This window comes from Protopterus annectens, chromosome 5.part0 (genome assembly GCF_019279795.1).
Source record: "Protopterus annectens isolate FY-2018-M chromosome 5.part0, PAN1.0, whole genome shotgun sequence".
NCBI lineage: Eukaryota > Metazoa > Chordata > Ceratodontiformes > Protopteridae > Protopterus > Protopterus annectens.
Window position 1 is genome coordinate 1809400801 of NC_056735.1, and position 144179 is coordinate 1809544979.

General features: G+C 41.8%; 1 protein-coding gene across 1 annotated transcript; it reads right to left on the reverse strand.

Moving 5' to 3' along the window:
* Positions 1-23104: 23104 nt before the first annotated feature.
* TRMT10C (tRNA methyltransferase 10C, mitochondrial RNase P subunit) lies at positions 23105-98943 on the reverse strand. The gene is made up of 2 exons (XM_044071596.1): positions 98871-98943; positions 23105-25487 (listed from the first exon to the last, which is right to left on the reverse strand). Exon 2 carries the CDS (start codon positions 25466-25468, stop codon positions 24128-24130), a length of 1341 nt encoding a protein of 446 aa, XP_043927531.1. The 5' UTR covers positions 25469-25487; positions 98871-98943; the 3' UTR covers positions 23105-24127.
* Between the last annotated feature and the right edge of the window lie 45236 nt (positions 98944-144179).

Below are 144179 nucleotides of genomic sequence, written 5' to 3' on the forward strand. Positions count from 1 at the left end.
ACACATTTGCAGTCTGTTCAAAAGTTACAATGTGCTTAACTCAAATCCCAATCCCCTTTCCTGGGTTCAAACATAGTGAAAAATCTTATTTACTTTCTATCAAAATGGATGTTCTGATTCAGCAATATAACACTCAAATTTCAGCTCTGAGTTATAAAATGAGTTATTCCAGGTAGTCTTAGTGAATCTAATAAGGTAAACTATGCAAATAAACTTCAAGGTTCACATAACCAAGCTTCAAATTTCAGCTTTCAGAATATTTTCAAATATTTTATATATTTTTTATTTTAAATTATATAGATCTTGTACATTCACATTGCTGCTACATGCAGGTATACGTAATAAATAGCTTTTTATATGAAGTTTGTTATTTAAATACATTTTAGACTTATTTACCCACTAATATTTTACCTTATTCTATATAACCACTACTTCTAAAAGCTCCAAAGAGCTATTTAATCAGCTCTCAATTAGAGATAACAGTATGTATATATATTTTTAACTTATTGATACTGCTGTTTTATTAATCTTGCATAGCAGACATTTCATTCCTTGTGCATTTGCATATTATTCATAACAAGTTTATTCTTATTAATTCTAGTATTACAAGCATTCTTGGCTATATATGACATGTCCTGCTTAACTTGAATGTGTGTTTATAGCCATTGTGAACTGCTTCTCTGATCTAAGCTTCACATCCTAACATCAGAATTTGATTATTGCATATGAAAATGATAACACACAGTATAAAGCGGGTGCTAATTTCCTCAGTAAGTTTCTCATTCTTAATTCTTTTAAACTGTTCTAAACAGTAACAAACATCTCACTTTACTTCAGTTAGAGTTAATAGCACTACAGCATAACTTAGGCAAAGCATATGTCAGCAATAGCTCAATATAAAACATTGCTATAACTTTTGTTTTACCAATTCTTCACTTCTAAATATTTAAAAAAAGATATTATGTTGAGCAGATTTCTCACATACATACTTGGAAAAAGAAATAAAAAAAGTTATTGTTTTCACAGACATCAATGATGAATTTTAACCCACATTTTCTTTAAAACAGCTCAAGGAGCAGTGGGGAAATAAGGCAAACCAGAGTCAAGCATTTTCACACAACTGAACACTCTTTTGTTCTCAAGCTTTTTAAACTGTTAATTGCTTCATAAATGACCTATGAAAGTAATGTGCTACATGGGAACAAAGAAAACAAAATCACCAGCATGTTAACACTTTTAATTAGCATATTACTTAGACCTGACATTCAGTTAACCTAGCAAAGCACACACTAAGCAAAGGTAAATACAATTCTTAACTTACATAGTCTTAAAGTTACCGATTCTATTGCTTATAATTTAATGACATTCTCTTACAGGAAGAACTTATTTAATATTTACTAATACATCTGCAACTTTAGTTAAATTAAATATATCACACCTTTCACTATAAATGTAGTAAAACTAACCATTTATATTCCTTATCATGAAAAATGTTTTAACTTAAAACATAAATACATGTTTACATATGTTTTGAAATTTTAAGTCTAATACAAACCTTTTACTTTCAGAAATAAAAGTTCTGCAATCAGGGAATAAAAGTCACTTGTTTTAAGCTTTTTTTAATTTTACAAGAAGTTTTTCAGGAATCATCTCATTCTGTCTCTTGGGGGAGATTGTGCTCCAATCTACTTATTCAGTGTTATGAAGAGTTTTATTTTTAACACAAGTGGATGCCTCCTCCAGTGTGTCAAATATTTTAGTCCCTTCGGAAAGAAATAATTTGATCTTTGCAGAAAACACCAAAGTGGCTTTAATATTGCTCTTTTTTAAGTTCCATAATCAGTGGTAAGCAGGATTTTCTTTTACTCATTACTTCACTGTCAACTCTACTTGTTCACCAATTTTAATAGGTGAGCTGAACCATGCTGCTTTTAATATTTTATCTTTTTCATAAACTTAACTATAACTGAATATGGTGGTGAGTTTTCCTTGTATGAATGTGCTTTCATGGATGTATGTGCCCCCTCAATTCCAAAAGATAAAGTTTCAGATAGATTTAATGTTTTATGTAGCCAGGTTGTTCAAAAGTATATTATATTGTCTGCCTGATACTTTGCAGATATACCATAAATTCTTATGTTATTTCATCTCGGTCTATTTTCTAAAGCATCAACTTTATCTAAGAGCCATTTATTATGTTTTAAATTAAGTTCAGTCTGAGACTCCACCTTCAGTTATTCTCGCTTCTTGATCATTCTTCTATACTGCTGACCTGTGCATTTTGTTGTTTCATAAGAATTTCTAAATGTTCTATCTTATTTCTGAACTGTTGTTTGAAACTTTCTATTTTGGTATCCGTTTGTCTATTACAAGTAATACATCCTGTACACTAGATATTATTGACTGTATGCCTTTCTTAACACAAGAAGCTGGGTAATATTTTTTGAATGGCGTGTTGAAATCACTTCTCTCCTAATGAAGCAGTTGAAATTCTGACATGAAAATTACACATTTTGAATAATATGAAGCAATAAATCATTTCTCTTTCTATTAGTGAATGAAATTAGCTAATAAGTATCTCCAAATTTTAATTTTTTGATTATTTATACTGTCAGAGAAATGTTTTCAGTTACAGAGCTTTCACCAATTGTTTTCAGTTAGCCACCTTGGCCACAGTCCCAATAAAAATGCCTGTCCTAGAATTTTATGCTCCATTGTAGCAGTTTTAGGCATAATTTTAATACTTTCCAGCATAATCCTCCTCCCTTGTCAGTAGTCCCTTACTACTAAAAATCTACCATTATTATCCCTTTTCCCTCTTCTGTCACAATTGAGGCTCCTCTGACAATTGATACAAGTACTCTACTTTTCCTTGGTCCCAGATATTCCACTGAATAACTATCCTGAAATAATTTCTTTATCAAATTCACATGTTCAGTTCTTTCCATATGTGTCTCATGTAACATAGCTTCTTGCAGTCTGTATTTCTTAATACAGTTCACTACTCTTTATTTTTTTGTATACATCAGAAAGACCATTCACCTTCAAAGATAACATGGAAAGTGTAGACAATATAAGAGCTTAGTATTCTCATCTGTTGTGTATATAGCTTTTTTTTAAATGTCTAGTTTTAGCTTTTGTGTTACATGCATACACTGTTTGGCAGGTTGATCTTTTATATAGTTGTTTCTCAGCATATCCATTTGAACCTATGTTACATCTTACAATACTTTTTGTTTTAATAAAACACACCCACAAAAAGGCAAAGACAACCCTAGAACACCCACATAACCTATAGATTTAATACAAACACACAAACTATGTACATCTTCAAATAGTGAAGTTTAACCATTGTAACAGGAGCAGCTGTCCCAGACTGACAGCTACACTCACATGTTTCAACTGACCTGTAAATAATGTTATCAGTGCTAAAATACATAGTGAAGCCTCTGCTTCTACTTACACTAAGTGCTATCTGTTTTTGTCTTATCTTTATTCCTCTCCCAGATGTAAAAAAACAACTTGAATACTTTCAGAAAAACATTATCCTTACACTACTAGAAGAAGAGTATTGTGTTTTACTGCTCTTATCAGTTTGTCTCCACTGAAATATGAGAACCAGATACACAGTTGCCTTCAGCTACAAACTTCTCATGTTGTACTGTGAATATGTATTTGTTAAAGGAAAACTTTTTATTAAATCCAATGTTCTTTTATTTATTTGCTTCAACTTAAAACCTGTTAGATCAAGCCAAAGGCCTTACTCCAGACTTTCCCCTGATGCAAAAGTAAGAAAAAGCACATCAATTTTACTTTTGTCAAGGCTTTCCTCTCTTTTTACATTGCAGTGCCTACATTTCTTAAAGAAGGAAGGAAAAGGGTACCTGTTTACTTAAGTGTTCCTATTACACACAAAACTAAAAAACTTTACTTATCACATACAGTATATGTCACAGTTTATAAAAACACTGATAAGAACAAAAATTGTTTTACTTACAGTTACCGCACTCCTTCCTCTTCCCATCTCCTTAATGCTCTTCTGAACATTAATGGCATGAAGTGGGGCATATGCTTTGGAGTCCCCTACAAGTTTAAACAAAGTCAAAATAGTCCAATATTTCCAGGTTTTCTTTTTCCACCATATTTCACAAATGTGACTGATGCTTTGTAATCCCAGAGTTATTCATTAATTTTAGAGTTGCTTGTTTTCTTTCTGTTGATTTACATCTCCACAAACTCTGGTCTCCGATTCATTTCTACTGCACTCCTGGTTCTTCTTGTCAACTCTTGCACTTTTTTCTGTCTCTCAAGCATTTTCCTTTTGGACAATGGATAAGGTTTCACTGGCACAGTCTCTCTTATGAGCTTTACTGTCACAAGAATAGAAAGCATAATGCATGTTTAATAGCTCACTTTTTTGTTGGACAAAATATTTCCTCTTTAGCATGTGCTGGATCAAAAATGACTTTTACCCTCAAGGAAAAATATTCTTAAGATAGCTGGATACAGCAGCTTAAATCTCACACCTGCTTCTCAACATTCACGGATTGCTAGAATAAATTTACTTTTTTCTACCTAGTGTACAGTGAGTAATCAGTTTCCACAAACACTCTACTGTCTCCAGTTTTTAGTGCTTTGTCTTTCTGCTACAGTTTTGTCGGAATCAACTCTTTCTGTTAGTAGGATTGCATCTTTACTATTATAAGCCTTAAAAAGAAGTTATGTTCTTACCATAACATTCCATGTGAGTTGTTCATCTCGCCTTTGATCTTACACGTGGGTATGGAGCCGATCCATCGGCTCTGAGTTGGCTGCTTTCTAAGCTCAAATTCTCTGAGTAGCTTGAGGCACAGTCCCTATCCCATGTGCTCTCTGACTAACCTCCGATCTAGTTTGCTGAACCCAGCAAGAAAGAATACCACTAAACATACCAACATGCCAAAAATATACACATGTATACATATATTTACAATCTGCTAAGAAATACTCTGGCTGGAGTAAAGGACGCTAGTTAGACCAACCAGACCACCAGTCATACCCGTTCTTCAAGAACCTGGAGGGGGAAGGTTGGAGGGAGTGTAAGCACAAAGGCGAGATGAACAACTCACATGGAATGTTATGGTAAGAACATAACTTCTTTATGTGAAGTTGTTCAATCTCGCCGTTTGTTCTTATACGTGGGTAGTGTCCCAAGCACCCTAATCCTGGATGGCTCACGGGAATACATTCCTGAGAACAGTGGAACCAAAGGAAGCCCTGTCCACTTTGTAATGAGTGATAAACGTATGAGGTTTGGACCAAGTAGCAGCTGCACAAATTGTGTCCAAAGGCAAACAAGCTGCATGAACCAGAGATGTAGACACAGCCCTGGTGGAATGTACTTTCACACTATGCTCTAAAGGTTGGTTGGTTGGTTGATGAATATATATATTTTATGCAATCAGATAACCACTTAGACAATGTAACTTTAGCTACAGGCAGCCCCTTTTTATTGTCTGCATGAGAAACAAAGAGTTGTTCTGATTTCCTAAACTCCTTTGTTCTGTCCAAATAAAACCTCAATTGTCTGTGAACATCAAGCTTATGTAACATATATTCTAATTTATTCGAATGGTGTCTGAAAAAGGTGGGCAGCTCAATAGACTGGTTCAAATTAACCTTGGAGCAGACCTTAGGAAGAAAGGTGGGATTTGTCCTGAGAGACACTTTGTCGGGATGAAAAACCAGATACGGAGGCCTGATAGAAACAGCTTGTAGTTCCGAAACTCTATGAGCTGAGGTAATAGCCACCTAGAATATTGTTTTCCAAGAAATGAACTTCAAGGGACAAGAAGATGCAGGTTCAAAGCGGGAAGCATAAGCTGCGATAGTATTAAATTTAGATTCCAGGGGCAACTGGTTGTCTGACAGGTGACCTAAGGTGATGAGTCCCTTTCAGAAAAGCTTTACATAATCTGTGAGAGATAAGATTAGAGCCCTCAAATCCCAGGTGAAAATTGGATATTGCAGCCAATTGAACTCTTTACAGTGGCCGCTGCTGCACCTTCGTGAAAAAGCATAGTCAGAAACTCCAGAACACTATCAACAGGAGTGACATAGGGATCAATATCATGTTGAGAGGCCCAATAAACAAAACACTTCCATTTGCTGTTGTACAGTTTTCTGGTGGAGACTGTATGAGAGGAGACTAGAATATGTTGCACCGCGGAAGACAAATTATATGACCTGGCTAGGTTGGGAAGTGCAGCAGCCAAGCTGTCAGTCTGAGGGACTGAAGAGAGGGGTGAAGAACTCCTGATGAGTGAGTTAGAAGGACTGGCACTGGGTCCAGAAACCAAGGTTCTTCCAGTTGATATTGATAAAGGAAGGGGAACCATATCTGCCGAGACCAATAGGGGGCTATCAGAATAACAGTCCTTCCCAAGCTTTTAGCTTTCTGTAAAAATCTGGGCATCAGCAGGGTTGGAGGAAAGGCATAAAGGAGACACAAGGGCCAATCGTGTATGAGTGAATCCCTTGGGCTGTCCCCCAGAGGAGGATTCAGGGCAAAGTAGCTTCTGCATTTGGCATTCAGCGGGGATGCAAAAAGGTCACAGCAAGGCTGGCCCCATCTGCGGAATATCATTTCTGCCACTTCTTCTTTGAGGGACTACTCGTGGGGCAACAGAATTGCTCTGCTCAGTTTGTCCGCTATCACGTTGGATTTCGCAGGGATGTGCATTGCTATCAGAAAGCGCCCGGTGGCTACAGCCCACTGCCAAATTCTCAAGGCTTCTCAGCATAAGGGGTAAGACTTGGTTCCCCCCTGTTTGCTGATGTACCAGATCACTGACATATTGTCCATCTGGATCGCAATCGTCTCCTGAGGCAGAGAGTCATGAAAGTGCTGCAACGCTATAAGCACCACTCTCAACTCCAGGACATTGATGTGCAAATAAGATTCCATCTCTGACCAGGTACCTTGTGCAGTTCTTCCCTGAAAAAGCCCCCCCCCACCCTATCAGGGAAGTATCAGTGGTCACCGTGGCTACGGAAGGGGGAAGTACAAATAGTCGACCTATCATCACCTGGTGACTATTCAACCACCAGAGAAGGTACTTCTTGCAAGCATCTATCAGTAGGGTCTTGAAAGACATTGGGAGCTGTTGATAAAACCACTGGTTGAAAAGCAACCATTGGAATATCCTCATGTGCATCCGTCCCAGAAGAACCGCTATGAGGGTAGCTGCCATGGTGTCTAATAGCTTTAAAACCTGAAAGGCAGGTACTCTCTCTTTTCTTTTAGGAAGCGGGACACCTGATTTCGTTGAGAGATAACTCTTTTTTGAGGTAATCTGACCAAGGCAGTGGTGATGTCTAGGTCTGCTCCAATGAAGAGGATATGCTGCGATGGTAATAAGGCAAATTTTTCGAAATTTATGGTTATTCCTAACCGAGAACAGAGATTGATCATATGATCCCTGAAAAGAATGTGTTGATGGCTGGTGGTGGTGGATAGGAGCCAGTCGTCCAGATACGGAAACACCCGGAATCCTAGATGCCTCAGGTGTGCCGTAACCACTACCATGCATTTGGTGAACACTCTGGGGGCTGAGGTGAGACCAAAGGGCAGTGCTCGAAAATTGGTAGTGACTGGCCCCCAGCCGGAAACGCAAATGATCTCTGGATGGTCTGGCCATTTTGATGTGGCAGTACGCATCCTTGAGATCTAAACAGCACATCCAATCTCCCGTTCCCAGGAATGGGAGTATCGACTGAAGCGTGACCATCCGGAACTTTTCCTTCTTTACAAAAGCATGGAACTTGCTGAGGTCTAAAATGGGCCTCCAGTCCCCCATTTTCTTTGGAACTAAAAAGAATCTGGAGTAAGTTCCGGATCCTATCTGGTTCACCGGGACTGGCTGGATAACTCTTTTTTTTTTTTTTAGCAGACTTTGGATTTCTATAACTGCTTGATCCCGCAGACTGGGTGGAACAGCTGGGATTCGTTCTGACTGGCAGGGACTCTGAAAAGGGAATGATGTAACCTCTGGTAACTATGCTTTGTACCCAAGAATCTGATGTAATTCTTAGCCAGGCATCTGGGTACAAAGCCAAGCGACCCCCCCCCCGACTGCCTCCAGAGTAGGACAGTCGGGCCTCCTCTCAGGAGAGCTGGTAAGGTTTGCCAGAGAACTGCTCCCTGTCGCCCTTGTTTTGCTGACCTCTTCTGCCACCAAAGTGGCGTCTTCCATTATTGCCCCCTCCTCTGCCCCTGAAGGGGGGTTCACTATGTGTGTTCTGCAAAGCTCCTTGGGACTTCCAGAACCACATTTTTTTCACCTTTCTGCTCTTTGGGGTATGGTTTAGTAAGGGTAGAAAAATGGACTCCTACGGCAGATAGAGTCTTTCCTTCCTGCTCACACCTAGTGAGAGTCTCCTTGACACTGGGCCCAAACAAAGAAAAGCCATCAAATGGGGTGTTGACAAAGGAAGACTTGAAGGCTTCCGCAAAGGAGCATAAGTGCATCCAGGACTGTCTCCAAAGAGCTATCACTGAACCTGCTGCTCGACTCGACCCATCGGCTGCATAGGAAATGAGCCGCATGGATGAGTTGACAATGGAATTAAGGGTAGAAAGCTGAGGCATCACCTTCTCAGAAACAGCTTCATCTGTGTTACCCTTTAAAGTATCTCCAAGTTCCTGAAGGAGATCTTGTTGAAGATGGGTAAAATCGGTTAAACAGTTAAGCGATCTCATGGCAAGCGTCACAGAACTAAAAATGCATTTCCCATATCTGTCCATCATCCTAGAATCTCTATTGGGAGGATGGACAGTAGAAGAGGTCCCTGACATCTCTTTCTTGGTGGCCGCCGCCACCACGGCATCAACAGGGGCTCCTTTAGTGAGATACAATTTGTCTTGAGGGGAAGTGATGAACTTATTGGGCCTCCGAGGGACTGGTTCCATGGAATCAGGGGACTCCCAAGCTCTTCAAGCAACCAGTTCCATCAGTTCGAAGGGCGGAGTAACCCAGGAGGTGGAAAGTTAAGACCCAAAGGCCTTCAAGAGCACCAACTCATCCTCAGTAGGGGTAACGGACTGCCAGTCACCCCTCTGTTTCAGTATTTCCAGGATGTCTGCAAAGGAGACATCCTCCCAGGGGGACCGTGGGGACCCTTCTGATTCCTCCAAGTCGGTGTCTGATGTCAAAGATTCCTGAGGGGAATCCAAATGCCTCCTCTTGCAAACTCTCTTTCTGGGGACTTCATCAGTGGGAGCATCTGGTGAAGTCTCAGTACAGCAGGGTTCACCCAAAGGGGCTACCTGAGGCTCTGGGTCTCGACACTTAGTAGGAACCTGCAATGTAGAGTCAGAGCATGGCATTTTAGGGGAGGAAGAGGAGAGGCCTGAAGAAGTGAGGGTCTTAGCAGACATTACCCTCCTCATGGCACTGAAGGCACTGGAGTCCGAATCTGCTGGTTCCGAGGAAGACAGCGGCTTCCCTGGTGCCAAGACCAAGGGCTCCGAACCAGAGGACGGAGCCAAGCTCATCTCCGCCAAGGCTCTGAGAGGAAGGGTCGGAACAGACACGTCGGTTCGACTCCCCCCCCCCCAAAACCAAGTGTCGGCTCAGAGACTCTTCGAATGGCACCAAAGAGATCAGGGTCGACGGAGCTGAAATCACTGGGACAGGACTCGGCTCCGCGAGTTCCACAACCATCAGATCTTCCGCCTCCAAAGGCCTATGTAAGCTTGGAGGAAGAGTAGTCACAGGCAAAGGGACAGTAGTAGGATTTGAACCCAGTTGGGACGAAACCAAAAGTAATTTGGCCAATGCCGGGTTCTCTAAGAGCCTCTGCACCACACGGTCCACATCGATGTCTGAAAGAGTCCTAGAAGAACGGGTCGAAGTGACTGAAGAAGCCACAGACCTGAGTATTGGAGTCTTTAACACCTCTGACACCGGCTCCAGCACAGAGGATTGGCTCAGAAACATTGTTTCGGTGCACGGCTCCGAAGACTTAGGAACCGTCGACCGCACCTTAACAGAGGTGCTCAGAACTGAGGGTTTGGGTTCCGAGGACACCCTTGAAGACTTCGACCCTTTCGAAGACTTAGAGGACTGGTCAGTCTTATCCAAGGCTTCCTGAAATTCAGGTTTCAACAGTCCGCTATCGATTAACTTTCTTCTTCTTTCAAGTAATACTCTTCAACTAAAAGAGTGGCAGATAGAACAATCCTCCTGTAAATGCACAGGTCCTAGACAATATACAGAAGACACGATTGTCCGTAATAGACAATTTCTGCCCACAGTCGCACCTCTTGAAACCTGACTTCTGTTTCTCTTTCTGGTCAGCCATAATATCAAACAGCACACAATTATCAGATCCCTGATAAAAAAACAAAACGGTACTATAGAGAGTTCAAGACTGTCAAACTTTCTACCAGCACACAATTATCAGAACCCCCCCCAAAAATTTTGTATCTAAATATTTATTTAAATATTTATAACAAAATAGCAAAAGCACACTAATATGAATAAATATAAAAGGGTAGGGAAATCCAGTTGACAGAGCCCTGTTCAACTATAGTAGTGAAGCACAGAAGTGCCTAAACAAAAAAAGGGGCAAGGCCCAAGAGCATCCGCTCCAATAACACCAACACAGCAAAAATCCACACAACAGGGACACAGCCCTAAAAAAATAACAGGAACAGACTACTAACTGTAATAAGAATACTATCTCTACAAAAACTCTTTGTACTACTTGTCAAAAGACAGAAAAAGAATTATACTGGCCTGAGCTCTCTGAAGAACTTGCGATCCATTGCAGCAGCAAACTAGATCTGAGGTTAGTCAGAGAGCATCATGGGACAGGGACTGTGCCTCGAGCTACACAGAGATCTTGAGCTTGGAAAGTGGCCGACTCGGAGCCGATGGATCAGCTCCGTACCCACGTGTAAGAATGGCGAGATTGAACAACTTCATATCTGTATTTTTCATAGCCAGGTTTGGAGCACACACACAGTGTGCCGTTTCAGTTAACAACTCCTGCTATGGAATACCACTACAGCTGCTTATTTGCACTTTCATAAAATTAATGCAGTTGTTTCCTTCCAGTATCTCTGGTACAGCAGAAAATATCAGGTTTTCCCTATGTGCTCTCTCCAATTCTAACCATTTTTTGAAACATCTATTCTTGAGCAGTCTCATACTCAGCCAGCATTTTCATTTCAACCTCCAATGTTTGCAGTTTTTCCAGCTCATCTGAATATCCGTTTAAAGCTTCTTCCATTTTTTCCAGCCTTTTATCTCAACTGATATACTCCTTCAGTGTTTCATTTATTTCAAATCAGCAGAGCACATTTGATGTATTTTTTTTCCTCTGGATTACTGGAAGTCAAGTCTTGTGCCAAAGCTGCAGCTTGAACAGCTTTTTGCTGAAGTGTAGGATTCTTCCCAGCTAGTGTTTTATCTTCACCATTGTGGCTAATTCTCTTTCAGGTTCTCTAAAGTTCTTCTTCTTTGCTGACATCCAGACAGTGCACTTACTTGCCAGTAAGTGAAATTGCCCCAAAAAGACAAATTTACTGGCTTTTTTTTCTGATTTTCTGTTTTTTCCACTAGAGAGCTGAAATTAAGGTGTTAGTGTGCAGCCATCTTCAAAGTCCTTTCTTCTTCTATCTTGATATTTAAACCCTTTCTGATAAGTATCAATACTCCTCTTTTTCCCTGCCAAACCTGTGCAGTAACCCATTTTCTTTAATAATTTCTTCATGCACTTATTGAGTTGCATTTCCTGTGCTAAAACAACGTCTATCTTTCCTCTAGCTATGTATGTTAGCGGGTCTACTTAATAACGTTTAATTTCATAACATTGAGACCAGAACATCTAAATCCCAAAACACTGAAAACCCAAAACATTTAAAGTGTGCTTCCTAACACTGAAGACTACAATGAACATGTAAATAATATCCCCTCCACCTACAAGAACACCTAACAAACAAACACACTTTCTACCTTGTATCTGCAGGTGGCAAGCCCCCCTGGACCCCCCCCCATGTGGGGGCTCTGCCCATACCCCCCCCGTAAATGAAATATACCAACTCCAAGATCACAGTATACTAGAAAAAAGTTAATTTCCTAACCTCACTGTATCACAATCACCATACACTGAGGTTAGGAAATTAACTTTTTTCCACTGTAGTGTGATTTTGGGAATTGGTATATTTAATTTAAGGGGGTTGTGGGGGTGCAGGGGGGCTTGCCCCCTGCAGAAATGAAGTAGAAAGTGTGTTAGGTGGTGGTGTAGGTGGAGGGGATCTTATTTAGTTGTGCAATGTAGTTTTCAATGTTATGAAGCACACTTTCAGTGTTATGTGTTCTCAATGTTTTGGGTTTTCAGTGTTTTGAATTTTAAATGTTCTGGTCTCAATGTTATGAAATTCAGTGTTATGAAATTTCAATGTTATGAAGCAGACCCATGTTAGCACATTTCTTTTCCTCCCCAGCAACCCAATGACTTTCCAGGATAACAGTGTTAATTCAATTCCCATTTTGGTATTTTACATTTTTTTCCTATCTTTGTTTACCTTTTTATACTTACATTTATCTTTCTTCTTCCTTGCGTCACTTTTGGAATGATTCTATCAATGCGCCTACTTTTCAGCCTATTCTGCTCTCCATCTTGATAGATGTTTTGGGTATTAACGTAATAACTATTTCCATTTCCCTTTCTCTAAATTTCTTCACCAAATGAGCTCTTACTGAATTTACAGTGAACTCAAACTATATTTAAATTGGCACTACCACAGGTTTACCCCTTTAGAGCTACGTGTGATCAAGGATCTTTTTCTTATTCCTTTGGAAATTGCCCAAACCATACATTTTTCTGTTTCCGTGCTCACCTATCTCACCCCTCTCTGTGAACAACAATTTACCACAGGACATATGTGTCTCAATGAGGACTGCTCATCAGGAGTGAAGCTATCCTGCCTATAAGTGTCTCAAAGAGGACTGAAGTTTTCCGGACTGTGTCTTGTTTCCTGCTGCAGTAACATGTTACTATAGAAGTAATACAAGGATATTACTAGTTGTGGGTGTCCCCTACACCAACTTAAAGACTATCTACCACCCTGTCAGACTGTGCCAAACACTGTGATGTCACACTCTCTAGCTTTAAAAACTAACAGTGGTGTGTGTGTGTGTCTCAACAGAGCAATGTACTGTACAGTACTTTAAAACTGCATGGCAGTTGTGGTATAAATATTGTACATTAAGTGGGGAAGTGGTAGTGCTTAGCCAGCCTAACACTACTATGCAACTGGCTCCAGCTTTAATAAAAGTAACAGTGGTGTGCGTGTATATATATATATATATATATATATATATATATATATATATATACATATAATCGCACCAGCAGTGTAGAGTGATGTACAGCATCTTAACACTGCATGGCATGTACCAGTTGACTTGTGAATTGCCTGCAATGTGCTTAATGGTGTGTATATCAGATTAAATCATGTCAGTGCATGATGGTTCCATGCATTTCTATTAACTGGTGCTAAGGACACTGACAAAAACAATAATGCTTACAGGCTGCACACACATTTAAACCAGCACTACTGTGCATGTACATAATTAATTTGCATTGTGCATAGCACCACTGTTTACTGATTCTACCTAAGCATTTGTGCATTCTATGACAACAAATAACACCCTTAGTCTGACATCCGGTACAGTGGAGCAAGCTGATAAAACTTGTTACATGTAGCTGGTCTCAGTCTCATTCTTTCAGTCATCCTGATGTTAGATGCTCCAAAAGACAAAGCCCATTTTACAGGGGAGGCCCAAAAAAGCACCACCTGTGCGCAGAGGAGTAACCAGAATAAACTAATTGCTAAAGAGGCAGATTTTAACCTTTCCCCGTAGAAGAATAGAAGTGAACATTTCTATAACTCTAGATTACTGGTTATCGATCTACTTAGGGGGAGGGGCATCCAGGGAACTACAGACCTACAAGTATGATTAGTATCACATGCAAGGCCACGAAAAGAATTATCATGGATAAGATAAACAATGACAAAGGAAACTTACAAACAATGGACCCTACCCAGTTTGGTTTTGCCAAAGGCAAGTCATGCCTACTTAACTTTGTGGAGTTGTTCAAGAAGGTCACTAAAGCTATGGATGAGTACAGAACAGTTCACATTGCCTACCTACACCTGCTCAACACAATACCTCACTTGGACATTCTAGATAAACTTACAAAATTATACATGAACTCATATGTTACCGAATGGATAGCCAGCTGGCTCACTGCAGAACACAAGAAGTTAGGATAGGGGAGACCACCTCTACAAAGAGGCCAGTCACAAGCAGAGTGACATCCTGGGCCTCTACTTCTCCTCTGAAGTCAAAGCAAATGTCAATGGCTTCTTGCTGACCAAGTCTGCAGATGACCATAAACAAGGCATAGTCACTGAATCCCCTAAAGGCAGAGATACCCTTCAAGAGCATCTGAAGCAGACAAATATCTGGCACTAGAACCAAGGACTAAAATGCATAATAGTACCCTTTGAAAAGATAACCACCCCTGGAAATTTCCACATTTATAATGCACCTCTAAAAGTAGACCTAGTGGAATGCATGTTGACCTCAACCTGACCTTTGACCACCACGTCTACTATGGTGAGAAAATCATTCTACACTGCGCAATGAGTATGGAACCCAGGTCCAAGGAGGTCACTGTTCTAATGTACTCAGTTCTCATCAGACCAATGGCTGAGCACACTGCAACCTTTCAGCATGTACCTGACCAGGCACTAGAAACAGCTTGTGAGACCACAGACTGTCTCCACAAAAAGAATACAAGGAGTAAAAAAACAAGTCTTAAGCAGATCTATGCCTAGCCTATAAGGCATCCCATGATCCCACATGTATGGATTTGTTGCATATCCACAACATAAATACCCATGCTGAAGGTCTAAACCTCAGTTGCGAAATAAGATGGGACACATTTGAGGGACAGATATGTGTTTGAAATATTACCAGTTCTCTGGAACAGTCTTCTCATCCATGTGAAGCAAAAGTCAACCGTAACCAAATTCAAATGTAACTTGGACCAATGGATGGGAAATCTCAAATTTATCCCTGGCTTGGCACCGATGTCCCTAATGGACAGGGGCAACCTGTGAACATTTGGTGTGTACAAGCCTATAACCATAAAATTCAATGGAGTACTGACATGTCAGCAATATTTTGGTAAATTTGGAGTAAGCTTGGATCTTGGGCCAACAGTCATTAACCATCAATGAAGGGCCAGATGAGATACTAATAGAACTGTATTGGATGGGAGGGAACAGACACTATAAGGTTTGTGGCAGGAAGATGTGATACTGGAGGAGGGTCAAGACCTCAAGTTACCAGGATTTTACACACCAATTTTGTTTTAAGTCATTACTATAAAATCTTCAAGGTAATTTTTGGTAAAAGGGCTTTTAAAATATATACCAAGATTAAAACATTCAGTTCAATGTCCTTAACCCTTTGTTAACTATGGAACAAATGCCCAAGAGGTTATATTCACTTATGGCAGCTAGTTCAGATGCAAAAAAAAGAGGCATTTAATCAAATTAACTGGGGTTATCTGATGGTCTTGGACCAGGTCAGATTTTCTGAGCATTTCATTAAACTATTATCAATATTACACTGGAGATCGACCACAGAATTAGAACTGCAGAAGGGGACAAGACAGATGTCTCCAACCCCTCTTTTACTGTGTTGTATTTGGAACCTTGAGCTGTGGCCCTGTGAGGATTGGCTTTGAAAGGTGTTGTGGTAGGGGATCAACAGTTTCCACTATCATAAATTCAAACAATCTTTACTTTTACTTGGGAGCTTGGAGGATGATTTACTGACACTGTTCAAACTGCTGAAGAATTTTAGGCAGCTCTTTTGATTATAAAATTAATAGGGAAAAAGACTGACATTAGTCTTGAATTTTATTCTTTCTAGATCTTCTCTGGATACTTAAACCGTTCTTTTGGACTATGACAAATTTATGTATTTGGAGATCTGAATGAGCCATGATCACTGAATGGTATCTGCAGCCTATATTTGGCTGTTGGCAAAACGTTGAAAACTTTTTTTCAGAAATGTCACCCACTGATGAATATGTATGGTTTGTAATCATCTCATGAAATATTTACATCACCTCAAGTACTGCATGTTCTTCAGGCTTTATCAATGTGCCTGGGACAACATTTTATGAAACTGTGCAACTTGGCTAAAGGCTTTATGTGGAAGAACAGGTGAGTTTGAGTGATCTAGAAAAGCACTGGAAGGTCAAGACATTTCAAACCCTGAACTATATTAGCTGTGATTATACTGCCTTTCAAATGCAGAAGGTGACTGTTCTTGGACAGCAACCTTGTGGGATAAATGAAGGGATAGTAATGACAGGTTTCAGGGATAAAGAACAGAGACAAATTTCAAAGGTTTGCCTGTCTGAGACTTGATATTAGTTTATCTGGGATTTTGGTAATGAACAGATGTAAGATATGTTAATGTCCATTGAGCTTTCTGGAGAAAAAGGACAAAGATATGGGTCCGGGATATTAGCACACTGGGCAGGCAGACATCAACAATTAAAATACTGGAAGCAACTGTGGGATGGGTACATAGCTGTTTTACAGCACTAATACGTTCATAGGTAGGTACTAGGCTATTGGCCCTAGTGCCTATATAAGCATAACCAAAAAAGTTCCCTGGCTTTCGCCACCCAAGAAAGTTATTTTCATGCGCCCCTGTCTAGAAGAGCCACAGAAATTATCCCCGGGGTGAATTTCCTATTTCCCATCCAACTGTCGAGATTTTTCTTAAAGAGGGCTAATGAGGAGCTTTGCTTGACATGAATGGGTAGTCTGTTCCAGAGCATGGGAAGTCTCTGGGACAGGAATCTATCCTTCCAGCATATTCTGTTTATTGTGGTGGCAAGGTTGAGGTCCCTGGAGCGTGTGGCTCGGAGGGATTGGGGTTTCTTTAAGTGTCCAAATGAAACCCCAAGGCAGAAAACCAAAAAAGACGAAGTTTGTGGGTAGTCAGAGCAGGACATGTTCTTTATTTCTTAAAAATGATAAGCGCTTTCATCTCATCTTACATTAAAAGAGACTTCATCAGATAAAATCAACTCATTTTTTTTTCAATTTAAATAAGTTAAAAGCAGTGATCTCATTTCCTCCAAATGTTGTTGTTGTGACTTTTGGCTTTTCCCAGTTAGGGGCCGCCACAGTGGAACTCCGGTCCGCTAATGATTGGCAGTTGATTTTTACGTACCGAGTTGCCAGCCCTGACGCACAACCTTCAACGAAGGTATGCCCATTCACACGTCTCCACACAGAAAACGCTCTGAGAGTCGAACCAGACAGCGTCTTACTGTGAGGTGACAACACTACCGCAGCACCACCACCACGGATTTAATTCCCTCCTAATATTAAAATTAAAATGTTAAAGTGGCAGCATATATCTACAACCCATACATACAGAACAACAGAAGTCCATCACGAAATCATATTATAAATGAAATCTGATCGAAATTATTGCATTAAGACAGTTATTTAAAAGCAGAAAATAGAAATACATTAAATATCAACAGAGTGGAAATAGTAAAACTAGAATAAAATAAATAAGGAAGAACTGCCATTAATTTCATCTTGTGGTGTTGTAACTTAGTTAATAGACCGAATACATCTATGAGTGACACAGAATATCCATTACAATATTTAAATTAGAAATGTAGTATCTTACTATCATCTATTCAAGGCCTTTAATTTTAACAAACTACTAATGGATACATTATCATTCAAGCCTGGCCAGTATAATGAATTCAAACGGAGTTGCCAAGAAAGTTCCGGCTTCTCCAGTAAGTATGGCCAGGCTCCCCCCCATTCAGGTATTCTTACAGAATCTGAAATGCTAAACTTACTGATGTTTGGGGTAGAGTATGATGTGTTTTGCCAAGGCATTATATTCACAACTATCTTGTATATTCCTGAGATGTTCCTCCAATTCTATTCTTCAGTTTGCACTCAGTTTTTCCCATGTAAAAACATGGGCAACTACAGCATAGAGCGCAATAAACTACTCTCTCACTAGTGCAACAATCTCTCTCTCTAATTCTTATTTTCACCCCATTAATTTCTAGAAAATCAGTTACTAAGATATTACTGCATCTTACACATTCCACATTTGTAGATATGCCCTTTATTCTGCTTAAGTTTTTTTCTGTTCAAATAAATTCTTCATAGAATATCCTTTTCTATAAACACAAATAGGTGTATCCCCTAGGATGTCTCTCATGTCCCTATCATTACTTATTAAATTCCATTTCTTCCTTAAGATGTTTTTAACCTTAAGTGCATCCCTACTATATGTTGTTAAACTATGTTGGTAGGGTAATGCACTACTGAGAGTATTAATTTCAATATTAGTCGAAATACCATCTGACTGTGTAATTCATGTCCTGTTTCTGTAAGGTCAAAATTATTCACATTTACTTCCTCCACCTCCTTTTAGGAGTCAGGATTGGTGAAAAGTGCCCATTACTTCTTTTTGTTTTAACCTCTTCCATTACTTGGTCAACTAGTTTAATAGGATATCCTCTTTTAATAAACATTTGCTTAAGTAATTCACATTCTCTAATAAAATTCTCCCACAATGTGACCATCCGTGCTGCGTGGACAAATTGTCCTTTCACAACAGCTCGTTTTTGTTGAAAAGGGTGGCAGCTACTAAAGTGAAGAAAGCTATTAGAGTATGTGTCCTTACAAAAGAGTTCAGCTAGAAATCTTTCATTAACATCATATTTTATTAATAATATCACTCACAACACCAGCTTTCAGCTCAAACAAGCACCAAAATCTGAAGGTATTCAGGAAAAACAACTGCCAGTATTCCAAAACAATTTATTCTCTGCAGATTCTCTAGCGCCTCGGCTTTAATAATATGTCTAAACAGGAAATTGCCTTTTCTTTTATTGTACAAGTAAACTTAAAAAAAAATGGTTGTGTTATTAATGTATTCTAGGAAGGATGTTATCATCTCACTCACTCCTTGCCATAGAATAAAATGTCATCCAGGTAGTGCACATAAGTGTTACAGTATGGGAAAAATTGGAACTGATTTAAAAATAATTTCTCCCATTCTAACATTACAATACTGGCATACAGGCCCCCACAAGTGCAGCCCATTGCCACTCCTTCATTTTGAAGGAAATATTCCCCTTCAAATAGGAAGGAATTATTTCTTAATACTAATTCAACTAATACTTGTCCATATAAATTAACTTTGTCCTGAGGTATGTTCTTAGACTGCAAGTAATCGCAAAACCATTCTATACCCACATCATGTGGGATGACACTACAGAGATTAACTACATCAATTGTTGTAAGTAAATAGTCATTCTTAAATTCAATTGTGTTCATCTTCCTGAGAAAGTGCCATGAATCAATATATAATCAATATATATGTTAGGCTCATTCCATATAAATTTATTCAACTCTTAGGTTCATAGGTCGGTACTAGGCTATCGGCCCAAGGGCCTAAGTAAGCCTAGCCAACAAGGTTCCCTGGCTTACGCCACCCAAGAAAGTTAATTTCTTGTGCCCCTGTCAAGCACAGCCACAGAAGTGATCTCTGGGGTGTATTTCCTATTTCCCATTCACTCAAGATTTTTATTGAAGAGTGCTAATGAGGAACTTTGCTTGACATAGATGGGTAAGCTTGTTCCAGAGTATAGGAAGTCTCTGGGACAGGAATCTATCCCTCCAGCATGTCCTGTTTATTGTGGTGACAAGGTTTAGGTCCCTAGAGCGTGTAGCTCTGAGGGATTGGGATTTCTTTAGGTGTAGCATGTCCAACAGCTCTGGGTTTAACATAGCTTTATATGTTAGGCAGAGATCTCGGAGTAAGTGATATGCTACAGAGTAAAGCTGGAGTTTTTTGAGACGGTCAGTGTACGGCATCTGCTTGAGGCCAGTAATCCTCTTTGTGAGGTACTTCTGTGGCCTTTCCAGCTGCTGCAGATGTCTTGTGAGGTACATTCCAAAAGGGGCGGTGTACTCTATATAATGGGTCTAATGAGTGTTGAGTAGAGGGGAACAATGACCTTTTTCCTACATGAGAACCCTTTTGTGATGAGGTGTGCCACATAGAAGGATTTCCTGACTACTGTGGTGATGTGATTATGAAAAGGAGAGACTACTGTCCACCTGGGTCCCAAGGTCTCTTATCACACATTCGGTGTTAAGTAGACTGCCATTTATGTGATAATTCATGGGTACAGAGTTTTTACCAAAGGGGATGACAATGCACTCTTTATCCAAGTATTTAGGCAAGAGGTACGTTATAGAGCCCCTGGCATCAACTATTGGTCTCATTGGTGGTTGACTTAAGTCTTAATGAATTTTGGGCACCCAGAAGATAACTGGGGTAGATGGATATTCAACAGAAAGGTAATGCAGTTCATCAATTGTGATTAAACCATCAATGAACATATCTTGTATAAACCCCTTAATCTTCCTATGGGCCCCCTTTCAACTCATTCAAGGAACTCTTAACATATGTATCAGCCTCTAATATCTCAAACATCTTACTGTTATAGTCCACTTTATTCATAATAACAACTCCGCCTCCCTTATCGGGCTTCATGATTCTAACCCCTTTATTATGAAACAAAAAACTCTAACTCAAATTTCTCATAGAAATTCAAGTTCCAATGGGTTCTATTATAAGCCTTACTTTTATTGCAAGTTCTTGAAGGTCTAACTCACAGGCTCTTTTGAATATTGCTAAGGTGGGGTGTATGGGCAGGTTGTATGTACTAGAGATTTTGATGGGATCTCTTATCTGTTCAAGTTTATTGAACATAATATTCAAATTCAGTTTCCTAATGTACTGCTTAAGATCCATTAGAGTGTGTATTAAGTTAATAGAATGGTCTGGTACAAATGTAAACCCTTTCGCTAATAAGTCACATATAGTAACAGTCACAGTTAAATCCGAAAAATTATAAACTTTAAAGTCCTTCTCAGAATTATAATTTACACTCAGAGATGGAAGCATGTAACCATGTCCTGTTAAATTAGTATCAGGAGTTCCACTTTCTGAAATTATTGTCTCTGTTGTCTCCCCCTCCAGATATTCTTGTTGCCCCCCTGTTGTTCATTCTGCCCCTCCTCAGCTGGTATGAATTGTAACGACCTCTCCCCTGTTATTGTTTGGTCCACTGTTGGTTCATAATCCGTTCAGACCGTCTGAGGGGCGGGTACTGTAGCTCGTCTAGAAAATCTTCTTCAAATGAATCAAAATCAATATTAGCATTGCCCTGATAGTTGGTATTAATGTTAGATTCAGCCCTCTTTTTATTATATTGCCATTCCTGTGATGGGAGGGATACTCTAAGCTATTGGCATAGTCTTTTTCATCTCTAAGGATTTTCTTAATTTTCTTATTTTTAATAACTAACATCTGTTTGTCGATCGTGCGGAAGATACGGCAATAGTCAAATCTATTATTGATAAACACTGGATCCTGTAATATTTATCAAGTGCCGTAACTTCCGAATTCAATGAGTCTGTCAGGTTTTCATTATATTTTATTACCATCTCCATGTACTCAAATCTGAATCTGTCAAACAATTGTAAAATGTCTTTATGAAAACCAGAGCCCACAACTAGCCCTGTCGGATAGCGCCACATGTGTAGGCCCTTCGGTACAATTTTTTGATTTAGACATTCTCTAAAGTACAAATTGTCCATCTGAAGTTTTTTAATTTTTTTCAAGTTCATTCAGTTGATTAGCTCCCTTCAGCTCAAAAAATGAGTTATGGATGTGTGAACATGAGGTAGACTGTATGCCTAACTTAAAATGGTAAAACATGGTGTGGACAGAAAACACAGCAATAATAAAGCTTTCATGAAATCCTGCTGTCTGAACTGTTATGAAGAAGAGTATGTATATGCAATCCAGAACAATTCTGTATATGTGGCCAAAAATGCCCATAAAATATATTTATACCTAGAGAAGACTGATTGTAATATATTGAGAAATCCACAGCACTTGCATGAATGTATGAAAGCAGGCCTCTGTGCTGTGTGTACTGGGACTGTTCAGTGCTACGTTAAAAATAAACAAACAAAGCACGGTGCTTTGTTGGATGAGTTCTGGCTGGTGCTGACAGCCCTTATGGCGGAGTTTTATTTTCTGAGAATTCCACTTTTGGATAGCTGGGCATTGCATGAGATGGTAGTGGTGTTGGTGGCTGATTCTTTTAGTAACTTACAGAAAAAAAAAGCTATCACAGTGTGATGGAAAACTCTGTAGCCTCTAACAATACAAGATATTCCTAAGCTATTACAAGACATTGACAGGGCAGAATTTTGGAGACTAGATGGGGAATTATAATAAAGTACACAAGCAAAGGGCATTCATGGCAACAGGCTTACAGTAATCAGTACCACATTCTCCTCCTGAACACGAACAGCAAAAATATGTATAGAAATACATACGCAGTGCACAGTAGGGAGTGGATAAGGTTCATATCAGCCTTTGGAAGCAGTATTAACTGAAAATGTCATCTGCATAATCTTTGCTGGTTGTAAAAGATGAATATCTACTAACCAAATCTTATGACACTGATCCATGACTTGTGAATTACAAAAGCATCTGAAAAACACAAGTTTCATCACTGGTTCTAAGCACTTTTTTCTAATTCCTGTTATAGACAGAAGCAAATTGTGCAGTCAGATGGAATAAAACGGCAACATTTAGATGCACAAGTCTCCTAAACTCAAGGGCAGGGAGAATGGAATATGCCAATGGAGGCATAATTTTGTAAAAATGGATTAAAGAAGTTGTGAACAGTTATGTTAATAAGCTTAAGAAAGATATCCTCAATGATTAACTAGCAGCAGATGGTCCTCATCCTCTGATCAAACAAAAATATGCTCTGCAAAAATCCCCACTACAGCTATCTTAAAATGGCTATTCAACATTTTACATTTTAACTTCTGAATACATAATTTCCTCCAAATGAGAAGAAAAATACCAGTACACAGCAGTAATGTTAATAAAGCTCCATGTTTTATTCTACAGTTCAAATCTCAAACAGATTTTCATACAGTAAAATATGAACTCACTCCCACAAAAATTAAATGGGAAACAGGAATGCATCTGCAGTGAAACAGCCACGAATCAGTTCAAAAGTATATACAAGGCTGTACAAAAATAACAGTAATTAAAAAGCTGGTCTAAAACACTACTCAGTAAATTCCTCCCATAGTTCTATTACAAAAATCTATTTACAATATTCTTTAAACTAGTGCTTACGTGGTAGCCATAGGACTAAAAAGCAAAACCTTGAATTATTACAAACACTAGTTAAACATCTGTTATGCTGTTAATATACACTGGCTGTCACTTAAATGTGTATAGCTGAATATATACACTCACACACAGGTGCAGGACAAATTGTACATCATATTTTGTTAATGCAGGATTTGTTGTCTTAAATTTGTTAGTAAAATGTTATATAAACGTTACTTGTCCCTGCAGCACACCCATGGCAGAATCCATTTTGGTGATTTGAAATCTTCGCTCAAATGGGTGTGATCTTCTGCGAGTTGTGTATGGGTTATTCAACATAAGAGAGCAAAATCATATATGGACAAATGTGTGTTTATTTTATATATATAGAATACGCTTACAGAAAATTCAAATATATATATAAAAATATACATACATATATATGTACACACACATACATATTAACATATATACATTACACATCCATTTTATATGGCACATTTACAAATGTGAAGGCACCATAAATCCAAATGCAGACAAAACTAGAAACTACAAGTCAGGAATCCCAGAAGCTGCTTGATTTTATAATAGCTAGTTTTCTGTCTAAAGCAAAAAAAAAAAAAAAAAAAAAAAAGAAAAAATATTGACAAGCTATTTGTAGAGAATGTAGCCAGTTCTAGTAATGAAGAGGGGACTGTGACAAGAAGAATCAACAACCAGAAGATACAAGTAAGAGTAGTAAATTAAACATCCAATGTTTCATCACAAGTTAGGAATTACTACTTTTCCCACCATTTTTTCTCTCCACGTTTCTTAGTTCTAAAGTCTGTAAGAGGCTTTATTTTTTGTGGCTCTTTATCTTCCACAAATTTTGAAACTGATGAACTTCTTATCCAGTTCTGCTTTTTCCCATTTCTATGATACGCAGGCATATCATTTTGCACTAATGTAGATGTTAAATATCCACCATGTTTTCTTTGTGGAACATATTTAAGAGCTTCAGTCCAATCACCAGTGTCCTTTAATGTCAGCAATATGCGTATAACCTGGTCTAATGTAAGATTTTTGGCTCCAATTTCCCATTGCAGGAATTCATCTAAGGGAAATCGTGCTGTAGTCAATTTAAGACGTTTTGCGTTTGCAAAGGACAGTCCTGTCTGTATAGACTTATCAACAATAGAACCAATTATATAGATTTTATTGTGGTCAAATGTTCTCATGACATGAGGAGAATCTGCAGTTAAATACACTAAATTATCTCTAGGAAAAATATCAACATGCATATCTTCAGTCACAGTTATTAGCAGTCTATCCCAAGATGCATCATAATACTTTAACAATTCTTTGTAGTACAAGCCGTCTTTTTTGAGATTACAGAAATGAATGTGGAAAGGATCTAAAGACCTTCTGTTGTGCCCTTCACTTTCTACCAACTGACTCACTGTGTTCTCCAGTTCTTTACGTGACATACATTTTTCATAGCTCATGTCAAACACCAGTGGCTGCCCAAATATCATAGCATTAGCAGCTCTCCAATTGTAAAGATTGTCCAGTTTTTTTTGCCAGAACTGCAGAAGAAAGGTGTTTTTTGGAGCACTACTCTTGCTTTCTTTGCCCATTTCCAGTGCCTGTGCTCTTGCTGTATTCTTTGCTTCTCTCTTTTCCTTCTTAGCTTTCTTATGACCTTCCTTGATAGCTAGATACTTCAAGTACTTCTTCTTGGCAGACTTTGTTCGAAGTTCTTGAAGAACTTTGCACTCTTCATCACTCAAATGCTCTGGTATAATTCTGCCAGCAAGTCGCCACATTTCCACAAGCTCCCTTATGGATGTTGAGGAAGAATCCATCTCATCATCAGATGTGTCCTTGGCAGCTTCTACCTCTGTTGCACTGGATTTCATGACAATTTTCCATGCATCGAGATCCAGCTTTTCTGCAGAGTCTGGCAGTGTATTGTCTTTCCTAGAGCAAAGGGATAATACCATGTTTCGGACAGGCAACAGTACTGGATGCTTTATTTTTTGAGAACACACCTTTCGTGCATCTTTACTAAAACCCTGCAGAGCACACAGATTGCCAAACTTTAAGGACCGTAGCTTTAGGAAGCTCATTTTGCACATCTACAGTACTACACACTGCCTGTAAAAAAGAGAGAAAGAGACGAATAAACTCAGAGTCATACTTTTGGTTTTACAGTTAAAAAAGGTACACAGTACAAAAGTTATTTAATAAGGCAGATGGTAACATAGCTCACTGAGTTTTAGCTGCTGACTGTAACCAAACTTACTAAAGTTACTCAAAGCCACCTTGTCGAGTGATTGGTTGTTTGACCACTGTACAACTTTTGTTAACAAGTAACCGTAGTAGTAGAGGTGTAGTAATGTGTGGATGTACAATAAGTTATTAAACTATAACATTTCTGACAGTCTGCTGCCCAGTACTTTTGAGTTTTTTTTTTTTTTTTTTTTTAGCATGAATCTCTCCCTTCACACTAACAACAATATTAACTTTTAATCATTCAGAGTTTTTAACAGATGCAACATATGGACATTTCTACACTTGCTGTTACATACTTGATTGCAGTAAATCTATCTGCCATGTTTCACCTTGGACCCTGCATTTCAGGATATTACCTGCACATACTGTTGCTAATTTATAATCTGTGCAGCTGGTCTGTATGCTGCAACTATCTGATAAATGTATACAGCCATGCTTGCAGTTAACAGCTCAAACTGTCAGTAGTGACTTGTAAGTATTCCTGGTTTTTCCTGGGCTGAGTTTCTCCTCATCTCATGCAATATTTTGTGGTTGAGTTCTGCTGCTCTTTAGTAATGCTGTTTATGCCATTTTTTTTTCCAGAAACAGTTCAAAATAATCTAACATTTTTGTACAGAAATTCATTTATTTTACTTACTGTTAGTTTGTTACATTAACAGCAACAACAAAAAGATCCAAATCTCTGCTACCTCAGGTTGTTGAGCTCTTGGTCAATGTGGATATCTCGTTGACACATCTGGGTTCGATTCGTGTTATGCAGCATGTGTATATGGTAATTAACCCAGCCTACTCGGTACCCCCTGGTATTTCACATCACACAAACAGTCTGTCATCTCAGTGAGACTAGGGATTGCTGCAAGCTTGGTAACCAAGGATTTGAACTGCATTTTTGCATTTAGAGAAGTACATTTTTTTTTTTTTACTCTTTATCTGAAATTAAAGCTATTAATTTAAGGTGTTTATTTAGTCTGCATTGCTGTTTGGTTTCTGTGCTGGGCCTAGGCGTTTTTCTGAGTTTGGTTCCATCCTATTCCTGCTTTGGTTTTATATTTGGAGGCTTCTGAGGGACCTGCTTCCTACTAAATAACTGACCCTAGAAGCTCGTCCCAGTCTTATCACCTCTGCTTGTTTTACTGGTTACTGATGGAAAAAAACTGGGAAGGCCCTCCCCTTAGACTGTTATTGCACTTTGAAATTGCCTTGAAGTATGCATGTTCCTCAATGCTGGCTTGTCTGAATTGGAATTGCCCTGCAATTACTTGTAGCTAGTTGTTAGACTTGCTTCTGGCACTTTTTTCACTTCTGGCTAACTAAACTGTGTTTTTACAATAAGAAGGCTAGGACTGCAATACTTAGCAGGAGTAGAAAGGTAGCCTGGCCTGTCCAAGTTGGTAAACACACAAGGGAAGCTTAAAGTGAGAATTACTTGTTGTAGCCAGCTGGCACCTCTTCACTTTTGGTTAACCAGACTGTCTCTTTACATTAAGAAGAATGGGACTGCTATTCTAGTGGCAGTAGTGCAGTGGCCTGGTCTGTCCGAGTTAGGAAATGCACAGGGAGGCTTAAAGTCAGGCTATTTTATCAGCCAGAGGGCTTTTTTAGGGATTTGGTAGGGTGTTAATCTGCACCTCAGAGCTACTTTTGCTGTACATTTACATTAAGAAGTTCCAGCATCATCCATCATGCAGCAGAAGGTGTTTACTTGGTCTGTCTGAATTTGGAGGGAGTCCAGGGAACTTAAGGTGTAGTTTTCAGTTTTTTCTGTCTACTATAAATTAGATGAGTTTTCGTGCAGTTGTTCACTGTTCACTGACTGTTACCAATATATATAGTAGCAAACCTATAAAGCTAGTATTGAGACTTTGCGTGAAACTAAGCTTAGGGTAGCTAGACAGCACTACTATGATCTTAGTTCTGTTTGACAATCTAACATCTAGCCTTCACCCTAGACACCACTCAGGTGATCCTTGTAAAACCAATATCCTAAACCATAATACCCAAACCCTAATACAGGTCCTGAAACACAGATTTGCAATTTCCTAATGTCTCTGTGGTCACCTTGGTAGACACGGACATCCTAAGACAACTCAGCAATCGTCTCATGTACTCAGAAAACCTTTTAATCCTTATAGCAACTAGCACAGTATGCAAGCAGCAAGAGATATACAAACTTCTTTGGAAGCAAAATTCTTGCTTACAAACAAGGTTGTCAAAAACACACAGATTACATCCTTCACACATATAGTTCACCACACACACAGACCTTATTATGGTAAGGCACTTGAAAGAAGCCTCTCCAAATCTCAAAGACTTCCTAAGCTGTCAAACTGCAACACCCACCTTGTGCAATCACTAAAGTACACACCAAAAGCAACACCTAACACCAAACAAAAGCCTACACCCAATGATCCCCCAAGAAGTATGCTCATAAAGCAAGCAAACATTTTACTTAGTACACTTGTCATACGGAATTCTGTTGTACAATACACAGATACTCCTCTCATGAGGCTGGAGAAGATAATGGTTGGTTGCCTGTCTGGAGCTGGGATTTGCAATATAAGTTAGTGCACTACAGGTACCAATATGATTCTATCATAGTCCACATGGATATAAATAACATGAGACATTCCTCACTGGATTATATGAAAAGAAACATTATGGAGATCTGAATGTGTGTCACATTCAGGTACGTGCCTTATAATGAGCAGCATTCAACCTCTACCAAGTATGATGCCACATTATGAACAGAAAACAAATGATCTTACTAAATGGGATGGGTCTGCACCTGTCCCCACCGGGCTTTCTGATATCGGCTAAAACTTTATCCATCCCCTTAAGGCCTTTTTTAGGGAATGTCAAAATGACAAAACTAGCAACACAGGAGAAAAAAAATGCAAAATTAAGGTGTTACTGCTCAATGCTAGGAGCCTAAATAAACTCCACACCCTACTAGCTCTCCTCACTCTACAGAATGTAGATATCTCTGCTGTTACCGATATTTGGTTTAAAGACGTAGAAAGTTGTCCAGCAGTGGAAAGCTACAGTGCCTTCCACACATTCAGACCAACAGCATCAGAGACAGGGGCTAAAGGTGTAGGTGTCTTAATTTACATTAGCAGCAAATACAACTCTAGGTTGGTTCAAAAGGATGATGTCCTGGAGTTCACCTACGTCCAAGACTCTATACACAAGGTTTCCTACCATGTCCTAGCCAGCCAAAAGTCACCCTCCATGACCCACAAAGCTCACAAGTGTTACCCAGACCTACTAGAGATGCTCACCATCCAACCAAATATCCTATTCATGGGACTCCTTCAATACCCTCTACAGACTGAGAAATGTACACTGCCTCTAACTCATAGTCACAACGTTTCCTAGACTATCAATACAAACACCCTGGACCAGAGAGTGAACTCTCCAACCACAGGATCAAACATACTGGACCAAGTACTCACCAACATGGGAGAGCAATGCACCCCAGCCCCTTGTCATGTCCTTACTGGTGAAGTCAGACCTCAAAGTTGTCTTCCTCGAAATTAAAATTAACCTGGCAAACCCAACTAAATTCGTAACAGTTTGGAACTATACTGAAGCAAACTACATCCTACTAAGTGACAGTTTGTCAAAATCCACTGCTCCCCTAAACCCCAAGAACACAGCTACATATGCAGAATTATTTACAGAAACCTTGTACAAACATGTAAATGTCTGCATTAAAGCAAACAAAAAATAAATGCTCACACTCTGGCATAAAATACAGACCAAAAAATAAGGATGGAGAGAGCAGCTATTGCAGCAGTGACCATTTGAACATCTATAGTTTTATTTATTTTTTTTTATTTTATTTATTTTACATTTGTTTACCGGGCTAGTCCAACTGGATACAGGTCCATTTTCAGTGGAGGCCCGGGGAGAAAAGCCCCGCTACAATAGTACTAATGCGACAGAAAATTATACAGAAATCACAAAAATTCAAAATATACAATTTATCATAGAAAAAAAATTGCTACATTACAGTGCTAAAAAACAGGTATAAAAAGAATTTACACAAAGAATGAAAATAACACAGAATTGGATGCATCAAACAGGATGAGAGGTCATTTGATACTAAATAGGCTAGAACAGAAGGATATTCTGGTAATGAACATTAGATACTGAAGAAGCAGTTACAATAGCAGTTGAGAGATAAGATAAATGACTTTTATAGAGGGAGTATCAGAACCAGGTATGGAGAAGAGAATCAAGTAGTCTACATTTAGTAAGTAAGCTGTGGGAAGGTTACAGAGTCAATAGAAGATGAAAATCATTAGTCAGGATTGTTGCAAGAACATAGCCAGTGGTTGGATAGGAAGAGTTTTAGGTTAGTTTTAAAAAGTTGAAGTGATGTTAGGGATGTGAGGTGTTGAGGTAGTTGATTCCATATTTTACCAACTGAGTTGGAAAATATGGAGTCACCTGCTAGGTTATTTGATAAGGAGGTATGAATTAATATTTTGTTAGAGGAGCGTAGGTTCCTCAGATTGTAATATGGTTTTATAAGGGTGGAGAGCATTGGAGTGTTATCAGGGTGATAAAGGGCATTGTGTGCAATAGTAAGTTGGTTAAGATGAATTAGGTGGGGTAATTCAAGCCAGCCTAGTTTTTTAAGTTTGAGACAATGATGGGTTCTGTAAGGAGAGTTAGCAGCAAATCTGGCAATATTATTGTATGATGTTGCAAGTTTATTAAGATTATACTTAGAAAGATTAGTAAATATGGGAGAGGCATATAATAGGGTAGAGATTAAGTGGGTTCTAGCTATTGCAGTTCTGGCTTCAGGAGTTAAGAAAGGTTTGATTCTGTAGAGAGAGCCTAGTTTTCTGTTAGTAGATTTTATTATAGTATTGATGTGTCAAATTTTAGTTGATTGTCAATTGTAATACCTAAGAGTTTGGTGTTCTGGTCTGTAGAGATAAGGGTGCCGTTACAGAATAAAAGAGTAAAATTAAGGGAGGTAGACAAGTGAGTAGGTGAGAAAAACAGTAGTTTTGTTTTTTTGGGGTTGAGGAGGAGACAGTGATTTGAAAACCATTGTTCTGTAGTCGAGAAGGTTTTTTGAGTGAGAGAATGAAGTTCAGACTGTGTAGAGGCTGAGCAAATGATAGTAGTGTCATCTGCATATTGAATACAAGTTGATAGAGGAGTAGTTAGATGAAGGTCGTTTATAAAAATGGAGAATGGTAGAGGACCTAAGACAGAGCCTTGGGGGTCACCTATAGAGGTGGGGAGGAGATCAGAGAGATGGTTGTGCCAGAGAACTGCCTGTTTTCGGTTATCCAGATAGGATGTAAACCAGTTTAAGGTGGAATTGTCTAGAGAGACGGACTTTAAGCGATGGAGGAGGAGTTGGTGATTGACCATGTCAAAGGCCTTAGACAGGTCTACAAAGAATGCCGAGGAAAGGGTATTCTTGTTGAGATTGTTGTTAATAGAGTCAATAAAGGATAGTAAGGCTGTAGTTGTACTGTGAAATGGCCGAAAACCATGTTGGCAATTAGCTAGGAAATTGTGGCTTAATAGGTGGTTAAGTAACTGTTTGTGGATACATTTCTCCATTATTTTAGCAAGAGGAGATAGTAATGCTATGGGGCAGAAGTTGGAATACTCGGTAGAGTCACCTCCTTTGAAGAGAGGGATGATGTATGAGATTTTCCAGATTGATGGAATTGTACTTTCTTCTAAGGTCATGTTAATCAGTATAGAGATGGGGTATGCAATAGCTTTTGCACTTATTTGGAGGTATTCAGCTGGAAGTTTGTCAGCTGAGGGGGTTGAGGGTTTTAATTTTTGAAGTAAGGATGAAATATAAGAGGTGGGTATAGGTTTGAGGTGAAATGGAGGAGGGGTTGGGCTTGGACTTGATAGTTTAGAGTTATCAGGGCTTTGTTGATTTGCTAGCTTTAATATCGCAGAAGTAAAGAAATTATTAAAGTCATTAGCTGTTTGTAAAGGGCAGTCAGGGTTAGAGCCTAATGGATTTGGTGTGGCCACTTTACCTGGAGATACCAGCATATTAATGGTATTCCAGAATTTTTTTGGCTGGTGAAGCGAAGATTGTTGTAGCTGGGTGAAGTAGTTCTTTTTGTCATGCAGGATGGCTTTTTTGTCATGTTTCTTTGCTGTCTAAAGGTCAGATGATCAGCTGTATTTTTTGTGGTTCTCCACTTAGCCCAGGCTTTATTTTTACTAAGGATTAGTTTCCTTGTATTATGTAAGAGCCATTGGGCTGTTTTAGATTTAATTCGTATAGATCGCATAGGTGCATGATTTTCCAGGATTGTTAGAAAAGTGTTATTAAAGAAACTAACAGCTTCCTCTATGGGGAGAGATTTAAGGGGTGACCAGTTAACTTGCCTAAGTTAATTTAGAAACTGATCGGGGTCAAAGAATTTTTTGCTACGGGATGCTCTGACTTGGGTAGGGATGGTCATACTTGTTTTATGCCTAATAATGTATGTAAGTAGGTGGTCACTAAGGTCATCTGGGAGGATTCCTGTTGTATATTTTTGCTGAGGACTGTTTGTTAGTATCCAGACAAGGATACATTCTTTATTATTAGGTTTGTTTTTTCTTGTTGGGGAGTTAATAGTTTGAGAGAAGCCATGCAGGTTAATGAGGATAGATGGATTGGTTTGTTTACATGAATTCCAGTCAATATTGAAGTCTCCTAGTAGTATTGTTTCTTGAGGAAGATTTAGAGAAAACCAGTTTAATAGGTCTTCTAATGTAGTGAGATTTTTACCTGGGGGAAGATAGGTACAAATAATGTTAATTGTTTTATGTGGGTTGAGCTGAAGCTTAGAGATTATTATTTCAACATTATTGCCAAATGGTGGGTTATAGTTTACTTTTCTTATTTGCAGCCCTGTTTTATAGAGAATTGCAACCCCTCCACCTTTTCTTTTAAGCGATCCTGTCTTAGAATATTGTAACCTGGGGGGATGATTTCGTTATTGTGTGTTGAGGGTTTTAGCCACGTTTCTGTTAGACAGAGGATATCAAACTGCTGGACATCTAGGAGAGCATGAATTAGTGGAATTTTATAACAGATGCTGCGTATGTTTAGATGAGCAATAGAGACAGATTTAGGGGGTTTAGTAGGGGGTGTTGGTTGAGTTTTAAAGTGGTAGCAGTTAGAGAGAGGTGGGGATACATTGGGTCCAGGGTTGGGGTGGATGTCGCCATCTAGTAACAAGTGATTTAATATAGGGTTGAGATAAAGATGAGTATTGCGGTAGTATTCAAAAAGTTTTTTGAGGCTAAAAATTGTGTATTTAATGTGAGAAAGGCGGTGATATTTAGCTTGAAGGTAGGAGGTAGTATAGATGGAATTGTGATGGTATGCGGACAGAGCTAGTGGAAAAGTTAGTGTTTGTTTGTGAGGGAATGTAAGAGTAGGGAGGAGAGGTCATTCATAGGAGGTCAGGATATAGGTAGAGATGAGTGTTGTTAGGAAAGTTAGTACTAGTAAAGGTTGGTATGGCTTTTGCATGATGAGTGATAGTGTAATAGGTTTTGAGTTAGAGGATTGAGGAAGTACAGTTTGTAGTGATGGGGGTTGGAGGAGGGAGGAGACTATTTTAGTGGGTGGATACAGTAATGGTATATAATTGGTCAGAAAAAGAATGGGGGTGTATTTATGAGGGTATAAATGTAGGGGTGCTAGGGGCGGGTGAGATTTGGGGGCAGGGAGGGGAGCGGAGTGAGCCCGAAGGGCGAACGGAGCGGGAAGAGACAAAGGAGTGTTGTAGCACTAGAAAAAAACAATCTATAAGGTAAGGGAAAGAGCAGAAAGGTATGGAACAGTTAAAAGTATTTATGTTATAAGAGGTTTTAAGTTTAGACTGTAGAAAAGATAAAAGTTTGGAGTTCTGGAGTAAAATGGAAGGAAGTTTGGCAGGGTCTAGAGAGAAAGATAAAGTACAAAGGTTGAAGAGATTATACAGATACAGGACACAAGTTAATGGAGAGTAAAAGGATGAATCAATGGTAACAAAATGGACAGTAGAAGGATGCCAATTAGTGGCCAAGTGAGATAGTAAAAAAGAGACAGAGAGGAAAGGGGAAAATAGTGGAGGGGGGTGATGAAAAAAGAGTTACAGGGTGGAAAAGTAGCTATGACTAGTAAATAAATTTAGAGTTTGGGCTAGTGTAGTGATGAGGACAGTGGCTACTGGCTGCTGGCAGTCCCGGACTGGTGGCTAGACTAGCTTACATTGATTAAATGGTATAAAATAAACATGTAGGTATAAAACATACTTTTACAGTCAGGTTGGGAAGATATCACAAATGTTTGGTGGGTTGGAACTTAGTAGAGAGTAGTTCAGGTCTTCAGAGAGGGTTCAGGCAGATGTGTAGGATTTATGCAGGGTCAACCTATTCAGGTTAATAAGTTTTACAGTCAGTTTGGGAAGATGTCACAAATGTTTGGTGGGTTGGAACTTAGTAGAGAGTAGTTCAGGTCTTCAGAGAGGGTTCAGGCAGATGTGTAGGTATTATGCAGGGTCAACCTATTCAAGTTAATAAGTTTTACAGTCAGTTTGGGACGATATCACAAATGTTTGGTGGGTTGGAAATTAGTAGAGAGTAGTTCAGGTCTTCAGAGAGGGTTCAGGCAGATGTGTAGGATTTATGCAGGGTCAACCTATTCAGGTTATAAAGTTTTACAGTCAGCTTGGGACGATATCACAAATGTTTGTTGGGTTGGAACTTAGTAGAGAGTAGTTCAGGTCTTCAGAGAGGGTTCAGGCAGTAGGACTTATGCAGGGTCAACGTATTCAGGTTAATAAGTTTTACAGTCAGTTTGGGACGATATCACAAATGTTTGGTGGGTTGGAACTTAGCAGAGAGTAGTTCAGGTCTTCAGAGAGGGTTCAGGCAGATGTGTAGGATTTATGCAAGGTCAACCTATTCAGGTTAATAGGTTTTACAGTCAGTTTGGGAAGATATCACAAATGTTTGGTGGGTTGGAACTTAGTAGAGAGTAGTTCAGGTCTTCAGAGAGGGTTCAGGCAGAAGTGTAGGATTTATGCAGGGTCAACCTATTCAGGTTAATAAGTTTTACAGTCAGTTTGGGAAGATATCACAAATGTTTGGTGGGTTGGAACTTAGTAGAGAGTAGTTCAGGTCTTCAGAGAGGGTTCAGGCAGATGTGTAGGATTTATGCAGGGTCAACCTATTCAGGTTAATAAGTTTTACAGTCAGTTTGGGACGATATCACAAATGTTTGGTGGGTTGGAACTTAGCAGAGAGTAGTTCAGGTCTTCAAAGAGGGTTCAGGCAGATGTGTAGGATTTATGCAGGGTCAACCTATTCAGGTTAATAAGTTTTACAGTCAGTTTGGGAAGATGTCACAAATGTTTGGTAGGTTGGAACTTAGTAGAGAGTAGTTCAGGTCTTCAGAAAGGGTTCAGGCAGATGTGTAGGATTTATGCAGGGTCAACCTATTCAGGTTAATAAGTTTTACAGTCAGTTTGGAAAGATGTCACAAATGTTTGGTGGGTCGGAACTTAGTAGAGAGTAGTTCAGGTCTTCAGAGAGGGTTCAGGCAGATGAGTAGGATTTATGCATGTCAACCTATTCAGGTTAATAAGTTTTACAGTCAGTTTGGGAAGACGTCACAAATGTTTGGTGGGTTGGAACTTAGTAGAGAGTAGTTCAGGTCTTCAGAGAGCGTTCAGGCAGATGTGTAGGATTTATGCAGGGTCAACCTATTCAGGTTAATAAGTTTTACAGTCAGTTTGGGAAGATGTCACAAATATTTGGTGGGTTGGAACTTAGTAGAGAGTAGTTCAGGTCTTCAGAGAGGGTTCAGGCAGATGTGTAGGATTTATGCAGGGTCAACCTATTCAGGTTAATAAGTTTTACAGTCAGTTTGGGAAGATGTCACAAATGTTTGGTGGGTTGGAACTTAGTAGAGAGTAGTTCAGGTCTTCAGAGAGGGTTCAGGCAGATGTGTAGGATTTATGCAGGGTCAACCTATTCAGGTTAATAAGTTTGACAGTCAGTTTGGGACGATATCACAAATGTTTGGTGGGTCGGAACTTAGTAGAGAGTAGTTCAGGTCTTCGGAGAGGGTTCAGGCAGATGTGTAGGATTTATGCAGGGTCAACCTATTCAGGTTAATAAGTTTTACAGTGAGTTTGGGATGATATCACAAATGTTTGGTGGGTTGGAACTTAGTAGAGAGTAGTTCAGGTCTTCAGAGAGGGTTCAGGCAGATGTAGGATTTATGCAGGGTCAACCTATTCAGGTTAATAAGTTTTACAGTGAGTTTGGGATGATATCACAAATGTTTGGTGGGTTGGAACTTAGTAGAGAGTAGTTCAGGTCTTCAGAGAGGGTTCAGGCAGTAGGACTTATGCAGGGTCAACCTATTCAGGTTAATAAGTTTTACAGTCAGTTTGGGACGATATCACAAATGTTTGGTGGGATGGAACTTAGTAGAGAGTAGTTCAGGTCTTCAGAGACGGTTCAGGCAGATGTGTAGGATTTATGCAGGGTCATCCTATTCAGGTTAATAAGTTTTACAGTCAGTTTGGGAAGATGTCACAAATGTTTGGTGGGTTGGAACTTAGTAGAGAGTAGTTCAGGTCTTCAGAGAGGGTTCAGGCAGATGTGTAGGATTTATGCAGGGTCAACCTATTCAGGTTAATAAGTTTTACAGTCAGTTTGGGAAGATGTCACAAATGTTTGGTGGGTTGGAACTTAGTAGAGAGTAGTTCAGGTCTTCAGAGAGGGTTCAGGCAGATGTGTAGGATTTATGCAGGGTCAACCTATTCAGGTTAATAAGTTTTACAGTGAGTTTGGGATGATATCACAAATGTTTGGTGGGTTGGAGCTTAGTAGAGAGTAGTTCAGGTCTTCAGAGAGGGTTCAGGCAGATGTGTAGGACTTATGCAAGGTCAACCTATTCAGGTTAATAAGTTTTACAGTCAGTTTGGGAAGATATCACAAATGTTTAGTGGGTTGGAACTTAGTAGAGAATAGTTCAGGTCTTCAGAGAGGGTTCAGGCAGATGTGTAGGATTTATGCAGGGTCAACCTATTCAGGTTAATAAGTTTTACAGTCAGTTTGGGAAGATATCACAAATGTTTGGTGGGTTGGAACTTAGTAGAGAGTAGTTCAGGTCTTCAGTGAGGGTTCAGGCAGATGTGTAGGATTTATGCAGGGTCAACCTATTCAGGTTAATAAGTTTTACAGTCAGTTTGGGAAGAGGTCACAAATGTTTGGTGGGTTGGAACGTAGTAGAGAGTAGTTCAGGTCTTCAGAGAGGGTTCAGGCAGTAGGACTTATGCAGGGTCAACGGATTCAGGTTAATAAGTTTTACAGTCAGTTTGGGACGATATCACAAATGTTTGGTGGGTTGGAACTTAGTAGAGAGTAGTTCAGGTCTTCAGAGAGGGTTCAGGCAGATGTGTAGGATTTATGCAAGGTCAACCTATTCAGGTTAATAAGTTTTACAGTCAGTTTGGGAAGATATCACAAATGTTTGGTGGGTTGGAACTTAGTAGAGAGTAGTTCAGGTCTTCAGAGAGGGTTCAGGCAGATGTGTAGGATTTATGCAGGGTCAACCTATTCAGGTTAATAAGTTTTACAGTCAGTTTGGGACGATATCACAAATGTTTGGTGGGTTGGAACTTAGTAGAGAGTAGTTCAGGTCTTCAGAGTGGTTCAGGCAGATGTGTAGGATGTATGCAGGGTCAACCTATTCAGGTTAATAAGTTTTACAGTCAGTTTGGGACGATATCACAAATGTTTGGTGGTTTGGAACTTAGTAGTTCATGTTTTCAGAGAGGGTTCAGGCAGATGTGTAGGATTTATGCAGGGTCAACCTATTCAGGTTAATAAGTTTTACAGTCAGTTTGGGAAGATGTCACAAATGTTTGGTGGGTTGGAACTTAGTAGAGAGTAGTTCAGGTCTTCAGAGAGGGTTCAGGCAGATGTGTAGGATTTATGCAGGGTCAACCTATTCAGGTTAATAAGTTTTACAGTCAGTTTGGGACGATATCACAAATGTTTGGTGGGTTGGAACTTAGGAGAGAGTAGTTCAGGTCTTCAGAGAGGGTTCAGGCAGATGTGTAGGATTTATGCAGGGTCAACCTATTCAGGTTAATAAGGTTTACAGTCAGTTTGGGATGATATCACAAATGTTTGGTGGGTTGGAACTTAGTAGAGAGTAGTTCAGGTCTTCAGAGAGGGTTCAGGCAGTAGGACTTATGCAGGGTCAACCTATTCAGGTTAATAAGTTTTACAGTCAGTTTGGGACGATATCACAAATGTTTGGTGGGTTGGAACTTAGTAGAGAGTAGTTCAGGTCTTCAGAGAGGGTTCAGGCAGATGTGAAGGATTTATGCAGGGTCAACCTAGTCAGGTTAATAAGTTTTACAGTCAGTTTGGGAAGATGTCACAAATGTTTGGTGGGTTGGAACTTAGTAGAGAGTAGTTCAGGTATTCAGAGAGGGTTCAGGCAGATGTGTAGGATTTATGCAGGGTCAACCTATTCAGGTTAATAAGTTTTACAGTCAGTTTGGGAAGATGTCACAAATGTTTGGTGGGTTGGAACTTAGTAGAGAGCAGTTCAGGTCTTCAGAGAGGGTTCAGGCAGTAGGACTTATGCAGGGTCAACCTATTCAGGTTAAAAAGTTTTACAGTCAGTTTGGGACGATATCACAAATGTTTGGTGGGTTGGAACTTAGTAGAGAGTAGTTCAGGTCTTCAGAGAGGGTTCAGGCAGATGTGTAGGATTTATGCAGGGTCAACCTATTCAGGTTAATAAGTTTTACAGTCAGTTTGGGACGATATCACAAATGTTTGGTGGGTTGGAACTTAGTAGAGAGTAGTTCAGGTCTTCAGAGAGGGTTCAGGCAGATGTGTAGGATTTATGCAGGGTCAACCTATTCAGGTTAATAAGTTTTACAGTCAGTTTGGGACGATATCACAAATGTTTGGTGGGTTGGAACTTAGTAGAGAGTAGTTCAGGTCTTCAGAGAGGGTTCAGGCAGATGTGTAGGATTTATGCAGGGCAACCTATTCAGGTTAATAAGTTTTACAGTCAGTTTGGGAAGATGTCACAAATGTTTGGTGGGTTGGAACTTAGTAGAGAGTAGTTCAGGTCTTCAGAGAGGGTTCAGGCAGATGTGTAGGATTTATGCAGGGTCAAACTATTCAGGTTAATAAGTTTTACAGTCAGTTTGGGAAGATGTCACAAATGTTTGGTGGGTTGGAACTTAGCAGAGAGTAGTTCAGGTCTTCAGAGAGAGTTCAGGCAGATGTGTAGGATTTATGCAGGGTCAACCTATTCAGGTTAATAAGTTTTACAGTCAGTTTGGGAAGATGTCACAAATGTTTGGTAGGTTGGAACTTAGTAGAGAGTAGTTCAGGTCTTCAGAGAGGGTTCAGGCAGATGTGTAGGATTTATGCAGGGTCAACCTATTCAGGTTAATAAGTTTTACAGTCAGTTTGGGAAGATGTCACAAATGTTTGGTGGGTTGGAACTTAGTAGAGATTAGTTCAGGTCTTCAGAGAGGGTTCAGGCAGATGTGTAGGATTTATGCAGGGTCAACCTATTCAGGTTAATAAGTCTTCCAGTCAGTTTGGGAAGATATCACAAATGTTTGGTGGGTTGGAACTTAGTAGAGAGTAGTTCAGGTCTTCAGAGAGGGTTCAGGCAGTAGGACTTATGCAGGGTCAACCTATTCAGGTTAATAAGTTTTACAGTCAGTCTGGGACGATATCACAAATGTTTGGTGGGTTGGAACTTAGTAGAGAGTAGTTCAGGTCTTCAGAGAGGGTTCAGGCAGATGTGTAGGATTTATGCAGGGTCAACCTAGTCAGGTTAATAAGTTTTACAGTCAGTTTGGGACGATATCACAAATGTTTGGTGGGTTGGAACTTAGTAGAGAGTAGTTCAGGTCTTCAGAGAGGGTTCAGGCAGATGTGTAGGATTTATGCAGAGTCAACCTATTCAGGTTAATAAGTTTTACAGTCAGTTTGGGAAGATGTCACAAATGTTTGGTGGGTTGGATCTTAGTAGAGAGTAGTTCAGGTCTTCAGAGAGGTTCAGGCAGATGTGTAGGATTTATGCAGGGTCAACCTATTCAGGTTAATAAGTTTTACAGTCAGTTTGGGAAGATATCACAAATGTTTGGTGGGTTGGAACTTAGTAGAGAGTAGTTCAGGTCTTCAGAGAGGGTTCAGGCAGATGTGTAGGATTTATGCAGGGTCAACCTATTCAGGTTAATAAGTTTTACAGTCAGTTTGGGACGATATCCCAAATGTTTGGTGGGTTGGAACTTAGTAGAGAGTAGTTCAGGTCTTCAGACGGTTCAGGCAGATGTGTAGGATTTATGCAGGGTCAACCTATTCAGGTTAATAAGGTTTACAGTCAGTTTGGGACAATATCACAAATGTTTGGTGGGTTGGAACTTAGTAGAGAGTAGTTCAGGTTTTCAGAGAGGGTTCAGGCAGATGTGTAGGATTTATGCAGGGTCAACCTATTCAGGTTAATAAGTTTTACAGTCAGTTTGTGACGATATCACAAATGTTTGGTGGGTTGGAACTTAGTAGAGAGTAGTTCAGGTCTTCAGAGAGGGTTCAGGCAGTAGGACTTATGCAGCGTCAACCTATTCAGGTTAATAAGTTTTACAGTCAGTTTGGGACGATATCACAAATGTTTGGTGGGTTGGAACTTAGTAGAGAGTAGTTCAGGTCTTCAGAGAGGGTTCACGCAGATGTGCAGGATTTATGCAGGGTCAACCTATTCAGGTTAATAAGTTTTAGAGTCACTTTGGGACGATATCACAAATGTTTGGTGGTTCGGAACTTAGTAGTTCAGGTTTTCAAACAGGGTTCAGGCAGATGTGTAGGATTTATGCAGGGTCAACCTATTCAGGTTAATAAGTTTTACAGTCAGTTTGGGACGATATCACAAATGTTTGGTTGGTTGGAACTTAGTAGAGAGTAGTTCAGGTCTTCAGAGAGGGTTCAGGCAGATGTGTAGGATTTATGCAGGGTCAACCTATTCAGGTTAATAAGTTTTACAGTCAGTTTGGGACGATATCACAAATGTTTGGTGGGTTGGAACTTAGTAGAGAGTAGTTCAGGTCTTCAGAGAGGTTCAGGCAGATGTGTAGGATTTATGCAGGGTCAACCTATTCAGGTTAATAAGTTTTACAGTCAGTTTGCGAAGATGTCACAAATATTTGGTGGGTTGGAACTTAGTAGAGAGTAGTTCAGGTCTTCAGAGAGGGTTCAGGCAGATGTGTAGGATTTATGCAGGGTCAACCTATTCAGGTTAATAAGGTTTACAATCAGTTTGGGACAATATCACAAATGTTTGGTGGGTTGGAACTTAGTAGAGAGTAGTTCAGGTCTTCAGAGAGGGTTCAGGCAGATGTGTAGGATTTATGCAGGGTCAACATATTCAGGTTAATAAGTTTTACAGTCAGTTTGGGAAGATGTCACAAATGTTTGGTGGGTTGGAACTTAGTAGAGTAGTTCAGGTCTTCAGAGAGGGTTCAGGCAGATGTGTAGGATTTATGCAGGGTCAACCTATTCAGGTTAATAAGTTTTACAGTCAGTTTGGGAAGATGTCACAAATGTTTGGTGGGTTGGAACTTAGTAGAGAGCAGTTCAGGTCTTCAGAGAGGGTTCAGGCAGTAGGACTTATGCAGGGTCAACCTATTCAGGTTAAAAAGTTTTACAGTCAGTTTGGGACGATATCACAAATGTTTGGTGGGTTGGAACTTAGTAGAGAGTAGTTCAGGTCTTCAGAGAGGGTTCAGGCAGATGTGTAGGATTTATGCAGGGTCAACCTATTCAGGTTAATAAGTTTTACAGTCAGTTTGGGACGATATCACAAATGTTTGGTGGGTTGGAACTTAGTAGAGAGTAGTTCAGGTCTTCAGAGAGGTTCAGGCAGATGTGTAGGATTTATGCAGGGTCAACCTATTCAGGTTAATAAGTTTTACAGTCAGTTTGGGACGATATCACAAATGTTTGGTGGGTTGGAACTTAGTAGAGAGTAGTTCAGGTCTTCAGAGAGGGTTCAGGCAGATGTGTAGGATTTATGCAGGGCAACCTATTCAGGTTAATAAGTTTTACAGTCAGTTTGGGAAGATGTCACAAATGTTTGGTGGGTTGGAACTTAGTAGAGAGTAGTTCAGGTCTTCAGAGAGGGTTCAGGCAGATGTGTAGGATTTATGCAGGGTCAAACTATTCAGGTTAATAAGTTTTACAGTCAGTTTGGGAAGATGTCACAAATGTTTGGTGGGTTGGAACTTAGCAGAGAGTAGTTCAGGTCTTCAGAGAGAGTTCAGGCAGATGTGTAGGATTTATGCAGGGTCAACCTATTCAGGTTAATAAGTTTTACAGTCAGTTTGGGAAGATGTCACAAATGTTTGGTAGGTTGGAACTTAGTAGAGAGTAGTTCAGGTCTTCAGAGAGGGTTCAGGCAGATGTGTAGGATTTATGCAGGGTCAACCTATTCAGGTTAATAAGTTTTACAGTCAGTTTGGGAAGATGTCACAAATGTTTGGTGGGTTGGAACTTAGTAGAGATTAGTTCAGGTCTTCAGAGAGGGTTCAGGCAGATGTGTAGGATTTATGCAGGGTCAACCTATTCAGGTTAATAAGTCTTCCAGTCAGTTTGGGAAGATATCACAAATGTTTGGTGGGTTGGAACTTAGTAGAGAGTAGTTCAGGTCTTCAGAGAGGGTTCAGGCAGTAGGACTTATGCAGGGTCAACCTATTCAGGTTAATAAGTTTTACAGTCAGTCTGGGACGATATCACAAATGTTTGGTGGGTTGGAACTTAGTAGAGAGTAGTTCAGGTCTTCAGAGAGGGTTCAGGCAGATGTGTAGGATTTATGCAGGGTCAACCTAGTCAGGTTAATAAGTTTTACAGTCAGTTTGGGACGATATCACAAATGTTTGGTGGGTTGGAACTTAGTAGAGAGTAGTTCAGGTCTTCAGAGAGGGTTCAGGCAGATGTGTAGGATTTATGCAGAGTCAACCTATTCAGGTTAATAAGTTTTACAGTCAGTTTGGGAAGATGTCACAAATGTTTGGTGGGTTGGATCTTAGTAGAGAGTAGTTCAGGTCTTCAGAGAGGTTCAGGCAGATGTGTAGGATTTATGCAGGGTCAACCTATTCAGGTTAATAAGTTTTACAGTCAGTTTGGGAAGATATCACAAATGTTTGGTGGGTTGGAACTTAGTAGAGAGTAGTTCAGGTCTTCAGAGAGGGTTCAGGCAGATGTGTAGGATTTATGCAGGGTCAACCTATTCAGGTTAATAAGTTTTACAGTCAGTTTGGGACGATATCCCAAATGTTTGGTGGGTTGGAACTTAGTAGAGAGTAGTTCAGGTCTTAGACGGTTCAGGCAGATGTGTAGGATTTATGCAGGGTCAACCTATTCAGGTTAATAAGGTTTACAGTCAGTTTGGGACAATATCACAAATGTTTGGTGGGTTGGAACTTAGTAGAGAGTAGTTCAGGTTTTCAGAGAGGGTTCAGGCAGATGTGTAGGATTTATGCAGGGTCAACCTATTCAGGTTAATAAGTTTTACAGTCAGTTTGTGACGATATCACAAATGTTTGGTGGGTTGGAACTTAGTAGAGAGTAGTTCAGGTCTTCAGAGAGGGTTCAGGCAGTAGGACTTATGCAGGGTCAACCTATTCAGGTTAATAAGTTTTACAGTCAGTTTGGGACGATATCACAAATGTTTGGTGGGTTGGAACTTAGTAGAGAGTAGTTCAGGTCTTCAGAGAGGGTTCAGGCAGATGTGCAGGATTTATGCAGGGTCAACCTATTCAGGTTAATAAGTTTTAGAGTCACTTTGGGACGATATCACAAATGTTTGGTGGTTCGGAACTTAGTAGTTCAGGTTTTCAAACAGGGTTCAGGCAGATGTGTAGGATTTATGCAGGGTCAACCTATTCAGGTTAATAAGTTTTACAGTCAGTTTGGGACGATATCACAAATGTTTGGTTGGTTGGAACTTAGTAGAGAGTAGTTCAGGTCTTCAGAGAGGGTTCAGGCAGATGTGTAGGATTTATGCAGGGTCAACCTATTCAGGTTAATAAGTTTTACAGTCAGTTTGGGACGATATCACAAATGTTTGGTGGGTTGGAACTTAGTAGAGAGTAGTTCAGGTCTTCAGAGAGGTTCAGGCAGATGTGTAGGATTTATGCAGGGTCAACCTATTCAGGTTAATAAGTTTTACAGTCAGTTTGCGAAGATGTCACAAATATTTGGTGGGTTGGAACTTAGTAGAGAGTAGTTCAGGTCTTCAGAGAGGGTTCAGGCAGATGTGTAGGATTTATGCAGGGTCAACCTATTCAGGTTAATAAGGTTTACAATCAGTTTGGGACAATATCACAAATGTTTGGTGGGTTGGAACTTAGTAGAGAGTAGTTCAGGTCTTCAGAGAGGGTTCAGGCAGATGTGTAGGATTTATGCAGGGTCAACCTATTCAGGTTAATAAGTTTTACAGTCAGTTTGGGACGATATCACAAATGTTTGGTGGTTTGGAACTTAGTAGTTCATGTTTTCAGAGAGGGTTCAGGCAGATGTGTAGGATTTATGCAGGGTCAACCTATTCAGGTTAATAAGTTTTACAGTCAGTTTGGGACGATATCACAAATGTTTGGTGGGTTGGAACTTAGTAGTGAGTAGTTCAGGTCTTCAGAGAGGGTTCAGGCAGATGTGTAGGATTTATGCAGGGTCAAACTATTCAGGTTAATAAGTTTTACAGTCAGTTTGGGAAGATGTCACAAATGTTTGGTGGGTTGGAACTTAGCAGAGAGTAGTTCAGGTCTTCAGAGAGAGTTCAGGCAGATGTGTAGGATTTATGCAGGGTCAACCTATTCAGGTTAATAAGTTTTACAGTCAGTTTGGGAAGATGTCACAAATGTTTGGTAGGTTGGAACTTAGTAGAGAGTAGTTCAGGTCTTCAGAGAGGGTTCAGGCAGATGTGTAGGATTTATGCAGGGTCAACCTATTCAGGTTAATAAGTCTTCCAGTCAGTTTGGGAAGATATCACAAATGTTTGGTGGGTTGGAACTTAGTAGAGAGTAGTTCAGGTCTTCAGAGAGGGTTCAGGCAGTAGGACTTATGCAGGGTCAACCTATTCAGGTTAATAAGTTTTACAGTCAGTTTGGGACGATATCACAAATGTTTGGTGGGTTGGAACTTAGTAGAGAGTAGTTCAGGTCTTCAGAGAGGGTTCAGGCAGATGTGTAGGATTTATGCAGGGTCAACCTATTCAGGTTAATAAGTTTTAGAGTCACTTTGGGACGATATCACAAATGTTTGGTGGTTTGGAACTTAGTAGTTCAGGTTTTCAAACAGGGTTCAGGCAGATGTGTAGGATTTATGCAGGGTCAACCTATTCAGGTTAATAAGTTTTACAGTCAGTTTGCGAAGATGTCACAAATATTTGGTGGGTTGGAACTTAGTAGAGAGTAGTTCAGGTCTTCAGAGAGGGTTGAGGCAGATGTGTAGGATTTATGCAGGGTCAACCTATTCAGGTTAATAAGGTTTACAATCAGTTTGGGACAATATCACAAATGTTTGGTGGGTTGGAACTTAGTAGAGAGTAGTTCAGGTCTTCAGAGAGGGTTCAGGCAGATGTGTAGGATTTATGCAGGGTCAACATATTCAGGTTAATAAGTTTTACAGTCAGTTTGGGACGATATCACAAATGTTTGGTGTGTTGGAACTTAGTAGAGAGTAGTTCAGGTCTTCAGAGAGGGTTCAGGCAGATGTGTAGGATTTATGCAGGGTCAATCTATTCAGGTTAATAAGTTTTACAGTCAGTTTGGGACGATATCACAAATGTTTGGTGGTTTGGAACTTAGTAGTTCATGTTTTCAGAGAGGGTTCAGGCAGATGTGTAGGATTTATGCAGGGTCAACCTATTCAGGTTAATAAGTTTTACAGTCAGTTTGGGACAATATCACAAATGTTTGGTGGGTTGGAACTTAGTAGTGAGTAGTTCAGGTCTTCAGAGAGGGTTCAGGCAGATGTGTAGGATTTATGCAGGGTCAAACTATTCAGGTTAATAAGTTTTACAGTCAGTTTGGGAAGATGTCACAAATGTTTGGTGGGTTGGAACTTAGCAGAGAGTAGTTCAGGTCTTCAGAGAGAGTTCAGACAGATGTGTAGGATTTATGCAGGGTCAACCTATTCAGGTTAATAAGTTTTACAGTCAGTTTGGGAAGATGTCACAAATGTTTGGTGGGTTGGAACTTAGTAGAGAGTAGTTCAGGTCTTCAGAGAGGGTTCAGGCAGATGTGTAGGATTTATGCAGGGTCAACCTATTCAGGTTAATAAGTTTTACAGTCAGTTTGGGACGATATCACAAATGTTTGGTGGGTTGGAACTTAGGAGAGAGTAGTTCAGGTCTTCAGAGAGGGTTCAGGCAGATGTGTAGGATTTATGCAGGGTCAACCTATTCAGGTTAATAAGGTTTACAGTCAGTTTGGGATGATATCACAAATGTTTGGTGGGTTGGAACTTAGTAGAGAGTAATTCAGGTCTTCAGAGAGGGTTCAGGCAGTAGGACTTATGCAGGGTCAACCTATTCAGGTTAATAAGTTTTACAGTCAGTTTGGGACGATATCACAAATGTTTGGTGGGTTGGAACTTAGTAGAGAGTAGTTCAGGTCTTCAGAGAGGGTTCAGGCAGATGTGAAGGATTTATGCAGGGTCAACCTATTCAGGTTAATAAGTTTTACAGTCAGTTTGGGACGATATCACAAATGTTTGGTGGGTTGGAACTTAGTAGAGAGTAGTTCAGGTCTTCAGAGAGGGTTCAGGCAGTAGGACTTATGCAGGGTCAACCTATTCAGGTTAATAAGTTTTACAGTCAGTTTGGGACGATATCACAAATGTTTGGTGGGTTGGAACTTAGTAGAGAGTAGTTCAGGTCTTCAGAGAGGGTTCAAGCAGATGTGTAGGATTTATGCAGGGTCAACCTAGTCAGGTTAATAAGTTTTACAGTCAGTTTGGGACAATATCACAAATGTTTGGTGGGTTGGAACTTAGTAGAGAGTAGTTCAGGTCTTCAGAGAGGGTTCAGGCAGATGTGTAGGATTTATGCAGGGTCAAACTATTCAGGTTAATAAGTTTTACAGTCAGTTTGGGAAGATGTCACAAATGTTTGGTGGGTTGGAACTAAGTAGAGAGTAGTTCAGGTCTTCAGAGAGGTTCAGGCAGATGTGTAGGATTTATGCAGGGTCAACCTATTCAGGTTAAAAAGTTTTACAGTCAGTTTGGGACGATATCACAAATGTTTGGTGGGTTGGAACTTAGTAGAGAGTACTTCAGGTCTTCAGAGAGGGTTCAGGCAGATGTGTAGGATTTATGCAGGGTCAACCTATTCAGGTTAATAAGTTTTACAGTCAGTGTGGGACGATATCACAAATGTTTGGTGGTTTGGAACTTAGTAGTTCAGGTCTTCAGAGAGGGTTCAGGCAGATGGGTAGGATTTATGCAGGGTCAACATATTCAGGTTAATAAGTTTTACAGTCAGTTTGGGATGATATCACAAATGTTTGGTGGGTTGGAACTTAGTAGAGAGTAGTTCAGGTCTTCAGAGAGGGTTCAGGCAGTAGGACGTATGCAGGGTCAACCTATTCAGGTTAATAAGTTTTACAGTCAATTTGGGACGATATCACAAATGTTTGGTGGGTTGGAACTTAGTAGAGAGTAGTTCAGGTCTTCAGAGAGGGTTCAGGCAGATGTGTAGGATTTATGCAGGGTCAACCTATTCAGGTTAATAAGTTTTACAGTCAGTTTGTGAAGATGTCACAAATGTTTGGTGGGTTGGAACTAAGTAGAGAGTAGTTCAGGTCTTCAGAGAGGGTTCAGGCAGATGTGTAGGATTTATGCAGGGTCAACCTATTCAGGTTAAGTTTTACAGTCAGTTTGGGACGACATCACAAATGTTTGGTGGGTTGGAACTTAGTAGAAAGTAGTTCAGATCTACAGAGAGGGTTCAGGCAGATGTGTAGGACTTATGCAGGGTCAACCTATTCAGGTTAATAAGTTTTACAGTCAGTTTGGGACGATATCACAAATGTTTGGTGGGTTGGAACTTAGTAGTTCAGGTTTTCAAAGAGGGTTCAGGCAGATGTGTAGGATTTATGCAGGGTCAACCCATTCAGGTTAATAAGTTTTACAGTCAGTTTGGGACGATATCACAAATGTTTGGTGGGTTGGAACTTAGGAGAGAGTAGTTCAGGTCTTCAGAGAGGGTTCAGGCAGATTTGTAGGATTTATGCAGGGTCAACCTATTCAGGTTAATAAGTTTTACAGTCAGTTTGGGACGATATCACAAATGTTTGGTGGGTTGGAACTTAGTAGAGAGTAGTTCAGGTCTTCAGAGAGGTTCAGGCAGATGTGTAGGATTTATGCAGGGTCAACCTATTCAGGTTAATAAGTTTTACAGTCAGTTTGGGACGATATCTCAAATGTTTGGTGGGTTGGAACTTAGTAGAGAGTACTTCAGGTCTTCAGAGAGGGTTCAGGCAGATGTGTAGGATTTATGCAGGGTCAACCTATTCAGGTTAATAAGTTTTACAGTCAGTTTGGGACGATATCACAAATGTTTGGTGGTTTGGAACTTAGTAGTTCAGGTCTTCAGAGAGGGTTCAGGCAGATGTGTAGGATTTATGCAGGGTCAACCTATTCAGGTTAAGTTTTACAGTCAGTTTGGGACGATATCACAAATGTTTGGTGGGTTGGAACTTAGTAGAGAGTAGTTCAGGTCTTCAGAGAGGGTTCAGGCAGATGTGTAGGATTTATGCAGGGTCAACCTATTCAGGTTAATAAGGTTTACAGTCAGTTTGGGACAATATCACAAATGTTTGGTGGGTTGGAACTTAGTAGAGAGTAGTTCAGGTCTTCAGAGAGGGTTCAGGCAGATGTGTAGGATTTACGCAGGGTCAACCTATTCAGGTTAATAAGTTTTACAGTCAGTTTGGGAAGATATCACAAATGTTTGGTGGGTTGGAACTTAGTAGAGAGTAGTTCAGGTCTTCAGAGAGGGTTCAGGCAGTAGGACTTATGCAGGGTCAACCTATTCAGGTTAATAAGTTTTACAGTCAGTCTGGGACGATATCACAAATGTTTGGTGGGTTGGAACTTAGTAGAGAGTAGTTCAGGTCTTCAGAGAGGGTTCAGACAGACGTGTAGGATTTATGCAGGGTCAACCTATTCAGGTTAATAAGTTTTACAGTCAGTTTGGGATGATATCACAAATGTTTGGTGGGTTGGAACTTAGTAGAGAGTAGTTCAGGTCGTCAGAGAGCGTTCAGGCAGATGTGTAGGATTTATGCAGGGTCAACCTATTCACGTTAATAAGTTTTACAGTCAGTTTGGGACAAGATCACAAATGTTTGGTGGTTTGGAACTTAGTAGCTCAGGTTTTCAAAGAGGGTTCAGGCAGATGTGTAGGATTTATGCAGGGTCAACCTATTCAGGTTAATAAACTTTACAGTCAGTTTGGGACGATATCACAAATGTTTGGTGGGTTGGAACTTACTAGAGAGTAGTTCAGGTCTTCAGAGAGGGTTCAGGCAGTAGGACTTATGCAGGGTCAACCTATTCAGGTTAATAAGTTTTACAGTCAGTTTGGGACAATATCACAAATGTTTGGTGGGTTGGAACTTAGTAGAGAGTAGTTCAGGTCTTCAGAGAGGGTTCAGGCTGATGTGTAGGATTTATGCAGGGTCAACCTATTCAGGTTAATAAGTTTTACAGTCAGTTTGGGAAGATATCACAAATGTTTGGTGGGCTGGAACTTGGTATAGAGTAGTTCAGGTCTTCAGAGAGGGTTCAGGCAGATGTGTAGGATTTATGCAGGGTCAACCTATTCAGGTTAATAAGTTTTACAGTCAGTTTGGGACGATATCACAAATGTTTGGTGGGTTGGAACTTAGTAGAGAGTAGTTCAGGTCTTCAGAGAGGGTTCAGGCAGATGTGTAGGATTTATGTAGGGTCAACCTATTCAGGTTAATAAGTTTTACAGTCAGTTTGGGACGATATCACAAATGTTTGGTGGTTTGGAACTTAGTAGTTCAGGTTTTCAAAGAGGGTTCAGGCAGATGTGTAGGATTTATGCAGGGTCAACCTATTCAGGTTAATAAGGTTTACAGTCAGTTTGGGACGATATCACAAATGTTTGGTGGGTTGGAACTTAGTAGAGAGTAGTTCAGGTCTTCAGAGAGGGTTCAGGCAGATGTGTAGGATTTATGCAGGGTCAAGCTATTCAGGTTAATAAGTTTTGCAGTCAGTCTGGGAAGATGTCAAAAATGTTTGGTGGGTTGGAACTTGGTAGAGAGTAGTTCAGGTCTTCAGAGAGGGTTCAGGCAGATGTGTAGGATTTATGCAGGGTCAACCTATTCAGGTTAATAAGTTTTACAGTCAGTTTGGGAAGATGTCACAAATGTTTGGTGGGTTGGAACTTAGTAGAGAGTAGTTCAGGTCTTCAGAGAGGGTTCAGGCAGATGTGTAGGATTTATGCAGGGTCAACCTATTCAGGTTAATAAGTTTTACAGTCAGTTTGGGAAGATGTCACAAATGTTTGGTGGGTTGGAACTTAGCAGAGTGTAGTTCAGGTCTTCAGAAAGAGTTCAGGCAGATGTGTAGGATTTATGCAGGGTCAACCTATTCAGGTTTTTACAGTCAGTTTGGGAAGGTGTCACAAATGTTTGGTGGGTTGGAACTTAGTAGAGAGTAGTTCAGGTCTTCAGAGAGGGTTCAGGCAGATGTGTAGGATTTATGCAGGGTCAACCTATTCAGGTTAATATGTTTTACAGTCAGTTTGGGAAGATATCACAAATGTTTGGTGGGCTGGAACTTAGTAGAGAGTAGTTCAGGTCTTCAGAGAGGGTTCAGGCAGATATGTAGGATTTATGCAGGGTCAACCTATTCAGGTTAATAAGTTTTACAGTCAGTTTGGGAAGATGTCAAAAATGTTTGGTGGGTTGGAACTTAGTAGAGAGTAGTTCAGGTCTTCAGAGAGGGTTCAGGCAGATGTGTAGGATTTATGCAGGGTCAACCTATTCAGGTTAATAAGTTTTACAGTCAGTTTGGGAAGATGTCACAAATGTTTGGTGGGTTGGAACTTAGTAGAGAGTAGTTCAGGTCTTCAGAGAGAGGTTCAGGCAGATGTGTAGGATTTATGCAGGGTCAACCTATTCAGGTTAATAAGTTTTACAGTCAGTTTGGGAAGATGTCACAAATGTTTGGTGGGTTGGAACTTAGCAGAGTGTAGTTCAGGTCTTCAGAAAGAGTTCAGGCAGATGTGTAGGATTTATGCAGGGTCAACCTATTCAGGTTAATAAGTTTTACAGTCAGTTTGGGAAGGTGTCACAAATGTTTGGTGGGTTGGAACTTAGTAGAGAGTAGTTCAGGTCTTCAGAGAGGGTTCAGGCAGATGTGTAGGATTTATGCAGGGTCAACCTATTCAGGTTAATATGTTTTACAGTCAGTTTGGGAAGATATCACAAATATTTGGTGGGTTGGAACTTAGTAGAGAGTAGTTCAGGTCTTCAGAGAGGGTTCAGGCAGATGTGTAGGATTTATGCAGGGTCAACCTATTCAGGTTAATAAGTTTTACAGTCAGTTTGGGAAGATATCACAAATGTTTGGTGGGTTGGAACTTAGTAGAGAGTAGTTCAGGTCTTCAGAGAGGGTTCAGGCAGATGTGTAGGATTTATGCAGGGTCAACCTATTCAGGTTAATATGTTTTACAGTCAGTTTGGGAAGATATCACAAATGTTTGGTGGATTGGAACTTAGTAGAGAGTAGTTCAGGTCTTCAGAGAGGGTTCAGGCAGATGTGTAGGATTTATGCAGGGTCAACCTATTCAGGTTAATAAGACTGAGTATCGGTCGAGCTCCAGGTTCGGGACGCACAGCAGCCAAGCAGTTTAGGGGAGAGAAAAAAAAAGTTATTTTAAAAAATAAGATAAAAAATAAAAAAGTTAGTTATGTTAAGTTCAACTTGTACAACTATACTACGCTCATCAAACTGATCACTGCTGCAGTGGCCTTAGCTATATGGCTAGACTACCTTAGCTAGCTACATTTGGGAGATTGGAAGAAGAAGAGTCCAGGAGACCCTGGAGAATGTTTCTAGCAAAGCCTAATATGAACACAGAGAAGGAATCAAGCTTAAAGTGCTTTACAAATGTATGTACAGAGGACCAAGCAGTGGCTTCTAAAATCCAACCCTTTCCAAAAAGCCACAGTTAAAGCCAAGGCTCTGGTAGAATGGGCCTTGACCCGGTCATAGTTTTGTTACTGTGAGTATAACGGTAATGGCCTTACACAACCATTTGGAAACAGCCTGTTCTGACATAGGTTGTCCCTTCTTACCTTAGCAAGAAATGAACTACTAATTCAAAGATCTAAAAGATGCAGTACTGCCAAGATAGTACTTGAGCTGTCTGTGGACATCCAAGGAATGGAGTATACTTTCTTCCTCATGTTTAGGTTCAAGAAAGAAAGTGGGGAGATGGACTGTTTAGCTTAAAGTAAACTTAGATAACTATTTTTTCTTTTATGCCTAAAGTGATATCAAAGAAACCTGTCTCTATGGAAAACAGATAGGACTGACTCACAGTAAGAGCTTGCAACTCGGATACCCTTCTTGCAAAGGTCAGAGCTATCAGTAAAATTGTTTTCCATGTTAAGAACATCAAGTCAGCCAAATTAGCTGATTCAAATGGAGCAAGTGTTAACTTCTCTAACACAAAATTAAGACTCCAAGGAGGGGTTGCCAGTTTTCTTGGAAGCCTCTTATACAAAACCCCTTTCAAGAACATTTTAACATGAGACTGCATTGAAAGAGGATGATCCAAGGGCAGACATGCTGAAATGATGGATAAATGAACCTTGACAGAAGAATAAGAAAGACCATAAGATAGCAACTCTCAAATATTGTAAAACCAGAGAACAACTAGCCCCAAGTGGGTACTGGTTATATTCAGCTAGCAAACCTTTTCCATTGCTAATATACAATTTCCTAGTAGCAGGCTTTCTTGCCTCCATTAGTACCTACTGCAAGTCCTCAGTATTAAGGCACTTAAAAGGAAGCAAGTCCCCCATCATCCAGGAAGTCCATTGAAAATGATGGATGTTGTGATGTACGAGGCACTCCTGTTTTTGTGCGAGCAGATCCAGTCTATGTGGATGCTTGGGGTAACTGCCACTTGTCATTTCCAAAAGAAGGGAGAAACACACTTGCATCTCCCAGAAGGGAGCCCCTACAATGATCTAGGGGGATTCCTTCTGAATCTTCAGAAGTACCCTTGATATTAGTGGAAAGGATGGAAAAGCATACAGGGAAATTCCTGTACAAGGGAAAGAAAAAAAAAGCAACAGTCTTCTAAGCCTTCTTACTTGGACTCAAAATTTTGCCAGTTAACTGTTCAGAGAGAAGGCAAAGGGGTCAACCTCAGAAACTCCCCACATTGGGATCACATTTTGGAAGACCCCACCCACCCGATCTCGTTTCCATTTGTGAAGGTCTGCCTTGGTCCTGCTCAGTCTGTCTGCCACACAGTTCTGCACTGACAAAATGTAGGATGTCTGCAGAGTGAGACTGTACTCTCTTGCTATATCCCAAGCTAACAAGATTAGTCTGCAAAGGGGGTATGACCTGGCTCCCCTTGCTTGTTGTTCATGTACCACATGACTCTGTTATTGTCTGTAACCACTTGAACATGTCCCGGGGACCAAAGATGGTTCAGAGAGTTGAGCGCCTTAATCAGGGCAAACATCTCATTGATACAGATGTGCTTGCATCTTTCTTTGGTGTCCCACACCCCCTGCACATTTCTCTCTCCTAAAACTGCTCTCAAGCAAAGTCCAAATAATCTGTGGTGATTAACTGCTTTGGAGCAGGGAGGGAGAAGGGGAGACCCTAGATTTAAGGATATCTGTTGTCTCCACCAAACGATTTCTCTTCTGACAAAGCCCTGTACTAGGATTTGAAAAAAATAAAGGGTGTTAATGCTGGGACCAGAAAAATTATTAGATACCACTGTATCTTTCTCATATGAAGTCTTGTCAGGAGTATAATGATGATCATAGATGCCAAGGCCCAAAATGTCTCTGAATGGAAAACCTTAGAAATATATCTAAATAAAGATCTATTTTTTCCAGTAGAATAAAAGCTCTTTGAACTGAAATGTCTAATTGATATCCCAGGAACACAATCCAGTGTGAAGTAGTCAGGAAAGACTTTTGAAAGTTTTCTTGGAATCTAAGCTTGTGTAAAGAACTCTAGCCCAAAAGAGAGATTCATGAACCTTTGACGAAAACTCTGCAAAGATAAGCAAGTCTTCTCAATGTGGAAAAAATTAGATACCCTGTAGCCTGCAATAAGCTAGAACTGCAGCTAGACACTTTAGAACATTCTTGATGCAGTAGATAGTCCAAAGGGTTAGGCAGACAACTGATTATGTGATCCAGAGACACAAAACCTTCAGAAATGTCTGAAGTCTAGACAAACAGGAATGTGATGAAGTCTAGTGCTACAAGAAAATTTAAAAGAGGAAGAAGAGGAAACAGGTTGTGAAGTGATTTCATTTTGAACTTGGGCACTATCAGAAGCAGGTTTAGGAAAGAAAGATCCAGAACTGGTCTTAAAGCATTTTCTTTGCTTCTTTGGCACTAGAAGCATCCTTGAATAAAAACTCTTCCCCACCTTGGAAGGAGGAACTAGTTCTGTCACTCCTTGGGACAGTATTTGATGAAGAACAGGTGGAAAGATGACAGTCTTATCTGGAAGATGAGGAATGACACTCTGGAAATGAGGAATTTCCTTTCACTACAACCTGAAATCTTGATAAATGAATTTCTGAACCCATGTATCTAAAATAATGTGTTGGCAATGAGAAAAAATGGAGAGTCAGACTTTCTGGAAGAAAAGGGGGAGTAGGGTAGTTGGGGTCACAAAATTTCTTGAATAGTCATTCTAACTTATTGGACTTTGGTTTTGGAAGACTAGACTTCTCTTTGGTATCCCCTTGTTAAACATCTGTTTACTTGTATTCTGTTGAGATGGTTTAGTCTTTTTTTTTTTGCCAAAATTGGTTAAAGCAATAGAAAATCCCTTGGACAATCTGGAAAAAGAGGGCTGAAAATTTTTAGAGACTGCCTGGATCAGCTTACCCCTTTCATTACACTTTTTGATCACCTTTGCAGCAGAGGGGTCAAAACACAATCTCTATCCGAGGAAGAATTTAAAATCATCATCTGGGATGTCCTGAAAATGCAGCCATGCAAACAAACCTCTTCAACACAGTACCAGAGGCCACAGCCCTGGAAAAAGTATCAGTCATACACAAACTGCAAACAATTAGTAGTGACTTGTGCAACAGAAGAAACTAAGTTATTTAATGTAGGTGTTTCCTCACAAGAAACTGCATATAAAATAATCCTCATACTTTAAACAGAATAAAAACGGATAAATAAAACCAAAGCTAGTTTATTTCAAAAGAATCAACATACAGTAATCCATTTTTTTCCAATTTTCTGAGACAATGTTTTTAATAGCCTTCTCATCTATACTACTGGCCAATTGCATAGAGGTACTGTACTGATGACTATTCTCCCTCATTAAAATCTTCTTCTTTTCTATCTCTATCTTGTAATGTTGTCTTTAATCAATTATAAAACTAATTTTAAGTTAGTTGTTTTAGATCAAATAGTGGATCCTGAATTTTTATTTGATGATGAAGAATAATTGGACTAGAGGGAATATGTCTGGTAAATTAGATTAGATGCATGTTTCCCCCCATGTGTAAATGATAAAGAAAGTTTTAAATTATTCCTAAAAAGGAAGAAAAATCAACCAATAATTGAAGTTTAATTATGGCAACTGTATAAATATGGTGTCTGTTTTAGTTGCATTCAGTCTCAAGAAGTCTTGTGGAGAGATGAAAGCACTTACTGGATGTTGATTCTTTTGAAATAAACTGGCATTGGTTTTATTAGGCCAGTTTTATTTTACTTACTGTGATTTATACAGCTTTGTTTCCGTTTTTTGTAAATCTTCATACTTTCACAAATTTCTCAGAACAAACTAACATGCGAGGCTTACAATTCAAAGTTGCAGATGTAAACACTTTTTCCCATACTATCATTATCAGGATATGTAGGTCTAAGTGCTTAGCAGCAGTGGGATCAACTAATGCTATAGCTGGTAGATCAGGTTTGAGAACAGTGTATACAAATTTAAAAAACTGAGGGACTTTTATAAATCTTATCTGCCTTTTTGGGGGCAGCTGGATGCCTATCAGGAAAACTGCAGGCAGTAACATAAACACTAAGAAGGGATGGGTGCAGGTTATGGAATATCCTTCTGTAACAACTCGTATTCTGATGGACTGATAAAACAAGGGTTCTTCCATTGAAAACACTGACATATTCTAGCAAGTCACAAAGAAAGAGAAACCCCCACAGGGAGAATCAGAAAAGTACAGTTTTGTACCTACCATAAATGTAGATGTTCGAAGATCCACATTGCTGCAGTCCTTACACTTGGGTAGTCCGCTGTCCTCGGTCGGCCCGAATATCAAAGTATAAGGCTGACGTCGGTCAAGGCGCATTTGACTGACATCAGGACGTCAGGGTACAAATGTGCATGACCGACGTCATATCCTCAGTCTTTTCTTGCCCCAGATGTCAGAAGACCCTAAAAATAAAGGCCAAAACCAAAAGACAGCAAACAACCAACCAACCACCCTTGCACTAACTATATGTACAATATATACAATATACACAAAATGTACAACCCAACCCACACAACCACCTCTAACTGCAGAGGGAAGGAGGGAGGGATTGGACTGCAGCAATGTGGATCTTGAACATCTACATTTATGGTAGGTACAAAACTGTACTATGTTCTTCATCTCACATTGCTGCAGTCCTTACACTTGGGTAGAATCCCAAAGCAGAGGTAAGGGAGGATGGCTAACTACAAGGAAGCAGGAGCTGCCAACATGCCCTGCAAAACAGCAGTGGCAAAACCAGCCCTGGATTTAGAGTAAAGTGGCAGGTGATAATGCCTAGAGAAAGTATGCACTGAACTCCAAGTAGCTGCCTCCAAAATATCCTTGGTTGCCACTCCCTCAAAAAGCTGTTGAAGTGGCAGTAGCCCTAGTGGAATGAGGCCTAATCCCAGCTGGAACCTCCTTGCCATGATGGGAATAACAGAAAGCAATGCAAAACCCAATCCACTTAGAAATAGTTTGTTTTGACACAGGCTTGCCCTGAGAACTCAAAGCAAAAGAAACAAACAACTGCTGAGACTGCCTAAACCCTTTAGTTCTGTCCAAATAATAACGCAACTGCCTGTGTACATCTAAAGTGTGCAAAATCTTTTCCCCTTTATTTTGGGGATATGCATAAAAGTAGGCAAATGAATAGTTTGGTTTAAAGCCACACTAGAAACCACCTTAGGCATAAAGGAAGGATTAGTACGTAATGATACCCTATCCTTATGGAAAATCAAGAAAGGCTCAACCGCCGTAAGGGCCTGCAATTCAGAAACCCTTCTTGCAGAGGTAATTGCCAACAAAAAAGCAGTCTTCCATGATAAATATTTCAACTCAGAAGTAGCTGCAGGCTCAAAAGGTTGTAGAGTGAGTTTCTCCAACACAAAATTGAGATCCCAAGCAGGAGTAGGAGCTCTTCGGGGGTCTTATATTCTTTGCCCCTCTAAGAAATTGCTTGAACAAAGGATGAGAAAACAATGGTGGGACACAATCATAGTGAGCCGAAATTGCTGCAGCATGAACCTTAATAGAAGAGAAAGACAAACCTTTGTCCAGTAACTCAGTAAGATATTGAAGAGCCACACTCAAATTAGGCTCAGAAACATCAAAATCTTTTGCTGCACTCCAAAATAAAAATCTCTTCCATTTATCTGCGTACACTTTCCTTGTACTAGGCCTTCTAGCTTCCAAAATCACATTCAAAACTTGTTGTGGAAGTTGAGACCCTCTATGGTTCAAAACAGAATATGCCAGGCTGTTAGGTGAAGAGAGTGAAGTTTGACATTCAGCAAATGGCTGTCCTCCTGTGACAACAGGTGTGGAATCAAGGCAAAGGCCATGGAGGCTTCCGTACCAGACTTCTCAGTAATGGGTACCAGTGCTGTCGAGGCCAATCTGGAGCTATTAAAATCATCCTTGGCTTGTCCTGTCTGACCTTTAGAAGTACCTTTGGGAGGAGAGGCAGAGGAGGAAAGGCATACACATGAAGATTGCTCCAATTGAAAGAAAGAGCATCCACTTTCCAAGCTGTGGGATGAAACCTTTTGTGCAAAACTTTGGCAGCTGATGGTTTAGTGGAGAAGCGAACAGATCTATGTCTGGAGTTCCCCATGACACTGTCAATTTCTGAAATACATGAGGATCCAATTTCCACTCGTGGGGATCCATAATTGCCTGCTCAACACATCTGCTAAGGAGTTCTGTGCTCCTGGCAGAAACCTTGCCTGAAGATTGAGCTGTAAACTGAGAGCAGTCTCCCACAAAATCATTGCTTGCCTGCATAGAGGATAAGAATGCGCTCCCCCTTGCTTGTTGATGTACCACATGACAGTTGTGTTGTCTGTTAGAATCAACACCTGCCCTGGAAGAAGTAAATCCTTGAAAGCTATTAATGCAAACTGGACTGCTAACATCTCCTTCAGGTTGATATGTAGATGTTGTAGTCTGGCAGGCCACTTGTCTTGTATCCACTTTCCATTTAGATGAGCTCCCAAGCTTTGTCTGAGGCATCTGTCGTTAAAATCTGACTCGCCTCTGGCCGGGTCACAGAGAGTCCCTTGTTTAGGTGACATTCCTGAGCCCACCACAAAAATTCCTTTTGAATGCAAGGTATTATTTGAATGACAGTGTCCAGATCCTGGCAGTGCTGTGTCCATACATTTTTGAGATACCATTGCAGCTTCCTCATATGCAGTTTGGCATTGGGAAGCACCAGAATACAAGATGCCATGAACCCTAAGGCTTGAAGGACTGTCCTTGCAGTCAGCCCGGACTGATGAGATAGCTGATGGAAGTAAAGGGATAGACTCTTTTGTTTGTCCGGGGTTAAAAAGGCCATCTGGGATGCTGTATTCAGTCTCACACCCAGAAAGCACATGTCCTGAGAGGGTACTAGACTGGACTCTATTTAGTTCACAGAATACCCCAGGCATCTTAGCACTGCTATCACATATTCCAAATGATGAAGAAGCTCTTCCCTTCCTTGAGCCAGAATCAGGCAGTCGTCCAAATAAGGATAGATCTGTATTCCTTTTAGCCTGAAGACAGCTATCACTGGAGCCAGAACTTTTGTGAATACTCTGGGCGCAGTAGATAAGCCAAAGGGCAATGCAGAGAACTGATAGTGAGAAGTCCCAGCTCGAAAACGCAGATACTTCCTGCAACTTAGTCTGATAGGAACATGAAGGTAAGCCTCCTTGAGATCCAAAGTTACCATCCAATGATCTTTGCCCAGCAGAGGTAAAAGCTGCTGTAACGTCAACATTTTGAACTTGGGAATGTCCAGATAAGTGTTGAGGGTAGATAAATCCAAAATTGGTCTCCACGTGTTCCCCTTCTTTGGTACTAGGAACAGGCGAGAATAAAATCCTAGGCCCACTTCTGGCCCCTATTTGGAGTAACAGAGAAACTTGCTTGTGAGCCTCTATTCTTTGTTGAGGAGGAACGTCTGGCATGCCTTTGAAAGGAGGCAAGGTATGGAAATAAAACCTGTAACCGTGGTGTATGATATCCAATACCCATCTGTCTTGGGTAATTAAACTCCAATTTTCTTTGAAAAGTGCCAACCTTCCTCCCAAAGGTGCTGCCAGACGAGAAGGCTCTGGCAGCTGAAAAGGTAGGTCATTGGGTCTGTTTACGAAAGGACTGACCCCTGCCCTCACCAAGACTGTGCAGGAGAACTCCCTGTTCTAGGCCTGAAAGAGCCCTGAGCTCAGCCCCTACCAGGACTAGATCTACCCCTAGACTGAGAATCATAAGAAGGATACGTCCACCCCTTAGTAGGCCAATTTCTATTAAACTTTGGAGGCTGGACCTGCAAAAATCTTTAACAGTCTGCATAGACTTAGCCTTGTCTTCCATTTTCTTTAAAACTGCCTCAACAGGAGGACCAAACAACACGTCAGATTGTAAAGGAGCATCTAAAATCCTTGTTTTAACATGTTCAGACAAATTTTGATCCCTTAGCCAGGCGTGCCTGCGAAGAACTGACCCAGTGGCAGCCACCCTAGACGAGGCCTGTACAGCATCAAAACCACATTGCAAAGAATGCTTACCCACCTGTTCAGAAACATGCACTAAATCTTGCAACTCTTTACAATCAATACCTACTGCCAGAGCATCAACCTTAGACTTTAATTGTGAAAGGAGATAGTTCTGGTATTTCAACATGTGAAACTGGCAATTCAAAGCCCTCATAGCAAGAGTGGAAGAAGTATAAACTTTCTTTCCCCATCTATCCAAGGCCCTAGCCTCTTTGTCTGCAGGAACCGGATTCTTAACAACAGAAGCCTTAACACCCTTAGGCCCCTGACTAACAGTTTCTGGGTCAGCCCTAGGACTCTTAAAAGATACTTATGAGCTTCAGGCACCCTGTAGTACCTATCCGCTTAACAGGAGCAGGAGGTAAAGAATCAGGATTAAGAGAAGCCTCTGTAAAACATCTTCTACTACATCCAAAACAGGAGGTATAGCCAAAGGCCTATGCTGGGGTAAAACAAAAATTCCCTAAGCCTTTTCCTGGAATCAGAGAAGTCCTGACCTTCCCACTTAAAATGCTCCCTCATGGAATGAAGAGTTTCTGAAAAAGAAAAATCCTCAGGAGGAGAAGCAGAAGGAGTAGAATCATCCACATCAGAATCAGAATAAGGAGAGTACTCCTGCAAGTCTTCAGCCAAGACTCAAACATCTGAAGCCTGCTCAAAACCCCCCAGCTCAGGCTCCAACCTAGGTCTCTTATCAGGAGAACCCCTAATTAAAGTAATCAAATCTTCTGCCATTTTAAGCATATGCTTCTTGGGCACAGTACCTGAAGAGCTAGGGGTAACACCAACTGAAGCCAAACCTGGCCTGCCCCTGGGAGAAGCCTTTGAAACAGAAGGAGAGGGCCTAGCCACCCTAGGAAGGGAGGGGAGTATAGTAACCTGAGAAGCCCCGTCAGCCTGACAAGCCTGCTGAGAGGGCACATCTTGCAATAATAAGGTCTCACCCTGGGAACCCAAAGAAACCTCCGGCGGAGCCACCGCTCCACCGACACCTCTAAAGAACCGCGTCCGTACAGACGGTTCTTCTAGCCTAGGCTTAACTGCCTTGTCCTTGCGCTTCTTGAAGAAGCGGCGCCGGAGCATCCGACGGCATTTTATAATTACACCGCTTCCCAAAGACTAACCTTGCACAATCCAACCTTCTCTTTATAGTGCGTTTATTAAATCTAGCACAAGAGCGACAGCCAACAACGCCGTGCTCAGGCCCTAAGCAAGGAATACACAAAGTATGATAATCTCTATGCGGTATTTGTTTCCCACAAGAAATGCAATTATTGACTTTTTCTGACATCCGTAAATCACTGAGGCAAGAAAAACTAAAATATTCCCCAACGGGGTACTTAGCCAACTTTGAACTCGGTCTGAAACTTCGAAATCAAAAAATCTCAGAACGCCAACCGGCACTTGCAATGCTGCTTCTGCATCGGACCATGTGGCAAAAAAGACTGAGGATATGACGTCGGTCATGCGCATTTGTACCCTGACGTCCTGATGTCAGTCAAATGCGCCTTGACCGACGTCAGCCTTATACTTTGATATTCGGGCCGACCGAGGACAGCGGACTACCCAAGTGCAAGGACTGCAGCAATGTGAGATGAAGAACATCTGACCTCTCCCCCAAGTCTGAATCAGAAACCTGAGGTAAATACCCTGCATCTGTCCTTGCATCTTTCAAATTCAGAATAAAAGGTGAGCAAGTCTGAGGTACAATAAATGGCCACAGAAGATTAGCCTGCTGTGGTGGCAAAAGCTGTTTGCTTAACTTTTTCTTTTTGTGGCTGGAAGAAGGACCAACCATAGACCTTTTAATCTGTTCCATGGTCAAGCCAAAAATGGTGCCTCTTTCCCAAGGAAGACAAACAGCAAATGTGGGAAAACACTACAAGTCCAAATAAGTTACTTTTTTGACTAAAAAATAACAGTAAAAAGCACTTTAAAACAATATGCCAGGCTTACAAAAGAAAAATAAACAATTTCTCCACCGAAAAAATGTTATTTTACACTACTTTTAAACGGACAGAAAAAAGATGTGCTCGTTTTAAAAGTACATTACAGTTTTGAGACAGTCTGTAAGATACAACACTCCTTGCTTTAAAATAACTTTCCTGGAGAAGAAAGTAATAAAAGATCAACAAAATGAAATAAACATGGATTTTTCCCCAAAAGGGAGATTATCTACACAGTAAAGGAAAGCACAAGATGACCGTAGATCCTCAAAACCATCAGAGGAGGGAACTCTCCAGTGGCAGTAAAGCTCTGAAGGGTTTTGTGACCAAACTTGTATTTTAGTCATTTCAGCTCAAGCTGCCTGACAGTTTGGGCATGTGCAAGGTGCTCTGAAGCTTTGGAAAGTTGCCAGCTGTTATATTCTTGGTAAGATATAACCTGAAGGGCTAAGGCTACTGCAGTGATCAATATGATGAACATCATACTCGCACATTGTCAGTTCTGTAGTAACAGATTATTATTATACTTTTCTTTCGGAATTCTTTACTCATTTGCAACTGAAAATGGATTCCTTAAATGGGTATGCCATTAATAATTTGCTTATCTACGTAGTGCTTTTAATTTTAAAAGACTGGTAATGGATAAATATTTGTTTAATCCAGGCCAATGGGTAGAATCTAGACGTATTTGCCAACACAATTCAGCTTTCTCTAATAAATATTTCCATGCAACCTCCCCTGCATGGAGGAGAAATTGTGTTAAGAATAAACTTAAATTTTTGCCCAGAATGTTGTCTAATATGTTTAGCAAGAGTGTTGGTCTCACAATTGTCCCTGATATTTCTGAGATGTTCCCCTATCCTATTCTTAAGTTTATGCTGGTTTTACCGATGTAAAAACAAGGACATAAGGCATCATAAACAACTCTCTCTCTGTAGAACAGCTAAATCTAGCCTTAGAATGCCTTGATGTAAAGAAGTATTTATTCATGTTGGTACAAATGATCTCATCAACAAGGACTCTCTGACTGTTAATAGGGAACTTACAGCCTTCTTAAATGGCATTGCTTGTACAGGTATTAGGACATATTTTTCACAAAGTACATATAGAAAGGAGAGTCAGATCACTGTGAATGTAAAGATATTTTGGGTAACTACCTACATGAAAAAAAGTCTCATTTTAAAAAATGGAAATGTGTAGAGCATCCAAGCCTAATTTTGGGCACATTTTTTAATCAGGATGGTGTGCACTTGTCAAGATCATGAAACAGAATTCTAACATCAGATATGTTGCAGTATTTGACAAACACAAGGCATAATTTTTGCCAAAACAAAAATTTAGCAGTTCATAGATAGCAACACTTGATGTACCTCTGATGGTTTATTAATGCTAGGAGCATTAAACAACAATTTTTTTAAATTGGAACATTTGCCACATTTCATAAGACTGATGTTATTGTTCATGGGTGTATACTAGGCTAATGACCACTTGGGCCCTTATAAGTCTGGCAGTGCAACACAAATGTGATCCTCAAATTTAATTTATATAGGTGGTGATTTACTAACTACCTCTGTCCATCAGAGACATAGGAGCCAGACCAGGGGTGAATTTCCAGTTACCCATCCATTGCTCCAAGTTGTGCTTAAATAGGGATAGAGAGGAATTTCGCATTACATGGATGGGGAGACTGTTCCAAAGAATGGGAATTCTCTGAAAAACTGTCTTTCCAACATTTCCTATTTAAGTTGCACGCAAAATTCACGTCTTTTAATCTAGTAGTTCAAATATTGTTTGTTTTGCAGAGGTGCAAAATGTTCATCAAAGCAGGGTCCAGGGATCCCTTGTATGTCAGGTAAAGATCACCTCTCAGAAGTCTGTATGAAACCAAGTAAAGTGAAAAGGCTTTCAGGTGGTCAGCGGAGGAGATTTTGTGTTTACTCCTTGCATTCTTTTTGTAAGGAACCCTTGTGGATGTTCCAGTTGTTGCATGTGTCTAGTCAGGTACTTACCAAAGGGGGCATTATATTCTACTACAGGTCTGATGAGATCCGAGTACAGTGGTATGATGACCACTCTAGACCTAGATGCCACGCCATTGCTCATAAGCTGAGCAACATAGAAGGACTGACATTCTTATTACCTTGGACACATGTTGGTGGAAAACTAGCTTACTATCTACATGAGTTCTCAAATCCTTGACTAGTAAATCAACTTTTAAGGGTGTTTTTAATTAATAATGTAGATCCCCAGGGTGGCAGATTTTATATAAAAATGGTTAAAGAACTATGAATGGAAACCAGTTCTGTTAGGGTATAAATATTTTTACTAAAGCAGACAGTATAACAAAAAATCAGGTGGAGGTGTTATGATAGGGGAATAAAGATCATTACAAGACCTGCGATTATTACATGTTCAGTGAGAGCACCTGTGAAGAAATTAGACACGGTCATCTGTGCTAGCATGTCTGGCTGGAGATTTGTACATAATTTCAGATTAACCTGTGTATTATATGCCAGTATGACTAAGATACTGCAAATAAGTTCTTACATGTTAATACTCTGATTGTACAGGATGTTTAAAGAGTTGAACAATGTTCTTTTACATTTCTAACTGTCCATGTTTGCGAAGGAGACTCCAAAAATGCAGGCTGTCTCAGAGCCAGTTGGCCTACAGATGATGTTACTGGAATGTTTCCAGTTGCTCTGTGTTTATTTTCAGAGACCGAAAGATAGGAAGGAACAAATGAAAATAAGAACTGGAACAGCTGAGACACTTAACCTAGTCTATAAAAGAGCCTGCTGAAGGCAGCTGAAGTTAGTTATAGTTCTTGTTCAGTTGAGTTGAGTTCAGAAGTTCAGTTGTGTTGAGTTCACACCTGAGATGAGTCGAGTTGTGTTCACAGTTGTACTGAGCAGTTAATTAACAAAGGACTCACCAAGAACTGTAAGCCTGCCTTTGCCCTGTTGTAATATTTAGTTTAGATCACGGAAAGTGCTCTTCATTTAGACAGGAAATTACAGCTAATCAGTCAGAGTTTTTCTAAATGTCAGATTTCCATCCTTCAGTATTACTTTCACTTTCTTGGTGATTGAATTATATTTACTGAAATTACTGTTTTACATTTTTAATAATTTTGCTTATTATTAAATCTTTTTATTATCTTACATTGTGACTGGTCAATCAGTGTATTCTTTAGTGATTTGAGAGTGCTTATACCTGCTTTGATAATTCCTGGGCCACTCCGAAAGCCTGGCTGCTTTAGGTCATATGCTACCATTTATTTCGATATCTAATTTTAATTGGACACCTCTTTGAAAGGGCACGTAAATGATTTGATTGGTGGCAGTGTTTTACCATATTATTTTGGGAATGGAACACAGCTGGAAATCTGTGTCAGGCTTTTCCAGAAGTGTTTGGATGTGTGAGATTTAATTTATTTATATGTGTATCACAGGTCTTAAACTGGGACACATTGCTCTAGAGTGTGTAATAAGGAGTTATATTTGGGGTGGACAGAAGCATACAGTCCAGTCCCAGGTTTTACAGCTTGTTCCTGTTATGCTCTTAGGGGAAATTGTGAACTATTACTCCCGTTTAAGTGATGGTGAGGATTGAAGTTCCTTAGTCATTGAGCTGGGTAAGTAGTGGATGTCACATTACTGGTTGCAGTTCGGTGGGATATTAACCGGACGTCACAATACCAATAATGTAGATTGTGTGACTGTGAATATAAAGACAGCCCTGGTAGAAAATAAATAAAAATTAATTAATAAAGACAACCCTGGAATATTAAACAATTGTTGGAATGTACAGACCACCAAAGTTAAGTGTTAAAGGACCACTACGGGCAAATGATGAAGAAAACATATATTTTTTATCTTGCCATGATTTACTACACCTCCCAAAGCTGCCTGCAGCAAAATAAGTACTCATTCCTAAATTTATTTTGTTTTTACTCTTGTCTGCCCTCATGAAGGCAGACATCGTGATTCCTTTGGAAAGCTAAATCTGTCTCAATGCACAGACTGTGAGAACAAATAGCCCTACCATTTGCTGTCAGACTAGACTTCCATTCACTTAGAATGGACCACCTGAAAAAAAATGCCAAGTTTGAGAGTCTGCAGCTCATGTGTCATTGACTGGTATGTGCTGAGTTTTACAAATGTTGTTCCTATTGATGTACCACACATTCTCTGAAAGAAACTTGCAAAAGTATCAACAAATTACTGAGATAAAAAAGACTTTTCACAAGGAGCAGTTTTGCAAGTTTCAATTCTTGGCCAAGTTACTCCTCCCATCTCCCCTCCTTCATTGGGCTACAGTCTCACATTTCAGGCTTGGGTAGATTCAACTATTTTGTCAGCTTTGCATGACAATAGACAAAAAAAAATATCACAGTCTGGTGTGCCACTAAAACTGTTCCCTTATATGTCTCTTCACTTCTGAATAGCATTTTTCCCAGGAATAAAAAAAAAAAAAAAAAAAAAAAAGCATGCACATCAGTCCAGAGTTTGGGCCATTCTATCCATTTCTTATTGTGCACAGTAAAACATTCAGTTTATAATGTATTCTGGCTGCTGACATGGTTTTCTTTACATAGTTATCTTATAGTATAACCTGAACTTATGGTATTCAATGCCAAGCTTTACAACAGTTCTCAGTTTCTTAAAAATGACCTCCCAAGCCTCTGATGTGACCCAGTACTTTGTCAATATACTGTAAATACATAGATTAATACAAATATTTGTGCACATATGACACGTGCAATAATACACACTTAACATCATTAAAACAAGATAAATGCAATATAAATCATATCAATATAGTTATGATTTCTAGTTTATGACCCTGTTTGTCTATGGAAACTTCTTTTTGAATTTATGTTCAAGCAGTTGTATATTTGTTGTATATTATCTTGTTTAATTGTTTCTCAATATTCTAACCACTGTGTATGCTGCATCAATTGTAAAACTCTGATTTTACTCCTTGTATATTCTCTATGCTCTTTGTACAAAATAGCTATGTTTGTATAATTTAATTTATTTTTATTATTTTTTATAATTGTTTACTATGTATCGGTCTCCCCCAGCCTCTGCTGAAAACGATCATCTTGTGTCCAGTCGGACTAACCTGGTAAACAAATGGAAAATAAATAAATAAAGTATACTAAGAAAATCAATCAATATACCAAGAAAAATCCAAAAGTTAAGAAAAAAAACACAGAAGGTAGGAAAATGTTTCCTTGATGCTGTCATGAAAATCCCACTCACTTATTCAGATATTATGGGCAAACATATATATATTATAACATATATATTAGGCAAAACAATGTACCCAACACACTAGTCATAGGTGACTGTATAGTCAGGCACACTGATGTCCCACTTACCAGGCTAAACAAGGAGAAGGTTACTGTCAGCTGCCTGTCAGGTGCCAGGATCTGCCAGATAACCCATACACTCAGGTCACTCCACAACCAAGTACAAATACGACTCTGTCATTGTCCATGTTGGTGTGACTGACCTGAGACATGCCTCCCTGGACTACATGAAAAGAGACATGGAAGAGCTCTCCGATCTTGTAGCCCAGGGAGGTATGACCCTAGCCCCGAGTAGCATTCTGCAATCGCCCAGAATTATACCGCAGTACAAGGACAAAATGATTGACTTCAACAATTGGCTAAGCTTCTGGTGTCATTCTAAGGGGATCCAGTATCTGTCTGCCTGGGACGACATGGTCGACAGACCATGATGTTTTGCCAGAGATGGCCTGCACCTGTCGCTCATGGGATTCCGACTACTGGCTAAGTCTACTGCCACCCCTATAGTGCCTTTTTTAGACAAGTTTCAAATGTAGCAGGAACAGGCAAGCAAAAACTGAGGGTAATGCTATTCAATGCTAGAAGTCTAAATCTCAAAATGCACTCATTCAAGGCACTCCTTAAAATGGAGAACATCGATACCTGTGCAGTGACTGAGACCTGGTTCAAGGCTCCAAAGAGCACCCCTGCACTACCAGGCTATAACTCATACCACACTTTTCGGCCACGTAACCTGGACCGGAACACCAAAGGCGGAGGTTTGCCCATATTCATTAAGGATATCCACACCTCCAGGCTAGTTGCTCAGCATAATGCATCCGAGGTTATCCAAGTGCAACTAACTCTGGGCAAAACTGCAATCCAAATTGTAGCTTGCTACAGATCCCCCATAATGCTCCAGGATTCCCACTCTTCTTTTCTTGATATACTGGAAAATATTAGGGTTCAAACACCCTAATAATGGGCGATTTCAACTACCCCAACATTAACTGGGAAAACTACTCATGTACCAACTCCTTCACTCAACGCTTTCTGGAATTCATAAATTCCAGTGCCCTGGATCAACTTATCCACACCCCTACCAAGGGCAACAATATCCTAGACCTAGTCATTACCAACATGAATGACCGGTGTTCCACACCCGAAGTCAACTCCTTGTTGGTCAGATCAGACCATAAGCTAATCACCCTAGATATCCACATCCCGCCCCCACCCCACATTAAGGAAACCATAGTAAAAAATTATTCCATAGCCAACTTCATGCTTCTTAAGACAGAAGTGGCGAACTTCATGACACCCATGCAGACGGCCAACACAGTTATGACTGCTGAATCCTACACAAATGCACTCTATAAGCACTTACATGAGTGCATTGATCGTGCTATCCCAAACAGAACCAAGAAGCTATCCTCCAGAAAAAGGAAGCCAATCTGGTGGTCCCCTGCCATAGACAAACTGTACAACAGAAGGAAGAACCAAAAGCGAGTGAAATCCCATGAGTGGTGGAGCTCCCTGGTCAGCCTCAGTAAGACACTGAGATCCCTTATAGGAGCATCCAAAGCTAGCTATGAAAATAAAATTGTCACTGATTCTAAGGACAACCACAAAGCATTCTATACCTACATCAATAATCTCAATGGCACCCAGATCTGCTCTGAGTTACAGCACAACTGCATGAAAATTACAGAACCAACTGATATTGCCAACATTCTGGCAGATAGGTTCAGTGCTAACTTTACCACTCTCTCACACCCTAAAGGGCCTATATCTATACAGGAAGAATGCAGAGTCCCTGTAATCACAACTACACAGGTAAAAGCTGCACTCTCTAAAGCCAAAAACACAGCATCATTGGGACTGGACAACATCCCAGGCTGCGTTTTACATGAACTTCAGAATGAACTGGCTCCCCACCTAAGCACCATGTTCAATCATAGCCTCACATCAGACTTTGTGCCCACTGAATGGCACACAGCAACAGTTATCCCACTCCACAAAGGGGGAGCCACCACTGATCCCGGGAACTGTGGTCCTATTAGCCTGATGAGCTTGGTCTGCAAGGCCATGGAACGTACAGGTTCATAGGTAGGTACTAGTCTATCGGCCCTGGAGCCTATATAAGCCCAGCCAAAAAGGTACCCTGGCTTTTACCACCCAAGAAAATTATTTTCCTGTGCCACTGTCGAGCAGAGCCACAGAGGTGATCCCCGGGGTGAATTTCCTATTTCCCATCCAATCATCAAAATTTTTCTTGAAGAGTGCTAATGAAGAGCTTTGTTTGATATAGATAGGTAGTTTATTCCAGAGTATGGGAAGTCTCTGGGACAGGAATCTATCCCTCCGGCATGTTCTGTTTATTGTGGTGACAAGGTTTAGGTCCCTAGAGCATATAGCTAGGAGGGATTGGGATTTCTTTAAGTGGAGCATGTCCAAAAGCTCTGGGTTTGACATAGCTTTGTATGTTAGGCAGAGATCACCTCTGAGTAGGCGATATGCGACGGAGTAAAGCTGGAGTTTTTTGAGACGGTCTGTGTAGGGCATCTGTTTGAGGCCGGTAATCCTCTTTGTGAGGTATTTCTGTGGCCTTTCCAGTTGTTGTAGATGTCTTGTGAGGTACATACCAAAAGGGGCATTGTACTCTATAATGGGTCTAATGAATGATGAGTAGAGGGGAACAATGACCTCTTTTTATTCTGGATGAAAAACCTTTTGTGATGAGGTGTGCCACGTAAAAGGATTTCCCCGACTACTGTGGCGATGTAATTATCAAAAGAGAGAATACTGTCCACCTTTGTCCCAAGGTCTCGTCACACTTTTGGTGTTAAGTATACTACTGCCTATGTTGTAGTTCATGGGTACAGAGTTTTTACGAAAGGGGAAGACAATGCACTTTTTGGCATTGAGCTTGAGGCCATGGCTTACCAGGCATCTGTCTAAGTGAGACCCTTTTGTAAAAAAAAAACTGTACCCGTGAGCTACCACATAGGTGGTAGTCTTCTTAACAACTGAATGTGTGATTAGACCTTGGGACACAAGTGGACAGTAGTCTCTCCTTTGATAATCACATCGCCACAACATTACAAGTAAGAGAAACGAAACCAAGGAAAAGAAATAACATGGACAAACAAGGTGTGTGTCTGTGTGCGTCTGTATGTGTGTGTGTGTGTGTGTGTGTGTGTGTGTGTGTGTGTGTGTCTGTGATGTGTGTGTGTGCTGGATCAACTAATCCATTGTCCCACCAGGGGCTCCAATATCCTAGACCTGGTCATTACCAACATGGGAGATGGATGCTCCACACCACTGGTCACCCCCCTCATTGGTCAGGTCTGACCATAAGCAAATCACCCTTGACATCCGCATCCCACCCCCCAGTAAGGAAACCTCCTTAAAAAACTTCTCCAAAGCCAACTTCATGCTACTGAAGTCAGAAGTGACAAACTTCACAACACCCACGCAGACGGGATCTGGAAGTTCGACTGCAGAATCCTACACTAAGGCACTGTACGAGTACATCCACTCATGCATGAATCGTGCCATCCCAAATAGAACCAAGATGCTCTTCTCCAAAAAAAGGAAGCCAGTCTGGTGGTCCCCTGCTATAAACAAACTATAAAAAAGAAGGAAGAAACTGTTGCAGAAAAGAGGAAAATCCCAGGATGCAAAAAACTCCCTCACCAGCCTTAGTAAGAAGCTGAGATACCTCACAAAATCATCAAAAGCTAGTTACAAAAATAAAATTGCCAAAGATTCCAAAGACAACCACAAGGCATTCTATAGTTATATCAAGAATCTAAATGGCAATGCTCAGATCTGCTCTGAACTACAACAGAATGGCATTAAATATACTGATCCCAAGGATATTGCCAATATCCTGGCAGATTGATTTAGTGCCAACTTCACCCCCCTCTCACCCCTAAAGGGCTCATCTCAATACCAAAAGATTGCCAAATTCCGATAATCACAGCCACACAGGTAGAAACAGCACTTTCCAAAGCTAAGAATATAGCATCCATGGGACCAGATGACATCCCAGGCTGTGTACTACATGAACTACAAAATGAACTGGCACCCCACCTAAGTGTCATGTTTAATCAAAGCCTCACCTCAGGCTTCGTGCCCACTGAGTGGTGCACAGCTACAGTTATCCCACTTCACAAGGGAGGATCCACCTTGGATCCCGGGAACTACCGTCCCATCAGTCTGACAAGCCTGATCTGCAAGGGCATGGAACGCATTATCATGGAACTTGTAAACAAAGACATTGGCAACCTCCAGACACTGGACCCCACCCAGTTTGGGTTTGTGAAGGGCCAATCTTGTCTCCTGAATCTGATTGACTTCTTTGAGTCGGTCTCCAGAGTTGTGGACAAGGGTAAGGAGGTCAACACAGCCTATCTGGACCTCGCCAAGGCCTTCGACACCATCTCCCACTCTGGAATCATAGATAAACTTACTAAGCTGGGCATAAATCCCTACGTCACTCGATGGGTTGCCAACTGGCTTACTGACAGAACCCAGACTGTAAAAGTAGCTGACTCAATCCAGCTCCAGACAAGTGGAGTACCTCAGGGTTCAGTCCTAGGACCACTTTTGTTTGGCATCTACTTCTCTGAAGTACAGGCCAACACTAAGGGACTCTGGCTAACAAAGTTTGCAGATGACTGCAAACTGGGAGCCATTATTGAATCCCCAAATGATGTGGATATTCTACAAAAGGGCCTTAAAGAAACAGATGCCTGGTGCCAGAGCCATGGGCTCAAGCTTAATGCCAAAAAATGTATAGTCATCCACTTTGGAAAAAAACATGTACTCATGAACTACCACATAGGTGGCAGGACACTAAACATCGAAAGTGTGATGAGAGACTTGGGGACACGAGTGAACAGTGGTCTCACTTTTGATAACCACATCGCCACAACAGTCAGGAAATCCTTCTACGTGGCACACCTCATCACAAAGGGCTTTTCATCCAGAAAAAAGGAGGTCATTGTCCCACTGTACTCATCACTCATTAGACCCATTATAGAGTACAATGCCCCATTTGGTATGTACCTCACAAGACATCTGCAACAGCTGGAAAGGCCACAGAAATGCCTCACTGAAAGAATCACAGGCCTAAAGCAGATGCCATATGCTGACCATCTAAAAAAAACTCCAGCTATACTCTGTGGCATATCGTCTACTCAGCGGCGATCTCTGCTTAACATACAAGGCCATGTCAAACCCTGAGCTGTTGGACATGCTCCACTTAAAGAAATCCCATTCCCTCAGAGCCACACGCTCCAGGGATCTAAACCTTATCACAATGAACAAAACATGCGGGAGGGATAGGTTCCTGACTCAGAGACTCCCCATACTCTGGAATAGACTTGCCCATACATGTCAAGCAGAGCACCTCATTGGCCCTCTTCAAAAGGAACCTTGATGATTGGATGGGAGATAGAAAATTCACCCCGGGGATCATGTCAGTCACCCTGCTAGACAGGGTTCCAGAGAAGTAAATATTGTGGGAAAAAATTTCCAGGGAATTCTTATGGCTAGGCTTGCATAGGCCTTAGGGCTGATAGCCTAGTACCAACCTGTGTGTGTGTGTGTGTGTGTGTGTGTGTGTGTGTGTGTGTGTGTGTGTGTGTGTGTGTGTGTGTGTGGTGTAAAAGAACTATAAAGCAAATCTGCACTGATACCTGCTTGCTGCCCTGCTGAGGGGGACACTTGTGCAAGTGCAGGGGACTGGCTCCGGTAGGAAGGGGTGGCAGCATAACTCTCAACATTATAGAACAGTAAATCTGGACAAGGGCATAAAAAGGGGACAAAGGCCCAAAAATGGGACAATTAATAAATATTGCACTTATAAACTTAGAAAGTTGCTAAACAGGTTTTGCATTAGAGTGAATTTTCTTAAGGATATGAAATCTGAAAATCAAATGCCTGTCAAATTTGTGACTTCAGTGTTCAATTTGCCAGTGATTTGACAGAAAACTGCAATTTTATGAAAAAGAGACAAAAATCTGGACTTTCTGCAAAAATATGTACTGTTGAGACATATGGATGGGAGTCTTGAAGCAGCACCCATCAATCATTTTCATTTGTTTGCCAAAGCCATTACAGCAGTGTTTTGCAGAAAGGTGGGAAAGCCTTAAATTTGATTGGTATGTTGTGTGGGTGTGGGTAGCTGTGTTTGTGGAAGTTGGAGGTGTGCCTTTGTAGGTGTGGTGCGAATGTTATGGATTATAAAATGGAGAGATTAAGAGTAAAGTTGTGCTCAGTGAAGTCCCTAGCAATTTTATCATTGCTTGATTCAGACATATACATTCCCGTGTTTGTCAGTACTATGTTTGAGTGCATTGTTTTAGAGTGTGGTATCACTGCTGCAGCTGCTGCTACTCTTTCAATACAACTATCTGCTTTGGAAGTTTTCTCCAGCAGTCTGTTGCTGAGAGGATGAGAGACATGCTACAGGTATACAACGAAGACAAACTAGATAAAGCAATAGTAAGAAAAAGTACTAGGTCACATCAAAGGCTTCAGAGGTCATTGTTAAGAAACTGAGAACTGTTGTAAAATTTATCATTAAATACAATAAGTTCAGGTTATACTATAAGAGAATAACTATGTAAAGATAACCATGTCAGCAGCCAAAATGCATTATAAGTTGAATATTTTACTGTGCACATTTTAAATAGATAAGACTGGCCTAAACTCTGGTCTGATGCGTTTGCCTTTTTTTTTTTTTTTTTATTCCTGGGAAATGCTATTCAGAAGTGAAGAGGCATAATAGAGACATACAAGGGAACAGATTTAGTGGCACACCAGGCTGTGATTTTTTTTTTTTTTTTTGATGTCTATTGTCATGCAAAGCTGGAAATGTGAGACTGAAACCCACTGAAGGAGAGGAGATGGGAGGAGTAACCTGGCCAGGAACTGAAACTTGCAAAACTGCTCCCTGGGAAATGCTATTCAGAAGTGAAGAGGCATAGAGACATACAAGGGAACAGATTTAGTGGTACACCAGGCTGTGATTTTTTTTTTTACGTCTATTGTCATGCAAAGCTGGAAATGTGAGACTGAAACCCACTGAAGGAGAGGAGATGGGAGGAGTAACCTGGCCAGGAACTGAAACGTGCAAAACTGCTCCTTGTGAAAAGTCTTTTTTATCTCAGTAATTTGTTGACACTTTTGCAAGTTTCTTTCAATGAATGTGTAGTACATCAGTAGGAACAAAATTTGTAAAACGCAGCGCATACCAGTCAATGACACATGAGCTGCAGACTCTCAAACTTGGCAGTTTTTTTCAGGTGTTCCATTCTAAGTGAATGGAAGTCTAGTCTGACAGCAAATGGTAGGGCTATTTGTTCTCAGTCTGTGCATCATGGGACAGATTTAGCTTTCCAAATGAATCATGATGTCTGCCCCCATGAGGGTAGACAAGAGTAAAAACAAAATAAAATTAGGAATGAGTACTTATTTTGCTGCAGGCAGCTTTGGGAGGTGTAGTAAATCATGGCAAGATAAAAAAAATATGTTTTTTTCATCATTTGCCCGTAGTGGTCCTTTAATGATCTAGAGGAATTTCAACATTTCTTGCATAAAACACATGATGCAAGAATAACATTGGCTGGAGACTTAAAGTTACCAGAAACAGTCTGGAATAATACTGTTTCAGCAACAATAGTAAGACAATTATTTACAAGATATTTTCAGGAACAGCAATTGCTTCAGACTGTAAAAAAGCCTACCAGGGAATGGAACATACTAGCCCCGTGATGGCGAACCTGATACGCATGTCAAAGGTGATACACCATAACCATAAGGGTTGGGAGGGTGGCCTAATGGTTAAGGTGTTTGCCTTACAAACACAAGGTGCAGGGTTTGAGTCTCACAACTGATAATTGGCTAGGCTTAAAATGGCTTGCAAGGGCAATTAGCTTAGTAGTAGACTATGAACTATAACATTTTGGGTGACACACCAGCATTCACCAACACCCGAGCTACCAAAGAAACTTCAACACCCGAGCTACCAAAAAAACTGCTTTTACATTTGTTGCTTGTGTGGAGCGCATTGAATTATTTTGTGCCAGGAGCCAGCTCAACACTGCTGCAGAGGTAAGGAAGTTATTAACCTCAAAGACTATTTCAGTATACTTTCTCGACAGAGTCCGCAAAGGGCAGTGCTGACATTATTTTTCTCTTCATGGTTACACTTCTCCGAAGGGCAAATAGTCTGCATTTCTATGAGTGTGCCGATTTACATTCCTCTCAACAGTCCCTCTTAATCCCTCCTAAAACTGGAAACTTTTTACACTTAATGACAATAATTAGATTTATAGACTAATTTTACTTTAGAAAATGTATATTAATTCACATTCGTTTTTTTTTTTCCGTCAATATCTCAAATTTATAATATTAGTAGTTTAAAACTGTCCATGTCTCTTATTTCTAGATTTGTTCCAGATTCTATTGAGATTTATCCCTGATGTATTGAGAGCCATGTTGTTTTATTTATTTATTTTTGTTTGGGGGGGGGGGGGTGACACGCAAGCAGAATCAAGTTAGGCATTTTCCCAGTTTTTGACATGCTGAACCCAAAAGGTTTGCCATCACTGTACTAGCCATGGTTTGTGTTTCTAAAGAAATTATTATTTCTTGTTAAGTTTTACCACCACTGATGTGCAGTGATCACGAGGGTTATAAAGGTTAATTTGTTGTTAGATAATTCTGCCAAAATGAAATCTAAACAAATGCACAAAAGATTAATAATAGATTATACAGAAACAAATACTGTCATTATGTAAAACTAACTGGAGTAATGCTTTCAGTGGAAAAACTGTAGAAGGAATATGGAAAGTTTTGAAAGAGAAATTGTTTGAATGTAAAACATGATCAGGATCTAAGCACATAACATCAGGAGGCTATATTCCTATAAAAACAAGATACGTGATTAAGGTGAGAGTCAAAAAATATACCAAACAGAAAAGAAGTTGACTACTGTGTGTATTAGATTCTAAAATATCAGACACAACAAATTATAGATATATTTACTAAATCTTATGCAAAGCAGTTGGTCTCCACAAAGGTGGCAATACGCTATCCTAGCGACATCCAAGTAACCTCAGATACTGAAATCAAATCAGATTGTACTAAAAAAGAACTAGCAAGCAAGAAAATGTATCTAAAGATATTGAGAATACAGTAGAACCTCCATAGCCGATCACCTCCCCACAATGACCACCTCAAGTTGACCTAATTTTCGTAGACTGGACATGCACCACATGTACTAAATGGAAAACCAACCTCTCTATATTGACCACCTCTGTAAGCTGTATCTTGACCACTTGGACTGTGACACACAGTATTAATTATCTTCTATAACTTGACCAGTTGATTCCACCCTACACTAAGGGGTAGAAGGTGTGGGCTTTGACCTTTAGTTGTATTATTTTTTCTTTAGTGGAAATTCTTTTTTCACATTCTATTATTACCACATGTTGGATTAGGCTTAATGTCCTATTGCTTATAATGAGTTGCTGAAGATTTTTAAAATGAAGGACTGGTCTGAATTTTAGGTACATTCTACAATTACTGAAAAATTTTACAGTTAATCAAGACATGATGGCCCAAAGGAAAGATCTCAAAAAAACTGATGGCCCAAGGAAAGAAATCAAATAGCTGGCATTGAACGAAGAGGTTGATCTGCATTTTCTGGAAAGCAGCAGCCAAAGAAAGATGGCAGAACATTTTGGTGTTAGCAAGATGACAGTTAGTAACATCCAAAAATGTAAACATGAGTACTTGGCTACATATGGTAAGGAAAGTGGAGACCTACAGCGGAAAAGGAGGAAAACTTCCCTCAAAGTCAATAAAGCCACATTAAGCTGGTTCAAACAAATGAGGGCAGTTAATGCCTGAATCTTTGGGCCGATGATCCAAGAAGTTGCTAAAAAATTCGCACAGGAATTTGGGGTGGCAGATTTCCAAGCATGAAGTGGTTGGCTCGAGAAATTTAAACTGCGACACGAGAGCTCCCAGAAAGTCTTGTTCAATGAATCCAATGAAGTTTCAGTAGAGGTTGTGGAAGAGTTCATCAAAAAGTTCCTGGACTTTGCTAGAGGCTTCAAAGATGATGACATCTTTAACGCTGATCTGATGAGTGTGAACTCTTTTTTTCAAGGTGATGCCCGACAGGAGCCTCGTCATGAAGGATGACAAATGTAAGAGCGGAAAACTTTCTTTGGAAAGTTTCACAGTTCTGCTTTGCGCTGGCTCAACTGGGGAGAAACTAAAGCCCTTGGTAATTGGGAAATGAGCAAAGCCACTCGCATTCAAGAACCTGAAGCCCAAAGACTTCCCCGTCACTTGGAGATCAAACAAATACACATGGATGACTGTTGCCCTATTTGAGGAGTGGGTAAGGGGTACTGACCGAGAAATGAAGAAGAAGAAACTGTCCTGGCCACCCGCAAGTGAATCATCTCACAAACATGACAGTGAAATTTCTGCTTCCAAACACGACCTTAGAAATCCAACCTCTTGACCAACGCATCATCAAAACATTTAAAATGCACTACCAAGCCCACATCCTGCAGTGGGTCATTACTAAAACACAAACATGTCATCTGTCTCTGGAAGCAATTTCATCCGTTACATCAGTTAACACTCTGGATGTTGTCCTCTGGATCAGTTCTGCTCAGAATAAAGTTCAGCCAGAAATGATATAGAAGTGTTTCTAGAAAGCTGGATTTGTCACAGCCCAAGAGCATAAAGTTTTGGCCCCATCAGACAGTCCCATCTCCCATGGAAGAATCTGAAGGAGTAGAATTTGAAGGTTTTGTTGCAATGGATGATGAGGTGGCAACCCGTAATGAACCTGACAAGCAATTTTCCAAGCGATATTACCCGAAGTACAGACCACAGTAAAAGTGCATGAAGCAGCTGATAAAGTGGAAGAAGCAAGTGAGGATGACACCGAAATTGCAGAGACTTCAAAAGAAGAGGATGTCAGGCAGCTGAAGTCATTTGCTGTGGAAAAATGCCCAGGTATGCTGAGTGGCATAGCCAGCATTCAGCGTGCTTTCTCCACTTACCTTTGTAACACGACTAAAAAACAGACCAAGACTGACTTTTTTCAGAAAGAATGATTAAACATGAGAAAACATTAAATGTATGTATTAATTTTGTATGATACTGTATGTATGATTTTGTATGATATTCTCTAATAAAAGCTGTACAAGAAAGTAAAGTACATGTATGTATCATTACAGTAGGCCTAGTTCCTTATGTTGACCACCTCTGTATGTTGACCAGTTTGTTAAAGTCCCTTGGTTGGTCAACTTACAGAGGTTCTACTGTAATACTAAATAATTTTGCAGATACAAATAATATGGTAGAAGTAAAGATATACAAATTGATAAACTGTGTGTTGATTCTAAAATTTCTCAAACACAACAGATATTTTTATGCAAAGCAGTTTATCTCCACAAAGGTGGTAATGCACTGTCCTGAAATCAAATTAGATCATACTGAAAAAGAACTATGCAAACTGGGGCCAAAGTACAGGGAGGAGACTAAATTAGTAATAATGAACTGAGAACACTTTGGCATGAACTTACAGTACCATTACAGTTATTTACTAGGTTATATAAACATGGCAAGATTCCTCAAGATTGGAGGCATGCACTTGTTAAACCGGTCTTTAAGGGAAAGGGAAGTAGGACAAACCCAGAGTCATACAAACACTCAAGTTTAGTTTCATGTTGTGAAAAAATAATGAAGATTATATTGGATACATTACTGTCAGAACTGGAAAGATTGGAACTTGAAACCACATAATCAGCATGCATACATAGAAAATATATCTAGTAAACTAAAATACGAGGCACAATGTAACAAACACCAATAAACAAAAAAACACTGTGGAGAGGACAAAACGCACCGGACAGCCAAGAAATTTTAACTAATTGATGAAGTCTTACAGTTTACTGACGAAAAACGTGGTGTATTGTCTAACGTTTAACATTGGAATAAATTAGTTAAAATTTCTCGGCTGTCCGGTGCGTTTTGTCCTCTCCACAGTGTTTTTTTGTTTATTAGAAAATATATCTATTACCACCAATAACATGATGTTCTATAGCAATATAATAACAGCTATTGACAAACTGTGCTGTGACATCATTTATACAGATTTAACTTTAACATTTGATAGGGTCATACACAAAACACTGATCAATAAATCAGAACAACTATGTATTGATATACCCTTGATAAGATGGATAGCTGCATAGCTTACAAATACAGCATGGCAAGTATCATACAGCAACTGGTCAGGTGAAATTCAAGGTTACAGTCAGGGTGTCCCACAGGTCTCTATCCTATGCTCACACATTTCAGATCTTTCAAATATATCCTTTTCATCTGAGGCATTATACAGTCTGTGGGGCTGTGTACTACATGAACTACAATATGAACTGGCACCTCACCTAAGTGTCATGTTTAATCATAGCCTTACCTCAGGTTTCGTGCCCACTGAGTGGCGCAGAGCTACAGTTATCCCAATCCACAAGGGGGGATCCACCTTGGATCCCGGAAACTACCGTCCCATCAGTCTGACAAGCCTTATCTGCAAGGCCATGGAGCGTATTATCATGGAACTTATAAACAAAGAAATTGGCAATCTTCAAACACTGGACCCCACCCAGTTTGGGTTTGTGAAGGGCCGATCATGTCTCCTGAACCTGATTGACTTCTTTGAATCAGTCTCCAGAGCCATGGACAAGGGTAAGGTGGTCCACACAGCCTATCTAGACCTTGCCAAGACCTTTGACACCATCCCCCACTCTGGAATCATAGATAAACTTACTAAGTTGGGCATTAATCCCTATGTCACCCAATGGGTTGCCAAATGGCTTACTGATAGAACCCACACTGTAAAAGTAGCCGACTCCAAATCCAGCTCCAGACAAGGGGAGTACCTCAGGGTTCAGTCCTGGGGCCGCTCTTGTTTGGCATCTACTTCTCTGAAGTACAGGTCAACACTAAGGGACTCTGGCTAACAAAGTTTGCAGATGACTGCAAACTGGGAGCCATTATTGAATCCCCAAATGATGTGGATACTCTACAAAAGGGCCTTACAGAAACAGATGCTTGGTGCCAGAGCCATGGGCTCAAGCTCAATGCCAACAAATGTATTGTTATCCCCTTTGGGAAATAACATGTATCCATGAATTACCATATAGGTGGCAGTATACTAAACACAGAAAGTGTGATAAGAGACTTAGGGACACAGGTGGACAGTGGTCTCACCTTCGATAACCACATCGCCACAACAGTCAGGAAATCCTTCTATGTGGCACACCTCATCACAAAGGGCTTTTCATCCAGAAAAAAGGAGGTCATTGTCCCACTGTACTCATCCCTCATTAGACCCATTATAGAATACAATGCACCATTTGGTATGCACCTCTCAAGACATCTGCAACAACTGGAAAGGCCTCAGAAATACCTCACTAAAAGAATCACAGGCCTAAAGCAGATGCCCTACGCTGACCGCCTTAAAAAACTCCAGCTATACTCTATCGCATATCGTCTACTTAGAGGCGATCTCTGCTTAACATACAAGGCCATGTCAAACCCAGAGCTGTTGGACATGCTACACTTAAAGAAATCCCAATCCCTCAGAGCTACACGCTCCAGGGATCTAAACCTTCTCATCACAATAAACAAAACATGCTGGATGGATAGGTTCCTGACCCAGAGACTCCCCAGACTCTGGAATAGATTGCCCATACATGTCAAGCAGAGTGCCTCTTTGGACCTCTTCAAGAGGAACCTTGACGATTGGATGGGAGAAAGGAAATTCACCCCAGGGATCACGTCAGTCACCCTGCTAGACAGGGGTCCAGGAAAGTAAATATTGAGGGAAGAAATAGCCAGGGAATTGTTATGGCTAGGCTTGTATAGGCCCTAGGGCTGATAGCCTAGTACCAACCTATGAACCTATGCACATGACTTGAAAATAGGTAAACTGATTACATGTGCTACAAATAGGGCACGTCTGCAACAGAACTTGACTAACGATCATTTGGTCACCGGAGAACAATTTCTTGATAAATGCAACAAAAGCTAAGCATATGGGATTCAAGAGACATAAATTGCAAGGCGAGTACTTAATACAGCATACAGTGACTGAAACTGTAGATTCATTTAAGGATGTGGGTGAATGGGTGGATCCAGCTTCGAGTTTTTTTAATCATACCAACAAAATGGTTAATGATGGTTATAGAACTATTGGTTGTATAAAATTTACAAAGTCTAGGAAATCAGAAATGATGAAGTCATCATTGTTTGTTGGTTATACTACACACAAACCTGAATATGGAATAACAATATGAAAACCTTATAAGAAAACAAACATGAGTAAACTGAAAAGAATATAGCGGAAATATACCAAGGGCATCCATGGATGTGAAAATCTAAGTTACTACGAAACAATAATATATCTAAACTTGTACAGCATCTCATATAGGTACTTTAGAGAAGCCCTTATGCATATATACTCTGGGAATGTTTGGGGTCATCACAAAGTAGTACAGAATCATCAGACAGCCTTTGTAGAAGATTCTACAGGAATGAGAAGTGTACTAATTGTTTCTCTGACAGAGTAGCTGATGTTTTTAAGAACAGGCTGGATATTTATTACAGAAAAAAGTGTTTTAGTAAACTGAGGAGCCAGAAGGGCATTACTGCCCATGCTTTAATGTGTACATGGAAGTTCTGTTATGTGAAAGCACTGCTTGATGGCCATAAAAATATACACAAATTTAAGCCTCATTTCTGAAACTGCAACATCAAATTTGCTACCATTACAATTGTAAAATGTGAACAAAAAATATAGCAGAAGTTTCATTCATCATGGTACCATCTTTGGCATGACATCACAATTTCTCTACTCTTTTTTTTTTTTTTTTTATATAAATATTAAGAAAAATATGAAACTAACCTCTTCATAAAGCACAACACAATTAAGTTATTTCAACAGCTTTACAAAGTACTCATAAAAATCAGTGTTTTTGCCCATCTGCCTTAACATCACCTTCCACATGATGTTTTTTCAAACTGTTTGGTATTCAAAATCTTAAAAAGATTGATAGCTTGCATATAGGTGTAACAGCAGCCAGTGTTACCTCAAAAATCTAGCATGCTGCACATATAGCAACACTGCAATTTCTATTCAGCATGATATAAGCTTTCACATGATGCAATTAAATGAGTATAATACAAGTAAAGACCAACACATGGTATCTTCAGATAAACAAAAGTCTGAAAATTATGACAAAAGTCACTATGAGAGGCAAATGACTTGTGGCTAAAAGAAGACAAATATAATTTCTGGAGATAAAGTGTTTTAAAAAAGTGATCAACAAGAAATGGCTTTCTGTGAGTTGTGAGGGGTTTTCCCTCTACACACCCGACCTTGGAGATTTACTTTTCATATCTCATTTTAAAGGTAAATAAAGCATGAAAATAACCGTACTGAGTACTTTTGCAAATGTTGTGTTAAGAAGCAAGAGCAGCAATACATTAATAAAATAACTTCAATGTGTACCAAAGAGAAACGGTAATGAATCCATACTAAAAGAGCAGATAACTACTCTAACTTCTAAACCTACTGACAGAGTTTCTACAGAAACAAAATACATGCAAATGTGGCAATACAGGACATACCACATAGACTGAAAGTTAACCAAATACTCTCCCACCATTCTTGGCCTCTGTCAAGATCAATGCAGCTTTCAATGCCTCACTGTAATCTATGACTCTCTCTCTCTTATGCAAACATATACATAGTATTATTATTCTATACTCAGGTAACAACTGCCTCCGCTATATCCTATGTATAATGTAGTGCAATTTCTTGCACAATGACAAACTATCTTAATGTTGTAATTACTGCTGATGTGTGCAATTTGTATTAAATGTTGTTACATAAAGCCAGAGCTGAACCTGCAGTTGGTCATCCTTTGATCAGTGTCCCACTCTTGTTGTTGTTGTTTGTCTTTCGGATTTTCCCGGTTAGGAGTCGCCACAGTGGAACTTCGGTCTGCTAATGATTAGCAGTAGATTTTCAAGAAAGCCGAGGTGCCAGATCGACGTCTAACCTTCAATGAAGGCATGCCCACTTAAGCATGTCTTTCAAACGTCCATTCAACCGGGGGGAGGACATGCAGACTCCACACAGAAGGCACGCCCGGCACTCCGGCCGAGAATCGAATGGGAGAACCTCTTGCTGTGAGGCAACAACGCTACCGCTGCACCACCGTGGCTTTGATCAGTGTCCCACTCTGACAGATGTAAAATAAAATGCACTACAAATGTATATAAAAACTGGACTTAATACAGCTGTGAATTAATACAGTGACCACCAAGGGATGTGCAGTTATAAAACAATAGAAAATGGGGGAGGGAGAAAAAGTAAATATCTGTACTCCAAACAATCCCTTTTTTCACAAATTGTTCTGAAATGGAAAAGAGACTTGAGTTTTATTTCTGCTGAAAATAGTCTACGTTTTAACCAAAACAATAACAGCTTGTTATACCTATGTGACCAGGTGTAATACATTTAATCCTGTATCTGCCAGCTTTTACACTACTTACTAAAGGAGGCTCAACTTTAGTTTAAGTTACTTTGATAGCTGAGACAGGCCAGCTAGACTCAGTCAATTTTCAGTGGTGGCCCAGAGAGATGAGCTCCAACATACCACAATCTTCAGGAAATGCATGCATCAACAGAGTTTTCATTTTTGTGTTGATGCAGTAAAACATTGTGAAAAATAACAATACTTGGATAAAGACTGCATGGTCTTAAGGCTATGTTATACAGATATGTTAAATACATTATATAGATACGCTATAATTAAAGAACATATCCAATGAAAGCTACACAAGATGCATATGACAACAGAAATATAAATAAAGCACCCTTATAGATGTAAGAACAAACTATATATAGCAAAACTGTGGCAGAAAATATGGTCTTATAGCTTGAAAGAATGAGTCCATACAATACTTAAATAGTAGTAAGAATGAACAAAAAAAGGCTGAGATTCGGGGGAGGAGCTGAGAGATGGGAAAGATGGCAGGTAGCTCAAAACGGCGAGAAAGACATGATCCATCTCAACTAGTTAATTACCCCAAGCAGGGTCAGTTAACTTTCATTCAGACAGGCCTACTAATTATGGAATACTTTTTGTATGGCTACATAGCTATGTTACCATAAGATTAAAGTTTTTTTTTTTAATAAACAGAGTTATTGATGCTAATTTTCTGACTTTCACCATTAGATTATTCTATAGTTTAACATCATGGTGGAACAAGTAAGGTGATCTAGATTTAGCAAACGGGATTATATGCTGTACCTCAAACCTGAAGTGTGGTCTTGGGGTATACCACTGGATAACCAACTTGGCTGCTTCAATGACATAGAAGGACAAAGACCTGACTACAACCCAATCGACCTGTGTTTGATTAGTGGCTCAGGTGGGCCCATTCAGGGGTAGGTGGGCAGTTACATCTATGTTCCCAGCTACAATCCCTGTTGAAGACTGGGGATGTTGCATAAGGGGATGTAGCTCAGAAGGGGTAAGGTGGTGGGCACAGCTAAGCTGCTGCAAAGGTAGTGCATTATCCTACATACTCCCATTGCACGCCACCCCTCGAGCACCACAATGCAACTTCAAGGGGAGGGGTGGTAGAGTTGGTAGGGCATAAATGATTCCCGCAATTGAGTGTAGATGGTCAAGACTGTCAGGACTCCCTTAGGTTCCAAAACAGGCCTAAGCAATAAGTGGAGCATGTCCAGGGTACAGAGTTGCTGGTAGACACAAAGTGAATGTGGAGACTGGGTAGCAGTGCCATGAGGATGGTGTAGGACACCAAAAAAAAAAAAAAAAAAAGACAACCAACTTGACTTGATGGCAGGTCACTTGCCATGTGTATACATGTGCCAGCTTTCTTGTAAGAATGCCAATATGGTTTGCCTACAACTAAGATTATATAAATATGGTTTGTTTTCATTTATATAAATATAACTCTTATGGACTGCCTATGTTATAAGGGATAATTTATTAAAGAAGTTTCTTGTTAAAAAAAATAAATAAATAAATAAAAAAATGTGAGGATATCAAAGCTCAGACCAAACAATTTTTTTCAGTGCCACTCAATGGTGTTTTCTAGCTTGCATTGTTGGCAGCAAATCTGGCAAGCCTGTTATAACTATGTTCAAAACTTTGGTAGCTGCAAGCAGTTTAGATTTGCAAAACAATGAAATGGCATGCAAAAAACTGTTGTTGTTTTGTATGCAATTTCAGTATTTTACAAATCTAAAGCCTTGTTTGTTAACAGAAAACAATCAGATAAGGTCAGCAAGAAAAGGTTTTATCCTGTAAAATAAATTCATATCTGGTTTTCACTACTTTAATAATATGTCAATTACAATTTTATGCGTGGGTAGGGGGGTCAATAATAACATCCTACAAAGCTTACTACTGCCCACTATTCAATAACAATGCCAAAGGTGGACAGAATACAGAAACCTGAAATGTTTTGGGCATGGTGTAGTGGATGAGAATATTATGGTTGTGGACTATACATGCATTTAGAAGGCCAGAAACAGCAAGCACGCCATGATGTTAGTAAAAGAAATATGTGAATGTAATTTGACTTTCTTCGAGGAATTTGGAGAGAACATAAGCAGATTCATCTACATACTGCATGTGTTTACTGTGTCCTAACCAAGTAGGAATATTTTTACTTTGTTTCGGAGCTATCAATACTGCAAACATGACTATAAAGTTTTATGAACGTTCTACTACTCAGTGTCATGACTGCAGCTCTCAATGGCTTATCTCAGATGTGATTTACAGTACTGTTTCATTCTGTACCCTTCTTAAATACAGAAGTGATTTACTAAAAGATTCTGACACATCTACTGCAAAGTGGGTAAGAGATGACAAGTTAAAAGTGTTTGGGCAATGTTACGATGATTTAAAAATGTAAATTTCAGTATCATATTCATCTCAAATGTAAAGGTTTGTATTTTAGAATATTCCCAGATAGCACAGACTGATCTTTAGCCTGGCATCATGCCTACCATCACAATGTTATCAGAACTGGTGAACAGAACTCATTCAAGGACAATGTTTTTTGCCTGCAGCTTTATCTATTTTCATTGCTGTGTGGATATGACGGGCTTAGCTGAAAGGATTTACAGACTGAATGCAAGCAATCATCATTTCTGTAGCCCAATCTGCATGTTTAATGCCTAATGATAATCCAATCCCTTTTAACATTTAACGGTTACCTTAAAAGAACATGCTCTGCTGTACTCTCTGGTGCATCTGAATTTAATTTGCCAAGGTAAAAAATTCTCTAACTTCTTGAATATGACATAGTGCAGTGCAGTGTAAGGTAGTTGAATAAATTACCACTACTCCTTCCACACCTTTATGAGTCCTGTCTTTGTAGATGGTTCTTACTAAATCATTACTTCTGGGTTATAAAACTTGTGTGATATCAGTCAAGCCTGTTCTACTGATATTATGTTGGCACTGTAATGAGGTGTCCAATTTATGGATGAGTTGGACCTTACTGCATAAAATACAGACATTAAAATGACCTTACTGCACACACTATGAGAATTAAATTTAATTACTATTAAACTTTTCTTATTATGCCAAAAAGGCAGTGTAACATTCTCAAATGCAGAAGTTGGGGCAGAGTGGATGGTACATGTCAATACATAACAGGATGAAATAAAGTACTTTGTGTTTATTTTTCAAAGCTTAGAGATGTACCAAATAGCCCGAGAACGTATGACAGCAGCTTGCTTAATATCTGTATTTGAAATACTTTGCTTGAAACAGTCAGCTTTTCTTCTATATGCTTTTTCCATTCTGTCTGTTAATCATCAAGGCTCCCCATTAAGCCAGGCCCCTTTGTTTCCCTCTCCTGGGTACTCTCCAGTGATGGTGAGAGCTGGCCATGGGAGGCAATCACACAGGCAGCCTCATTAGTGATTTGTGCCCTCAATCCAGATTCTAGTATGGATCCTACCCCTCCCCTCCGGGTTGGGAGGTTGGGGACAAGTCATCCACCTACATCACAATGTGATCCACTAAACACCTCTCTTGTGAACGCACACTCATGTACACCCACAATAAGAGCTACTGCATTTGTGGACTGGCACCATTCCTTGGGCTTCCATGCAACACTGTCTCACCTCCAAGTGACTAGGGGCACTGAACAGTCCTAGTCTGTTCCCATGAAGGGCAACACACCCATTCTTCCTACACCATCTTCAACAAATATCCAGTCACTAATCGAACTTGGCCACCTAGGCCATAACCAAGCTTTTATCCCTCTATGGCAATACAGCTGACTCTTGAAAACCATTTGATATCCTTCTAGTATCTCTGATTATACACTGGTCATCAATCTGAGAAAACAGAATAAGAAACAGGAAGGAGGCACCAGATGTGACATGCAGAACATATATTTGGTGCACATAGCCAGCTTTAGGCACCAGCAAACCCTGTGGTCGGTGCCCCCCCCCCCAACTAAAGTAAGTTACCTTATTTTGATATTTTGTTACATGCTTGTCAAACCAACAAAAGCTAGTATAGCAAAACTGTGCTAAACAAGGTGGATAATATTACTCTTACTTATAGCTCCTTTAAAATTAAAAGATGTATCTGGTTATTGTAACAGTGTTTTATCAAATAACAGCCTTCACAATTTCATTAAGTGTTTTACCATGGACATAGTGCCCTTGACTTGGTTAGATCCAGATAGTTGGCATTCCCTCCTATAAAACTAAATCATAGCCAACTTCAGGCACCTACAGTACTCATGGCTGCAGGGGCCCCTCCAATTATCATTGACTGTGTGTGGGGCCCCACAAAAGCTGCTACTTACTGGGGAAAAAAAGAGAAAAAAGGATGATTAATTTTGCGATTTCTGACTTTATCCAAAACAGGGTTCTGATATGCCCTGTTTGGATAAAGCTGATAATAAGTGAAGGAACATAAGCAAGATAAGTGCTAGAGATCAGCAGCCCAGAGCGACTAAACTAAATGCTTACTTTGGATTTTAAGAAGAGGTAATGCTGCCTATCTTCTCTTCTGGAATGTTTTTTTTTTTTTTTTTCAGGGAGTTTTCTAAATACTGGCAAAACACCATATACTATAAAAGGCAACTTCTTTGCTCAATAATTCTGGCAAAGGCAAAAAATAGCAGAATAACGGGCTCAAAATCAGGAACACTTTTAAATTACTCTAATTCACTTAAAAAGTGAACAGAATAACACTGCCCAAAAATGCAGGTTGATGCAAAATGTAAGAGGTATGAAACTCTGATGCCTGAATGTGACTGTAATCCCAAATTATTTACCAGCAAATTAAACTTTTTATGAAGGACACAGCAAAATTATGAGATAAAATCAAGGACACTGAAATGACAGACAGTGACAGGCATGCATTACTCTTCAATGAGGTAAACAAAACTGACTTACTCCTGCTACTGTTTAACAACCTCTAAATAATAGTTACTGATCTGATCTTGAACTAGTGCTGAATGTATTACTATTTGCTGAAATCAATGTAAAACTAGTACTGCTATGGATTATGTGTGTGTGTGTGGTGCTGTGTAAGAGTAACAAGCTAGCACTAATTAATTTCATTTTTTACTGCAAACATTATCAGCTTACCATTATGCTTGTGTGTGTGGGTGTGTGGGTGTGTGGCTACAGTATATCTGAGAGATTAACAAGTAAGCAATATTTTCTTTCACTGACCAGCATAAACATAGATCTTAAGATGTGATAGCTGGCTATGTTTGGTGTTTTTCAGAAAGAGGATGTATGTGTAAGCAACTGTACATTGCCACCTAACAGTGCTTTGCTCTGTTTGACGACTTTTTATTTTGTGTGTGTGTGTGTGTGTGTGTGTGTGTGTGTGTATTTTGTGTGTGTGTGTGTGTGTGTGTGTGTGTGTGTGTAGTCTGCATGCCCTCCCTACCTGTGTGCACAGAGACAGAGGAACACCAGAGGGTGTGTGTGTGTGTGTGTGTGTGTGTGTGTGTGTGTGTGTGTGTGTGTGTGTGTGTGTGTGTGTGTGTGTGTGAGAGAGAGAGAGAGAGAAAAAGTACAGTTTTGTACCTACCATAAATGTAGATGTTCGAAGATCCACATTGCTGCAGTCCTTACACTTGGGTAGTCCGCTGTCCTCGGTCGGCCCGAATATCAAAGTATAAGGCTGACGTCGGTCAAGGCGCATTTGACTGACATCAGGACGTCAGGGTACAAATGCGCATGACCGACGTCATATCCTCAGTCTTTTCCCGCCCCAGATGTCAGAAGGCCCTAAAAATAAAGGTCAAAACCAAAAGACAGCAAACAAACAACCAACCACCCTTGCACTAATTATATGTACAATATATACAATATACACAATATTTACAACCCAACCCACACAACCACCTCTAACTACAGAGGGGAAGGAGGGAGGGTAAATTGGACTGCAGCAATGTGGATCTTCGAACATCTACATTTATGGTAGGTACAAAACTGTACTATGTTCTTCATCTCACATTGCTGCAGTCCTTACACTTGGGTAGAATCCCAAAGCAGAGGTAAGGGAGGATGGCCAAACTACAAGGAAGCAGGAGCTGCCAAAATGCCCTGCAAAACAGCAGTGGCAAAACCAGCCCTGGATTTAGAGTAAAGTGGTAGGTGATAATGCCTAGAGAAAGTATGCACTGAACTCCAAGTAGCTGCCTCCAAAATATCCTTGGTTGCCACTCCCCTCAAAAGGCTGTCAAGTGGCAGTAGCCCTAGTGGAATGAGGCCTAATCCCAGCTGGAATCTCCTTGCCATGATGGGAATAACAGAAAGCAATGCAAAACCCAATCCACTTAGAAATAGTTTGTTTTGACACAGGCGTGCCCTGAGAACTCAAAGCAAAAGAAACAAACAACTGCTGAGACTGCCTGAACCCTTTAGTTCTGTCCAAATAATATCGCAACTGCCTGTGTACATCTAAAGTGTGCAAAATCTTTTCCCCTTTATTTTGGGGATTTGCATAAAAAGTAGGCAAATGAATAGTTTGGTTTAAAGCCACACTAGAAACCACCTTAGGCATAAAGGAAGGATTAGTACGTAAAGATACCCTATCCTTATGGAAAATCAAGAAAGGCTCAACCGCCATAAGGGCCTGCAATTCAGAAACCCTTCTTGCAGAGGTAATGGCCAACAAAAAGGCAGTCTTCCATGATAAATATTTCAACTCAGAAGTAGCTGCAGGCTCAAAAGGTTGTAGAGTGAGTTTCTCCAACACAAAATTGAGATCCCAAGCAGGAGTAGGAGCTCTACGTGGGGGTCTTATATTCTTTGCCCCTCTAAGAAATTGCTTGAACAAAGGATGAGAAAACAATGGAGGGTCACATTCATAGTGAGCTGAAATTGCTGCAGCATGAACCTTAATAGAAGAGAAGGACAAACCTTTGTCCAGTAACTCAGTAAGATATTGAAGAGCCACACTTAAATTAGGCTCAGAAACATCAAAATCCTTTGCTGCACTCCAAAATAAAATCTCTTCCATTTATCTGCGTACACTTTCCTTGTACTAGGCCTTCTAGCTTCCAAAATCACATTCAAAACTTGTTGTGGAAGTTGAGACCCTCTATGGTTCAAAACAGAATATGCCAGGCTGTTAGGTGAAGAGAGTGAAGTTTGACATTGAGCAAATGGCTGTCCTCCTGTGACAACAAGTGTGGAATCGAAGGCAAAGGCCATGGAGGCTTCCGTACCAGACTTCTCAGTAATGGGTACCAGTGCTGTCGAGGCCAATCTGGAGCTATTAAAATCATCCTTGGCTTGTCCTGTCTGACCTTTAGAAGTACCTTTGGGAGGAGAGGCAGAGGTGGAAAGGCATACACATGAAGATTGCTCCAATTGAAAGAAAGAGCATCCACTTTCCAAGCTGTGGGATGAAACCTTTTGTGCAAAACTTTGGCAGCTGATGGTTTAGTGGAGAAGCGAACAGATCTATGTCTGGAGTTCCCCATGACACTGTCAATTTCTGAAATACATGAGGATCCAATTTCCACTCGTGGGGATCCATAATTAAATCTGCTCAACACATCTGCTAAGGAGTTCTGTGCTCCTGGCAGAAACCTTGCCTGAAGATTGAGCTGTAAACTGAGAGCAGTCTCCCACAAAATCATTACTTGCCTGCATAGAGGATAAGAATGTGTTCCCCCTTGCTTGTTGATGTACCACATGACAGTTGTGTTGTCTGTTAGAATCAACACCTGCCCTGGAAGAAGTAAATCCTTGAAAGCTATTAATGCAAACTGGACTGCTAACATCTCCTTCAGGTTGATATGTAGATGTTGTAGTCTGGCAGGCCACTTGTCTTGTATCCACTTTCCATTTAGATGAGCTCCCCAAGCTTTGTCTGAGGCATCTGTCGTTAAAATCTGACTCGCCTCTGGCCGGGTCACAGAGAGTCCCTTGTTTAGGTGACATTCCTGAGCCCACCACAAAAATTCCTTTTGAATGCAAGGTATAATTTGAATGACAGTGTCCAGATCCTGGCAGTGCTGTGTCCATACATTTTTGAGATACCATTGCAGCTTCCTCATATGCAGTTTGGCATTGGGAAGCACCAGAATACAAGATGCCATGAACCCTAAGGCTTGAAGGACTGTCCTTGCAGTCAGCCCGGACTGATGAGATAGTTGATGGAAGTAAAGGGAAAGATTCTTTTGTTTGTCCGGGGTTAAAAAGGCCATCTGGGATGCTGTATTCAGTCTTACACCCAGAAAGCACATGTCCTGAGAGGGTACTAGACTGGACTTTATTTCGTTCACAGAATACCCCAGGCATCTTAGCACTGCTATCACATATTCCAAATGATGAAGAAGCTCTTCCCTTCCTTGAGCCAGAATCAGGCAGTCGTCCAAATAAGGATAGATCTGTATTCCTTTTAGCCTGAAGAAAGCTATCACTGGAGCCAGAACTTTCGTGAACACTCTGGGCGCAGTAGATAAGCCAAAGGGCAATGCAGAGAACTGATAGTGAGAAGCCCTAGCTCGAAAACGCAGATACTTCCTGCAACTTACTCTGATAGGAACATGAAGGTAAGCCTCCTTGAGATCCAAAGTTACCATCCAATGATCTTTGCCCAGCAGAGGTAAAAGCTGTTGTAACGTCAACATTTTGAACTTGGGAATGTCCAGATAAGTGTTGAGGATAGATAAATCCAAAATTGGTCTCCACGTGTTCCCCTTCTTTGGTACTAGGAACAGGCGAGAATAAAATCCTAGGCCCACTTCTGGCATAGGGACCGGCTGTATGGCCCCTAGTTGAAGTAACAGAGAAATTTGCTTGTGAGCCTCTATTCTTTGTTGAGGAGGAACGTCTGGCATGCCTCTGAAAGGAGGCAAGGTATGGAAATAAAACCTGTAACCTTGGTGTATGATATCCAATACCCATCTGTCTTGGGTAATTAAACTCCAATTTTCTTTGAAAAGTGCCAACCTTCCTCCCAAAGGTGCTGCCAGACGAGAAGGCTCTGGCAGCTGAAAAGGTAGGTCATTGGGTCTGTTTACGAAAGGACTGACCCCTGCCCTCACCAGAAGACTGTGCAGGAGAACTCCCTGTTCTAGGCCTGAAAGAGCCCTGAGCTCTGCCCCTACCACGTCTAGATCTACCCTTAGACTGGGAATCATAAGAAGGATACGTCCACCCTTTAGCAGGCCAATTTCTACTAAACTTTGGAGGCTGAACCTGCAAAAAATCTTTAACAGTCTGCATAGACTTAGCCTTGTCTTCCATTTTCTTTAAAACTGCCTCAACAGGAGAACCAAACAACACATCAGATTGTAAAGGAGCATCTAAAATCCTTGTTTTAACATGGTCAGATAAATTTTGATCCCTCAGCCAGGCGTGCCTGCGAAGAACTGACCCAGTGGCAGCCACCCTAGACGAGGCCTGTACAGCATCAAAACCACATTGCAAAGAATGCTTACCCACTTGTTCAGAAACATGTACTAAATCTTGTAACTCTTTACAATCAATACCTTCCGCCAGAGCATCAACCTTAGACTTCAACTGTGAAAGGAGATAGTTTTGGTATTTTAACATGTGAAACTGGCAATTCAAAGCCCTCATAGCCAGAGTGGAAGAAGTATAAACTTTCTTTCCCCATCTATCCAAGGCCCTGGCTTCTTTATCTGCAGGAACCGGATTCTTGACAACAGAAGCCTTAACACCTTTAGGCCCCTGGCTAACAGTTTCTGGGTCTGCCCTAGGACTCTTGAAAAGATACTTATGAACTTCAGGCACCCTGTAATACCTATCCAGTTTAACAGGAGCAGGAGGCAAAGAATCAGGATTAAGAGAAGCCTCTGTAAAACATCTTCCACTACATCCAAAATAGGAGGTATAGCCAAAGGCCTATGCTGGGGTAAAACAAAATTCCCTAAGCCTTTTCCTGGAATCAGAGAAGTCCTGACCTTCCCACTTAAAATGCTCCCTCATGGAATGAAGAGTTTCTGAAAAAGAAAAATCCTCAGGAGGAGAAGCAGAAGGAGTAGAATCATCCACATCAGAATCAGAATAAGGAGAGTACTCCTGCAAGTCTTCAGCCGAAGACTCTGAAACATCCAAGCCTGCTCAAAACTCCTAGCTCAGGCTCCAACCTAGGTCTCTTATCAGGAGGGGCAAAGAACCCTAATCAAAGAAATCAAATCTTCTGCCATTTTAAGCATATGCTTCTTGGGCACAGTTCCAGAAGAACTAGGGGTGACACCAGCCGAAGCTAAACCTGGCCTGCCTCTAGGAGAAGCCTTGGAAACAGAAGGAGAGGGCCTAGCCACCCTAGGCAGGGAGGGAGTATAGTAACCTGAGAAGCCCCATCACCCTGACCTGCCTCCTGAGAGGCCACATCCTGCAACAAGGTCTCTCCCTGGGATCCCAAAGAAACCTCCGGTTGAACCACCGGCTCCACCGACACCTCTAAAGAACCGCGTCCGCACGGACGGTTCTTCTAGCCTAGGCTTAACTGCTTTGTCCTTGCGCTTCTTGAAGAAGCGGCGCGGAGCATCCGACGGCATTTTATAATTGCACCGCTTCCAAGACTAACCTGGCACAATCTAATCTCCTCTTTATAGTGCGCTTATTGAATCTAGCACAAGAGCGACACCCAACAACGCCGTGCTCAGGCCCTAAACAAGGAATACACAAAGTATGATAATCTCTATGCGGTATCTGTTTCCCACAAGAAATGCAGTTATTCACTTTTTCTGACATCCGTTTAACCACTGAGGCAAGAAAAAACCAAAATATTCCCCAACGGGGTACTTAGCCAACTTTGACTCGGTCTGAAACTCCGGAATCGAAAAATTTCAGAACGCCAACCGGCACTTGCAATACTGCTTCTGCATCGGACCATGCGGCAAAAAAGACTGAGGATATGACGTCGGTCATGCGCATTTGTACCCTGACGTCCTGATGTCAGTCAAATGCGCCTTGACCGACGTCAGCCTTATACTTTGATATTCGGGCCAACCGAGGACAGCGGACTACCCAAGTGTAAGGACTGCAGCAATGTGAGATGAAGAACATCAGTAGGCAGTGCCTATAGCACAATTTCACTTAAATTCTGCCTTGTACATTGAGTTGTTGTAATGTATCATCATTGCAATTAAATGTCAGTCACTGAAAATGCCCCTATGTGAGACAGGGTAACAGTGTGGTACACAGATCTGAAATAATGTAAAAGAGCATGAGCACTGTAGCTACAGTTTAGTCTGTGCGTACTGTTCTTAAAACTCTACATTCTGAATGCTGGCAGTGACAGGGTGACAAACTAGAAATGTCCATGGGGCCCCAAACTTGACATTTGCTGCCCCCCCCCCAAAATGCTAACATTGGCTCTGCTGGTGCATCATAAGAAATGGATATAACCACATCAGTGGAAGTTCCACTTTGATGCTTGAAAATGGATGGCTGACAGATGGTGGAGCTGCTACTACTGCCCTGAAGTGTGGGTGGGTTGACTCAGCTGAGCCACTGTATCAAGAATCCCCTTCACTAGGAAGATCTTATTCTTTTGTGCTAAAATACTGCACTTGTACACTTAGACTCAGGCAGTCTCAAAACGGTCAATAAGCTGCTTTCTTTGGTTGCTTTTTCCTGGAATGTAGTGTAGTAAAAAAGGCCTTACTGACTGAAGGTGGCTTCCATACAGTGCGGATGTAGTTTTATTTGGGTATCTACACTTGTTCCCTAGCACTGTCACTCCCCGATACATAGGGCTTGCATTGTTGCTTTCCTCTTGTATGCTTCTAGTCCATGAAATATGTAATCTTATAGTAACATTGTCATCTGTACCACCTGCTTACGTAACATATGAAAAGTGCACAGTTCACTGATATCCATAAAAGTGAGGTGCATAACTTTCTAGGTGATGCATAGCTATGTGGTCCAACTCCCTCAGTCTAAGCCATAAAGTAAATCCTAACTGGACTACTCTGCCTTCTTTTTTTTGGGAGGGGTATAAGGTTTGGCTGTAGTATTTACATGTGTGTGTATATCATGTATTTAAAATTACTAAAAACACTCACCATCCAACCATTCATGGGCGACTTTAATTACCCCACTATTAACTGGGAATCGCATATGACACCAAACATACAGGCAGAGAGATTCCTGGATTTTGTAAACACAGACTCCCTGGACAAGACTGTCAGTACACCGAACAGTGGTGCAACCATACTGGATCTGGTCCTAACTAATTTGGGTGAGTGCTGCACACTCCTTAGTGTAATGTCTTCTCTGGTAAGGTCAAACCACAAAATGGTCACATTTGAAGTAAAAATAAAATCTGGAACTCCAGATACCCTGGAACATTCAGGAACTACTCTTAAGGCTAACTTCTTACTATTAAGTGATAACCTGGCAAAATTTCAAACCCCCATAAACCCCAGAATACTGCTGCCTACTTGGTTGTACCCACCAAGAAGAAGTACAAAACTAACTCAAAAAAACAAGCCACCCTGGTGGAATCATATCATCAATAGCTCAAGGCCCACCATGATTTTACCTCAAACTCCGCACCTTCTGACTCAACAAAACAATCAGATCCTGCACAGTCATCTCAAAACCTTATACCTGGCTGCATGGCAGATTCATTAGTCAAGCAGACAACACCTCTCTCTAAAGCTGTTATGGATGTCATTTTGGAGGCCAGGAGGCCTAGCACCAGAAAATCTTATTTAGAAAAGTGGAAGAGATTCTGTGCCTGGAACCAGGCTCAAAGCTTTGACCCTCTTGTCCCAAATATTCCTCAGATATTACAATACTTAACTGAGATGCGGGACAAAGGACTATCATTTTCATCCATTAAGATCCACGCCTCTGCCATCTCGGCTCATTACAACACAGATCCTCCTATTTCCTCTCATCCATTCTAAAACAGTACCTCAGAGGGGCTAAAAACGTAAGACCGCCCCGGAGAGCACCAACACCAACTTGGGACCTCAATTTTGTCTTGGAAAAAGTAACTTTACCTCCTTTTGAGCCAGCCAATTCAGCAGAATTAAAATATGCATCATGGAAAACTGTTCTGCTTCTGGCAATAACCTCAGCACGAAGAGTCTCAGAGTTACAGGCACTAATGGCAGTGGAGCCTTTTATCATTTTTCACCAAGACAGGGTTTCTTTAAGAACAAACCCTTAATTTATGCCTAAGGTGTGGATCTTAACCAAACTATTCACTTGCCAACTTTTTATCCAAATCCCCAGAATAAAGGGGAGAGACTTCTGCATTCCTTGGACATACACAGACAATTACGTTTCTACTTGGACAAAACAAAAGATTTCAGATAAACTGAGCAATTGTTTGTAGCATATGCTGCAGGATCACAGGGAAAGGCTATTTCAAAGCAGACCATTTCAAAGTGGATAGGACACTGTATCCGGTTCTGCTACACACAGCATGGGAAACCTGTACCTAGTAACATTAGGCCACATTCCACCAGGGCAACAGCCACTTCAACTGCCTACCTTAGAGGAGTACCTACCAAAGATATCTTGGAAGCTGCAACTTGGAGTTCAGTGCACACCTTTACTAAGCATTATCACTTGCCTCTTTATTCTAGATCCAGAGCTGGCTTTGCCACTGCAGTCCTGCAGGGCCTCATAGCCTCCCCAAATCCTCTATAGAACCAACCACCCTAACTCAGCTTTGGGATTCAACCCTAGTGTAATGACTGCAGCAGTGAAACACGATGAACGTAGTACAGTTTTTGTACCTACCATAAATGTAGATGTTCGAGTGTCTTCACTGCTGCAGTCCAGGTTACCCACCCACCATCCCCTCTTTCTTAGCTGGGACTTATCTATACCTTTCAACCCTATACTACCTATGTGGTGTATTTGCTGGTAACTGAAGGTTTTGTTTTTACCTTTATTGTATGTTTTATTGGAAATATGTATTGCCTACCTATTTGGGAGCACCTGACATCTGGGGCAAGAAAAACTGAAGAAAATGGCGTCGGCTGCATCTTATATACCCCTGGCACACTGACGTCAAGGAAGAAGCGACAGCAATCGACGCTGGACCAAGACTTTGGAACTCTGGCCGACTGCGGGACTGCCTGACGGCAGGATAAGCCTGCCGACTGCGGAACCGCCTGATGGCAGGATAACCCAAGTGTAATGACTGCAGCAGTGAAACACGATGAACATCTGGAACATGTTTAAAGAGGCTGCTACAGTCTACCAACAAATCAACTTGGGTGAATACACAGAAACAGTGATGGCATATATATCTAAATGTGTAGAAGACATGACTGTGAATAAAAATATCATAAGAGCAAACCAAAAACCGAGGCTAACAGGCAAAGTATATGAGCTTGTAAAAGAATGCAATGTGGCATTCAAGATGAATGACAGAGGTGACAGAGATGATCTTAGGATGGCAAGGGCAAATCTGAAGAGAGGGATAAGGGAGGCAAAAAAGGCTTTTAGTAAGAAAGTACAAAACTATTTCATCAACATGAGGGACTCCAGGAGTATGTGGCAGGGAATAAGGCCATAACCAAATACAAACTGACCTCAGCTCAATGTGAGGACAGCACAGAATTCCTGGATAGGCTAAATACCATCTACAGCAGATTCCAGGAGAGGAACTGCTCTAAGGCAATGATATTCCCTACAGACCCAGGCAATGAAGTGCTCATTCTAAACCACGCTGACATGAAAAAGACACTTTGTCTGATGAATCCAAGAAAAGTTGCCGAGCCGGACAACATTTTGGGTAAAGTGTTAAGGGACTGTGCTGAACAACTAAGCACTGTACTGACAGACATATTTAATATCTCCTTCAGCCAAGTGAAGGTACCCAAGTGCTTTAAAAACACAAACATTATACCACTACGAAGAAGGCCACTCTCTCTAGCCTTAATGATTATAGACTAGTGGCCCTCATGTCCCTCGTCATGAAATGCTTTGAAACGTTGGTCAAAAAACACCTGACAGCAAACCTTCCAATAGCACTTGATCCACTACAGTTCGAATACCGTGAAAACCGCTCCATCGTAGATGCCATCTCTGTTGCTCTGCATCTCACAATGGCACACCTAGAAAATAAGGACAGTTATGTCAGAATGCTGTTTACTGATTTCAAATCAATACAGTGATCCCACAACAGCTAATAGAAAAACTTGTCCACTTATGTGTAAATAACCACATGTGCAACTGGATCCTGGACTTTCGGACTGGAAGACCCCAAAGAGTATGTGTGGGCAAGAATTTCTCAAAGAGCATCACTATAAACACAGAGTGCCTCAGAACTGTGTGGTAAGTCCACTACTGTTTACTATCTTGACCCACAACTGTAAAGCCAGATTTAACACCAACCACATCATTAAGTTTGCAGATGACACTACAGTTATGGGCCTCATCAGCAAAGGAGAAGAAAAAGCTTACAGGGAAGAAGTGAGTTCTCCGACTGACTGGTGTGCCAGGCATAATCTTGACCTCAATGTCAGCAAAACCAAGGAGTTCATAATAGACTTCAGGAGTGTACAACCAGCTCACTCTCCTCTCATGATAAATGGAGAGGTAGTGGAAATGGTAAAGAACACAAAATTCCTGGGGTCTATACAGGGTTGGTGTTAGCATTCTGGGGGCCCCTAACAGATCTCAAGTTGGGGGCCCCAGTCCATAGTCATTTCCAGTCTACATATCACCCTGTCACTGCCACCCCTCCTAAGCAACCCCTTAATTCATGCTGCATTTTTTTTGTAGTAGTAATCACAGACTGACCTGTAGCTACAATGCTCTTACATTACAACAGGCCTATGTAGCACACTATGTAGGCCCATCTTACAAAGGGGCTTTTAGATTTACTAGAATTTAGTTGCACCAATGATACACTGCAGCAACTTTATATACAGGTGTGGACTTTGTGTAATGGTGCCCTGGGCATATTGTTTCAGCCCCTCCCAACACACACACACACACACACACCAACCATACCCTCCAGTCACCAACCACACCCTCCAGTCACCCCCCCCCCCAATCCTGGGTTCCCTATACCATGCACATTACTTTTTTCTTCCCTTTCTTACATTTTGTCTTACTGTTCAGCTTTTTCAAGAAGCCATGACTTTCTATATGCTTTGAAGTGCATTTTAAAGTGTTTTTTTTCTTCTTTTTACACAGGGCAGGATTCAGGAAGCCTCCGTGTAAGAGTTATAACTCTTACACGGAGGCTGCAGTTAGACTGTGTGATGTCAGCATGTCATGCATATGCATGAGGTGCATGAGTCATGCTGAATCACACTAACTCTTACACGGTCCGTGTAAGACAGTAGGGGGCGTGTCCGTAGGCTAAGCCCTGCAAGCGGACACGCCCCCGGAAGTCTAGAATGGCAGAAAGTAAACAGCCACGAGAGAGGCCATGGACATGTGAATAAACACACTACACAACACATGCCCCCACAGACCAGCAATGTAAAAAGTGAGCAGATGCTATAAAATGAAAATGAAAACTGTTTTATTTTTTTAAAACCCCGTAAATGTTTGCTACTGCGTGCGCTCGTGTGCGCAGGTGTGCTACTAGCGCAACTGCAGTTAGCAATCAGTGGAAAAGGATATAAGAACTAAATATGCAAAGTAAGCCAAGAAGTAATAGCATAGCGGTAGAGTTGTCGGCTTAAGAGCAGGCAGGCAAGGTTCGAGCCCACACAACAACCTTTTTTTGTTCTGTAAATAAGCACTAAAAGGCCCTGACAGTATTGTACAAATGTAAAAGTATTTCCTTTTGTAAAATGGAATGAAATGGAGCATATATTTTCAAGTAATACAATAATAAAAATATTTAGAAATGTACTGATAGCTAAGCTGCTGTGAGACAGAGTGCCCGTAGCTGAGTAGTGTTTCAAAGGCTGCAAATTGCTTGCCCGTAGCTAAGCACTGGTTTAACAGGCTCAAACTGTGTGCAACTAGCTGTGCTTAGCTTAACATGTGTTACTAGCCAATTAAGGTTTAACCCAGCACACCGTTTGCGCGGAGGTGCACGCCGCGCCCACAAGCTAACCGCCGGTGCGCATGCGTTAGCTCCGCGCAAACGAGCGTAGACCTGGTTTTAAGTGCTTAAAAGTGCCTTTGGCATGTTTGATTGACAGGTCCTGAACTCATTTCTAGACAGTCATGAAAATTAAAAATCAGTGGTCAGATTCGAACCCAGGACACCATGCACTAGAGTCAAGGTACTAAACCACTAAGCCATGACAGCAGTACTTAGAAATGCAGAAATAGCATATATATAGGATATAATCTAAAATGGAGCATGATAAAGCAGTTTCTGTGAAGGAGATACAATTCCAAAACAGCCAATCATAGAAAAGTGCGGGAAAATCGGCATATATAAGCCTCATAGGCAGGAATACACAGCAGAAACGATTGTAGAATAGACCTGCAGGCAGAATGAGTGGAGTAGGGGAGGGACGTTGCTTTCGAGCACAGCGGTGGGGCGTTGAGGAGTCCAGATACTTGGTCTGGCTCCTAGTTCACCATCATGAGGCCCAACTCATGCAGGGCCAGGTCTCATGGGGAGCATACAGGGCGGAGGCCTGGGACCAGTTGGCTCATGATCTCACTAGTGCTACTGGGATTCCAAGTACTGGTGAGCAGGTCCGTCACCACCATGCGGACCTGAAGCAACGTAAAGAAGACCAGTTGACCCAATGGATCCAGGAGGCCCGGGATATGCCCAACGCCCCACTACTGAGTAAGTTACATTTTACTTATGTATGTAAGGAATTCAACTAGCTGATACCATGGAGATGTGTATTCCAATATCACTTGTTTTGTATTACAGCTGCAGGTGTCCGCTCTGCGAATCGCAGGGCACATGACTGCAGGCTGGTGCGGCTGCGCCACCATGCAGGTTAGTAACCCCACCTAGTACTTGTAAATAAATATTATAGTGTAGCAGAACACTGCAGTGTATTGATTAAAAGTAATAGAATGTGCAAGCAACAAGTGAAAGTCTGCAGGTATGGCTGCAACAAGTTCATCAGTATGCAAGTGAAACAGGAAATATAATTGATAGAAATAAATAGTTCTGTAATACAGATGTCCCACCATTAATTAAATGTAGTATAACCTGCAGTAGTCTCAAGAGTACAGCTTCAGAAGCTGAGTTAATCACATGTGAGATATATCCCCTGTTGAAATGCTGAATCATGACAGAAGTGAGGCTGCTGGAAAGTGTTTGAATCACCACAGGTCTAATATGTGAACAAAGCCTAGAAGTACCAACCTGAACTGTGAAATAGCAGGATGTGTGAGAGTGAAAGAAAGGGTCATGTATCAATAAATAAAGTAGTAATAACTCCTGAATATATAAGTCTCAGTGTGGTTCTACAGAACTAAATGCATGTGGGAATTAAAAATTAACATCCCAAACTGATTTCAGTGTTTCTGAATCTTGAATGTTTAAGCCAAAATCTGTATATGGTGATGACAGTCAACAATTTTCAGATAGAATGAATGATTGTCTGACATACTACACATCCATAGTTGTCCCCTGCCCTGTCATCAAAGTGTAGCAGGATGATGTATCTGATCAAATTCAAAATAACTAGGATAGTGATGTATCTGTAACAGGTCTAGCATGACAGTCAATTAAAAATCATTTGGAAACTATCACCCACAAGTTAATTGTGTTTCTATTACAAATGTATATTAATGTATAATTTATGGATGTGTCATCATTTTCTTTCTCCACCCCACCGTATGTGAACATTTCATTAACCATGGACATTTGTCCTGTTGTTTCAAAAATATATGCATGTCCATTGTTGCATGTGCCCTGTTCATACCTGCAAACCTGATGGCCTGTTGCCATTAATCAACCCTGCATGTTGTTTGATTGTGTATTTCTGTTCAGATAATGCATGTGATATTGATATGCCTGTTGTTCAATGGTGTTAATATCTGGGTGTTTGTTTAATGGGAATACCAATGCATGCTGTTACAACTAATTTGAATGGAATAATATGCTACTAACCCAAACTTACATAACATACTCACAAACCTAGAACGCTTGGGAAGGCGGGTCCCAGCGGACCCACCTCTCCCTCCTCATCTGGCGACTGCACCTGGCACTAGTGCCCAGGCCGGACCCTCCTCCGGTGGCCCTGTGCCACCTTTGGGTGGAAGCGCTGCAGGGGATGGGGCCTGTCCCCCCCTCTGCAAGCGTGGCCGGAGGAGCCCGTCCACTCACCCTCCAAGGTGTCTGGTCTGTGGTGCGAAGGGAGATTCAAGACTCTGTTCTTGGGCACCTACGCCAGCTTGAGGCCCGGGTGGCACAGCTTACGGGCATGCCCATTGTCCCGCCTGCACAGCTCCCAGCACAGCCCCGTCCTGGGCTGTGAAGGAACAGTGGCAACTGCCTATGGGTGGGGATATCAGTTCCACTGTTGCCATCTGCGGGCTCATGTGCCCTGGATATCCCAACCTTCGTCCCCATCAATTGTGTAACCCCCCCACGTGTCATACACCGCCTCTGTATGCGTCTTGTCTGTCTTGTCTGTTAACCTACCCAACCTACCTCCCCATCTATACAGACTACCTTCACCTGACATACCACTCTCACCTGAAAAAAAAAAGAAAGGGCACTCTGTACCCACAAAAAAATTACGCCCCATACATAGCTGTCCATGTTGCACACATATCCGCTGGACATTGAAACTGTTAATTACAATTGGCTGTACAACAGGTATTAATGTTGTCCTGACACCTCTCTCAGGGGTGGAAGGTTTCAAATGTCACACCAAATTACATACAAATGCACAGCTGTTGCTGAGAAAGACATGGGCAGCTATGGGCCTCACCTACAGCCTTCCTGCAAATCCCAAGCTTGTTTCCCTACTGTCTTACCCTCTTTGTGACCCCTTTTTCACCACTTTCCTGTCACCCCTTTTTCTTTTCTTTCAAAGAAAATAGCGCGGGTGTGCGCTTGTGTGCGCGGAGCTCACCGCTAGTGCGCATGCGTGAGCTCCACGCAAACGAGCGCAGACCTGGTTTTAAGTGCTTAAAAGTGCCTTTGGCACTTTTGATTGACAGGTCCTGTACTCATTTCGAAAGAAAAATAAATTCCCACTGCCAGTCTCGAACCCAGGACCTTGGTAACACTAGTCTGTATGACCTACCACTAAGCCATGACTCTCATACAAGAACATAGTGCTAAAATAAATATAACATGTAATAGTAGGAATCAATATAAAGGCAATATAGGATGTGTACTACCCAAAGCATGTCAGGTAGATTTTTAATGCCCGAATTACTGGATTCCCATACTAGTTTAGTGTTAACAGAAACAGCCCTGCTAATTGTTAGCTTGTACATAATAATGTAAGGTAATGTACATATATGAAAGTATTATATGTACACGTATATATATATATATATATATATATATATATATATATATATATTAATACATATGAAATATAGTGGTAGGTGTCAGTATTCATACACACTCACTACAGGAAACAGTGAAGATAAATGCAGCAACCAGAATCTACAACACAGCCTGACTCCTGTGAGACCTACTAACCCTTTTAACTGCGTAAAGGTGCCTTCAGCACTTTGATTGACAGGTCCTGTACTCATTTTGAAAGAAAAATAAATTCCCACTGTCAGTCTCGAACCCAGGACCTTGGTAACATTAGTCTGTATGACCTACCACTAAGCCATGACTCTCATACAAGAACATAGTGCTAAAATAAATATAACATGTAATAGTAGGAATCAATATAAAGGCAATATAGGATGTGTACTACCCAAAGCATGTCAGGTAGATTTTTAATGCCCAAATTACTGGATTCCCATACTAGTTTAGTGTCAACAGTAACAGCCCTGCTAATTGTTAGCTTGTACATAATAATGTAAGGTAATGTACATATATGAAAGTATGTATATGTACACACACACACATATATATATATATATATATATATATATATATGTATATATATATATTAATACATATGAAATATAGTGGTAGGTGTCAGTATGCATACACACTCACTACAGGAAACAGTGAAGATAAATGCAGCAACCAGAATCTGCAACACAGCCTGACTCCTGTGAGACTTACTAACCCTTTTAACTGCTTAAAGGTGCCTTCAGCACTTTGATTGATAGACCCTGTACTCAATTTGAGAGCAAAATAAAAGCATACTATTAGGCCCTACCACAAGACCATTGTAACACTAGTCTGTATGACCTACCACTAAGCCATGACTCTCATACAGGAATATAGTGCTAAAATAAGTAGAACATGTAATAGTAAGAATGAAGATAAAGGCAATATAGGATGTGTACTACCCAAAGCATGTCAAGTAGACTTTTACTGTCCTAATTACTGGATTCCCATACTAGTTTAGTGTTAACAGAAACAGCCCTGCTAATTGTTAGCTTGTACTTAATAATGTCAGCTGATGTACATATATGAAAGTATGTATATGTACACACACACACACACACACACACATATATATATATATATATATATATATATATATTAATACATATGAAATATAGTTGTAGGTGTCAGTATGCATACACACTCACTACAGGGAACAGGTGAGAGAAATGCAGCAACCTGAATTAACAACACAGCATGAATCATGAGAGACTTACTAACCTTCACACTCACAGAACACTGTCGACAGCATAGCAGCATGGTCCACGCCCTTACAATCTGAAAGGGCAACGCCTATCTCACATACCATTTTATAGCACTGTCCTGAAATCACACTGAGACATGCAATCAGTACACAACTGGCTGCATGCAATTAGCAAATGCTGCCTTACAATTGGTGCAGAGGCCATCACATGGACCTATGCAGATACCTACAAAAGCATGCAGTACTAACACTCCACACATGCAATACATTCAATGCACCAAACTGACGGAGAAAGAGAGAGAGAGAAAAAGAAAGAAAGAAAGAAATAAAGTAATAAAGGCAGTGATAAAAAAAAAACTGCATCATCACAGCAACAAAACCAGCAGCATCAGCAGCAAACAGCAAGTAGCACCAGTGACACAGCAAAAGCTGACACAAACACAGGTAATGCAAAGTAGCAGGTTAATACTGTGTTTACTGTGAAACCTCCAAATGTATCATAGTTCACTATCTATAGGTATGTCCATGAGATAGGTTGTGCGTACATAGTCCTGATATATATACATATGTAATATTGCTGTACATGTCTTCCATACTTAAAACTTCCATAGCTTAGAACACAAGGCCAGTTATGCATATGATGCAGTAGTTCCCAGGGTCAGTAAAGGTTCCTCCTCATTGGTGTGGGACCACTGTGTATGTATGGCACTGTTCAGGTACATATCCTGTAGTATGGCCAGGGTTTAATATCAGTCTGTAATGTGGTGCTATGTCCTCTAGGGGTGAACGGAACACACATCCAGGGATACCATTTTGTAACAGTGATGCTGTGTGTTCTGCAATGTTGAGGGTGGCCCTCACCTGGACATGTGAGATGATAGGGAGGTTACATTCATCTGTGATAACTAATTCCACTTGTGTAGGAGAATGGGGGTACCTGCACCTAAACTGTCTGCAACAATGTTGCCAATATCTGTGCATTTGGTGAATGTGAAGCATCTTACCACTGCTGACCACAGATGCCTTGCCTTCATGTGAATCTGCTCTGTGCTGCAGTAGCCTCCTGCTATTGTTATACAATGTGCCTGTATCTGTAGTCCACTGGACAGGATAAATAAGTGGTGTGCATACGGTCTGTGTTAGATATGTGTGTGCACATTACATGCACTATGTGGGATGTCTGTGGTAAGCTTTTGCAAAGGGGCCAGCAGTGTGTGTTGTGGCTTCCACTGGCCCAGAGGGCTGCATGGATACCATCACAGTCCTAACTAGTGAATAACTGTGTAATTACATACATACATTGCAAGGTAGTGTACTGTGCTTGTGGTGTTGTTGGGATATGTATATCCAGGCTGAGTAATGTGTGTCCACATCACAGTGTTGGATGGCAACACACATACAGTATGTTGGGATGAACACCCAGAGTGTTTCAGAAGTGTTGCCTGTGCAGAAATATCTGGCCATTACCTGCGCATCCCCCACAACACACACACATGCAACATATGGCAGAAGTAGTATAGCAGTACACATAGGTTCATAGGTTCATACTAGGCTATTTGCCCTAGGGCATTGATAAGCCTAGCAGAATGTGTTTGTCTTTTGCCACCCAATTAAAATTTATGTTGCTATGCCCTTTTCCAAAGTTAGTATACTGTGCCTCTGTCTAACAGTGACACAGAAGTGATACACGGGGTACAACTATGATCTCCATCCACTCATCCAGATTCCTATGGAAGGGAGTCAATGAGGGACTCTGCCTAACCTGTACTGTGAGTTCATTACAGAGTGAAGGGAGCCTCTGGGTTACGAATCTGTCCCTCCAGCATGTCCTATTTATTTCAGTGCTAAGGTTCAGGTCTCTTGAGAGTGTGGCTGTATGGGATTTTGATTTCCTGAGGTGCAGCATGTCCATTACTTCTGGGTTGGACATGGCTGTATATAGCAGGCACAGACTGCCTCTAAACAGGCAGTATGCCACTGAGTCCAGCTGGAATTTCTTTAACTGGGCAGCATATGGCATCTGTTTGAGCCCTTTGATCCTCTTGATGAGGTACTGTTGGGGTTTTTCCAGTTGCTGTAGGTGTCTGGTTAGGTACATCTCAAAATGGGCATTGTACTCAATTATAGGCCTGATGATGGATGAGTAAAGAGGCACGATGACCTCCCCTGATGTACATGTGAATCCCTTCATGATTAGCTGGGCTATATAACATGTTTTCCAATCCACTTTGGCCACGTGGTTGTCAAATGACAGATTGCTATCAAGTTTGTTCCCCAGGTCCCCAATTACTTCTTCTGTACTTAATGGCTTAACACCTATGTGGTACTTTGCCACCAATGTGGAGGTGTGGGTATCTTTGATGAATATTGATACTCCCCCTCCTTTTGTTGTTTGGTCCAAGTGTTGGGGCCGACAAGAATGGTAACAGGTATAACTTGGTAGTGCTGGTGTGCTCTTGGGAAACCTGAAACAGGTTTCTGTTACTGCACAGATATCAATGTCCATAATGCTAAGTAGAGTTTTGAGTGCGTGTATCTTGAGTTAGACTTCTGGTGTTGAGTAGCATTACTCTTAGTTCCTCATCCTTTGTGATACGTATGAATGTGGGTTTACCTTATGAGCCTTGTCTAATAAAGGCACTATGGGTGTAGCAAGAGCCTTTGCCAAAATCCAAAAGCCCAGGGGTGACAGGTGCAAGCTGTCCCTAGCAAAGCATCGTGGCTTGTACAGCATATCATCCCAAGCTGACAGGCATTGGATCACCTTTGAATGACACCAGTACTTCAGTCAATTGTTGAAAGTGATCATCTTGCCTTGATATTGTGGCATCATTCTTGGTGAGGGTAAGATGCTACTCAAGGTCAGGGCCATACTGTCTTGGGCTACATGCTCAGAGAGCTCCTTTCTGTCTCTTTTCATGTAGTCCAGGGAGGTATGTGTCAGGTCATTCACACCAGCATGGACAATGAGTGAGTCATATTTGTACTTGCCTTGGAGTTACTTGAGTGCTTGTGTTATGTGGCGGGTCGTAGCATCACTCACATGTGTTTGAATTTGTTGTTAGGAGGAGGGGGTTGTCTGTGTACATGAGGCTGTTATAACATTGCCTCTGGATTACCACACTCACCAGCTGGACTGGAGAGGAGATTGACAACTGACCTTTGGACATACTAGAATACTATTGTGAATTCCGTAATAATTGAAAACAAGGTCCAGTGGGAAGTGAGGGTGTACTGACATTAACTTCTACTGCTGACTGATATAATAGCGTCAGTGAGCAAGTGCCAGGTAACTTAAGTGCAATGTGTTACAATTAAGTAAATGCAAAAACGACAAGCAGTCACTTTCTGTCAAGTATAACACGGAAATAAGTACAGTAAGCAATGCAGATATCAGTAGTGATTCACAGAAGTGCTGAGAAGCTGTGTATTATGTGGAATTAGCATACCAGTGAAATAACAATCTAACAAATAACAAGCATATAAACAAAGCTAGATTCAGGAGGCTTGGATGTAGTGTATGCTACAGCAAACAAGGTGTACCAATGTCAGTAAGATACAGTTCAAATATGCAGGCACTATAAACCTTAAACCAGAAGTTCCCAGCTATGAATGGCAGAGTACAGCCTATTCTCACACAAGAGTGCAGACCACAAACCTTGTTAATGTTAAATAACTGGCCTGAAGCCCAACTGCTTATACTAGAACTAATACACTTGGACACTGGGCTCTCAATCAGCAGTTCCCAACTTAGAAGGATGAAAGCTACCTGTCCTGCCACCACAGTGCTTGCCACAAACCTTCCTAATGTAAAACAACTGGTCTGAAGGCCAAGTGCTTAATCCAAAAGACTTAGAATGATAGCTACACTTTAATAAAGTTACAACCAAGCAGTAATAACTACAATTTAACACTTTATGTATAGAATGTGTACCATATATTGCTGACATACTCTGCTGATATCCTGTTTGTGTACTTTTCCAGGAGATATGGCTCCAAAAGGAACCCTGCCTACTCTGCTGCAGAGGACGTGATCCACCAGAGCCTGGTGCGTGACTATGACATCCTGTTTTCACGCACCACCCAGAATCAGCAGGAGAGGTCTGCACTGTGGCAAAACCTTGTCAGCAGGATAAATGATGTTGGCATGCATGATAGGACATATGAGCAGGTGAGACATCACTGCAGTGATTTGATTAGAAATGTCCGCCAGCGTGCTGCAGATATCCGCAGGCAACAGGTTGCCACAGGTGGGGGGGGTGGCCACACATCCCCCCCCTCACCAGACAGGAGGGGCTACTGCTAAGTGTCGTGGATCCAGCCCCAGAACAACAACAGCATCAGACTTGCATCATGATGGAGGTTGGGTCCACACAGCAGCAAGACACTGAGCGTGCAGATAAGATGCCATATGTACATATGACTGTTCTGTACACTGTTACTTCATGCATGCATAAGGTGTGCACGTGGTATGTATCTGTCATCATGATATGTAATTGTGCATGTGTGATACTGACATTATGAGCAGCTGATGTGTATAAGTGAACTGGTGTACTACTGTACTGTATCATATGAAAAACAAATGGCACACTTGTGCCCACTGACATTACTTTCTTCATATTTCCAGGTCCCTCCCATCTAGCAACGAGGCAGGCCATACATGTTGGTGAGTGTATTTATCATTACCTGAAAAACAATTTATAATACTAGTAAGAGTAGTGTAACTCTGTAGTATACATGCTGGTAAGTGTGTTTAATAATACCTGCAATACTCAAGTTAATACTAGTAAGAGTAGTGTAACTCAGTACTGATGCATGTGTGTACTGTGGGGTGTGCATGTGTGCAAGTGTGCCTGTGCCCATGTGTGCATGTGTCCATGAGTGCATGTGTCCATTTCTGAATGTGTGCATTTGTATTGAAGTGCATCACCGTAAAATATGTGTTGAGACTGTAACCTGTGTTCCCTGTTTTCCTCCCGTAGGTTCTGGTGCTGCTCTGGTGACCTGCAGCAGGGAACCTGAATCTTGTGCCCCAGGTACTGATGATGATGAAATGTCTATAATGGTGCAGGAAGGTGTGTCTGGGTCCGCCATTGGTCAGCCAATTGACAGTACACAGCTGTCAACCCCTTCAATGCGCACAGTCATCCTGCCGTTACATCCTTTGTCACCATTGTCCCTAGGTGATGGACAGTATGCATTGGGCATAGATCAGGGTAATGTGGTACCTGTGGTACATGAATCCCCACAAAGCAGCCATGAGCAGGGTCCTCCAATGGTACCATGCAGACAGTCGCCCATGGGTTTTTGTGGGGGCATCCGTGGCCGTACTGCCTCTGGCCGACGTGCCCAAGGAGGTATGTCAATCTCCACTATGTTTTGGACTGTTATGCAGGCACAGGTGCGTATGGAAAGGTACACCAGACAGGGTCTGAGGGAGCTGACAGCATGTCGCACAGCCATGACAGATGGCATGCGTGACATTGCGAATGCTATTCGTAATTTCACAGATGTCGTTGACAGTCGTTGTGGGGACATACAACAGCTGCTCCACAACCAGATGTCCATGGGCCAGGGCGATGGTGTGCGTGCGCGCCGGCGTGGCCGTATGCCGGCAACAGCACCAGCTGGCAGTCGCCGCGGATGACAACAGGCCCACTCACGCACCTCAAGTGCCAGCAGCAGCCCCAGCAATGCTGGGTTAGTGCTGTCATCAGGACGCCCCAGGAGACCACGTGCACGTGGCTCTGGACAGTCTCAACAGGGAACTGTGCCCAGTCAACACACACCCGCTTCCGATGACAGTACCCAGTCTGGGTTAGTACCGGATACGGTCCATAGCACCCCTGCCAGGCACAGGTACCATGTCCGTGCCCACAGACACTGATCTGGATGACCTGACAGGTGCAGTCTGTGGCTGTCCACAAAACCCTGTACATGGCAGCCATTATGTGGGACTGTGTGCGTGCTTACAGACATGCAGAAATTTAACACCTAGGGCAAACACATACACACACACACACACTGCACCAACACTGGTCCACCCTGTACTGCTGCCCCTCACAAACACACATACACACACATGTCAATTGGTGATACCAGTGGCTGGCTTGGGCATACCTAATCCACACCCTGTGCATATGATGACACTGTGCCACCTCCTGCATACTACAACATCAGTGCAGGAAAAGGTAAACACGTTGCTGATGCACAGGGTGACTACATAGATGTGTATAAGTAGTAACATGTTGGTAACTGTTCACTGTTCCACTATGATTGTGTGTATATCCCAGCATTCCTGCTGCAGTAACTGTATGAATTTCCTGAATTGTTATCTGCACCCATACTACTTACCAAAGTGTACCACCTGCACACCATCACATGCTACCATTGACTATGGGAATGTGAATCATGTGCTGTATTGTAGATTCAGCTATATGTATCTGTTTTGTCACACATGCATTTACACACACCCTGCTACCCCCACACATGCAGACGCTCACCTGCCATTTCCATTATTTATTACCCTACATGAGTAGCTGTCAACACATGACAGACACACATTTGAAAAGTGCACTATTTGGATTACTACCGATTTCTCCCTCTCTACCTGTACTCACAGGGTGCAGGCAACCTCATTAGTTTAAAAGTGTAATGTGCATCAGGTACTGTGGTTCCCCGATTGCCACATCCAACATGTTTTCCATAAGGAAATGCACACACAGAAACATCCCACATCCACACACTTGCCACATTCAGGTTTCAAAACACTATCTAGGTATGTTCTGGTACATGTGCGTGTTACAGTAGCATGTAGCACTATACTGAGTACTGGCAGTTGTCTGTTGTCATGTTGTTCGTATAGGGTGCTGTCAACATCACTGTTTGTTAAGGGAAATGTGCACCCTGCAGTGCGTAGCCCCATTTGGCAAAAGCCACATCCCTCACACCCAGCATTGTGCACACACACACACTTTCCATTTGCAAGATTCAAACCCCTACCTAACTGTGTTATGACACTAGAAACAGACACATTAGCAGAGTGTGATATTTGCATTAGTGGGAGAAATCCTTTCTAATGCTGTACTTAGAGGGTGCTGACATCATCTGTGTTTAGGAAGAGGGATGTGCACCCTGTAGTGTGTTCTCCCAGTTGGCAAAAGGCACTTTTCCTTCACAGCATTATGCACACACACAAACCCCACTCACACTAACTCACATACATTCCCTTTGCAGGATTCAAACCCCTACCTAACTATGTTATGACACTAGAGACAGACACATTAGCAGAGCGCGCTATCTGAATTACTGAGGACCTTTACTTCAGGTAATATAGTTATAGAGTGCCGACATCATCAGTGTTTCAAAAGGGGAATCTGCATCCTGTAGTGTACTTTCACAGTTGCTAATAGGGGCATTTCCCGCACACACATAGATGTGTTTGAGGTTTGCATATGTGGGGGATCCAGTACTCCAGTGTGATTAGTATATGGTTCGATTGCAACAATAAGGGATATACTTCAAGTGGTGAGCATTTTGTACTCATGTTTGTGATGATCAGGTCTAGTATATTTTCCCCTCTTGTGGGAACGTTGACTACTTGTTCCATAGCAAAAGAGTTTCTGAACTATGGGAACCCTAGAGCTTGGGTATTGTGGCTTGAGTAATGTTCACAGTCTATGTTTGGGTAGTTGAAGTCACCCAGTATGATGGTGTTTGCAGAGAAATCTACACTCTCCTGTGTCGTCATGAAGGCTGTGTGGGATTCCTGAGTTTGAGAGGGTGATGTAAGAGCTCCTCTGTGTCTCTTTCCATGTGGTCCAGGGAGGTACGTCTCAGGTTGTTCACACCAGCATGGACAATGACTGCCTCATACTTATACTTGCTGTGGAGTGACCTGAGTGCTTGTGTTATGTGGCACATTCTATCACCCGACAGGTAGCTAAATGTGACCCTCACCTTGCTCAATCTGGAGAGTGGGACGTCAGTGTGTCTGACTATGGCATCACCTATTATAGGTATGTCACACATTGTGTTTGGCCTTATGGGCTGTGCCTGTTAAGAACAGTGACTTTGTGAGGTCTGTGTTGCTTGTGATATGTGTTCATGTGGGATGCAGCGTGTCTGGCCATGTCATTTCTGTCCGTGGTCTGGTAAGTATCACCTTTGGTGACATAGGTATTCATATGTCAGCTGGTGAGCATTTGCAGTGTTACCTACTGAAAGTGGTACAGCTTGTTTGTTGTACAATGGACTACATGCAGCCCACCTTACAGTAGCTATGTTTGCATGCATGTTTCCTTGCAGTTACCCTGGAATACTGATACGACCTGCCATGCAGAGTTACACAGCTTCTGTGGACTCCTAGTGACATCTGCATAGCTTACTATATGTATGTTCATGTCTCACTTGACAGAATGTCACTGTTTCTCCTGTTCACATGTACGTTGCCTGTGACACATTGCATATGACTTACCTGGCATCTGTCCACGTGAACAGTCATATATGCCACTGCAGGACTCTAAACCTGATGATGCACAAACTCGAAACATTCCTCAGCATGGAGAACATCGTTATCTGTGCAGTAACAGATACCGGATTCAGGGCTACCAACAGCACCCCAGCACTACCAAGTTATACCTCATACCATGCTTTTCAGGCCCAAAACTTGCACAAAACCACAAAAGGAGGGGGTGTATTGATATTCATCCAAGATACCCACACCTCCAGATTGGTGGCAAAGCACCAAACATCAGAGACTATCCATATGCAAGTAACAATGGGTAAAACTGCCTTCCAGGTTATAGCCTGCTACAGACCACCCTCACAAACACAAGAACTGCACTTGGCCTTCCTGAAAACAGTTGGAAATATGTAGGTCTGTCCATACACCATTATAGTGGGTGAGTTAAACTACCCAAACATAGACTGGGAGCATGACTGTAGCTCCAACACCCTAGCCCAAAGACTACTAGAATTTATATACCAAAATGCTATGGAACAACTTGTTACCACTCACACAAGAGGGGAAAACATACTGAACCTGATCATCACCAACATGGGGACTCTATGCTCCAGACCAGAAGTGTATCCCTCACTGGTAAGATCAGCCCATAAACTAATCTCACTGGATATTCACATCCCAAGGCCACCCCCTGCACAGAAGAATACAGTCAACAACTCATGTAAAGCATGTTCACACTCCTCATAAATGATGTGGAAACCTTCAAAGCCCCCAGGCCTGTTGAAAATATGGACCAGACTGCAGATACCTGTATAAAGGCATTCTATGGACACCTTCAGGAATGCATGGATCATGCAATCCCAAATAAAAGCAAGACCCAATCCTCCAAAGGCAGACATCCTGTGTGGTGGACACCAGCCATAAACAAACTATACAACAGAAGGTTGAAGCTACTAAATGATACAACAAACTCCAAAAATGTGAAGGCATCACTGATGAGTATTAGAAGAAAACTACAGGCACTCATAAGATTGTCTAAGGCCATCTTTGAGAGAAGATTCCACAAGGCACTGAGGATAATCACAAGGCTTTCTTTAGTTATGTTAGGAACCTGGGTGGTAATTCCCAGATATGCTCAGAGATACTCCAAGATGTCAAAAGAAATACCAAACACACAGACATTGCCAACATCCTAGTGGACAGGTTCACTGCTAACTTCTCCCCCCCTCCACACCAAAGGGGCAAATATTTCTCCCAGCAGAGTGCTGCCCCCCCTGACATCTCAGATGCTCAGGTAAGAGCTGCCCTCTCCGTAGCAATAAACACTGCATCAATGGGACCAGACAGACAGTGTCCCAGGCTATGTCCTACATGAACTCCAAGAAGAGCTACACCCAGACATAACACTACTGTTCAATCCCAGCCTTACTACACGATATGTGGCCAAAGAGTGGCGTACAGCAACAGTGGTCCCTCTACATGTAGGTGGTGCCTTAACGGATCCTGGCCACTATCACCCCATAAGTCTGAATAGCTTGGTCTGCAAAGCTATAGCAAGGATCATCATGAACCTCATAAATATAGATATTGGGGACCTACAGACACTGCATCATACACAGTTTGGCTTTGTTAATGGCAGATCCTGCCTCTCAAACCTGTTTGATTCCTTTGAAACAGTCACCAAGGCCACTGTCAAGGGGAAGGTGGTCTACACAGCCTACCTGGACCTTTCATAAGCCTTCGATACAATACCCCACTTGCGCATTCTAGGGAAGCTCACCAGTGTACATATTTACCCCTATGTCACTACAGATATTGCACAGTGGCTCAAGGGCAGAACACACATGGTTAGAATTGCTGGAGCCATGTCAGCCTCAAAACCAGTTACAAGTGGTGTCCCACAAGGCTCAGCCCTGGGATCTGTCTTGTTCAGTATATATTTATCAGAGGTACAGGCCAACATGGAAGGACTGTGGCTGAGCAAGTCGCAGATGACTGCAAACTGGATGCCATAATCAACTCTCCAGCCAACACACGCATCCTCCAAAAGGGCCTCTTAGAAACAGACGACTTGTGCCACAGCCATGGCCTCAAGCTGAATGCCAAAAGTGTATAATCATCCCTTTGGCAAAACAAAGTGACCACAAAGTACCACATATGTGTTAATCCATTAAGTACAGACGAAGGAATTATGGACCTTGGGGTACACAAGTTGATAGCATTCTCTCATTTGACAACCACATGGCCAAAGTGGTTAGAAAAACATTTTATATAGGCCACCTCATCATAAAGGGATTCACATGTAGATCAGGGGAGGACATTGTGCCTCTTTACTCATCCCTCATCATGCCCATAATTGACTACAATGCCCCTGTTGGCATGCACCTTTCCAGACACCTGCAGCAACTGGAAAGACCAGAAAAGTACCTCAACAAGAGGATCAAAGGGCTCAAACAGATGCCACATACTGACTGGTTAAGGAAACAGCAGCTCTACTCAGTGGCATACTGCTTCTTCATAGGCAATCTGTGCCTGACATATAAAGCCATGTCAAACCCTAACTTAATGGTCATGCTGCACCTCAGAATATCCATCAAGCTACACGCTGGAAAGACGTGAACCTCAGGAGTGATATACATAGGACATGCTGGAGGGACACATTCATAACTCAGAGGCTCCCTTCACTCTGGAATATTATCCCAATACAGGTTAGGCAGAGTCACTCAGTGAGTGTCTTCAAGAGGAATATTAATGACTAGATGGGACATTGTAGGTTTACCCTGGGTATCACTTATGTGTCACTGTTAGACAGAGGCACAGTATACTAACCTTGGAAAAGGGCATAGCAAGATAGATTTACAATGCATGGTGAAAGCCACACACATTCTGGCTAGGTTTATAAATGCCCTAGGGCAGATAGCCTAGTATGAACCTATGTATCTTGTTCACCATTGGCCCTATGTGCTGTTAATCACCAATGCAATCTCAATACTATGGTAGCATGTGCAAAGGTCAGTTGTCAGTCACCTCTATGGTACAGTTGTGGAATATGTGAGTCATGTAGTAATGTCACAGCTGCCACATGTACACAGTCAACCCCATCCCCTACCCATGGATGTACAACACATGTATGAGATGGAAACACATAGCCAAACTGTGGACTAAGCACTCTGAACCCAGTACTGGCATAACCTGTCAGGTGGCATGAAATACTACAGTGACTGCAATACCAGTCTGATGTAGACCTACACTGACAGCAATACAAGCACGGGAACACACCGGGCCATTCGTGGAGCCTAAGAATGGCATCCTGCCTGAGTGGCAGACACCTCTTGCAGCTGGCACACAGGCATACGTTAGGCCTGAACACAGCACGCATAACACATAGCACACAAATCCTGTGTGCCAAACAAGCACAGTCTGTACAGCTATACAACACTACTGCTGCAGTTGTGTTAGGTACTTTTATTGTCCGGTACAGTGAGGTCATGCTCACCAGGCTGGACAAGGTGAAGGTCACAGTGATATGCTCATGGGGCACTATGGTCCACCACATAACACAAGCATACAGGTCAGTCAGATGCATGGACACATATGACTCAGTCATTGTCCATGCCACTACAGCTGATGTGTGATGTCCCTCACTGGAATACATGATAGGGAACATGGAAGGGCTCACTGAGCAAGTGGCACAGGCTGGTAGAACCCTGACCTTGGTTGGCATCATACCCTCACCAGGAATGCTGACATATTACTGAATGCTAATGAATTACTGTAGCTACAACACCCTAGCTGAAAGGTTCTTAGCATGGGGTCACTGCATTGCTATGGAACAACTTCTTACCACTCCCACAACAGGTGAAAACATGCAGCACCTCTTCATCAACAACATGTAGACTATATGCCCCAGACCAGGTGTGTATCCCTCACTACTAGGTTGATAGCATCTACATCTCACACTGTATATACACATCCCACATGCAGCACCTGCACAGAAGACCACAGTCATAATGTTACCCAGTGCAAATACCATGTATTCACATGTGGCAGGCATCACACATGGTAACTATTGAAGGTCACAGGTACATATGTGTATTTGGCACACACATACATCATGCGTGCATTGCCATAACTGGTTTAATCGATGTCATGCATTATTGTGAGAAACAACCCACACACATGGGCATTCTGTGTGAGCAAAACACACGTGACATGTCTGGAATCAAAAGCCATAAATAATTGTGATATTGTTTAGAAAGGGGAATGTGCATCCTGTAGTGTGTTTTCCCAGTTGCCAAAAGGGATGTTCCTTTCATACACACTTACACACACACTTGCCACTTGCTGGATTCAAACCCCTACCTAACTATGTTATAACACTAGAGACGGACACATTAGCAGAGCGTGCTATTCGCATTACTGGGAGATTTCTTTTCTCCTGATATACTTATAGGGTGCTGACATCATCGGTGTTTAGAAAGTCGAATGTGCATCCTGTGGTGTGTTTTCACAGGTGCCAAAAGGGATGTTCTTTTCATACACACTTACACACACACAAACCCCCCTTCACACACACTTGCTGGATTCAACCCCCTACCTAACTATGTTATGACACTAAAGATGGACGCATTAGCAGAGTGTGCTATTCGCATTACTGGGAGATTTCTTTTCTCCTGATATACTTATAGGGTGCTGACATCATCAGTGTTTAGAAAGGGGAATGGGCATCCTGTGGTGTGTTTTCACAGTTGCCAAAAGGGATGTTCCTTTCATACACACTTACACACACACTAACCCCTCTTCACACACACTTGCCACTTGCTGGATTCAAACCCCTACCTAACTATGTTATGACACTAGAGACGGACGCATTAGCAGTGCGTGCTATTCGCATTACTGGGAGATTTCTTTTCTCCTGATATACTTATAGGGTGCTGACATCATCAGTGTTTAGAAAGGGGAATGGGCATCCTGTGGTGTGTTTTCACAGTTGCTAAAAAGAACATTTCCCTCACACAGACTTGCACACAGACCAACCACAATCACCCACACACACACACACACACACACTCTGGATAAGCTGTCATTCCCTAGGGCAAACAGCCTAGTGTTGACCTCTACACCCATATGTTTAACTGTCAGATGCACATTATTTGGTGCTGATAGCAGTGTTTGCAGGTCTTTATTGCCATAACATTTCCTGTTTGTATGAACAACTTGTGTATCTGTGGATATGTTTGCATATTGGGGAAATCCACTATATCATGTATGTCTCTGTAGTCATTTAAGTGTGAGCACTGGTCAGATTGCTATAATGTTGTTGGTTACTGGAATAACACGTACATGTACCAGATATATGTGGCAAAATGCTAAACTGATATTTGGACTAAGTGTGTGAGCATGCCCAGTTCAGCCTTCCCATGGCATGTTGTGTGAAAGATGTCTCATTTATCAAAGTGTGTGAGCATGCCCAGTGTGAGGTTTCCATATGTTGAACTCTGCAGCCCATCACATTTGTGGATGAGTGTGAACTTCAACAAATATCTCCTGTTTATGGTTGTGTGTTCTGTGTCATGTTGTGTAGTTACTGTCCAAATGCTTTATGTGTGAACACAACAGGGATTATACTGTGCCTGCAGGTTTTGCATGGGATACTTTGCATACAATTGTCAACATCTGTTCATACTGACCTAACACTGTAGTACTGTATAGTGTAGTGGTTCAGTACTTTCACTGTGGTGGACAGTATCCAGGGCTTTAGTCCTATCACTGCTTTACATTTCCATAGTGAGCACAACAGCCTGGTTAGGGTCCAGTTGTGCACATCTGCACAAAGGCGGTGCCTCTACGGACCCTGGTAAATACCCCATAAGCTTAACAAGTCTAGTCTGCAAAGCTATGGAGAGGATCATAATGGAGCTCATAAACAAAGATATAGGGGACATGCAGACATTGGACCCGTCCTAGTTTGGCTTTGTCAAGGGCAGATCATGCCTTTTGAACTTGGTCAACTTCTTCAAAACAGTCACTAAGGCCATTGATGAGGGAAAGGCAGTCCATACAGCCTACCTTGACCTTGCAAAGGCTTTCGACGCAATACCCCACTTGGGTATTGTAGAAAAACTTACCAACTTAAATGTAAACCCATATGTCACAAGATGGGTTGCAAACTGGCTTAAGGACAGGACCAACAGGGTTAGAGTTGCTGGCGCTATGTCAGACTCCAAGCCGGTCACAAGTGGTGTCCCCTTGGCCCCCTATTGTTCGGCATCTACTTCTCAGAAGTACAGGCCAACATGGGAGGACTTTGGCTGACAAAGTTTGCAGATGACTGCAAACTGGGCGCCATAGTGGAAAGTGCATCAGACATGGATATCCCTCAGAAGGGACTCACGGAAACTGATAGCTGGTGCCAGAGCCATGGCCTGAAGTTAAATGCCAAAAAATGTATAGTCATACCCTTCGGGAAAAGCAAGGTAACCCCAAGCTACCATATAGGTGGCAATCCTCTAAGCAAAGAAGAGGTTATCAGGGACTTGAGGACCCAGGTTGACAGTGGCCTTTCTTTTGACACTCATGTTGCTAAAGTGGTTAGAAAGACCTTCTACATTGCCCACCTGATCATGAAGGGATTCACATCCAGATCTAGTGAGGTCATTGTTCCCCTGTACTCTTCACTTATCAGACCAATGATCGAGTACAATGCCCCATTCGGGATGTATCTCACCCGACATCTGCAGCAATTGGAGAGACCCCAAAAGTCCCTCACCAAAAGGATAAAGGGACTCCAACATCTGTCATATGCTGCCAGATTGAAGAAACTCCAGCTCTATTCAGTCGCATACCGTCTGCTCAGAGGTGACATGTGCCTGACATACAAGGCCATGTCCAACCAGGAATTAATGGACATGCTCCACCTCAAAAACTCCAAATCCACCAGAACCACTAGGGCAAGTGACTTAAACCTTAGCAGGGATATAAAATAGGACATGCTGGAGGGATAGATTTATCACTCAGAGACTCCCTATGCTGTGGAATAGAATCTCGGTCCATGTGAGGCAGAGCACCTCGCTGGCTCCGTTCAAGAGGAATCTTGACCTGTGGATGGGAGATCGTAGGTTTACCACGGGAATCGTCTCTGTGTCACTGCTGGACAGAGGCACAACAAACTAATGGGCACAGTATTGTTTCCATATAAGGGGTGGCATAAGCCACAAATCTCTGGGCTAGGCTTATAAATGCCTTAGGGCAGATAGCCTAGTATAAACCTATGAACCTATCTGACCATGTTGCATTATGTTCAGATATTAACTACTTACAACAGCCTCGTCCAACATCAGTAGTGTATTCCACAACACAGGCGTACATTGGCAAACACTAGCGATGTGCCCTAGGCCATTTCTAATGCTAGTCAGAGAGTGTGTTTGTCCTTTGACACATTGTAAGTGTAGTTTGCCATGACATATGTCTTGTTTAGTATACTGTGCCTCTGTCTACCCGTGACATAACAGTGATACCCAGGGTAAACCTACCATCTCCCATCCACTCATTAAGATTCCTGTTGAGGAGAATCAACGAGTGACTCTATGGATAACCTGTACTGGTAGTTTAGTTTACTCATGCGTGGGGGTGGCTTCTGTGTTATGGATAATGCAGTACAGCTTGTCCTATGTATGTCAGTGCTGGGGTTCAGGTCCCTCATGTGCATAGCTCACTGCCATTCAGATTGTACAAGGTGCAGCATGTTCATTGATTCCAGCTTGGACATGGCTTTCTACATCAGGCAGAGCTTGCGTCTGGGTGGCCAGCATGGCAGTGTGTGGAGTTGCACTGTGTTTAATCAGGCAACACATTACATCTGTTCATGCTCTTTGATACTCCTGGTGAGGTACTGTTGTGGACTTTACAGTTGATGGAGGTGTCTGCTGAGGTACACCCCACAGGGGCTGTTGTAGTCGATTGTAACGCTGATGAAGGATAACTGCAGAACCACAATGACCTCCCCTTATCTAGATGTCATAACCTTCATGATTAGGTTGGTATATGGATTGTTTCTGTTAACACTACAGCCACATGTTTGTCCAATGCAGGATATCTATCACCTTGTGTACCCAGGTCTGTCATTACATGTTAAGTATGTAATGGGTTAACACCTATGTGGTAATTGGTGGTCACTTACTGTATATCCACAGAGGTTGACTATACAGCTTTCTCCATTTAACATGCTGACATGGCTATGGCACCAGTTGTCTGTTTCTATGTGGCCCTTTTGTGGGATGCTTGTGTCAGCTGGAGTGTCAGATATGTTGGGCGGTTTGTAGTCCTCTGCAAACATGTTCAGGCACAGTCCTTACATGTTGGCCTGTACCTATGGGGCATATATACCAGACGGGGAAGGTCCCAGGACCAAGCTTTGTGGGATACCTGTTATATGTGGTTTGTAGTCTGACATGGCTGCAGCATGTCTGACCATGTCAGTTCTGTCGTTGGTCTGGTTTGCAACCCCTCTAGTGACCTAGGGGTGTATATATAAGCTGGTGAGCATATCTATATTGAACACGTAGGGTATTGTATGGAAGGCTTTGCAAAGTCCAGCTACACTGTGTGGACCACACTGCCCTCATCAGTGACCTCAATTACTGTTTCAACTGAGTCACACATGTTTAGGGGCAGGGTCTGCACTTAATAAACCCACACTGGGTAGGGTCGGGTGTCAATAGATCCCCAATATCTTTATGTCTGCGGTACATGCTGATCCTTTCCATAGCTGTGCAGACCAAGCTTCTCAGGATTCTGTGGTGGTTGTTTTTAGTATCCATTCAGGCGACACCTTTCTTGAGAACGACCACTGTTGTTGTACACTGCTCTTTGGGTACACATCCTGTGGTAAGGCTGACAATGTCAGGGAGGCAGCAGTCTGCTGGGAAAGATATTTTGCATTATGGGGGGGGGGGTTGCACTGCACCTGTCAGGATTTATGTTGGCAATACGTGTGTGTGTTTGCTATGTTGTTTGTAATATTTGTGTGATCCAGAGCATATCTGGGAATTCACAACACGCTTCCTACCATCAGTTGCAGCAGCCTTGGGGTTATCCTTAGTGTCCTGTACAATTTGTATCATAATAGGTTCATAGGTTCATACTAGGCTATCCACCCTAGGGCATTTGTAAGCCTAGCCACAGTGTGTGTGGCTTTTGCCACCCCTTGCTATGTGAATATTATGGCCATTTATGATTTACTTAGCTGTGCCTCTGTCTGGACAGGACACAGTAAAGACCCCCAGTGTACATCTACAATTATCCATCCATTTTGCAAACTTCCTGGTGAAGAGTGTCAGTGAGGGGCTCTGCCTAACATGTAGTGGTATTCTGCTCCAGGGTGTGGAGAGACTCAGGGTTAGGTATCTGTCCCTCCAGCACATCCTATTTGATTATGTGTTGAGGTTGACATCTCTGACTCACACAGCTCCGATGGCTTTGAGTTTTATGGGGTGGAGCATGTCCATTACTTCTGTGTTGGACATGGACTTGTACAACAGACATACAATGCCTCTGTGTAGGCAGTATGTGACTGCATTCAGCTGTGGTGTCTACAGCCAGGCAGCATATGACATATATTTGAGACCCTTTCTGACTCTTGGTGAGGTACCTTTGAGGTCTTTCTAACTGCTGCAGGTGCCAGGTAATGTACATCCCAAATGAGGCATTGTACTACAATATGATCTGATAAGGGAACAGTATAGGGGCACAATGACCTTTGCTGACGTTGATGTGAATCCTTTCATGATACAGTGTCCAATATAGACAGTCTTCCTAGCCAAATTGGCGATGTGACTGTCACATAACAGGTTACTGTCCAGTTGTGTCACTAGGTCCCTGATTACTCCTTCCACACATAATGGCTTACCACCTATGTGGTAATTTGTGTGTACCTTGTTTTGTATTTGGTGGTACATTCATACTGTCCACTGTCTTCAGGACAGTGGGGTGGGGTTCCTGTGTGTGAGAGTGTGGTCTGTAGCATGCTACAGACTGTACAGCAGTCTTGCCTACGGTTAGTTGCACATGGGTGGACTGCAATGACATAAGCATTGTCAGTTAACTGGACTATAGGTGTCTGTGCTGAATATGGATACTCACCCTCCTTTTATGTTTTGTTCCAGGTTTTGTGGCCATAACACATGATATGTGGTATTACCTGGTAGTGCTGGTGTGCTGTCACGAGGCTTGCAGCAGGTTTCTATCACTGGACAGACATCAATGTTCTCCATACTGGGGAGGGCCTCAGGAGCATGCATATTGAGGTTTACACATCTGGCATTGATCAGCATTACCCTTCTGTTTCTTTCCAGTTTTGTTTTCTATGGTGGTGGGTTAGTCTTTTCGGCCTTGCCTACGAAAGGATCTCTGTAGGTTGCAAAAGTCTTAGGCAATATCCAGACGCTCATGGGTAACAGGTGCAAGCCATCCCTGGAACAGCAGCATGTCTCACTATGGAGTCACCTATTACAACTGTATCAGGCATGTTGTTTCTCCTTCTGTCCTGTGACTGTTTGGCACACCAGCTTTGTGTACTATGTGTTACATGTGCTATGTCTGGAGGTTGTTTTATTGGGTGTCTGCTTTGGAGGCTTGTGTTGGTGTTGTGTGTTTGTAATTAGGGCCTCTGGGAATGTTTATGTGTTTGGTTTACAGTCGTTGTAGGTCTATGTGGGACTGGGTTTGTGGTGTATGTGGTTACCTTGTCCTCCTGACTAGTGTTGACAGTACTGATTTGGGGGTGCTCAGGCTCCGGTTTGGCTACCTGGTTGCGTCTATCACATATATTTGTATTTATTGGGGTGAGTTGTTGTGTGTGTACTTGGGACAGGTGTCACATTGCCACTGGATTCATAGATTCTACTTGTTTTGCCTGGCCTTAGTGGATTGTATGTGTGGACACATTTTATTGCCATACTAGTGATCACTGATTACTTCACTTTTTATGTTTGATCTATCATGTGGTAGCTTCCTCATTCTCTTCAATGGTTTAGTAATTGCTGGAGTCCAGCATGCCAGATGCCTGGGTGTATGGCATTGTGTCTTGTTGTTATTTGTGATTGCAGACTCCAAGCACTCTTGGCTGTGTTCATGGTATGCCTGTATAACATGTTCTGCAGTGTGTCCCATATTCTGGACTTGCACAGGGCCTTTCATGGATTCCACATTGGTTTGTAGGGGTGCAAGCTATGCTTTATACAGGTGTTTCACTGTGTTATTCTGGCCAGGGACTGGGGTAGGGATGTGTAACTACAGTGTGATTACTCTATGGTCTGGTCTTACCAGTGAGGGATACACTTCTCATCTTGACATCCAGTACACATATTTCTGATTATCACATCCAGTATGCTTACCCCTCTTGTGGAAGTGTTACATTTTGCATGTCCATTTTGTTTGATGGATTCTTGGAAATTGTCTACAAATGTGTCAGTGCTAGTATAATACAAAGAGTATAGTGACAAACGTCTCAAAAGCTGACTTCACACTTCTTCAGACTGAGATGGTATCCTTTAAGCCCACTGGGCCAGTGGAAACCACAACACACAATGGTGACTCCTTCACAGACGCTTTCTACGGACATCTCCAAGAAAGCATGGACCATGCAATCACAAATAAAACCAAGACCCTCTCCACCAAGGGAAAGTGGCCTGTCTGGTGGACCCCAGCCATAAACAAACTGTATAACAAATGAAGGATACTAATGCAAGATGGAGCTACATCTCCTAAAGGGAAGGCAGCTGTGATCAGCACTAGTAAAAAGCTACATTCTCTCATAAAGACATCCAAGGTCAACTTTGAGACAAAAATCACCAAAGACAATAAAGATAACCACAATGCCTTCTTCAGTTATGTCAGACACCTGGGTGGGAACCCTCAGATATGCTCAGAGTTGGTATACAACAACATATATATGCTCAGAGTTGGTATACAACAACATATATTTCAGTGACCTGACAGATATTGGCAACATTCTGGCAGACAGGTTCAGTGCAATTTTCCCCCTCCCTCACCCCCAAAAGAAGATAGTTATCACAGCTAAATGTAACCTCACTGTCATCTCAGATGTCCATGTGAGAGCCGCACTCAGCAAAGACAAAAACACACCATCAATGGGACCTGATGGTATCCCCAGTTGCGTGCTATGTGAACTCCAGAAGGAGCTAAACCCGTATATACAAATGCTATATAACCTTAGCCTTGCTACAGGATATGTACCTGAACACTGGTGTACAGCAACAGTGGTCCCACTCCACAAAGGAGATGCCTCCACAGACCCTGGAACTACCACCACACAAGCTTAACCAGCCTTGTCTGAAAAGCTATGGAAAGAGTCATTATGGAGCTCTTAAACAGAAACATTGGTGACCTACAGACCCTTGATCCCACCCAGTTCAGCTTTGTACAGGGCAGATCCTGCCTTTTGCACCTAGTTGACTATTTTGAAACTGTCAGTAGGGCCATTGATGAGGGCTAAGCGGTCCACACAGCCTACCTGCACTTGGCTAAGGCCTTTGACACAATACCCCACTCAGGCATCATAGACAAGCTCAACAGCTGAAATATAAAACCATATGTCACAGGATAGGTTGCAAAATGGCTAAGAAACAGAACCCATAAAGTCGACATTGCAGGTGCCTTGTCAGATTCAAAGCCAGTCACAAGTGGTGTCCCACAAGGATCTGTCCTGGGACCCCTCTTATTTGGCATTTACTTTTCAGATGTGAAAGCAAACATAGGAGGGTTGTGGCTGACAAAGTTTGCAGATGACTGCAACCTAGGCACCACAGTGAATACATCAGCCGGCACACACATCCTACAGAATGCCCTCACAAAAATACATAGCTGGTGCCGGAATCATGGCCTGAAACTGAATGCAACTGATGTGTAGTCATCCCCTTTGGGAGGAACAAAGTACTCACAAATCAATACATAGACAGCAACCCACTGAGCACAGAAAACAAATCAGACACCTGGGGACCCATGTAGATAGTGACCTCTCGTTTGACACCCATGTTGCCAAAGTGGTTAGAAAGACTTTATATCTTGCCCACCTTATCATGAAGGGTATTCCATCCAGATCACAGGAGGTCATTGTACCCCTATACTTCTCCCTTATCAGGCCCATGATTGAATACAAAGCCCCATTTGGTATGTACCTCACCCATCACTTGCAACAGCTGGATAGACCCCAAAAGTACCTTACCAAGAGGATCAAGGGTCTACAACACATGTCATATGCTTCCAGACTAAAGGAAATTAGAAGTTATGTACTCACCATAACGTTCCATCTGAGTAGGTGTATTCATTTGTCTGCAACCTGTGGGTTATGGATCCGATATCGGATCCGAACCGGCATGGTTTTCCAGCTATGGATCCAAGCTCTCAGCTCCTCCCCTCACCCATAATGCCCTGCTCTACCCTCATGACCTCAGATCGAGTTTGCCAAAGCAACAACACCCTTAAAAGGGTAACATAGAATATGCAGGAAACTGAAAGGCCAGGGGGATAGGAGGGCGGGATGGTTGCAGACAAATGAATACACCTACTCAGATGGAACGTTATGGTGAGTACATAACTTCTAAATCTGAAGTAGGATATTCATTTGTCTGCAACCTGTGGGACAGAGTCCCCAGCTACCTGAATCTTGGGCCATCATGGAAGGATATTCGAGCACCATGGAGCCAAAGGATGCTCTACCCTAGATGCAAGATCCAACTTATAGTGGGAAATAAAAGTATGAGATGAAGCCCACGTGGCTGCTGCACAAATATCATCTAGAGGAATCCTAGCCTTGAAGGCTGCCGAGGTAGATACTGACCGGGTTGAATGGGAATGAACACCTCCGTGCGGCCTTCCTGAAGCTTGATAAGCCAATAAGATGCACTGTGAAATCCAGCGGACAGAGAAACTTTAGAAATTGGCTTGCCCAAATTGAATTTTTCAAAGGAAATAAACAACTGGTCGGATTGCCTATGACCAGCCGTCCTGTTCAGATAAAATCTAAGTTGCCTGTGAACATCTAATGAATGGAGCTTATATTCACCTTTGTTTTCATATTTAGGGAAGAAAACAGGGAGGTTAATGGACTGATTGATGTTTGCTTCAGAAGCGACTTTAGGAAGAAAGGACGGGTTGGTCCTGAGGTAGACACGTCCGGATGAAATACCAAGTAAGGAGGTTTAGCTGATAATGCCTGAAGCTCAGAAACTCTCTTGGCCGATGTAATGGCTACCAAAAAGGCTGTCTTGTAGGACAAGAATTTGAGATCCACCGTAGCCGCTGGCTCGAAGGGGGCGGTCAAGGCCTGTAGAACCAGAGAGAGGTCCCAAGGAGGAACCGCTTGTTTTATAGGGGCCTGAGAAGAAAAGTACCTTTAAGAAAAATTTTACACAATTTGGCTGACATAAGAGGATTAGAGTCATGGCCAATGTGATAATGAGAAATTGCCGCCAGTTGTACTTTGACTGTGGAACTGCTGGCACCATCGCTAAAGAGAGTGGTTAGAAAGTCAAGCACTAATGGAAGAGGAACCGTGAAGGGATTCAGGCCTTGCCGCCCGCCACAAAGAAAAACGTTCCCACTTGCTGGGGAAACCCTTTCTAGGGGATGTTTTAGGGGCTGCCACAAAAATTGCCTTAACAGGTGACGAAATACCGAGTCCTGATCAAGAGTGGAACTGGAGCAGCCAAGCGGTCAGCTTCAGGTTGTCCAGATTCGGAGGAGGAATGCAGGATGGATGGGATATCAGATCCGGGATGGGATCTAGAATCGAAGGAGGATTCACCGAGTGAGACCTTAGGAAGGGGAACCAGATCTGTCGAGGCCAAAACGGAGCAATGAGAATCATTCTGCAACCCACCCGAGAGGCTTTCTGAAGAACTTGGAGCATCAGAGGCATGGGTGGATAAGCATACAGAAGACCGGGTGGCCAAGCATGCACCAGAGCTGCTCTTGGGAACCTCCGGGAGGAGGTATCAGAGCAAAAACTGTCGCGACTTGGTGTTTGAGGGAGAGGCAAAAGATCGCATGAAGGGTTCCCCACCGCGAATATGCTCGCTACTCGACAATTGAGAGACCACTCGTAAGGGGTCAGAATGGTGCGACTGAGCTTGTCCGCTAGGATGTTGGACCGACCGAATGTGTTGCTATTAGAAAGCGGTTGGTGGAGATTGCCCATTCCCAAACTCTCATGGCTTCTCGACAAAGAGGGTAAGACCTTGTTCCCCTTGCTTGTTGATGTACCAGACCACAGACATGTTGTCCGATTGAATCGCAATTGTTCCCAAGGGAAGAAAGTCCTGAAGTGCTAGCAACGCTAAGAGCACTGCTCTCATCTCTAGAACATTGATATGCAGTAAGGTCTCTGAATCGCCCACGTGCCTTGGACGGTCCGCCCAAAGTGCCCCCACCCGAGGCGGGAGGCCCGTGGTCACCGTGGTGAGACGGGGAGAAGCACAAAATGGGCGGCCCCTGTGGAGATCCGGGGAGTGAAGCCACCACAAGAGGGACCGCTTGCAAGCCTTGCTGATCGCAATGGGATGATGCATGGGAGAGCAAGGTATGACCACTGTACTAAGAGCGCCCACTGTAGAATGCATATTGAGCCTGGCAAGAGGAAGAAGTGCTATAGCAGATGCCATGGACCCTAGAGCCCTCAGGACCAACTCACTGAACAGAACTTGAGTGGAGAATGGCCCGCACCTGGAGCTGCAGATTTTGAACTCTGTCCGCAGTGAGGAAGGCTCAGAACTCCTTGTGTCTAGCCTGGCCCCTATAAAATCTAAGAGCTGTGTGGGCCAGGTTGGATTTCTTTGTATTTATTGTGATGCCCAGAAAAGGAGCAAGATGGAGAAAGGAGTCTCAGCCAATAAAAGTAGATGCCTTGTTGGCGGTAAGAAGCCAGTCGTCCAGGTAGGGAAACACCTGCACCCCTGAAGCCTCAGGTGGGCCGCTACCACTGCTAATACTTTGGTGAACACCCTGGGGCTGTGGTGAGACCAAAGGGAAGGACCCGAACTGGTAGTGACTGGCTCCCAGCCGAAGCGGAGGAACCTCCTGGAGCGCCTGTCCATCAGGATGTGGTAGTACGCTCCTTGAGGTCTATCGAGCACATCCAGTGATTTTCTCCCAGAAGGGGAGAATAGATTGCAGAGTGACCATTCGAATTTTTCTTTGGGGACTGCCAGATTCAAGAGAGAGAGGTCTAGGATTGGTCTTAGTTCCCCGCTTCTTTGGCACTAAAAAGAACCTGGAGTAGAACCCTGATCCGATTTGGTCTGGGGGGACGGGCTGGATGGCTCTTTTCTTTAGCAGATGGCCAATTTCTGCCAAAGCGGCCTCCCGCTGACCGGGTGGGACGCCTGGGAGGGACTTCAACTTTGGAAGGTGAAGGAAAGGGATGCGATATCCTCTGGATATGATTTGGAGAACCCAGCGGTCTGATGTTATGGACTCCCATGCCGCTAGGTGCCCCGAAAAATGTCCCCCGACTGCCTCCAGAGTGGAGCAGTCGGGCAACCCCTCAGGGTTGCTGCGCGGGCCGTTCAGACAAAGGTTCCCTGGACCCGAAGTTTCTGGGAGCCCCTCTGCCTCTAGGGCGGCGTCCTCCCTGTCCTCCTCTGCCACGGAAGGACTGGTTGTCCGGAGCAGGCTGGGACTGCTGCGACTTCGAACCACATCTTCTTCTGACCCTTTTGGTTCCTAGAGTAGGGCCTCTGGGGTGCAGAGAAGCGGATTCCGACGGCAGACAGCGTCTTCCCGTCCTTCTCGCTCTGGGTCAACGTCTCGCGAACGGTTTTGCCAAAGAGAGCAGAACCATCAAAGGGGGTGTTCGCAAAGGACGCTTTGAAGGGCTCAGAAAAATCGCAGTGACGGAGCCAGGCCTGACGTCTAGTGACTAGGCCTGTCCCCGCAGCTCTAGCGGCGCCTTCCGTAGCGTGGGAGAGTAGCCGCATAGAGGTATTAGTAACTGACCTAAGAGTGGCCATACGGGTGGAGTGCAGAACCCTGTCCTCCTCCGAGATGGACTCTGGGGGAGATGCAGCATATTCTTTAATGAGATCTCGCTGCATCCTAATGACATGTGCCAAGTAGTTCAGCGCCCTTACCGAGAAGGTCGCTGAACTAAACATCCGCTTCCCCAAGCGGTCCATCATCCGAGACTCCTTGCTCGGGGGATGGACTGAGGGACTCTCCTGAGCCAGTTCCCTCTTGGTGGCCGCCGACAACATGGCATCTACCGGAGGCCCCTTACTCCAATGGGCATGGTCGGACGGTGGGCTAAGGATCCTATTGGGCCTCTTAGGAATTGGCTCCACGGTGTCCGGTTCCTTCCACGCCCTGGTGGTAATGAGGTCCACCAGGGGTCGGGCAGGAGGGACACCCAAGAGGTAGACGGGCCCGCTTCAAATGCCTCCAAGAACACGGACTCGTCCGAGGAAGACTTGGGGCAGACCACCCCCTTATACGGAGCATTTCCATGATGTCTCCAAATGAGACATCCTCGGGGTGACCGTGGGGAGCCTTCCCTTCCTCCAAGTCCGTGTCTTCTGTGAGAGACTCGGGAGTCAATGTGCCTCCTTTGCACGTATGCTGAGGGACATCCTCTGGGGGCTGTCAGAGGAGTCCTCGCAAGCAGCAACTTGTTCCATTGGAGCAACTTGGGGCACAGAAGCGGGCTGTCCCAGGGGCCGGATGGTGGAAGCCTGGCCCAGAGCAGAGGGAGCTGGACGGAGCCGAACAAGTGCCGGGGTCCGGAGACCCTCAACAGGGCCCTCTCCACTACATCAACGCGAGGAGCCGACCTCACCAAAGGATCCGACAATCGGCTCCCTCGATCCGAAGTGGATCGGAGCCGCGCCAAGCGCCGGATCCGGCGACAGTGCGCTCTGACACAGACGGCGCCGAAGGAGCACTGATCCCCGGATCCGAGGCTCGGATCCAGGCTCGAGAGGTCGGATCCGATGCACTCGCGGGCAGGGTCGGATCCAAAGTACCAAGTACTATCGGCGCCGGCCCACCCCGGCCCGGCTGCTCGGCTCCAGCTGCTCCGAACCCGGATAGCGGGTCGGAGAAGGAGCAATAGGTTTGAAAAGGGTGTTGAGCTCCCCAGAGGGAGGCAAGAGCACTCCCATCTGCATCTGGGCCTGGATGAATCTTCTCATCATCCGGTCCAGATCAGCATCCGAAAGGCTATATGTAGATCTCGACGAGGCTACCGAGGTAGGCCTGGAGTGCCTCCTCGATAGCCTCGACGGAGATCGGGTCTCCTCCTCCTCAGGACCCGTGAAAAGCACACTGGGGACTGGAGCCGAAGGAGGAGACCGAGCCGACGGAGCCGGGAGAAGCCGCTGGCTGGCGGGCCGAAACAGAGGTCTCGGCCCGCTTGTGGTGCTTCTCCTCCGTCCTTTTTCCTAGCATCCCTCTCCTCCCAGAAACGGGAGGTTGAGTCCCAGGAGGAGGAGGGGTGCCACGGAGGAAGAACCGAAACCACGGTTACTCCCGAAGGGGCGGAGGTCGAAGCCTAGTCCGGCGGTAGAAGGCCCGCCAAGACAAGCTTGGACCTCCGCTCCTTCAGTGCCCTGGGGTTGAACCCTGCACAAATGGAGCATCCAGATGTGAGGTGTTCAACCCCAGGCACACACCGAGTGTGGCCATCAGCCGGGGAAAGCTTATGGCCACACTCGAGCATTTAGAAAATATAGATTTGGGCTGTTCAGCCATCCCAAACTATAAACAAGCTACTAACTAAAGTAACTAAAACAAAATACACTCACAGGCCCAACACACACACACTACGCCAACAGCGAGGGGAGGGAAAAAAAATACTTAAATTAACTCTAAAGTAAAATATCAAGAGGAATACCTAAACTTTCACACAAAAATGAATAAAAAACTTCAAAAACTCTGTATTAACAGTTAGAAAAACTAGCACTTAGCTGAGAGCTATAGAAACCAATCCAGTCACCATGCGCGGCAAACGAGATCTGGGGTCATGAGGGTAGAGCAGGGCATTATGGGTGAGGGGAGGAGCTGAGAGCTTGGATCCATAGCTGGAAAACCATGCCGGTTCGGATCCGATATCGGATCCATAACCCACAGGTTGCAGACAAATGAATATCCTACTTCAGATTCCAGCTTTATTCAGTAGCATACCGCCTACTTACAGGTGACCTATGCCTGACATACAAGACCATGTCCAATCAGGATTTGGTGGACATGCTCCACTGCAAGCAATCCAAATCCACCAGAACCATGACAGCTAAAGATTTGAACCTCAGCACATACATGTATAGGACATGCTGGAGGGACAGAGTCATAACTCAGAGGCTTCTCACACTCTAGCAAAGAATCCCAGTTCATGTTAGACAGAGTCCCTCACTGACTCTCCAAGAGAAATCTGGACAAGTGGATGTGAGATTGTAGGTTTACCCCAGGGGTCCTCCCTGTGTCACTACTAGACAGAGGCACAGTCAAGTTATTCGATTAAGTAAGGGGGTCATAATGTGTCACTACTAAGTCAGAGGCACAATATTCAGAATCTATTCTGTACACTTATTACCACTATAAGGGGTGGCAATAGCCACATCACTATGGCTAGGCTTATAAATGCACTAGGGCAGATAGCCTAGTAGTAAACTATGAAACTATGGTGTATGTGTAGGTATTTTCAGTCAAGCAATATAATGTGGTTGGGGGGCTTGATATCTTCTGTATTCCAACATAGGCCTGGTGCAGTTCCTGCTATTAGGACAGTGGTCTGCAGCAAGCTATATAGTAGTAGGCAGTTTTAGCCATTGGTATTTGACCATGGCTAATCCATGCTGCTTCTTGTTGTGGTACCAACATGGGGGTGTGGTTATCCATGACATTTATTGCTAGTCACCCTCATTTTGTAGCTTGTTCCATGTTTTTGCAGCTGTACATCACTGTATGAGGTGTGACCTGGTAGTGTTAGGGTGCTGATGTGGGCTATGACCCAGTTTTCTATTACAGCACTGATATCTACATTCTCTATACTATGTGTGTTTTACACTGCACGCATCTTGCTGTTTATACTTCTGGCATTGGGTAGCATTACATCTAGGTTCCTATCCCTTGTGGTACCTATGAAGGTGGGTTTGTGTTTTTGTGGTTTATGATTGGTGAGGGTGGATGTTAGTCAGGGTCCTCAGGTGTGCATATGGTACATGGTGTTACATTACTTAACACATGGCATTCATGCCTCAGGTGGTGCTGCAGGGCTGCCTCTGTCGGATGCACATAATACACTCCCTGTACATGTTTGGAAGCAGGTTGTGTCATGTTAGGCGTCCCTGTTACTATATGAGTGAGTCGGAGGGGGTATCAGTCCCAGTGTTCCTACTGAGCCAGTGTATGTGCTATGCGTTGCCTCTTTGCCAAGGCCAGGGCATACTGGGCATGCCTCCTTCTGCCTACTGGGGCAAGGTCAGGTTGTTCCTCCTCCGAGTCACCCTCTGCCTGTGGTGGCCTTGGCAATGGTGGGGGTATGTTTGGCCCAGCCCTATGCTGGTCCTGCTGCAGCTGTTTCCGCAGGATCATATTATGTAGCATATATCATGATCATTTGGGTACATGTAGTTGGTGTGTACTGCAAGGCTCCACCAGATGTGTCCAGACACCAGAACCGTGACTTGAGCAGCCCAAACACACGCTCTATGACATTACGTGTTTGTGCGTGTGCCTCATTATGGCGTTCCTGTTCAGGTGTGTGTGCATTTCTGATGGGTGTCATCAGCCACGGCTCAAGTGCATAACCTGCATCCCCCACTAGGTGTCCGTGTGGGAAGTCCTCACTGGCAAATGATTGGTACAGCTGCGTCAGATGCCAGATGTGGGAATCGTGGTAGCTCCCAGGGCAGCCAGCACACACATTCGTTATTATGCCCTGGGCATCACACACGACTTGACAGTTGATGGAGGGGAATCCCTTGCGGTTAATATAGGCTCTACCCCGCTCACCGGCTGGTGCTTTGATGCGTATGTGCGTGCAGTCTATTGCACCCAGTACCTCAGGGTATCCCGCTATTTGCTGGAAGAGACGCATATTGCTGGCCAATACCTCACAGGCATTGGGGAAATATACATGATCACCGACATGTGCTGACATGGCATCCAGGACTGGTGCAGTACCCTGGAGGCTGATGCCTGTGATATCCCCATCATATCACCAGTTGGTCTCTGGAAGGTACCTGTTGCTAGTATTCTTAGGCCAACACATACCTTGGTTTCCACTGGGATGGGTTCCCCTCTGTTGGTTCTGTGTGTGAGACGTGGCCTGCACAGCTCAACAATTTGCTGCAGAAGGTCTCTGTCCACTCTGTAACGCTCTACTATCTCCAGCTCATGTAACCCATGGTACGTGACCCTGGGCCTGTATACTCTTCTCCTTCTCCTCACTCTGGGTTGTCTGTCAGCATCTGCATTGTCACCACCCTCAACAATTCGCCTATGCCTGATTATAACAGCTATGGCAGCCCCTAGCATTTCTGCTCTGAGTTCAGCTTTTTTCAGTTTTCAATTCTGATAGCTTACTCCTTTCTTGCAGTATCTCTTGAGAGAAACACCCTGCACTGCTGTTTGCAGTGTTTTAAGTGCTGGGTTGGGCTTCTAGTCTGCCTGTGTAATTGCCTGCTTCCAATTGTTATCACCAATTAAATCCAGCAGTATCCTCTGGCAGCTTCCTTGTATTCTGGTTGTTTCCGTTTTCCTCTCTGTTTCCTCAGGGGGAGCAATGTGCACACCAGCTTAAGCACACTCACAGTTACTTAAATGCGCGCACACATCCTTACACGGTGTGGACTTGGCTGATTCATGGTAAAATGCGCGCACATTGCCTTATACACGTGCACGCCCACGCAAACCGTTGTAAACGGTTTGCAACATGCTCCCACATGTTGAACCTGCCTTACACACGCGCATGCACGTATATCAAGAAAGTTTGAGTGTAGGGATAGTGTGCACCCTCTATTTCTTGACTTTCCTAGTGTTCTGTTGGGACACACCTCTCTCCCTGATGTCTGTCTGTCATCTGTCACGTTACACTGCCCTCCAATGTGATACATTTATTTCTATCATTCCCCCCATGATGTCACCTACCTCTTACTCTATTCCTCCCCCTTCTGTAACTCTTACACTACTCGGAAAGTGCTCATTACCTATGTGGCAGTGTGATTCAGTATTGTAACCCTCATTTACGTAGGATTGCCTAGTAATGCTTAGTTACATCTCTTACACTGAGCTTCCCCCCCTTGGCAACCACTACACAGTGGCCATATCGTTTTTGGTCTGCTAGTCCCTGCATTGTCATTCCATGTAATACATAACACCCACAACTGTGGGCTTATAAGCTTCGGTTTTCACTTTTAGGCAGCGCACCCAGTTTGCGTGGGTGTGCGCTGCAGTTAAACATCAAAATCCCCCGAAAAAAAAAAAGTTATTTTAAATAATCTTGCATCAATTTTTAATGCCAATGGCCACATATTTGGCCATTGGCATGCTAGATGACACATATGCACCCTTTATTTGGAGCCGACATAGCTCCGTTGTCAATTTTGCAGAAATGTACTCAGTTGCCAGCTGAGTACATTTCTGCAGCTAAAACGTCCGTTACACGGACTGCTTTGGGCTTCCTGGATCGCTCAAATACCTCATTTACATATCTTTGAGCTGCAAATGAGGTATTGAGCATTTCCACGGCCCAGTCCGTGTAAGAGACGTTTTAGCTGTCTCTTACACGGAGGTTTGGGCTGTTCCTGGATCGGGAGGCTTACACGGAGGCTTACACTACTCTTAAACTTCGTGTAAGCCTTTGTGAATCCTGCCCACAATCTTTTTATCCAATGATGGCTTGAACAGAACTTTTGATTAAGGAAATAAACTGTGTTGCTGTTCAGCTTTAGTTTTCCTTGCATCCTTTCAACACACCTTTCTTGACCAAGTAAGTACAGCAATAACCACTTAGGAAATAACTCAGCAAAGCCAGAGCCCCCAGAAGCCATTGGGTTATGTATGTTCTGGAATACATTTAGAGCATTTTTCCCAACATTTTAATTCAATGGTAGCCTAAATGAAAAATCAGGAGTATGAAAAGAATTTCAGTCTTATTTTCTTTTTTGTTTGTTTTTTTCAAGGAAGACATAAATTGTACCAAGGGCTTGATGTTCAAAGATGGCAAAATAGTAACTCGCAATAAACTAACAAGCGAGTTGTTATCTGGATACACAGGTCCTATCTGGGAACTGCCTGCCTATGCATCCCTTTGATGTTAGACTGGGATGAGGTTCGAATTGCCACAGGCATGTATTTCAAGTGACTGGTAACATATGTATACAGAGCATGCCTCCTCACTCCTCAACACAAACGGTCAAAGGCAGCTACTTGCATACATGCTAGAAGTGTGATTGTGAGGAAAGTGTAAAAAAAATAATGATTACAGTAATGCATTCTTCCTTGTTGCTCCTAGACAGGACACTGCCCCTGCACAAGCTACTGTAACTTTCTTTGTACACCTCTGAGGTTTGTGAGAAAAGTAAAAAAAAACAATGACCACAATGTCCTTAACCCAAACACAAGCTATAATAACCTCATGTACACACCTCTAAGGTTTGACTATGATGGAAATTAAAGTAACGACCACACAAGCCCCCACCCCCACCCCCACTCCCCCCACACACACACAACCTACAGCAGTTTTCTGTACATAGACATCTGAGCATGGCTAGTTTTTAGAATAGGTGCAGTTGAGAGCAGAGGCCATTATCAGCTTTATCCTACCAGGGTCACATCACAGTCCTGTTCAGGTTAAAGAGCGTAATCAGAAAATTAATACATTTTTCCCTAACCAGCAACAGCTTCTGTGGGGTTCCCACACAGTCAAGAGTGATTACGGGAGCCCCCTGTATCCAGTTATAGAGTCTGGGGAGTGGATCCCCAGACTATTAGAAGATCCAAGTGTCTGAATGTTCTGTGATATTTTATGTTAATTACCTCTGAAATATAACTATTTGTTAGTTACATTATTTTACTGATATCCAGAAGAATAATCTGTGTGTCCCGGCATTACTGGGTGTGTGCAAACATAAAAATCACTGATATTTTTCACACACACACACAGACACACACACACACAAAAATCACTGATCTTTTTGACACACACACACAAACTTTAGCAATACTAGTTTTGTACTTATTTCAACAATACATTGTGCAACACTGGTGCTGTCACACTAGATCAGTGACTGCCATTTAACAGTCGTCAAACAGCAGCAGGGGTAAGTCACTTTTATTTACCTCAGTGAGGAATAATGCAAACCTGTCACTGTCCCTGATTTCACAGACTTTCCCTGATTTTTCTCATAATTTTGCTCTATCCATCGAAAAAGTTCGATTTGCTTGTAAATCATTCAGGTTTACAAACAGTCAATAAGTCCAGACATCAGAGAGTTTCATGCTTACTGTCCAAAAAATGCATGTTGATACAAAAGGTGTTACAGTATTAACTTTTTAATTGAATTAGAGTAATATTTAAAACTTGTTCCTGATTTTAAACCTTTATTCTGCTATTATATATATTGCACTGAAGTCTTCTGCAAAGAAGTTGAAAGTTGTAGGATGTGGTATTCGGCCAGTAATTAAAAAACAGCCTGAAAGGGAAAACCATCCCGGAAGATCAGAAGCATCAGCTTTTCTTAAAATCCAGAGTTTGCACTGGTATCAGACACTGCTGATCTCTCTAATCCTTATCTTGCTTAGTTCATTATTAGCTTTATCCTAGCAGGGTCATATCACAAACCTATTTGGGTTAAAGATCATGATCATAAAATGAATGCACTTTTTCTCCTCATTCTTCCCCAACCAACAGCAGCTTTTGTGGGGCCCCCACACAGTCAAGGATGGTTAAGGGGGCTCCCTTGAAGCCACGGGGATTGCAAGTACCTAAGCTGGCTATGTTGTTAGTTTTAATTGAGTGAATGTCCACTAACAGATTTTAACTAAGCCAGGGGCGTATATGTCAGTCGTAAAATATTTAACTGAACTGTGAAGCCTGTTGCTTGATAAAACATTGTTACTATAACCAGAGATACCTTTGAATTTTAAAGGCAATATAAATAACAGTTATTACACATTTGGTTTATCAAGTACACGGTATTGTTGTACTAGCTTTTGGGCGGCCATGGTGGTGCAGCGGTTAGTGATGGCGCCTCACAGCAAGAGGTTCTCCGGTTCGTTCCTCGGCTGGGGTGCCTTCTGTGCAGAGTCTGTATGTCCTCCCTGTGGTCGCGTGGGTTTCCTCCAGGTACACCGGTTTCCTCCCACATCCCAAAGACATGCTGTAGGTGGATTAGACACTCTAAATTAGCTCTAGGTGTGAGTGTGTGCGTGTGTGTGCCTTCTGTGGAAGGTTGGGCACCGGACTGGCAACTCGACACCGTAAAACTCCACTGCCAATCATGAGCAGACAGGTGTTCTGCTGTGGCGACCCCTAACCGGGAAAAAGACGAAAGAAGAAGAAGATTGTTGTACTAGCTTTTGTTGGTATGACAGACATGTTACAAAATATCAAGATACGAAAACGTGCTGTGGTTAGGGGCTATGGGTCTATATAGCAGAGGATCTTTCTTGGTAAACCAATACCAGTCACAAAGAAAAGAAGGCCCATCAGCACCTGCACTTCCTTAGGAGACTGAGGAAAGCAAGCCTACCTCCCTCTATCCTCTCCACCTTCTACAGACGTACCATAGAAAGTATCCTAATGTGCAACTTTACAGTGTGGTACGGAAGCTGTTCAGCTGCAGATCAAAAAGCCCTACAAAAGATAGTCAGAGTTGCAGAGAAAATAATAGGATCCAAACTTCCATAGATAAAAGGAACTACAGACAACACTGTTGTGACAAAGAAACAGAAAACAAGTGATCCTACACACCCTGCTTTTGAACTGTTCACATGCCTATTGTCTGGCATAAGATACCGCAGCGTACACTGTAAAATGACCAGGTTCAAGAACGTTTTTTTCCTCAAGCGATTAGACTAACTCTAGTATTAATCTCAGGGATGCAAGATGCTGGCAAGTCTTGTGCTAACCAAACAATAGTGCATTAAAAATAAGACATCACAACCAACTTACCAGTTTACAAGAAAAAGTATGTGCAATACAAACTGCTAAACATTCTCATAATATACAGAACATGAGAATTATGTTGTGTAATAAGTACAGGTGCAATAAGGAACCAATCAGCTGCAACAGTGGTGTACACAGTAACTGTAGTAATAAGTAATAATATAACTAAGAGAAACGTAAATGTTAGGTCTGATACACATGAAATTGTATGCATGTATATGTCTCTCTTCTAAGCATGTGTAATTGTATGTATGTATTTTTCTTCTCAGTGTGACCATGACATGTAACTTCATTTAGACTTCACTTGTGGTGTCTAAATGACATTAAAGTTTACTTTGACACTGCCTACCTTGACCTGGTCAAGGCATATGACAATATCCCATTCGGCCACTGATGACAAAATGATGAGGTTAGGTCGAAACCCTTATATTACCTAGTAGATAGCCAGCTGGCTCACAGACAGGACCAAGGAATTTAGAATTGGGGAGTCCACCTCTACAAAGAGGCCAATTACAAGAGGAGCCCCTTAAGGACTGGTCCTAGGACCACTCCTTTTTGGCATTTACTTCTCTGAAGTCAAGGCCAATGTCAGGGGCCTCTGGTCGATTAAATTTGCAGATGATTGCAAATTAGGAGACGTCACCGATTTCCCCAATGACACACATGTTCTCCAGGAATGGCTGACACAAACACAACTGGTATCAGAGCCATGGACTAAAACTAAATGCCAAGAAATGCATGTCCACAGAGGTTCCTCACTAACAGAACACTGGGCATAAGTAACATGCTCAGTGCAGACTGCTGCAAGGCCCTATCCCTGTATTGTCTCCTACAAGCTGTTGAGGGGAGATCTATGCCTGCCATGCAAGGCATTGTCAGACTCCACTCCAATGGACCTCCTGCATATCATCAAAACAAACAGCACCAGAATTACCGATTCTAAAGACTTAAACCTTGCCAGTGATATAAATAGGTCCTTATGGAGAGACAGGTATGTATCTCAAAGACTACCCTGTATATGGAACAGGCTCCCCATTCATGTGAAGCAGAGTTCCTCCCTAACCCAATTCAAGTGTAACTTGGATAATTAGATGGGGAACAGGAAATTCATCCATGGTTTGGCACCTATGTCTCTAATGGGCACAGGCAGCCTGTAAATGGTTCATCTCCCAAGTCCCAGCCTGTAACTGGTTCATCTCCCAAGCCCCTACTTACACTTAACAAGGATACCAGAACTTGTCAGAGATTTGGGATGTATGGCTAGGCTTAAAACACCCTTGTGGTCATTAGCCTACGAACCTACAAGATAGTGTGTTCTGTGCTAAAGCAAGAGAATTTGGCTTGGATTGGAGAGGTACTTTTTGAGTTACATTCTGAACTTGGAGTAAGTATTGATTTCTTTTAAGTCAAAGGAGACAACTTGCCAAAGAGAAGATGCCAGAGAGGAGGAGAACATAAGCACAGTGCTATGTAGCTTGGTTCAAGGGGTAAGGAGAGTTGTGTGACTTGTGAGTAGTGTCTCAGGTTATACTGGGAATTTTTTTTCATGAAGTTTAGCTGTAAGTGGTGTAAATGTTTGCAAATGGAGTAGTTTGTAGAGTTGGGTTCCCAACAGTAAGTTAGTGGTTTGTTTAATGGGTAGTCAATTTGCTTTTTCTTGAGTGAAACATTTAAGGTTATGTATGAAAAGTAGCTCTTGACATACTTAAAATGCACACAGACTCTCATACAGACAACAAAGTTTGCTAGGTTCAGTGCAGATGCTTTAAATCAAAACCCATTTGTCAATTAAAACACCACTCTGATGAAGGATGCTGCTACATTTTTTTAATGGTCATATTTGTGTCTTTTAGACCACTAACCATCCACCTTTTTGTGTGTTTCTTCTTTGTAACAATATAACCTTAACATGCAAACATTGCAAATGTGTTTTAAACCATATTTTGTAATTTATTCATGGCTTATTTTGAATCAGTATGTTTGTATAAATGTACTTTTTGTTAAGAATTATGTAAAATATTATTTTTGTTTTATAGATTTAATTTTTGTATCCGAAGGGGGCAAGAGTAAAATTATGCAGTTTGTTGCTGATTTACAGCAAAATACATTAAATTTGTCTTTTGATGGGCTACAATATGGAACCCAGGTCTTTTATCTAGTTCTGACACTTAAGGGTTTGGATAATGGCAAAATTTGTACTGGGGTACATATGAAATTTGTAGATGGAAGCCAGTACCTGTATGCTACTAGTTGTCACCCCCCCCAATGGTCTATCATCTTTGCCATATGGTGAATTTTAAGATTATCTAGAATATGTAATATTGAGACAAATTTGTTGGAAAAAATATACAACACTTCCATTATGTTTTACAATAGAGGTTATAGTAGGAAAGCAATAGAAGAAGCTAAGCAAAAACTTTCCGTGTTAAAATTAAAAAACAATATTAGTAACAGGTTGTGGGTCAATGGGGGGTAGAGAGAATGGTGAAAACAAGAATGAGCAAATGTATTTTGTTAACACATATAACATTTTAAGTGAAGAAGTTAGTAGTATTGTAAGATATTATTGGAATTTTTTCCATAAGGAAAGGGATTTGAGTAAAATTTTAAGTAAGCACTTTATTGTGTCGTACAAAAGGGGAAGTTTACAGAACATGCTTGTTAATGGAAATTTTGTCTTACCAAAAAGTAACAAGTGTTTGTCCAACATCTATGGGCACCTATAAATGCCACAGTTGTTCTATTTACAAATATAGAATATGTTCCTTTGAATATGTATGTATCCAGGGGACGTTTTTCATGCAACAGCAAGGGGGTTATTTATGCTTTAAGATGCCCGTGTGGTTTCTTTTATATTGGTGAAACAAAAAGAAGTTTTAAAAAGTGAGGTTAACGGAACATATTAGGGACATAAAAAATTAAAAGGAAGACACAATTTTGGCATGCCATTTTACAGATGTACATGGCAGTGATTTTTCTATGTTTCAAGGTTGTATTTTAGAGCAAGTACTTGTTGAAAATGATGATGAAATTCTTTTGAAAGAAAAACTGTTATACAAAGAGTGTCTTTATTCTTAAATATGATACTTAGGTCCCTATGGGACTGAATGGAGTGGTTAATTGGAAGTATTTTATTTAATTGTTTGATTGTATTACTGATTGATTGAGTTTGTGTTTTTTGTACAAAAGGTAGCACATCTTTAGCTGAATTTTGTAACTCCAGGAAGGTTTTGTACCGAGGCGCTAGAAAATAAAATACTTTTGTGTCTGAACCAGTGGTTTTGATTTTCTTATTGTTTCTAGTTGTATGGACTATATTTTGTAACATGTTGTGGTTATGACAGAATGTGAGGACTCACAGCACTTTAGGCATCCGAAACTTAAGATGCAATGTTTTTTTCTTTTTCTTTTTTAATAAAACTACCATTACAGAATCTCATGGAAAAACAAAGAATAATGTTAATCCACTGCTGAAATCTATGCCAAATACAGTCAGTTGATTACCAAAGAAAGCATGCACAGCTCTGCAACAATTGCCTCCTAGATATTTAAAAAATATATACCAGATGACATCTGTGATGTATACACAGCCATAACCACTAAAAACCTGACTATACAGCGTGTACCAACCTATTAACATTACAGATCACTTTGAAATGCTCTATGCACAACCTGAGTGCACGAATGTGAAGTTATTTTTACAAAACCAATTACTAAATTTTTACTTTAGTTCATAAAGGTACACAACAAATAATTACTAAGCCATTTCTAGAGTTTTACTACTTTTTGTCCACAGCTGATAGAGTCCTCCATGATCAATAAGTGTATACATATATACAGCTTAGATGTTTACCCTCTTACTCTCCACAGCAGTGAAGGATTCAGTTTCATTTGGACTATATTGGGACACAAAGCTGCGATACACATTTACTCTTACTATTCTTTCTACATTAGCTTTATTACAGTTTTGACAATGTAATCTGTTTTTCATACATTAAGAATG

Coding starts and splice junctions, on each gene's coding strand:
- TRMT10C (XM_044071596.1), bottom strand. CDS start 25,468: ATGTGCAAAATGAGCTTCCTAAAGCTACGGTCCTTAAAGTTTGGCAAT.